Source organism: Cupressus sempervirens, chromosome 2 (assembly GCF_028749045.1).
Source record: "Cupressus sempervirens isolate cs-2001-9-10 chromosome 2, ASM2874904v1, whole genome shotgun sequence".
NCBI lineage: Eukaryota > Viridiplantae > Streptophyta > Pinopsida > Cupressales > Cupressaceae > Cupressus > Cupressus sempervirens.
Genome location: NC_143119.1, coordinates 486,376,074 through 486,520,252, shown reverse-complemented (window position 1 = coordinate 486,520,252; position 144,179 = coordinate 486,376,074). Strand labels below are relative to the sequence as shown.

The 144,179-nt window shown below is 36.1% G+C and overlaps 1 protein-coding gene across 4 annotated transcripts; it reads right to left on the bottom strand.

Annotated features, from left to right (window-relative positions):
- Nucleotides 1-35,142: 35,142 nt before the first annotated feature.
- Nucleotides 35,143-125,077, bottom strand: LOC149573140 (uncharacterized). Of its 4 annotated transcripts, none has more exons than XM_089814323.1 (7): nucleotides 124,688-125,017; nucleotides 98,633-98,706; nucleotides 98,231-98,380; nucleotides 97,806-98,091; nucleotides 52,348-52,581; nucleotides 46,404-46,631; nucleotides 35,143-35,504 (listed from the first exon to the last, which is right to left on the bottom strand). In XM_089814323.1, exons 1-7 carry the CDS (start codon nucleotides 124,832-124,834, stop codon nucleotides 35,496-35,498), a joined length of 1,128 nt encoding a protein of 375 aa, XP_089670449.1. In that variant the 5' UTR covers nucleotides 124,835-125,017; the 3' UTR covers nucleotides 35,143-35,495. The 4 variants fall into 4 exon arrangements, with proteins under 4 accessions (XP_089670449.1, XP_089670448.1, XP_089670447.1 ...); XM_089814322.1 differs by lacking the exon at nucleotides 35,143-35,504 and adding an exon at nucleotides 45,094-45,520; XM_089814321.1 differs by lacking the exon at nucleotides 35,143-35,504 and adding an exon at nucleotides 45,879-46,074 and having other exon boundaries at nucleotides 124,688-125,077.
- Nucleotides 125,078-144,179: the final 19,102 nt, after the last annotated feature.

Here is a 144,179-nt window from a genome sequence, read left to right as displayed (position 1 = left end):
CTAGGTGATGCTCACAGGGGTGAAGCACCGGGACTTCCCGGGAGGTCACCCATCCCAGTACTACTCCAGCCTGAGCGCGCTTAACTACGGAGTTTCCTCCATGGTTAAGCCCAAAGCTTGCAACCCCATTTGCAAAACCTTCACCAAGTGTTGTGCCTTATGAACCATTCATTAGAAAGCCCCTTAAGCTCATCAATTGATAAGTAGGAGATGATTTCCACAGCTAGTCAAATTGTGATGTGAATATCAGGATTTAACTATGTGATTTTTGAGTCAAACTCGATGACCCATGTTTCATGAGTAGTGATTCAACATGAATCCATCTCTCATGAGAATAAATGGAACACTTAGCACTCATTGGATCTAGGTGATGCTCACAGGGGTGAAGCACCGGGACTTCCCGGGAGGTCACCCATCCCAGTACTACTCCAGCCTGAGCGCGCTTAACTACGGAGTTTCCTCCATGGTTAAGCCCAAAGCTTGCAACCCCATTTGCAAAACCTTCACCAAGTGTTGTGCCTTATGAACCATTCATTAGAAAGCCCCTTAAGCTCATCAATTGATGAGCTTAAGGGGCTTTCTAATGAATGGTTCATAAGGCACAACACTTGGTGAAGGTTTTGCAAATGGGGTTGCAAGCTTTGGGCTTAACCATGGAGGAAACTCCGTAGTTAAGCGCGCTCAGGCTGGAGTAGTACTGGGATGGGTGACCTCCCGGGAAGTCCCGGTGCTTCACCCCTGTGAGCATCACCTAGATCCAATGAGTGCTAAGTGTTCCATTTATTCTCATGAGAGATGGATTCATGTTGAATCACTACTCATGAAACATGGGTCATCGAGTTTGACTCAAAAATCACATAGTTAAATCCTGATATTCACATCACAATTTGACTAGCTGTGGAAATCATCTCCTACTTATCAATTGATGAGCTTAAGGGGCTTTCTAATGAATGGTTCATAAGGCACAACACTTGGTGAAGGTTTTGCAAATGGGGTTGCAAGCTTTGGGCTTAACCATGGAGGAAACTCCGTAGTTAAGCGCACTCAGGCTGGAGTAGTACTGGGATGGGTGACCTCCCGGGAAGTCCCGGTGCTTCACCCCTGTGAGCATCACCTAGATCCAATGAGTGCTAAGTGTTCCATTTATTCTCATGAGAGATGGATTCATGTTGAATCACTACTCATGAAACATGGGTCATCGAGTTTGACTCAAAAATCACATAGTTAAATCCTGATATTCACATCACAATTTGACTAGCTGTGGAAATCATCTCCTATTTATAGTTGTTACCAAGCTTATCAATCAGTTTGTAGTGCTAACCAAGTGATTCAATTGTTCTCGAGTGAAGAAGTTAGTATACAGTATCTACCAAGCATTTGAGTCAATTTTTAGTATTTTTTGAGCTACACAGTGTTTACCAAGCTTCATAAACAATGTACAGTGCAAATCGAGCATAGTAGAGGCTACCAAGCTATTTGGTGGAAATGAAGAAGGTCATAGTATTAAACAAGATATGGTATGTTAACCAAGTTATACTATATCTACCGAGCTCACAAGGTTAACAAAGTGTATCTAGTGTTGATCGAGCCATGCATGTGAACCAAGTGATCCAGTTTCTTAGTATTCACCAAGTCACATAGTGTTGACTAAGTTCAAGATAATTGGAAGTGATTAGTATAGACTAAGCTTCAAGTTCAACTAAGCACCAAAGATTTATGAGCATTGACAGTGTTTTCTGAGTATAAGAACATCACTGAGTTTGTCTTCAGAACCTAAGTTATAGCAGTTGGGCTAATTTTGTGAATTATGATGAAATTGGTATTTTAGTTGACTCCAATAAGTTGTGATTCAGATTGGTATATATGTAATGTATTATAAACATCCAAAATATAATATATGAGAAAGAGATATGATGAGAAGAAGTGTGAATTAGAGAAGGCTACAATGAGTATAAGGGACAACATAGATTTATCTATCACAATAAGGTGATCATTACAATAAAGGAATCTCAACCAAAAAATCAAAGTGGCAGATCAGAGATCAGCCACTGGTTCATCCTAACAAGTGCATCAGTCAAATCCTATAACAAGGTAGACTTAACAATCTTTGCTAAATCTCCTAACCAAGTGCATACTTCATTGTATGTTTGTCATGCCCTGATATTAACATACACAACCAAAAAAAAAAAAATTGAAGGGTGAATTAATGATAATATGCATAGATCCATTCTTGTTATGAACATTCTATCAAACTATGGAGTGTCTAGACAACAATTCAAGTTTCCTCAAGGACGATAGGAGATACTGATTCGATCATTGAGTTTGAAGATGATAAATTTAATTAGGGAAATTATTTCCTAACATTAATTGACCATACTAGCTAGGTGATATTATCATATCGGATTCATATCCTATCCTCGAGGTGAGACATTACATATGTATTTATGTAACACAGTTCTTGTATCAATGTTATTATAATGGATTCCATAGTTGCTTTGTGAAGTGTGTTCATGATTTCCCTAAGTAATGACTATTGCTCACTATATTTTGTGTTCCATTTTGATTATAGTTATTATAGTAGGACTATTCCGATAAAAATCTTGCTTTATATCCTTTCCCAGCTTTAACCAACTAAATGTATTATAGCTAGGCATTTTAAATCATTTATCACTTACTTATTATCCATAATTAATATTTCTTATTTTATTTTATCATTACTATCTTGATCATTTTATTTTATCTTATAATTTCTTTATTACTTTATTTCATTATTTTAATTTCTCACACAATGTTATACTCTACTAATTCAATTATAGCTTCAGCTACTGTTTAATTTTCACTAAAAATTTAGTGAAAATCTTTAGTTAATATTTTAATATTTCTAACACTGACTTACATGCGTCATTGCTTACTAGCCCAGAATCTCCACTAGTCTCTTTTATATGATTGACCATATAATCATGATTTAATTGACTTCTTTCTACACATCTGACTAATTGGAACTTCACTTAAATCTAGGAATTATAATTTCATGTTATAATATACCTCATTATGAATTATCAAAAGCTATTAATTAATTTTTTCCTTTCCCGCGTCCTAACTAACATATTGCTTCCAATGTCATAATTCACTTTTACCTATAAATCATATTACACATTACTTTTAGTGTGTTACATTCATTGGTTATAGTTTGTGGAGAGATTAATTTTAATTATAGGATAATATAATATGAGGTGATGGGTAGCACATTCTTTACCCCAAAATCATCCATAATATCACTAGCTATTAATTACATGGTTCAAATTTTACCTCATAACTATATTAAATAACTAATTTCTTCTAACATTTTAATCCCAATAATAATAAAATTCCATATACCAACTAAACCAAATAATAACATAAATTCTATTTCCTATTGTCTAAATATCCTTAGACCCTAACACCATCCCTAACAATATCAAAATTAACTATAAACTTTACATAATATTACAATTCAAACTTTAATAAGACATTCCCTATACTAGGATGACCATGGGACCTACCACTATATAATATCTACTTATCTCTAATCCCTTACCATCTCAATGCTTAACAACTTGCCCCTTTAACAAAAGTAACTACTTTCTCCACATTGCTAATGAACCCCAACAACATTCTCATCTCCCTTCTAACTCCTAACAACTACCGCATAAAATAATATAATCCAAGACAAACACACTAATGCATATCATGCATACCACTAACTATCTTCACACCAATGTCATGTACATTTCCTAAGACCTAAAACTATACTACACCCCAACATTACTAACACCTTAAATCACCTAACTCTCCTTACCACAAAGTAGGTGTCAATATTTATTTAGTCGCTAACCATTCCTATCACACACGATTATAAATATATATAAATCTACCTACAAATAGTCCTAACTACCTTATGAGTAACATTCCCCTCCTTCCCTTTCGTCTTCTATCCATGCCAAAGTGCTAAAAGTACTACTCCCCCCTACATAATTTCCTAACATTAATCCTCTATCCCTCTTCCCAAGTGACTACCACTCCATCCTAGATGTGAGGTGGGTGAGGAATTCAAGGCATGGTACTTGCACTTTTCAACTTGCTAAGTGCCTATGAAAAGTTGAGTCTGTCATTAGTCAGAGCAAGACCAAACTCCACACCTTCCCATGCACTCCAAACATGTTTCAAGGGGGGGTAGGAAACTAAGGTAAGGTGTTCTAACATATGTCAGTGAGGGCCTAGCTCCATATGTGAATTGGTGGTGGGGAGCCACTTTACCTTTAATGGTAAAGGGATCTTAAGCAATATCATCCATTAAGATGGTAGCAATTTTTATTTATTAATATGTATATATATTGTATTTTCTTTGGTTTTGCACTAGGTCATGATTAGCTCACATTTGTTCCCTCCTAGGATCACGTGACTTTAGGGATACTTAGGAGACATTTTAAATTTGAAACCCATGTTATGACCCCCCTATATTTTCTAGGCTTCTAATAGGGTATCAAGGCATATTTCTTATTATTATTTTATTGGCCTGTAATCTTGGGGAAGGAATTATTTTCTTCCCCCATACATTTTCTAGAGGACATAATGTGCACCTACATGCTTGTTCCCTTAGGCATTTTCTTGGTGTTAAATTTTGTACTTGATTATTCCCCATTACTCTATAGTTATGAAATTTTTCTTATTTTAAAGCTAGGTTATTTTTTTATGTAATGCTTTGGAGCAATATCAAGTGTGGGTATTTTGATCAAATAAAGTCTATCAAAATCCTACCAATTTTAATCCTTCTGTTCTATATGAAAGAAAATTTTAACATGGTTCTTCTCCTTCAACTCACTACATAATGTAAAATTATTTTACACATTCAACATACTATTGAAAAAAAATACAATTCCTTCCTAGTATCTCATGGTTTGAATATGAATACAAGATCACCAGTACTTGCTAATCTAAAAAGAAAGTCTTCAAATGCAATATTACTTCTTCTTTTGCATGAAATGAGCTTTCCTTTCCTTTTTACTTAACTATGATGAGAATCCAATATTTCTCTTATAAAGACAACCAAATACAAAATCTACATATTCTCTCTCTACACGTCTACTACAATATGCATTAGGAAGTGAACCTCCTTCCACATTACAAAAATGGAAACTCAACAACACAAATACATTATGGAATGACAAGGAAAATATCTATCTCTTCACAATCATTTGGTTCTCCAACATGACCAAAGGTGAAACCCTAATCTCTCCAAGGAATCCCCTTCAAAAACCTACAAACACACAAATTAGGAACTATGGAACCTCACCACCCATCCTAGGCTTCTATGAAGCCACCCACCGAGCAGGGGAAACAAGATCTAAACAGGATTCACACATACAACATATGATAATGCATGAGCAACTACAGGACACCACATAATACTCCCTTCAAAAGTATACACATTGATTCACCATTGGGAATCATAAAAACATTGGGTGAAGGTGGGCTCTTCAAGAGGAGATTTGTCATGTCAATACAACTCACACACATTGAATTCACCATGACTCTACAAGGCTTGCATCATGCATGTTTTTCTTCACATTCTTCCACTTATCATTCCCAAATTCATATTTCCACTTATCACCCCTAATCATAATATCAAGACATTGGCTTCAATGGAGCCCATACTCCATGAAATCTTCCCCCTTCTCTCCAAGAGAAGAGGCTCTCTACTACATTTTTGAGCCCAACTAATCCCTTCACCCAAGGCTTCTCTTCCCTCACTAGGGTGAATGAAGCCTTCACACCCATGATCGCATTCAAAATTCAAATCAAAAAAAGAAAACCAAGAAAGAAAGCCAAGAAATTTACATGAACACAATACACATTCACATTTTCATAACACAATACCCAAATCTACAATACAAAGATTCACCACACAATGCATGATTCCTTGACACATACTTCATGCTTGTATATTTTTTTTGCAATACTAAAAGGAAAGAAAATGAACATGGTTTGAATCACCAACCTTGGTCCAAGCTAAAGGCAATGATAGTTGTAGTAGAGCTCCCTTAATCTTCCTCCAAAACCCTAACTATATCTAAACTTAGAGAGTGGGTAAACAGCCCACTAATTTGACCAAGACTCTCTAATAAGTCCTTCTCACTAACTATTTTAGCAAAGACACCCAGCCACTTTCTCTTACAAACTTGTCTTCTCGAAGTTTGCTATATTTGACTTAGTGAGACATGGGAGAAAACACATGTGACAACTCCAATTTCGAATTGATGGAAGAATGCATGCGTAAAGGTTCCCCCTAGGCTATCTAGTCAATAGCATGGTCAAAATTAGGTCCCTAACATGTTATACTATCATATGGGTAACTCATTTTTACATAAAAGGCACTTTCGGGCCACCTAATGACCCCTCAAAACCCTAGGCAAGCCCAAATTCGAATTTCCTTTGATGGTGACCCATCCTACCCCTTGCCAAGTGGATTTACTAACTCATTAACAAGGTAATTAGTTTTAGGGTAAATTTCCATCATGATCAAAACCCTAAATAACATATCAATTACACACAAAGTCCACAAGTGTCAAGTGACACATAAAAATACATTCCACATCACCCTGACATGCCCCTAATGCATCTTTATGATTAAACATTTCCACATGCAAGAAAACTCACATTTACAAAGAAAAATACTTTCACAACAAGGCTTTTGAATCTTCCAAAGATTTTCCTTGGTTAAAATATGTTCACAAGGGTTTAGAACTTGTTTTCCCCAAGAATTTCCATGATTCCACTTCCTTTACATTAAACTCAAACATCAATAGTCCAAGGAGATCATATAAAATATATTGCATAGAATTTCAAATTTTACGAAATCCCTATTATCATTAAAATTTTCTTTCCTAATCAATTCAAATAAATCATTCAAGATGTTAGAATATCAAATCTGCATATCATAAACCATCATAATCAATTTAACATCCATCTGAATATCATAAATCATCATGATAAATTTAACATTTGTCTACATATTGTAAATCATCATAATCCAATTAACATTGTGCATTACATTTTAATCTAACACTATCATATCATAAAATTGCATCTATATGTATTTGATCATTTCATACACAATATTAGGTTCTTAATGCATATCATAAATGTAAAACACTATTCAAATATCACATCAAAAGATAAAACAATCCACTCTCCATCTAAGTCTTGAATAACTATCAAGATATCAAGGTCTCAAATATCAAAATGCAAGTAAACATATCTATGCTATGACGGGTTGGGGTGAGGCCTCACAATGTTTGCAAATCCTTTAACAAGGTGGACCTCACAGTCCTTATTGCTCCTAACAAGATAGATCACTAGAAGTGGTCAATTGTAAGCCTTAACAGGTTAACTTTATACTATAGTATTAAATATTGTGGGTATCATCTCCACACCATTTTTACTTTCTAATTGGAAAGTTTATGGGTCACCATATCTTGTCTCAAAGTGTTATGAATGTTTATTTTCTTTCATCCATGCAATTAGATCACAATATTATATGAAAGATTAATTGGTGAAGTAATATAAAGTTTTTTTGGATCCTAATTCACCCCTCCCCTCTCAGTAACCTTCCTACCTTATATTTCCAACAACTAGTATTAAAGCTCTCAGGTTCTCACATCATATGCCTAAAATATTGAGAAAAGATCAAAGGCAATGGAGGTATATAGGATAGATAAGGTTGTTGAAAATGAAAAGTTGGATCTTGAATTGGATATTGGACAATTAAAGAAAGAAAAGAAGCAACTCTCTCAATCATTAAAAAGAAGGAGAAATCTTGCAGTACAAATGAATGACAATCTCTACACTAGAGAAAGAATTGAAGACACGTATCTAGGAAGAAATTCAGATGAAGTTGATGAAGCAATCAAAGACCTATTAGAAAATAATTCCAATCTTCAAGAAGAAGTTAGAAAGATAAAAAGAGAACAAGAAATCCATTCAATGAGATTATGTGAAGTCATATAAGAAAAAGAGAAAGCCAAAGAAGAGATAGAAGAAAAGAACAATGAAATTCAACAACATCTATCCCTTCAAGAAGAAGACTTCATTGATCAACTCACCGATGCAAATGAAGAGCTTATGAATCTAAGATCAAAGAATAAAAGACTATAGAATGATCTCAACATTGAAAAAAAACCTATGAAAGAATTATGAAATCTCAGGAAAGCATGAATCAATTAAATGAACAAAGTTAGTACAAAAACAAACATAAAGCTAGAATAGGATACACAGAACAAGGTGAATCATCTTAACGAGGAGCTTAAAAGAATAAAATGCCTACTTGTAATCATTGTGGTAAGATATTGCATACATAAAATAAATGCTAGAGTAATGGTAAATAAAAATTCAATGGAAAGTGTTACAGTTGTAATAAGCATGGTCATAGAACAAGTGAATGTAAAAAGAAACCTAAGTTTGAGGTTAAATGTCACAATTGCAAGAAACAAGGACATAAATCTTCAGAGTGCAAAACCAAGCAGTGGAACCCAAGAGAAAAAATTGTAAAATAAGTATTTGGATAGGATTACAACACATGGTGTAGATGTCACTACTATGGTGAATTTGGGCACATTGGAGCAAACTATGTGAGACATCATATGAAGAAAAGAGATACTATAAAAAGATGTTTTATTTGTATAAAACTTGGACATCTTGCCAAGAACTATATGAACACAAGTAGAATTGAAGATGTAAAGAATGCCAAAGATGACAATATCAAAAAATAAATGAGGAAACAATGGGTACCAAAATATCTAAAGAATACAAACCAAGATCATGAAGTGAATGACACCGAAGTCAATGAGTTGGGTGGCTCAGTCATTTCAAGTTAGTGCAAACATTGCACCCTTTGAGTTATGGTATGTGTGTGCACCTAATGATAAATATTTTAAAGTCTTTAGAAGAAAATGTTATATATTGAAGGACAATAGAAATGGAAAACTTGATGCTAAAGTGATGAAGACATATTCCTAGGATATTCCACTAAGATAACACTAACAAAGTCATGGAAAGTGTAAATGTGAAAGTTGATGAATATGCAAAAAGGAAAAAATTTGAATGCAAGAAAAAACCTGAAGATTATAACACATTCATATATGTCAATTAAGGTGTTCCTTGTTCCTTAACTGAGCTAGAGAACAAGGCTACCAAGAAACAACAAACTGTGAATGTTGAGCTGCAATAGTATGCCGTCGAGCAACAAATTGTAGGTGTCAAGTGTCAACAAAATGATGTTGAGATACATGAAGAAGTTTTTGAACACTAAGAAGACAATGCCAAGAAACCATAAGAAAAAGAAAAAATACAAAATGAACTTGAAATTAATTTTCAAGATGAATCTAAACAAGAAGAAAGAAGAAAATTACCTACACTAGAAAAGTTACACTAGCAAAGTATGTGAGAAGACACCATGAACCTAAACAAATCATTGGAAATGAAGAATCTTAAGTTATGACAATGAAAATACTAAGAAGTGATACATGTTTACTTTGTGAGTTTGAGCCCAAATTAGTAAAGGGTGATTTGGACAATGAAGATTAGATTCAAGCAATGAATGCAGAAATTGAACAAATAGAGAAGAACAAAACCTAGTCACTGGTACCTAGACTAAAGGACAAGAATGTTATTGAAACCAAGTGGGCATTTAAGAACAAAGTGAATGAGAAAGGAGAAGTCGTGAGGAATAAAGCTAGATTTCTATGCAAAGGATACGCACAAGAAGAAGGTATTGACTATGGGGAAACATTTTCCCTAGTTGCATGATTGGAAGGAGTTAGAACATTAATTGCATATTATTCTTATAAAGGATTGAAAGTATATAAAATGGATGTTGAATCTGTATTTCTGAATGGAATACTAGAAGAAGAGGTTTACATTGAACAGCCATAAGGATTTGTTGATCCCAAGAAAATAAATATGCTATGTAAACTACAAAAAGCACAATATGGATTGAAATAAGCTCCTAGAGCATGGTATGAATGGATGTACAACTATTTAGTAAAGATTAGTTTTGCAAGAAATAATCATAACAATAATCAGTACTTGAAAACTGAAGGTGGTGAAGGGATACTATTGGATGAAATATTTGTTGATGATATCATATTTGGAGGACAAGATGCATTATGCAAATCATTTGCAGATGAGATGCAAAAGGAATTTGAAATGTCTATTTTTGGGGAAATCAAATTCTTTTTTGGTTTACAAGTATATCAAATGAAGCAAGGTATCTACATTAATAAATCAAAATACATCAAGGAGATACTAAAAACTTTTGGGATGGAAGAATCAAGACCAGTCAACACACCTATGGCGACTAGACATAAGCTATCTAAGAATGATGATTCTACTAATGTGAACCATCCATTGTATAAATCAATGATTAGGAAAATAGACTATGTTGTTCACAATAGACCTGATATTGCACTAGAGGTTGGAATTGTTGCAATATTTCCTGCAGATCCTAAAGAGAATCATATGATGATAGTGAAGAGGATACTGAGATATCTAAAAGGAATAAAAGATTATGGCTTATATTACAAAAATAATGAAAATTTTGAATTAAAAGTGTACACAAATGCAAATCGAGAAAGCAAAGTTGATGACAAAAAGAGTACAAGTGGTGGAGCTTTTTTTCTAGGAAACAGATTAGTTTCTTGAATAAGCAAGAAGAAAAACTACATTTCACATATCAATAGAAGAAGCTGAATATGTGGCAGCAGTAGTGAATTTTTCTAAAAATGTGTGTATCAATTAATTGTTGAAAGGGATGAAGGAAGAGATCATTAATCCTGTTGTTATCTATTGTGATAACACAAGTTCTATAGATATATCAAAGATCCTTGTAATGCACATAAAGACCGAGCATATTGCTATCAAGTATCATTACTTGAGAGAGTTAGTTCAAAATAAAGAAGTGAGATTGGAATATGTGAACACCAAGGAGAAAATAGATGATATTTTCACTGAAGGTTTACCCAAGGATGCACATGAGTATATGAGAGGTAAATTAGCTTAAATAGAGCTCTGCATCAAATGAGTTGATTAGAATATCTTATTATTTGATGCATAAAGTCATACTTTAGGAGCTTCCTAAAGAAGTGAAGTGAGAAGAACAAAATGTTGTGTTAGTCATAAGAATAGATGATAGATACTAAGATTTAGAAGCACTGACATGAAGATATCTACATGTTAAATATGTATGAGTAAGATGAAGTGTCTTTGGAATTGTTGTCAAAGAGGGAGATAATATACATTTACCAAATGAAAAGTGAGATATTCATGAAGAGTTAATATCCATATAGAGAGTGATGTTCCAAAGATAGAGAATGTGTTAACCATGAATTGAATAAGTGAATCTTGTTGCTAGATATACAAGAAGAAGTTGATTGATTTCATGATTTGATATAATAGAGGGAATCTAGATTTTTCATATCAAAGTTGCATGGATGAGAATTAGAATGAAACTATAAACGGAGATTTTTGGACACTAAGATGAGAATTAGAATGAAACTAGGGATATTAATGAAGGTCTCATACTAGATACCAAACAAATTACATGTTTTGGATTGCATGATAACTAGAGGTGATTTCATCAATGCCAAAGAGTGAGATTGTTGGAAACTACATCTGGAATAATTGTTATGTTGTCATTGATGTTGAACCTTAATGGTAAAACAATTTCTATCTAAGTAAAGTATCATATCATGATGATTGATGAAGAAGATTTGAGAAGAAGACCTAGAGGAAAGGTTGAGTTATAAGGAATATAATGGGCACTTGATTAGCTAGACCTTCACAAGATAATACAATTATTTAATCATGACATAAAGTGGAGAAGGTGGTTGTACTAAATCCTAGAAGATTTGATCAATAGAAGACCAAATACATAGGCTTGACCAAGAAAAAGAGTAGAAGATTAAGGAACTAGAATTTTACACTGAGTAATGCTAGAGTTGACCAAGTGATAGTATAAGCTGAGAAAATATAGTGTTGATTGAGCATCAATATTGATCAAGTATCAAAAAATATGTTAAATAGAATAGTTAGTTTTGACTGAGTAATTTATTGATGACCGAGTGTTAGAACCTAGTGTTGGCCGAGGAACAGCATTTGATAGATTATGAGGAAAACTTGATTTCCAATCGACACAATTGAATTCTTGGAATATGGAAAGCATGGTGAAGATAAGAATGGATTACCTAGAGCATTTAATACAAGGGAAACCATGTTTGAGTATTTCTAGGCATGAATTCAAGGAGAATTTTGGAGAAGTTTCTGGAAAGGAAAAGAGGAGAAAAAAAACATGGAAAGATTCAATGAATGTGACCAATCCCTAAGATCTATGATGATGTTGAATAGGAAAAATACCAGAATTACCTATTTAATGAGGTAAAAGGGCTAAACTTATAGAGGTTAGCAGAGCTGGTGAAGACCTTAACAAGGTTAGAATAGTTATTGATTCAGTTGATTGGAAAACTTGAGCGTAAGGATAAATAATGAAGTGTTGAAGTGAAGAGTAATTTCTTGAAGGATTTCCAAGTGAATCAGTGATGGGAATATTGATGGAGGCCAATCAATGAGTCAGTTGTTCGACTAAATTGTGATTTGTATTTGAAAAGTGAGTTATATTTATTAGATCAATCTATTGTTACTTTTAACCATTGTATCAATATTGAAATCCTTTAATTAAGGTTGACCTAATAGTCATATGTAAATCCTTTAATTGTGGTGAGATTCTAATGGAATATTCTAAAACCCTCTAATAAGGCCACTCCTAACATGGTGATTAAATCCTTTAGCAAGATCACATTTAATAGTGTGTTTTGTAACCTTTAACAAGGTTGGCTCCTAATAGATCTCACTTCAAAAGAGTGAAAAAATGGACATGTTACTTGTGGTTTTTCTTAGATTGAGTTTTCGCGTTAAATCCTAGTGTCATATTTGTGTGGATGTAACCTAAGATGTCTTACTTTTAATCAAGGTTTTTACTATTAGGACAATGGACTACAAGTTTATGTTACTGATTATTTTTTATAGAGACAAAGGTACTAAATGTTTAGATCTAAAGTATTTGAAGTGATTAAAAGTTGAACTGGTACATCTAGACCTAAGGATAAGTGATTCACCCCCTCTCAGTTACTCTAAATCATTATAACATAGGCTTCATCTCATAAGGTCAATTTTTTTGACCTAGCCTAAATAATATACACTTATGTGGATAAAATCACTCATATGTCCTCGATAATGTTTAATTCTCTGCATTGAATTCTCTAGTTAAGGTTTGACTCTATGCCAGGCCTCAATGAGAACATCCATGTAGAGAAATGAAACAATATATGAATGCAGTTAATTTTAAATCTTCAAATGAGTAGTGTAGACTTATCTTAACAAGAGAGGGTTGCTACAAATTAAATTATTAATAGAAGGAAGTAAAAAAGGGAAAAATAATATTGTATTTGAAACCTTTTATTTCAGGAAATCAAGGATGATTAAGCAGCTACATGATCAACAAAGGGGTATCCAAGAATTTCACAGTGATGTAAAAAATAATTGATACATGAAACATAAAATGAATACAATTCAAATTTTAAATTTTACATATGCTAAATTTATTACAGGAGATGATTACAATAATAAGCCTCATACAATAGATAAATGAGACTATAGAAGATAACAAGGAATTAGAACAAGAAAGTGAAAGAAAAGAAAGAATGTCATATGAAAAACAAAGCATATTAAATAGCCATTGGGAAAAAAATTACATCATATAAAAAATAAAGCATATTCAAAATTTAAAAGCTTCCCATACATCACAATAATAGAGCATTTTCAGAGGGCATGAGCCAAAGGATAACTTATATATATATATATATATATATATATATATATATATATATATATATATATATATATATATATATATATATATATATATATAGGGAACTTTCATTTCACAAAGTCACTACTAGATAAAAGAAAAGAAACAAAATCTTTGTGTAAATAACAAAGATTTGACACAAAAGTTAAACATTAATATTGTTAAAAATAAGATTGCATAGGATTGAAAATGGTTGTTAAACCAACCTAAGTCCATAGGATTTTTTTCTAACTAAAACAATTGCTAGAGAGTAACAATAAGGGCTTTTGATATGATACAACTCACAACATAACTTGTAGATTTTAGATTTCAATTCAGTTCACAAATTTACCTAGCTTTCAGTCTCTGCAACTCTGACAGCTTGTCCTCCTTTCAAGCTTTGTCTCCTTGAGTCTTCATGCTCATTTTTCCAATGTAATCACCTCTATGGTCACCTATGGAAGTAGAGTCTTTGTACTCTGTTCTTTCCTCTTGATGCCTTCTCCTTGACACCACACACTCTCTCCAACCACTCTTGCTTCTTGACTTGTAACTCCTTAAATAGAAGTTTGGAATACTTTTCCCGCTCTAATCTTCTTGCTCTTATTCTAGGTTTGAATGGATTAGGTAAGATACAATGTAGCTTCCCCTTATCTTGTTTCTTCTAGAAACATCATGTGGAATCCACCTGAATTCACCTAAAAATGGTTAACCTAGAATTCTATGCCACCAGCTCAACATTCTTATCTTCCTTCTACTTCACAAAATTCAAGGTAACAAACTTGTCGGCTCAGATCTGGTGAATCTTTGACTTTTCAAATAATGTAGCAGCTCAACGCTATTGACTTTCTGATGCTTGACACATACTGTGTTACTTAACACCTACTGTGTTACATGGCACCTACTATGGATTCACTCAGCATCAGCTAAGTTTTACTGATGCTCGACACCTATTACATTTTTGTCTATCTCAGCACCTCAACTTGCATAGCACCTTTTGTTTCACTCGACACACACTAAATTATGCATTTTCCTAACACTTACTAATAATTTTCTCAGCATGAACTAACTTTCTCAGCACCCACTGATAAATTTAATCAAGCTTTGTGGACAATTTTGTTATAACTTATTCTTCCAAATTTTCTAAGTGTGGCCAACCTCTGTATCTTAAAGTGTATTACCAATACATTATTTTACCATTATCTTAGTTGATCCTTGTACTTCATTACAAAACCATAACTCAACCTTTCCCTTAGGTGCTTTTGTTACATCTTATTGATTAAATCCTCTTCATCAATCAACTAAGTGATAATACTTGGATCTTATAAGCAATTGTCATTCCAAAAAATAGCAAATTTGACATCAATGACAAAATAATGATTGAAGACATTCTTTATCAACAATCTCCCTTCTTCAATAATGATCTTTTCAATTAGATTTCAACAATCTCCCTCTTTGGCATTGATGGCAAACCAAACTGATCAACCAAGTTATCAAAATGTTAACTAGGTTAAAACAATAAGTCAAATGCCAAAAAGAAAACTTTGTATCCAAAATTATTCATTCTGTCAACAACTTTGAATTTTTTATAACTCCCTCTGAATTTTGTAAGTAACTCCCTCTTTCAAAGTATTAGGGATATCTCTTTTGCTGATACACTGTCTTCTCATTTTTGTTCTACTCCCTCTTTGATCTTGTCATCTTGATTGATTATTGTCTATGTTATTTTCTCCCTCTTAGCTGCTATTTCTCCCTTTACACATTTGATCTTGAAGATTTGATTAGTTTCTATTATTTCTCACTCTTTGACAACAATGCCAAAGACATATTATTTTAGCATCTTGTCATGCAAGTGTAGCATTTGTAGGAACTCCAATTTCTCCCTCTGTCACCTTGCCTATGACTTTTTTGAAATTTTAGTATTTTAATTACTTTAGGAAAAACCTAAAGTAAGGATCCTCTGCATCAATTTTATATTATTTCAGCAATCAACTCATTTGGTGCAGGGTAATCTTGTTATTACTTAGATAGCCTTCGATAGGGGTATCACCCCTAACTTGCCTCTAAGATACTCAAATGCATCTTTAGGTAATGGTTTTGTGAAGATGTCAGCAATTTGTTCCTTTGAGTTGACATATTCCATCTTCACTTGTTTGTCTTCCACCAGTTCTCTTACATAGTGATACTTAATTGTAATGTGCTTTGTTTGGGCATGCATCATAGGATTTTTTGATATGTTGATGGCACTTGCGTTATCACAATAGACTATTATAGGTTTTGTTATCTCTTCCTTCATACCTTTCAACAGGTACTTGATCCATACAATATTAGTGTAGTTGATGGCAACTGCAACATACTCAGTTTTAGATGTGGATTGTGAGGTACAACTTTTCTTTTTGCTAGTCCAAGTGACTAATCTTTTACCTAAGAAGAGTGCTCCTCCACTGGTGTTTTTTTTTTCATCTATATTACCTCCCCAATCTGCATCAGTGTAGGCATTCAACTCAAACTTTTCATTCCTCTTGTAGTATAAGCCAAAGTCATATGTTCATTTTAGGTACCTCATTTTTTTACTGCCATAAGATGATTTTCTCTTAGATTTGCAGAAAATCTTACCACTATTCCAAAAGATAATGCAATGTCTGGTCTACTATGTACAACATACTGTAACTTTTCAATCATTGATTTGTACATTATCTGGTTTACTTTAGTTGATTCATCATTCTTGGATAACTTATGTCCTATTACCATTGGTGTACTGACTGGTTCTGAATCCTCTAAGCCAAATGTTTTGAGTATCTCCTTGATATATTTTTATTGAGCCACAAATATGGCATGTTTCAATTGATGTACTTGCAATCCACCAAAGAATTTGATTTCTCCAAACATTGACATTTCAAACTCATGTTTCATCTAATCAGCAAAATTTTTTCATAATACATCTTTTCCTCCAAATATTATATCATCAACAAAGATTTCAAATATCATAATGTCTTTAACTTTTTCTACCTTGATATACAGGTTGTTGTTGTCATCTATTCTCTTAAATCCTATCTTCACAAGATATTTGTGAAGTATCTCATATCAAGCTCTAGGTGCTTGTTTCAGACCATAAAGTGCTTTATGCAGTTTGCAAACCATATCCTTTTTGTTGTCATCAATGAATCCCTCTGGTTGTTCAATGTAGACTTCCTCTTCTAATATACCATTCAAAAAAAAAGACCTTACATCCATTTGGTAGACTTTAAAACTTTTGTAAGTCACATATGCAAGTAGAGTTCTTACTTCTTCCATCCTTGCAATAGGGGCAAATTTTTTCCCATAGTCTAGTCCTTCTTCTTGTGCATAACCTTTACAGACTAGTCTGGCCTTATTTCTTGTGATCTCACCATTCTCATCTAGCGTGTTCCCAAATAACCACTTGGTACCAATCACATTCTTATCAGTTGCTCTTGGAACTAAAGTCCAGGTCTTGTTCTTCTCTATCTGCTCAATCTCTTCTTCCATACCTTTACACCAATCATCATCTTGTAGTGCATCTTTCACTATTTTGGGTTCAATCTTGCTCAACAGACATTTTTCATTTCTTAGTTTGTTCCTTGTCATTGTTTTGGCTTCCTTGTCACCAATAATTTTTTTAACAAGGTGATGTCTTCTCACATACTTGGATAGTCTTGGTTCTATCCTTGTTTCCATGTTTGGTCTTTCAGCTTCAGAGTCATTGTGCATATCTTTTAGGTAGTTCATAATCTCTTTCATGTATACTGATTTTAGAATTAGAATGTGCATTATCTTCATTCTATAGCTCGGCTTCTAAATGCAACTCGACATTCACTGGTTATGACTCGGCAGATACTGAAACTTGTTGTTGATTCCTAACTTGATTGGCAACTTCTTCTTTAGCAAGCATTCCTTCATAGAAGTATACAAAGGATCTGTACTCTTCTAGTTTCTTGATGGATTCATCAACTTGAACTTTTGTATGCTCATCAAAGTTTACATTTTCACTCTCCAAAAAAAATTTAGTGTTAGTATTTAACACTTATATGGTTTACTTCTAGTGGAGTATCCAAGAAATATACCTTCATCACTCTTTGCATCAAACTTGCCATTTCTAGAGTCTTTAAGAATATAGCACTTACAACTAAACACTTTGAAATGTTTTACCTTGGGTGAGTGACCATACCATAATTCAAAATGTGTTGCATTTGTACCTTTCTTGATTTATACTCGATTCAGGGTGTAGATAGATGTACTTATAGCTTCTCCCCAGTAATTTAGAGTAACATTCTTCTCCATCATTAATGTTCTGGCATAGTCCATCACTAATCTCTTCCTCCTCTCTACAATTCCATTAAGTGGGGGAGTTCTAGGTGCTGATGTTTGTCTCTTAATTTCCTTATCATTTCAAAATGTCTCAAATTCTTTTGATGTGAACTCTCCTCCTCTGACTGATCTTAAGCACTTCAAACTCTTCCCTGCTTCTTTCTCAACCTTGGCCAAGTACTACTTAAACATTTGAAATGCATCAAATTTTTTTCTTTAAGAACATGGCAGTCATCATTCTAGAGTAATCATCAACAAACAGCATTATATATCTACCTCCTTTGTAGCTTTGTACTTCTATTGGGCCACATAAATCAATATGGACTAACTCTAGTACTTCTTTGGAAGTGTAGGTTTTGCTTTTGAAACTTGACTTGGTCATCTTTCCTAGCTAACATTGTTTTCATGTTGTATTTTTAAGCTTCTTCAGTTTAGGAAAACCTCTAACTTTCTTCATTTTGCTGATGCTAATCAGATTATCAAAGCTGACGTGACATAGCCTTTTATGTCATAGCCACACATCATCAATTCTTACAATAAGACAAGTAGCATCCTCCATATCTAGGTAAAATAGATTACTCTTTTTTTGGTTTCCTTTTCCTATCAAATTTCCATCAAAGTCATAGATTTTGGCAGTTTTGTTTCCAAATTCTACTTTGCATCCTACATTGCCTAACTGTGACACACTCAGAAGATTGTAGTTCAATCCTTCAACATAACATGAATTATCAAATGAAATTTTCTCTATAAGGTTAATGGAACCTTTTCCTTTGATTAGACATGGAGCATCATTTTCAAATCTTACACTATTTCCATCATACTGAGTTAAGGTAACAAACTTACTTTTGTCTCCTGTCATGTGATGTGAGCATCCACTATCTATGATTCACCTATAATTCTTGTTCACACATGTTACCAATGTTGTTACCTCATCTTCATCTATCTCATCCTTCATGGCTACATAGACTACCACATCATCATTTTGATCAGAATTCTCTTCTTCAACAATGTAGCACTTTTTGCCTTTATCTTTGTAATCTCTGCTATCATGTTATCTTATGTTCTTGTGCTTGTTTCCTTCTCTATGGTTCTACTTATGTGTGCACCTTGCAGCAATATGTCCTACTTCATTGCAATTAAAACAAATGATAGGTGGCTTACCTTTGAATTTACCTTTGCCTCTATGAAATCTTCTGGCCAGCAATGCTTCCAATTGTTCCACATCTTCTTCATCTATGTTGTTGTCACTAGATGCATATTTTATCTTTCATTTCTTCTTCTTTGGTTTCACCTTTTCAGTTTCTTTCAATAACAACTTGGCCTTGAAAGCAGATTCAAGATTCTCAGCTTTTGTAGTTATCAAAGTTGGATAACTCAAATATAGTAAGTCTTTGCACTATACCTTCAAGAGTTAGTTTGTGTCCTGGTATGCATCTCAACTCTTGGATGGATGATACTCCAATAGCATAGATGGGGAGCAAGGTTCTTAAAACTTTGCTAATAACAGTTTCATCATCTAAATGACCAGTAAAACTTCTTATTGCACTTACTACTTCCTTTATTCTAGAAGCATACTGAGCAATGTTCTCACCTTCCTCCATTCTCATGTCATCAAACATTCCTCTGTGGCTTTCTCTTTTTTCTCTTTGGATGTTCTTATCTCCTCCATAAATATTTGACAAGGATTCTCACATCTTGAATGCAGAGGTACATCCCTTGATGTCATCAAATTCAGCATAGCTGAGAGTAGAAGCAATTTCCAACATTGTCTGATTGCGCTCCTTCTTTTTCTTCATATCTTCTGCAGTAGGGACACCAACCGGATCAACATGTTCCACTTCGATTGAGGTTTGTGCATGATCACCTATTGATCCTAAGTACAGCTTCATTAAACTTTTCCATGTAGCGAAGTTATCTCTATTGAGCTTGGGAACTTCTCTCTTAGATGTCTTGATCTTTCTACTTTTAGTACCTTTAAACCAAATCAGTAGATGGCTTTGATACCAATTGTTAAAAATGCTTTAGAATAACTGAGAGGGGGGGTGAATTAGTTATTCAAGGTCCAAATGTCCTAATAAAACTTTTTCATTAAGTATAGTGAGCCCATTTAAACTAACCATGCATCCAAGCTAAACATTCTTCTTTGCAAGTTACTGATAAAACAACATGTAGGAATAAGACATGAAAGATCAACACATAACACAGTGATTTACCTGGAAACACAATTTGAGAAAAATCACCAATAACATGCTACTTCTTTCTCACTCTTTGGAAGTGATGCCCTGTGAAAGGCCTGCCCTATTAAAGGATACAAAACACATTGTTAAATGTGACCCGGTTAAGGGATTTCAACCACTCTGTTAGAAGTGGGCCTGATTAAAGGACTTAAGAACATTCACTTGAAATGTCACCATGTTAAAGGATTTACAAAATGGTTGTTAAACCAACCTAAGTCCATAGGATTTTTTCCTAACTGATACAATTGCTAGAGAGTAACAATAAGGGCTTTTGATTTGATACAACTCACAACATAACTTGCATATTTCAAATTTCAATTCAATTCACAAATTTTCTTGGCTTTCAGTCTCTGCAACTCTGACAACTTGTCCTCCTTTCAAGCTTTGTCTCCTTGAGTCTTCATGCTCGTTTTGCCAATTAAATCACCTCTGTGGTCACCTATCGAAGCAAAGTCTTTGTACTCTATTCTTTCCTCTCAATGCCTTCTCCTTGACACCACACACTCTCTCCAACCACTCTTTTTCTTGACATGTAACTCCTTAAATAGAAGTTTGGAATACTTTTCCCACTCTAATCTTCCTGCTCTTATTCTAGGTTCAAATGGATTAGGTAAGATACAATGTATCTTCCCCTTATCTTGTTTATTCTAGAAACATCATGTGGAATCCATGTAAATTCACCTAAAAATGGTTAACCTAGAATTTTGTGCCACCAATTCAATATTGTTTTCTTTCTAGTTCAAAAAATTCAAGGTAACAAACTTGTCAACTCATATCTAGTGAATCTTTGACTTTTCAAATAATGCAGCAGCTCGGCACTATTGACTTTCTGATGCTTGGCACATATTGTGTTACTTGGCACCTACTGTGTTACTTGGCACCTACTGTGTTACTCAGCACCTACTGTGTTACACAACACCTACTATGGATTCACTCGACATCAACTAAGTTTTAATGATGTTTGGCACCTATTTCATTTTTTCTAGCTCGGCACCTGGACTTGCTCGGCACCTTCTGTTTCACTCGGCACACACTAAATTTTGCATTTGCTCGGTACTTACTGATAATCTTCTTGGCATGAACTAACTTGCTTGGCACCCACTAATGAATTTAGTCAAGCTTTGCAGAGATTTTTGTTATAATTTATTCTTCCAAAGTTTCTAAGTGTGGCCAACCTCTATATCTTCAAGTGTATTACCAATACATCATTTTACCATTGTCTTAATTGATCCTTGTATTTCATTACAAAACCATAACTCAACCTTTCCCTTATGTGCTTTTGTTACATCTTATTGATTAAATCCTCTTCATCAATCAACTAAGTGATAGTACTTGGATCTTATAAGCAATTGTCATTCCAACAAATAGCAGGTTTGACATCAGTGACAAAACAATGTTTGAAAACATTCTTTATTAACAATCTCCCTTCTTCAATAATGATATTTTCAATCAAATTTCAACATTTTCAGCCTAGTTGAAGGTCACAAACCATATAAAATTATGGTTTTCCCTAACACTATTTTTCGTGCCAAAACTTACCAAGTGTTGGAAGGGAATCTCTTTTGGTGATATCCTAGTAAGTCATTTGCACTACCTCATGTGCATCCAATGTATGTAGGATCGTTTGGAAGGCATTGAAAGTTGTGAGTAACATACTTTCTAATAACAATATCATAAATAACAAGAAGATTGTTAAGGATAAATTCATTTGATGGAACCTTCATTACAAAGATAAGCTTTTGGACTTTGTGCAAGTCTATTCTACTAAGAAGTGGAACAATAAAGCTATTGAGTTGTTGTAGATATATCCTACTTACCAACTTACAATTTCCTAATGGTATTGCCCTCTTCTTGAGAATGGGTGAGGATAATATGGACTCTCTTATGAATAAACTTAGCACGTTGTGTTTAGCTTTAGGGGATTAATTTCCTAATCCAAATCTATCATTTTGAGTTGGCACAATGTGATACCTCCTTAGTTTCAGAAATTTGATTTTAGTTGGGGAGGACCAAATAAACAAGTCAGATATCTTGGAATCTGTGAGGCCTCACCCTGACCCATCATAGCATAGTGATACATTATTATTTTGATACTCATGACTCGAGATGTCGAGACACTATCTGATGCTTTGAACATATTATATTATTTCATGTTGTGTGATGTTTACTTTTAGATATTTGAGTTTGTCACTTAATGCTTTGTGAACATGTATGTTGATGAAGTAAGTAAATGCAGGATTAACACTTTGATTATGAAATTGTAATGATTAAGAATATGAGTAGGACGAGAGAAACCCTAATTGATTGAAAGATGTATGTTTTAACTTATGTGATTCCCTAATACGTATATGCATATGTGCATGTGATTTTATGGGGCTACTGATGTGTGCAATGAGTGTGCAAGATATTTTAGCCGAGAAACTCGATGCAGGAATGAAACTGATCCCTTTGTGTCATTTATGGCAACCTTGTTGTTCGTATCTTAATTGTATTGTGAGATGTATGAATGTATCTTTCTATAATTTAGTAAATGTTAACGTTTCATAATAGTACTTTTATAGTGTCACTTGACACTCGTGAATTGTTTCTGCATTCAACATGCTAGTTAGACTTTACTGTGTAACGTATGGACCTAAGTCAAACTAAGTTAGTGCCCTTTTTGCTAATATTTTTTTAATCAAGTTTAGTTACCCTTAATCCAGATTAGTGCTTAATCTACATTTTGGAGTTGTTAGATGGTCCTAAATATTCCTAGCATTTGTTTGGTCCCAAATCAATTCCTAAGGCTTAAAAATTATGAAATCTTAATACCCAAGGGGTATGGGTATGGGTTGGGGGCATTTTCGACCCCCTTAGCCCCTTTTGTTGACTTTCATGGTCACTCAAAAAAGTCTATTTTTTCCTTAGTGTGAAAATTGAAAGTTGTTACCATGGGTTGAATAACCTCAATTCAACTTAGAGGTTAACCTTAGGTTTGGTTGAGTTAGAAACCTCTAGATTTTTAGGCAAGTGGGGGAAGTTATTGCCCTTTTTAGGTGGTTGAGTTTGGATCTTATTTAGAGGCCTTTTTTGTAGTTTTGGTTGTTACCCAATCTATACTTTTAGAGAGATGTCTTGGAAGATTGAAGGCAAGGAAGGAAAAGCTCTTCTCAATTGCTCATTTTATCATAACCTCTTTGTGAAGGTAGGAGTTCTTCATCTCCTTTGTTTATGTTGTTCATGTTGCTCATGTTGTTTCATTGCTTGGTTCATGCTTATGTTATTGTGTTGTTCATTGGTATGCTTGTATGTATGTTGGGTATGCTTGGGTAGGATTGAAACATGTTTTTCTTGAATGCTTTTCCCTTCATGTTTTTGCTTGAATTTTAAAGTTTTCTTGTATGGGTGTTTTGACATTACTCACCCTTAGATAGGGCAGAAGTGGCCAATTTCGAAAAAGGTATTCAGTTGGACTCCAACAGTGTAGAGTCTCTTCTCAGGACGAGAAGAGGGAGAGAGGATAGGATGTTATGGGCCCCTACCTGTCAGCACAAACCACTTATGAGTTTTGGCATGTAAGAATGGAAGAACGGAAGTTCTTGAGTTATAGCCCCGATTGGGCACCTATTTTGGTGTTGTGTCTGACATCTCATGTTGAAAAAATCCACCTTTCCCTAGTTTTGATTCAATGTTGGATCCTGTTGTGAAAACCTAGTATGAATATGAATGTCTGATTTTGTCTCCTTGTTATGTTTGTTTGTCACCTGGTCAGTTTTCGTTCCCTCCATGACCTTAGCAATGTATTACAGAAAATGAAATGGGTCCCTTATTAAGGGCCATGAAGGAAATTTAAATTTGATGGTTGAAATTTCGGGATTGAAATCCTATGTAAATTGTATTTTAAAACTTTGTTGTTATGGCAACGACGCCAAGTTTTCTTCCTAGTTCTTTCCCGACGGAGCCTTTGAATCAGGTTGTCAATAAAATAGTGATTGAGTAATATTGCTTCTCATGAGATTTTCATAATTTTCAATTATATGAATGTATATCAAAAATAAAATGAAATGATGATGTTAAATTAGGCAAAATTCAATTTTCATATATGTTGAGACGAAAATTATGTTATGATCGTAGATCCATTTTGATGATTATTGAAAACAAAAACCAATCTTACATTGTTGTTAAAATGGATCATTCAAATTCTTGGTTTATCTAGGTTGTAACAAGTCCTATTAGATTAATTTTTAAAAAAAATATCCCCCTTGACAAATTCTATTAATAGCAATTTTAACACTTAGAAAAAAAAATTGCCCAAAGAGAGCAAAAATGCTCTGGTTTTTGTATGGGAAACAAATTAAATTCTCCACCCCTTGTGACAAAGAATCTTAAAGGAATCTTTAATTTTTCTTTGAATAACTAAATAAACTTACTTTGAATAACTAAATAAACAAAATAATAAATTAATTAATTTTGAAGCATAAAGCAAATATCTATCTTACCAAATTTACTTTATGCATTAACTCCTTGTTTCCCTTAGCGCCAACTCTTAGGAGGGGCATGTGAAAGTTTTAAAACAAAGTCAAAAGAAAACACTTTTATTGGGTGGCATCACCCCACCTTTTACTCTTTCTAAATGGGCGCATGGCATCATATATTAATTTGGGATGGGACTGTTGGTTGATGGGATTTGAAAACTTGTTTGTTTAAACATTTCCCCTTATTTCCTTAAGCGCCTAGTCAATGATGGGCTCTGCCATGCACAGTGGGGGGGAACAGTGCTGCCAGCAGTACGCCTGTCAGTGCTTGGGCAGCATGAATTCCCTTGGGATGTGCATGGCATGTGGTTGGGGGGGGGCGGAGGTGCGGTGTTTGTTAGGATAGTTAGGTATCTATATGTTAGTGACTTTGTTTATGATGTTAAATTAATTAAGTTATGTTTTAAGTAATTTAAGTTAGGTGTTTAAAAAACTTAGTTTTAAAGTTGTTCGAATTTTAATATGTATCTTTTTAATCTTGAAGTATATTAGTTAGTTTTGTTTATTAATTTAGTTAAGGTTTTAAATTTAATTAAGTTTTATCTTGGTAGTAATTTTAATGTTTTTATTTATTTATTAGTATTATGATTAGATTAGTAAAATGTGGTTAGTGATATTCTTTTTGCAAATCGATAAATGTTACACTCTTAATTCATGTTTAGTAAAATTTTGGTTAAATGTAAATTTAGTTTATTTGCTAAGAAAGTTAATCATTATGTTTGTAAACATAACAAGTTATGTTAGACTATTGAGATAATGTAATTTGTTTTGCGTAGTTAAATTTAAGACAAATTATATTGTTGTTCAAATAATTTCAATAAATCGTTGAAATCTTAATGTAATAACGAACCAAATGTTGATACCAATTTAATAACGAGAATTCAACTTTATCAATGTACTTCTTCTCATGGTTATAAACTTAAGATGAGCATAGTAAATCTATTTTTTGCGAATCAACTCTTAAACCTTAGTGAACCTTATTATTATTATTATTATTATTTTTTAAAAAAAAATTGTTGTGTTTTTGCCCTATATTTTGGGCATGACAGAATCCCATTTTCTATTATCCCATACTTGAAAGATACGTTATTATGAATTAAGTGAATAATTGAAGGCATATTACCAAATGGAATAGATAGTATATTTCCATGGTAAGAAAATTTTGAGTTAACCAAAAGATTATTTCATCTTATAGCAAATATTACTCTTTAATTTGGTTAATCAATGGATATCAAATCAATGATAAGTCCAAAAGTAAATTAGAGGGCCTTCCTAGTTTAATTGAATAAGTTTAAATAAATAACACTCAAATAAGTGGAAAGAGCAGAATAACCAAATTTTCAGAGATAGGAAATCCCCTAAGTTTGTCATTGCAGAGAAAATTGAAGGACTAATGAAGGAGAACTTTGCCACCACAAAGGAAGGAAATATTGAAGAAGGTGGGAATAGTAGACAAAGGAAATTGGATAGGTACAGAAAAAGACAGGAGGCCAGGTGGTTTTTCCCCCCTGAAAATTGGTAGAAGGCCAATTTTGATGGGGCTGCTAAAGGGAACCTAGGCCCTGCTGGCAGTGGAGGCATCATCAGAAATAGCTATGGTGGAGGAGTGGTAGCTTTTTCTTGCCTGCTTGGACATCAGATGAACCATTTTGCTAAAGCCAATGCCGCTAGTCACATTGTTAAATTGGCCCTAGCTTCTGGATAGAGAACCTGTCGTTGGAGGGGGACTCATTAAACATCATAGTCTCAACAGTTACTCTATGCCTTCATGGACCATTGTGAATTTGATAGAGGAATTAAAGTCTGACCTGGGCAAGTTCAAAAAGACCTATATTAGCCACGTGTACAAGGAGGCCAACACAACTGCTGATTGGTTTGCTAACGAAGCGGTTGTCAATATTGCAGAGATGACGTGGCATGTTGGCAACATTTTTCCAATGGCAGTGAATAATTTAATCCTGCAAGATCGCATCCAAGGAAGTACTAGTGAAATCCAAATTTAATAATGTGAAGATTTGCTAGATTGCACATCGGAGTGGGAGTTAATAAAAATCATGCAAAACTCTTTTCAAAACATAATAGTGTGTACATATGACACGCTTTAAGGGTTTTTTTGAATACTACCATTAATACTAGTATTTTCAAAAACATCTTTGAGTTTCACAGTTTGAAGGAGGTCGAGGTCTGTAAGCATTATGTGACCAAGTGGGGTAAGCATTCTACGAGCAAGAGGGGGCATATTGAATCTAAGGAAACCATGGCGGGGAAGAGAAGCAGGAGGGAACCGTCGGGAGAGGCAGACAACTGGAACGAAAAATCGAAGGTTTGGCATAAATTGGAAAAGGGCAGAATCACTAGCTTCCTGGAGAAGCTCCATGGTTTTGATGCGGGCATAACCAAGATTATGGTGGATTCCTGGAAAAATGGGAGTCAAAATTGATGGGGTCACCCACCATGTAAATGCAAAATTGATAGCTCGGGTTGCAGAAATCCCTTTGGAAGGGAGTAATTTTTTCAGAGATAAGAAAATGTCGACAAATGTTGTCAAAGTCTTTGTGAAGGACGAAAAGGAGTTGAATAAGCTCATCAAGGTGGAGACGTATTACGACATGGAATCAATCAAAAATCTATGGAGGTATGTTCTTAGGATTATCATTGAATATATCTCCCTGGACCCCATATTTGATAGGATAAGAATGCATCATTTCGTCTTGCTTAATCACTTTAGGCATGGTATCAAAATTTCTTTTCCTTTTTATCTCTTCACCTCCATGAGCAAGGGCATCAAGGATTTCAAGAAGAAACCAATTGCTAACCTAGCTCTCCACAAGGGATTACTCCTCCTGGTCTATGAGTATCTAAAGTCTCAAACCAAGGGAAAATCCCTTGGTGATACTGGGTGTGCTTCTAAGGAAACGGGGAGCTCAGACTCTGAGGATGTGCAGAGCATAAAATCGAAAGAGGAGGATATTGTTTCCTCTAAATCCAAGGAAGAAAGGAAACCCTCTGCCTACATTCCCTACAAAAAGAGCCCCAGATGTCTTCCCCCCATCCCCCCTAAGCCTGAGCCTCAGGTGGAGGAGGAGAATAATGATGATGACGAGGATACTAACTTGGAGGAAGAGGAAAAGGGGGAGGAGGATGAGAAGGAGGAGAAGAAGGGGAGAGAAAGCGAAAAGGAAGAGGAGGATTCAATAGATGTGTCGAAGAATCCTAAGAAAAGGAAAGCTGATGCGGCTCTTGAAACCAAAGACCAAATTCCTATGATTCCATGCCCTAGCCCCACTTCCTCCCTGTCTGTTTTGAGAAAAGAGAGTGGGGAGGTGATATCAAAAAATAGGAGGAGGTCTTGGAGGAATTTTAATTTGAATAAATCCAAATTTGGGATTGTTAGGGAGCCGTTGAATATTCAAGTGATGGAGGACATTGATGGGAAAACCCACTATGAGGATCTCATTGATCCTGGTCTAGTCATGATATCTGATAATGTGAGGGAAACTAAACTTAATTTGTTGAACAATGCAAAGAACAGCATGACAGACAACTTTCGGTCTATCAAATGGTTATTTCATGAAATTGAAGAACTTAAGGGGAGAAGAAGCCAGGAGGGAAACCAAAATATCGGTCGTGACAAGGGGCACAATGAAGAGGAAAAAAGCCAAGATGGAAGCCAATGGCTCTTCAACTTCTAGGAACACAAGGCAGGCTAGGAGAAAAGAATCACCAAGGTTGAACAAAGAGTCCAAAGGATGGAGTTCTTTCATCAAAACCTAGCAAATCAGGTGATTGCCACTTTGAATGCTCTGAATGAGAACATTAACAGTCTAGGTGAATCACTGATTAGTGTTAGATTTGGCGGGGATAAGATGGAGAAGACCAACTTGGAAACTGGGTAGGCAAAGGATGATCTGAAAGAAACCAGCGACTAGGTGGAGGCTCAAAACTAGGACCAGGAGGATGCGGACAACAGGAAGACCAATGAAGCTGCAGAGACCCTGCAGGTTCTTGATAGAGAGAATTGATAGTTAGTGTTTTTTTGTTGTCTAGTTGTTTCCTTGTGTTGCTGGTTTTTTCTTATTCTAGTTTAGCTAGTTTTTTTTTTTTTCCTAGCCGCAAGCCTATTGTTTTGGGTTGGCTTTTGTTAAGCAATTTCGCTAATGCTGGACTTTTCTAAATATTTCTATATTTGATATGTTGTAAAAACTTTTGGGTTTCAAGATCCTTGTAAAACCTGTTTTACTTAATCAAAAACACTCAAATAAGTGGTGTTGGTGCACTATGGAAAAGAAATCAGGTCATTTGGGTCTAAAAATCTAAGAATCCATGGCATCACCTAAGAAGCCAAGTGGATTTTTATGCCAAAAAAAGGTCATGAACCATAGAAAATTGTGTTTTGTCATAACATCAATAATTTTGTTCGAAAACTTACCAATTCCTAAAAGGGCTTCTCTTTTGATGATATCTCAGTAGACTTATTCCCAATGTCTCTAGCACATCTAATGTATGTAAGAGCATTTAGAAGGTGTGAAAAGTTGTGAGGAACATGTTTACTAACAAGAATATCATAATTAACAAGAAGATTGTTAAGGAGAAATCCATTTGATGGAACTTTCATTCTAGAGAAGTGTTTTATTTAGGGTAAAAGCAAGTTTTGAGGGGACCCAAAACCCCATACAGATATATTTTAAAGGGGATCTAGAACCCCACCAACATGAATCTATGCAACTAGCCCCTACTTGAAAGATATGTTATTATGCATTAAGTGTGATATTGAAGGTATATTACCAAATGGTATAGATAGTATATTTCCATGGTAAGAAAAAATTGAGTTAACCAAAAGATTATTTCATCTTATAGCTCTTTGATTTGTTTAATCAATGGATATAAAATCAATGATTATCAAAAATTAAATTATAAGGTCGTCTTGGTCTAATTGAATAAGTTAAAATAAACAACACTTAGATAAGTGGTGTCAGTGCACTATGGAAAAGAAATCAGGTGGTTTGGGTCTAAAAATCCAAAAATCCATGGCATTGCCTAAGAAGTCAAGTGAATTTTTCGGCCAACAAAAGCTCATGAACCATAGAAATTTATGTTTTTTTATAACATCAATAATTTTGTGCAAAACTTACCAAGTCCTACAAGGGGTTCCCTTTTGATGATATCTCGGTAGGCATATTCCCAATGTCTCTAGGACATCTAATGTATGTAAGAGAATTTAGAAGGTGTGAAGAGTTGTGAGGAACATGTTTACTAACAAAAATATCATAATTAACAAGAAGATTGTTAAGGAAAGACCCATTTTATGGAACTTTCATTACAGAGATAAGTTTTTTATTTAGGGTAAAACAAGATTTTGAGGGGGACCCAAAACCTCGTACAAATATATTTTAAAGGGGATCTAGAACCCCACCAAAATGAATTTTTTCCACCAAGTAAAAAAACAAAGGTCTTGCAATCCACTACAAATCGATGAACAGCCAAGAAAGGTCAAAGACAAACCAAATGTGAAAGGGAAAATAAGTCCCAATCATCCTTGAGGGAGAGAAATCCTCAACCAAATAAAAACAAGGAAAACACTAGTATTTTCCTTTATCTCCCTTCTTATGGGAGAAAAGATTAATATCGAAATGAGTAGAGGATTTCTTACAGTGTTTTCCAATAACAAGGATCCACCCCTCTTCAACCAATGAAATTGCCACCTATGAATCCAAAATAAGAAGATATGCCACAAAAGAAATAGCAGAAAAGATGCGGGTAGAGCCAATAGCAATAGTTCCAACTGAGGGAACAAAATTTGTAGAACTTTCTCTAATAGGGACCTCAAGACGATTAGCCTCCATCATCACACAGGAACACACACCAACATCCAAACTAGCCTCCTCACCACACATACTAATGCAAGTAGTTGCAATATGAATAGGAACATGGTCATGAGCAACAAGAGAAGAAGACTCTACAGTGGACAAAGCCTGAGCAAGCTTCTTAGAAACAGTATAGTGTTCTAAAGAAACCCCCTTCCACCAAGAAGAAGCCTTATTAGTCTTTGGCCTTTGAAAAGCATAATGAGCTGCCATATGCCTAGTGTTGTAGTGTTTTCTACATCTGAAGGGAACCCCTTCATAATCTAGTTGCCTCCATTAGGCAGCTCAACCTTAAATTTCCCAAGTAAACCCTCATAAATGTTCATCTCAACAAGGATTCTTATTTAAGTGGAATGCAATATATTCGATGAATCTTCATCAACCATCAAGAAGTTACCCATAGCTTCACCTAGCGCTTCCGACAAGGAATCAACCCAAAGATGAAGAGGAAGGTTAGGAAGTTGAACCTAGATAAGAAGCTTAGTAAAAGATTTGGTAACAGGGGAGAAATCAAGATGTCATGGTTTCACCATCAAAGGGTGGTGTTTAGTTGATCAGGAAAAAGAAGGGTCACAAAGGATTTTTTGATCCCCAATTTCATCAAACTTAGAAATGAAGAACCCCTTAGCAATGGAGAAATTTGAACAATTCTAGATAAAATAGGTTCCCAATCTCTCAAAATCCAAGCATGTAAATCTGAAAAACTCGACCAGGGACTCTAAAAGCTACAAACCATTGCATTATCAAAAAGAGTGTCAATCTCCTCCTCTATATCTTGCACCACATCCTTCTCCAACTAGAGCAAGAAAGGGGAATGACCAGAGAAGGGAACCTTCCCCCTAGAGGGAATCGATGACCCAACTGCATCCTTAGCAGCATAAGATAGAGACCCAATAGAATCCCTAGCAGTGTTGCCCTCACCAGACCTACTCATACCCACATGCGCAAAAGTGACCACCAAACCCTTCTCAATCTCACCAAACACCGTCATAGCCCTTAACGAAGGCAAAAAAGAGGAATTCTCGACTGCACAAACACCATTCTAGATGGAATTATAAACTCCCACAACAATATTCGGATTACCATGGGAGGATGATGTCGTTCTAATAGCTATACCTTGAATGATCACCAATGGCAGTGATGTCATGATAAGAGCCCTAACGCATGCGGCAAGACCCACAGATTGTTCACAATTGTCTTTTCGATTACAAAGATAAGTTATTGGCCTTGTTGCAAGGCTATTCTACAAAGAAGTGGGAGAATAAAGGTATTAAGTGCTTGGTTAACTCAAATTTTGGACAGGTTTAAATAGGGAGATTGATCTTCCCAACACTCTATCAAGAACATATTTTATTCTTAAGGAGGCATGCTCTTCCCTAAACCATCCTAAGCATTATTATTTTCAATGTTGATTAGTATAATGATAGTTCTTGGTCAGATGGCACTAAAATAAGTAAGATAAATCCTTAAATTATTTATAGTTATTTTTGCAATGAAAATTATATATTTGTTCATTTTTAAAATTGTAAGAAAGTAAACCTCTCTAATAAAGAAAGGAAATGTTTTCTTTGTGGCTAGTGGAACAAATTTCTCAAGCACAAGAAAGCATGCTTCAAAAGGCCTCTCCTTCTAAAGAGGTGTTCTTTAAAAATGTTGAATAATGAGATAGATCTATATGTAAAATATGCAAAATTTCTAATTCTATTACTCGTCTTTTTTATTGTTTTATAGCCAAATAAATCTACAAAGTTTCCTACGATGGTCTTACTGATTGGAATATTAGAAATAATTGAGCTGAAATTTTATGTAGTAAAATCGAAAGTTTGTCTAGAGAACTCAATTTATGATTTTTAGTGTGTAATAAAATGATGTGACAAATATGGATTTGTAGGAATGAGGAGAAATTTAAAGGTAGGGGAAGCACACTTATTGAGTTTACAAATAAAATCATAGATCTAAAGGTTGTGTCATAGGTTTGTGTCACAATGTAGATCTTGAAGACAAGTTTGAAAATCTTTTGAAGGAAGGTCGATTTGAGATTTTATATGGCCAAATAGTGAGAAAGAAAATCAGCCATTTCTTCAAAACCTTTTAGAATTTTTTAATAGATACAATGAAAGAGATTGAAGAGGGTATAACCTCAAGCCCGAAAAAACCCAAAGCAAGGCCAGATTATTCACTAATAAACGAAGTAATGTGGTTCATGAGAAAGTGAAGTCTAATGTGGATATGACAATTAGCAAAAAGTCAAGGGATCCAGATGAAGTGGATTTTTTTTAGTGAAAGTGAGAAAGTTTGATGTCGTTATTTTTCTTTTGTATATTCACGACTATGTTCATGTTGGCTAAAATATAGTAATATCGATAAATTGTAATTATCGGTTATAGTTTTTGAATATCTTGTGGATCGATTAGACCAATACTATTCTTTTTGGGTCGTGATCTTTAAGAGTTTTACATATTATCCTTTATACCAAAAATAATATTATCCTTTTGTTAATTTAAGCATATTGTTTAAGTAAATTATCATAACAAAAATATGAGAGAAACTTGTCCTCAATATAGTGCTCATTTTTAGAACACTAAATTATCTCATAAGAGTTCTCCCATAAGAATTATAGTGCATTGTGTTGACTTGTCACAGTCATTATATTCATGCAATGTTTGAGAATTTAGAACAAAATACAATTAATAATCTTGCTTCTTGTCTTTACTTTATTGTCCCCTTATTCAAGGATTCATGGCTTGTCTTCTTTTGTATGCATTGGGGATGAGTTGCTAGTCCTATTCTGATGTTAGTTCATGTCTCAGTTCTTATGAGACTCTTTTTGTTCATTTTATTTGTTTCTTTGTAATGGGGCCAAAATCTTTTTGAGCTTTTACCTTAATTAAAACATATGTCCCTTGCCAAATATTATAGCGATTTGTTTGACAAAATAAGAGATGTATCAAATTGCATGTATTGTTTTATGCTCTTCCTCATAATTATGGATGATAAAGCAAGATTCAAAACCCATTAACATAAAAATTCCATACAAGATTTCAACTGGAGTGTGTTCTTTGTTGGACTAAATAATCTAAGGCATATGCAACGTTGGAAAAGGGTTTGTGATTAGTTTAATCAAGAGAGAAGTGTGTTAGTTTTATTTGAATGGTAAGACAGAGAACTTATAAAAATTTGGTAGTGTGGAAATAGCAATTTTGTTATACTTAGAATTTTATAATGAAGATAACAGCTCCTTTATTCTTGGTCATGTTCATATATGTGTCATTAATTTAAACCAAAATTAATGATTTCATTAAGAAGGAATAAAACTATAATGTGTGAATAAATAATCTAGTCACATAGAAAGTGATGGTCAAAGAGTTGATAAGCCTAAGCACCCATAAAACTTAAAATAATTGCTAGTCAAGTAAGTTGCAAGACACTCAAACAACCCAAGCTTAAGAAACATCTACAAGTTTTAAAAATTTATATTCATTATCCATAGCACATTGTTGTAACAATTTCTACATTTAAAGTTTGTTCTTTGTATGTTTCTTTTGTAATATGTATTTTAAACTTGAATTGGTGAGGCCACTCGCATGCATTGTTGAATTCTAAGAAACTTATGTGGAAAGAAAAACCTTAAATTTTTAGTTATAGGAAAAAGTGGAAAGCTTTTATGAAACTAATAGATTTTTTTTTACAAAAAAAAAAAATAATTAGAGAAAATGGTTGATGAAATCCTTGGCATTTTGAATTTGGACTTATATGTTTCCTCTATTTTAGAAGTTAGACAGTGTTGGATAAACACTTTGAAAGTTCATTAAAAGTGCAATAAACCATAAAAATATAATTATAAAGGAGTTGTCCCCAATTTTCAATTGACCAAAATTTGAATTTTCATATTAAATTCATTGTTTGGATACAAGCATAAATGTTTTGTAAGAATATCCCCAAGATCAGTTATTGTGTGTTCTCAATTAGAGGCCTTAATTATTAATTGTGTGGTGAATTGATTGTCATAATTATAGTTCTTCCAAGCCATTTAGTTCATCTTGAACACCCAAGTTTGTTTAATCAATACAAATTGATGATATTTAACTAAATATCATGTGTCAGATCTACAAAACCACCCATGTACTATTTTGATTGTGCCCCAAAGTAACTATATGTTTGAAGTGTGAAGAGTGGAAGTTTAGACAAATTGTTGTTTGAACATTTTATCATGCACTCAGTTAATGAGTTGTTCAGCAATATTTCTATAAGAAAGAAGCATCAAATAGAATGAAATCAGAAAATTACTCCATTTTATTAAAAATATCATGATATTATTCACAATTTATTCAATGTGAATGTCAAACAAGTTAAGACTTATCATAAAGTCGGTCAAGGTAATTAAACCCTAAGCCATTCGTATTCATGGAGAATTAGCTATCATAACCAATTATTTGGAGATTGATCGCCTTCCTAGAATTTGGAAAGAAGCTGACATATTCAAGTTCATTTTGAAACATGTAGTTACTATATCTTAGTCATCAGTGAGCTAATAAAGTTATGCAATCACTTTAAAGTGGCAACAGGAAGAAAGGAAAGTTTGGTGGAATTCGTCAATATAGGAACTTTCAAAAGCATCTCAAGTTACCTAAGAAAAAAAAGGCACGCACATGTCAGTGATTTGGCATAGGAAAACGAACTCCAAGTCATCAATGAAGATTAAAATCTTTTATACCGAGGAGGAAAAATGCATTTTTCATTTTGTTTCTTGTCAAAATGATTTGAAATGTCAATAAGAACATGATGATTAGTATTTTTATTTGGTTCCTCCAAAGTTTCTAAGTTGCATAATTTTCCAACAAGGAAAGCTTCATCTATAGTTTTAAAGAAATATGTTCATTGGCCTCTAAAATATTTTAATAGAATGCTTTGATCGTGTCTCCTCAAGAAATATATTGAGATGGTTGCAACAATATGCAAGACATGGATTTGTTCAAAATAATTCAGAAACTTCAAAGAAGATAAATTTTACATATTTAAAAGCCATATTCCATCACCTTTGTTGCCAACCCACACAAGATAGTGGAAGCTTTATATCCATTGAAGCTTCTAATGTAGAATCTTTACCAATGGATACAGTGAGAAAATTTCTCGTTCTTTTCATTAGATTGCCACAATTTTCTCATGTTGACCTAAGGATTAATGAGAAGTAATGTTCATTGGCATCAAGCACATAGTAGTTCAATGGCCCTATTTTCCTCTAAAAGAAATAATGATGTGTGGGTTTGAATGAAACCTTTGTTGACTTGTTAGTATCGAACCATTTTCCTTAATGCATGCAAAATGCAAAATCATACACAATAAATCAAAATTCTTTGACATGATATCTCTCCAATTGTTTATCAAATTCTTTCAAAGACCTATAATGTCGAGGTATGAAATGAAATGACTACAAGTTGTACTATGAAGACTTTGGGACAGTGTTTAAACATTTATCAAAGCTTAGTGGATTGCAAAATATTATTAGAGTTTATAATTGCCAAAGCTTTGGTTGATGTATCACGGGGAAGTATACAAGAGACAAGCCAAGACCTTTTGCCATAATGTCTCATGGAGAAACTATTGCATATATTTTACACAAAATAAGCTTGTCTCTACAATCTTTATCAACCTCCTCTCACCTATGCAAGATAGAAGAATTGTCATCAAACGTGTTTAAAAGGAATATTCATAGGAAACTCTATGTCATATTACATTTTTCTTCATCATTATGCATGCAAAATGTGAAGTCATATACAGTGCCCCAAATATTTTATAGAATATCTCCAAGGATGTCATTTTATGGGCTTCCATATTATGGAAGCTATGGTAATAATGTTATGATTTGCAAGTTGATGAGTGTGTTGGAAAAGCCAACAATGAAAAAATGTAATGGTTAGATCAAGCAAGCTGAAAACTTTCAAAAGTAGCTCAAATTATCGATGGTAATTATGAAAGTGCCATCTAAAGAAGTTGTTTCAAAAATTGATAAGAGATCAAACTTCCGCTATCACATGATGTGCACAAAATGGATTAATTAAAATTTTCTTTAGAAATATAAAATGAAACCAACTACCACTATTGAAAATCTCCTCTTATGTCGAAACTATGGAGTAGGGTATGATCATTTGTCAAAGCATATATATGATTCTATTCAAGAAAATCTAGTTGGCAAATGTAATGCCGAATTCTCCAAGCTTTGCTAGCATTGTCTTAGGCTGATTGAAAAATTTAGAAGTTCAAAAAAGCTTTTTAAGGTAAACCAAAATATAGTTCTATAAATTCTTGGAAGATATTAGCATTGGGAATGCTCCAAATAGACATGTGGACAAGATGTGGGAATCATAGACATGGCACTTCAACTGTTTAACAGTACAACATCAAAGATATGCCATAAAATTCAATGCAATGAGTCTCCAATTTTATAAAAATTGTTCTTCTGAAATAGATTTAATGATTAGAGAATCACAATTCAAAGATTTTCATGGTTGTGTACCAAAGATCCTCCTTTGTCATCACATTTTCCAAGAAGACACCTCCATGTTCATTTTATTCCCTACAGCTTCGAACTCTAATAGTTGTGTTCAACATGTGTCTACAAAGATTGATTGTGCATAATTGTCTCTACAAAGAACAATAGAACTTGACAGAGATGGAAATCAATAAATGATTTGGTTATGGGAATTTTTTTGTTTTCATTCAAAAGCTTTATGGTTAAATTTTTTGGTTCAATTGGAAGGTTACATAATGTGGGAAGGTTATATAATGTGGGACTAGTGACAGCATTCAAAGAGGCCTTTTGCTTTTGTTGACCTTTGGAAGGAGATTTGAGAAGTTATGAAATAGAGATTCCCATCAAATACTATAATCTATAAGTTACATTGTGGGTATCATCAAACAAGGCCGCCAAAGACCAATTTTGTTTGAGGGGATTTGAAAGGAAAAGATGAAGGATATCAATGTGTTGTCACCACATTGGGTGTAATTAAATGAATATATTAGCAAGAAAATATTTATGGAGAATGATACCTAGTAAGTGTAGTTGAAAGATGGCAAGATGGATCGAGTGCAAACAAAGAAAATAAAGAAGGATGAGCACCTCCAAAAAACCCTAATTTGAAAGTAATAAGTTTCTTTTTATATTCTTGTAAAAGTGAGTTGTGTCATTTATTGTAACTAAAAGCTACCCTTTGGGCTCTATCATTGTAAAAGTTAGGGAAATCCTAACCTATTCTCAAGAGAGGTGGTTTTTAGAAGTAGTCAATTAGGTAGTTATGAAAAGTTATCATTTAGGTAATTACTCTAAGTGAGAACTTGGGTAGTTATCTTAAGTGATTACTTGAGGTAGTTTTCCTAAGTAGTTACAAAAGTTAGATGGCTATGCAAAGCATTTAGAAGTTGGTTGTTGAGGTAGTTAGTACATGACCCTATAAATACAAGCTCAATTCAAATGCAAAGAGAAGACTTTTTGGACAAAGGGGATAACATAGAAAAAATTCAAAATAGATTTATAGATTTTTATCATGTAAAAGTGTCTTTCAATTTGTACATCTTCAAAGATATAATGAAGAATTCATTTAGTCATAGATCTCAAATATGTTCATGATTTGATGTTACTAAGTTTCCATGTGTTAATTTGGTAAACTCTGTGTTGTTGGAATCCAATAATCTTTCTAATTTATGTAATTGGTCTGGCAAAATGTATTCATTTCTTAGTATTTTGATGTGTATGTATTAGAATAACTTGCCTTTTTTGTACATCAAGGTTTGATATTCTTATTTTATCATCATTGCATTTGTCTATAAACCCCTTTGTAATCATTATCATTTGTGAATCACAACTAGTATTTCTATGCCCACTATTGAGGTTTCAGTTATCCATATCCTCTAGTTCTATTTTGTTTATTTTTTGTACTTTCAAGTGAAAAGTACATAGAAATACAAATACCCCTATCATACAAAGGAGTTGCCCCTCAAAGGCAAAGGAATGTTGTAGTTTGATAGTGATTGATTTCAATCTCTCCAATTTTTGGTGTGCTTGTCACTGCTCCTTGAGCGAACAAGGTCATTTTCAAAGAAACACTCACAGTGACAAATTTGTTTACCAACAAAAGGTATAAAAAAAATTAAATTAAATTAAATTATCATGCATATACTTGTTATTATAATTTTGATTTTATCCTTCTATTAATTTCTTTCTTAGCTTTGAACTAGATTATGCAACTTATTTACCTAGTAAAAAAATATAATAAGTTATGCATACTGCATTAAATCAAGCAATTTTATCTTTATTTTACTGTAATAAATTTACTCCACACTTTTTGATGTAGAAAAATATTTCATGCGAACAAATTCCCTAAAATAAAATAAAAATATTAGCTTGTTGAGTCCCTTAGCATGCTCACATGGTCAGTTTCAATGCGTAGAACAACATTTCCCCGAAAATACAACATAAAATGGCTCCCAACTTTAGGCATGGAAAGAGATCTTATTACACTCACAGAGTGTTGAGATGTGGATAACTCAACCTCCCATCTTCTGACAAGGGAGATGATACTCACATTAGAGGATGTATATCATATTGCTAGATTGCTTGTCTGGGGGAGGTAATGAGATATGACTTTCACTAGACAAATGTAAAGCTCTAAGAGAATCATATTTATTGTCTTTGCAAGCCCATTCTTGGTAAACAAAGGGATAGAATACCCTTCAAGATGCTACTCTATGTCCATCAAATAGTTCCTCTTTTAAGGAAGGTTTTGATGACAACAATTGCATTAGCTACGACTCCAAATCCATGATGCATTACATTCTCAAAAGCATCCCCTTTCATTAAATATATTTCCCAAAAAGGTAAATGGTTCCCACTATTAGGCATGGACATAGTGACACTTGGAAGCATGTGTTTAATCAAAGTGGCATATGGAAGCCCACTCAAGTGCACCCCTTCCATTAAATAAATTTGATACAGAAACTTTCAAAAGTCTTTGAATTTTGAGAGTTATGCAATGTACTAACCTAAAGAGATTCATATTCAAATAAAAGTCTAATTCAAAACCACTTTTAGGGTAGTGATGCAGGAGCATCTTGGGGTAGTGGGCAATCTTGTAGGAGCATCGGGCTTGGATTTTGTGGGTGTTATGTTTCACGTGGTTGGGATTATCTTTGGGGCATATTGGTGAACCTTATCCTATGTGTGCATAAGGATTGATTGGATCGTGTTGGAGTTATAGCCCTTTTGGTGGTTGCTAGTAATGTGCTCCTATTTCCTAAGCAGACTTTGGAGATTGTTTCCACGAGCTTCGATTCGTGGGAGTTGGTTTGCACACTCTTAGATGTGGACCATTGGATGGTGCTTGGTCCCATGTCTAAGGTCGCATAATGTTATTTTACCTTATGAGTTATTTAGTTTATTTAATGTGAATGTTTATTTAATGTAACTTGTTAGGCCGACATGTGGCTTGATTTAGTATAAGTAGAGGATGTTGTGATGTCTTGAGTCATGATTCACTTTTGATGAACGAAGTTTAGCAAAGCTTGTAGCTGTCTGTGTCTGTGTGTGTGGGGGGGGGGGGGGGGGGGTAGGGGGTAGGTAAACAAGAAGGTTGCTTGGTTGCTTGGTTGCTTGCAAGCACAAGTTTAGATTCTTCTTGGGGTTTCGGGGTTTCTACCAAATTGTGAGTTTGGGCTAGCTAGGGGTTCGATCTTGCAAGATCTTGCAAAATTGTTATTGTAACTACTTTGTATTTGGTTATAACCTAAAAGACCTTACAACCAGGCACATTGGATGTTAATAGATTGATTCTATTATGAGATTGTGTTGCAATTGATCTCTGTGTTGTTGTTAACTTTTTGCAGTGTGGTTATTTGTTGGGGGCTAGGTCATCTCCTTTGCAGAACACTTGCCTTGTACTACATCAAGTGGTATCAAAGTTGGTTGCGAGCTGATCCGTTGATCTGGTTGATCTTAGTAAAGAAAATGTTTAATCTGATTGATGACTGTTAAAACTTGTTACAGAGGAATTGCGAAGATCTTGGAAGATGCCTCCGAGAACATTGGACCCTAGGGCAATTGCAGATCTTTGTGATGTTGTGGAGACTAAAATTCCAAAGAAGGTTAGATCAAATTCCAAATCTAAGATGGAGTTGATGAAGAATGATACAATCGTTGAGATCATGAGAACTATAGTTGATGTACCAAGTAATGTGGGTACAAAAGATGGTTGTGAGGAAGTTGTTGAAGACTTTGAGATTGTTGGATCTAGTGGAGAAGACAAAACCGATCGTATAGAGACATCTGTCGAAGGAAAAATTGGTTAGTTGGATATATCTGAAGCTCGGTTGAAACTTAAGTATAAGATGGATGTTTCTAATTTCTCAGGTACTTTGAATCTTGGAGACCTGATTGATTGGATTGGTGAGTTGGAAGACTACTTTGAGTTAGAGGATATTGGAGATCCGCTCAGAGTGAGGTTGGCACAGACTAAGCCAAAAGGACATGATGCTTTATGGTGCAAAGAATTGCAACGAGATAGAGACGAAGAAGGTGAAATGAAGATCACTAGATGGAGATCAATGGTTAGAAAACTGAATGCTAAGTTCATTCCTATTGATTATGAACTTTATTTGTTTAAGAAGTATTTTAATGCAAAAGGATGTAATTGTAAAGGATTATACCGACGAGTTCTACAAGTTGATTAGTCAATCTGGATATAGAGAACTTTCTAAAGAAAAGGTAGCTAGATATATTAATGGTTTGAGATTCAAAATCCAAGATGAGATTCATATGTTGAATATTGATTCAGTTGAAGACGTTTATCAGCATGCTCTAAGGGAAAAAGATAAGTTGAAGAGAAGAGATCAAGGTAATTCTCGAGAGAAGGAAAAGAAGGATCACTCAGTGAAAGCTAAAACAATTGTTGAGGATGCAACAAAACGTGTTGAGCAAAGGAGAAAAATCGGTAGAGGTGCGGTTAAAGGAACATGTTTTAGATGTGGTGAAGGACATAGATCTTTTGAATGTCCCAGTGTTGATAGGAAGGTTGGTGATAAAAGAATTGTTGTGGTGAATGAGAATGAGGTCTTGGCGAATGAGCCTGGGGTGGAGGATAGCTTGTTGGTTCGGCGAGTATTGTCTATTAAAAAGGTGTTGGAACCTTGTCAAAGGAGGAATTTGTTCAAGGCTAATTGTAAGTCTAGAAGTAAATGTCAGAACGTGATTATGGATGGTAGTAATACTGATAACCTAATTGTTTAGGAGATGGTTCAGATACTTGGTTTGAAGAAAGCGAGACATCCTTGTCCTTGTAGGATCAGTTGGCTGCAAAATGAGCGTGCTTTAGAAGTGAGGGAGCAGTGTCTTGTTAATTTTCAAAATGGATTGTATGTGGATCAAGTGGTGTGATATTGTAGACATGAGTTCTTGTCATATATTACTCAGTAGACCTTGGCAGTATAATTGTAGGGCAGTGCATGGTTGTGTCAAGAATGTGTTTATTGTTGAGAAAGATTGTAGGAAGTTCTCCCTGATTCCTTTGCAAAATGTTGAGCTCAGTAGGAGGAACTTGAGCGTTTGTAAGCGAGTTGAGTTTAAGGATTCTCGAAGACTTAGAGATCGGCATTGGAAACAGACCTAAGGCTCACCAAAGACATGTGAAGATGATTGTTGCAAGAGTGGAACAAAAGCAAGAGTGCACAAGTTGATGACTTGGAGTGCGTGTATGCGAAGAACTAGTTTGGGATTTATGTGTTGAATCCTGTGAGATGTTCTTCCACTTATTCAGTGTGTCTTTTTCACACCTAGGGTGTCTAATGCAAGAGCATCATTGGGTAGTGGGCAATCCTGCAAGAGTGTCGAAATTGGATTTTGTGGGTGTAAAGTTTCGTGCAATTGGGATTATGTTCAAGGCATGTTGGTGGACCTTGCCCTATGTGTGCATAAGGATTGGTTTAACCATGTTGGAGTTAGAACCCTTTTCGTGGTTGTTGGCAACATGTTCCTATTTCTTGGGCGGACTTTAATGGAGATTGTTTCCACAAGCTTCAATTTGTGGGAGTTAGCTTGCACACTCTTAGATGTGGATCACTAGATAGCGTGTGGTCCTATGTCTAAGGTTGCATAATGTCATTTTACATTATAAGTTAATTATGCATTGTAAACTTGGGGGGCTTGTCCTAAGTGTTTATTTAATTTAGTCAAGTCAACTTGTGGCTTGAGAGTTTATTTAATGTGAGTGTTTATTTGATGTAATTTGCTAGGTCAACTTATGGCTTGATTCAGCATAAGGAGAGGGTATTGTAATGTCTTGAGTCATGATTCAGTTTTCGCATGGAGTAGCTGAGATGAGCAAAGTTTAGCAGAGCTAGTAGCTAAGTGTGGGCTTGGGAAACAAGAAGGTTGCTTGGTGGCTTGCGAGCACAAGTTTAGATTCTTCTTGGAATTTTTACTAGATTGTCAATCTGGGCTAGCTAGGGGTTAGATCTTACGAGGTCTTGCACAAATTGTAATTGCTTTTTATTTGGTCGTAACCCGAAAGGCCTTACAGTCAAGCATGTTGGATGTTAATCTATTGATTCTATTATAAGAATGTGTTGCAATATTGATTGGAATATCTATGTTGTTTTTTATTAGATAAACAAATTTTGAAGGGAGCCTGAAACCCTGTACAAGTCTAAAGATTTTCAATAAGTTCAGATACAAAGATACTGCAAGCAAAAGCAGAACTGGTCACCCCCAAACATAGAGTAACCAAGGTGACAAAAAGCCTATCACCAACCAAAAGGAAAGATCCAACAAGGGGGCAGAGCCAGATATATCATGATTTGCCTTTTGATTTAGAGCCACCCTTGCACAATCGAAGGTTCATTTCTAAAGGAGGAGTTGATGGTCTGGAAATCTTCATTTTTACCACAGTCCAACCATCCTCCACTTTAGTTGCCTCAACAATCCAATCCCAGAAGAAATTGAACAATGAAGCCAAGGCAAATCCAAACAATCAACAATCTTCCTAGAAGAGCCCATTTCCAACTGGCCCCCCACAAAACCAGGAGGAAGGACAAGGGCAGGGGCAGGAGGGGGAAAAGGGTCCTGGTCCCCAGACCAAGAGGAAAGTCCAGTACTGGGGCAGGAGAAGAAACAAGAACCTCCTCTAACACCGGCGCCAAAGGATCATCAGCTGAGGATACATCCGTTGATACAACCACTAAATCCAGAGGCGCATCACTGGACTTAACCATCGTATAGTGTTCAAAAGAGGCCCCTAACCACCAAGGAGGTGGTCGCCTAGATTTAGTCTTCACAACAGCACAACGGGCAACAATGTGACCAATCTTATGACATTTTCTACAGTGAAAAGGGATACCTTCATAATCCAATGTTTGGGTCCAAGAGCCCCTTGAAGAATCCAAACAAACCATCTCAGGAAGGCCCTTAGAAATATCCATCTCTGCAAGAAATCTAGCATATGTTGAGTGAAGGATATTTGAAGTGTTTGGGTCCACATATAAAAAAACACCAATGGCAGCCCCAATAGCTTCATAAACTAAATCTAGCTAGAGATGCATCAGGAGATTCGGTATCCGGACCCAAATAGGAACCCTATTAAAGGATTCAGTTAGCGGATCAAAATCTATATGCCACGGTTTGGCCATAAGAGGAAATCTGTCCTCCCATGAAAAACTATTATTGCACAAAATAGTCTTCCTGTCTTTAACAGAATTAAACTTTAATATGAAAAAGCCTTTAGCCACCGGAAAGATGTGGACCTTGCTATCTAAAATAGGCTCCCAATGCTTAGACATCCAAGCATGAAGATTAGAAAGAGAGGGCCAAAAACCCCGAAATCTAAAGATAGCAGCAAAAGAAGAGAGCTCATCTGCTGTACCTAAAATATTATCAACATAAACCTAAAATATCTATGTTGTTATATTTCGCCTATGTGGTTATTTGTTGAGGGCTTGGTCATCTCCTTCAAGGATACAGCTGCCTAGCATTGCATAATGTAAAGAAGTTAAGAGGTATATATTTCTTTTGTTAAACAATATCTTCAAAGAATCAATCGTAAACCCTTTAGATATTTCTTACCTATCTAGGGACCTAAGTTGACACACTTTTGTAGTTGTTCTCTAATACAATTACAAACGTAAAGAGGAAGCATGTGATATTTCAACTTTCATAGCAAGTGTTACCTTACAAAAGATGAGCAAAAGAAGTCCTTAGATTGAAATTGTAAAACAGAATGTCTAGATAATTGTATCACATGGCAGAAGTCCGTAAAAATAGCAATACTAAAATTAGCATACTAAAGGACTAAAAATATCTTAATCTAAATAAAGAACCTAAGATGGTCATTATAATTATTATTTTTAATACCCTCCCTTAATGACCATCATAGTAAAACATTGTAGAAGACTTCACGTCTTGTAGTCATAATTGATTAGCACACTCTGTTCTTGCCAAGACCCTTCCTAGATCTACAGAATGTCAATGACCAAAAGTAGCAAAAAAAAAACAAGAAGGTTGTCCCCTTCTTCAGAACTGTCAGCAATAAGAAATAAGAGCCTGCCACTGAGACAAGTCTGTCAGGAACCCTCCAAGAAACTGTGAAACCTCTAACCAGAAATCATCTACAAAACAACCAACCTGATGTTGGATAATTGATTTGCATTCCTCTAAATTGCTAACGACATAAGCAACAATTGGGGGAGCTTGAAACAACACTATCCTCTTTGAAGCAATTCCACAAAAGCATCCCTCTAAATTGCTCCAGATTAAAAACTTAAATGGAAAGATTTAAAAACGAAACATTAAACTCTGATTATTTTCAGTATTTTGGCAGTGCATCGCTATTCTTTAAGTTTGCCCTGTTTGCTTGGATGTGTAAGCAAGGAATAATTATCAGTGTGTTGGCCAATAGTATAGTCACTATCAAGTGTCCTGTTTGTGAATTTTTATGGTGTTGATATTCTATATTTTGAAAAATCATGATCATGAATACATTTTATTAAACTTAAAAAGTTTACTTCCACAACCTTCGAGTTATAATATGTCATATGACAATTTGAATATGTTTCTGGATTCTCTAAATTTAGGATCAAATAACTTCATCACAAAAATGTTGTCATGTCTCCTTTCACTATACAGAATTGTCCTACCAAAGGTGTCACCCAAAGAATGTGAACTGCAAAATAGAAAATTTAGAAACCAGAGATATCTGTTTTCAGTCAAAATTTGACCAGGAAAGAGAAAAAATTGTTGTAAATGATACACATATTTTCCTTCAGCACCAGAAGCCATTATTTAAAATGTTTACATACCCCCCAGCAGCATCCCTTATGATACAAAAAAATGTAATTTCAGACTTTCCTTTTATAGTTCTTTATTTCCCTTCCATTTCCATTTCTGAAGAACTTCTGGGGTTAATGAAGTATAAATTTGACAATGATACCTGCTTGGAAAAAGAACAGAACTTTTACATATCCATGTCAGATAGTGTCCAATGATTCATACCTTGATCACATTTCTTTCCTCTTCAGTTCTGTTGGAGGCCCCACCTTCAGAAGAAGGTACACTAGATGAGTAGCCATCATTAATTATAATACTTTCAAGCATTTGCTCAGGGCTGTGTACTACAATCATCTCCTCAGCTGTGGTGACTAATGTCTGCGCTTGATTCTTGTTTGTCCTCTCATCACCTCCACTGCTATATAGGATATAATCGTGGTATGTTGGTGCAAACTGAAACATTAATAAGGAAAAATGTTATACTCGATTTGAATGCAAATGGTTAGTTTAGAGAGGAAGATGTTCAAATTAGTTTAAACAGATAAAAGATGTTCAACTTAGTTTAAACAGAGAAATATTAACAAAAATCCCTGTCAGTCTGGCGACCAAGAAAATTTGTAACAAGGATATTCAAGAGATTGGGCAGCATAGTAATAATGATTCTGGAAACCCTAGACAATGGAGTTGTTCCCTGTATAGCCTCCAACAGGCAATGGCATGCAGGCAGGGGGGATAGGAGTCCCCAATAACATTAAGGAGGATAGATATTAAGGGAAGAACCAAGAAACCGAAAAAGGGAAGACAGTAAGATAAACTTGAAGAATGATAGCAAAAATGGGTCTATAATAACAGACTCAAATTTCATCTTTAAACCAGTATGAGGATAGAGACTTTGAAGAGATGGAGGGAGAGGAGAGCCCTGAGAGAATATCGGTCTGATGAATTTTAAGATTGTGATAGAGTGGAGGGAACTATGAGTAAGGATGCTGCAGTTCTGGGGTATCTCACCCTGGACAAGAAGTTGCTAAAGGAGAAGATGGCCTTCTTGGCTCGCTTGATTGTTTTCTTGTCACTGATAACATAAATCTGGAGTTGGGACAATTAGATGAGGAAATTCAGTGGGAAAAGGAAGAAGAGCCACTGATTGAGCCTGCCCATGAGATCGAGGGGGGAAATGAACAGAAGCCTCAAAAGGAAAAGAAGCTAGGAATCAATCAGAAGAGTTCCCCAGACTGTGTAGAGAAGCAGCAAAAAAGGAAGACTCTCCAAGAGAAGTGAAAAGAAAGTGATGCAGAGGGCCAGCTCAAAATTACCAGACTAATGTGATCATTGGTGAAGGGAGGCCCTCTACCCAAGGAGCTGTGAAGCTACTTTCACGAAATGTTAGGGGCTTAAGCACCCCTAACAAGCAATGATTGGCAAAGGGCCAATTGGAAAACTCAGTTCTAGATGTAGTAATACTTAAGGAAAAAAAGATGGGTAGTGGGAATGGGATTGTTTGAAGAGGAAATTTAAAAGATGGCAAGGCCGGGTATTTGTTTCCTGATGGGGCCTCAGGGAATCTGGTTATCTTTTGGAATCCACATTTGATAGTCTACATAAAAATTGCAACAGGAATAAATTTGTTGTGTTGTAGAATCAAAAGTTTGTCCTGAAAGCTTCCACCTCAGATCAATTTTGCAGATTCTGGTTGAGAGGAACTCATGGATATCCCCTTTGTAAATGGAGTTTACAGGTGGAAAAACAGACATCTTGGTTTCAGCAACATCATAGAAAAACTCAATAAATTCGAACTGAGGGAGACATAGGAAACATGGGAGACATACGAGAAATTTCTTGAGCAAAAGAGGTGGTTGGTGAAATATGACTCTTTTGGCAAGAGAAGAAACCTTCTGGAGGCAAAAATCTAGAGAGGTTTGGATCACAAAAGGGGATAGGAATACAAAGTTCTTCCATAATAGCACCAAATTCTGCAGATTTGAACAAAATCTCAAAAAATTAAAAAGAGTGGGTAGATAACAGAAGACATGGATGAGATAAGGCAAAATGTGGAGAATTACTTCCAAGAGCTGCTACAAAATTGGGAGGAGGGGGTGCGCAGTGGTATGTGGGGGCAAAACAGAATGTTGAGATGCATCCCTTCTCTAATCATGGAGGACTGGAGAGGGATTCAAATTTGGTAACATAAAACAGAATGTTGAGATACATTAATTCTCTGATCACAAAGGACCGAAACAATATGCTAATGGAGAATTCCAACTTGAATGAAATCAGGACAGCTTTGTAATAACTTAACCCGTACAAGGCACCCAGGCCGATGGCTTTCCTACTTTTTCCCAAAAATGTTATCATTTGCAAAGATATCTTTGAGGAATTGGAAGATTCGAGGGCTTCAGGTAAGGGTTTGAAGGAACTTAGAAGCACTTTTTAGTGTTAATTCCTAGATAGGACAATGCTTCATCTTTAGATGATTTCAGACCTATTTCTCTATGCAATACAATGTATAAGATCCTTGTGAAGGCAGTTGCGACTAGGATAAAAAACATCTGCCAGACATTATTTCAGAGGAACAGACCAGGTTTGTGCTGGAGGTATCCATCTTCGATGGAATCATAATTGCTCAAGATGCCATACACCCAATTCAAAACACAAGGCAGCCAGCAATGATGCTAAAATGTGACACTAGAAAGACCTCTGACAAGGTAAGGTCAATCTGAGGCTTTCTTTCAAGGTTAAGGAAGCCATTTATTTTTCAAAAAAATGGCTCAATTGGATCTTTGAGTGCATAGCTAGTCCCAGGTTTTCAATTTTGATCAAGGAGAATAAGACAAGGTGATCCCTTATTAACTTTCTGATTTACCATTATGGCAGAGGTGCTTGGTAGAACTACCAACAAAGCAAAAGAGAGGGATGGCCTTGATGGATGAAGATAACGAGTGGCCCTACACCAGTAACACATCAGCAATTTTCTGATGACACTTTGTCGATGGAAGCCACAAAGAGATAGCAAGCAAGATTGACGAAGAACATACACAAACACTATTGAGCTGCGTCAGAACAAGAAGTTGGGATAAATAAATATGAAGTTTGTGTCTTTTCTACAAAACCAAGGAAAGAACAGGAGAACATTCAGGTGCTGAGATTTAGGAAAGACGGTCTGCCATGTGTTTACCTTGGGACCTGCTTGGATAAAGGCCTCGGGACACATAGAAATTGAGATAGTCTCTGCAAAAGTATCTCTAGAAAAGCCACATCATGGAAAGGTCATTGGTTGTCTTGCACAGGGCAAATTACAATGGTGAAAGGCTGTTCATGCAGCTGTTCCTATATTTTTATGTCTTGCTTATCTCTCTCAGCTGGTGCCAGCCATAAACTCAGTCAGACTCTGACAAAAAATAAACTGAGTCACCCTCATAAAATTCTTTTGGCATGACAGTGATGGTAATAATAAGTTTATGATGATTGGTCAGGATAAAATCTGCAAATAGAAGTTGAAATAAACAAGCAAAAACTCCAAAATGTGGCTTCATGGGCAAAGCTAATATGGAGAATGCATAAAGAATCAGATAGCAAGTGGGCAAGAATTCCTCAGCACAGATATTTAGGTGAGGACGAGGATCCAAAACATTCTCAATTGATAGAGGACTCCAAAAAGATCAAGGGTTTGGAACTTTATGCAGGAATGCAAGCCACTCATCTTAGGGCATCTCACTTGGGCCATCCACTACAGGCAGTCAACCCTGTTTTGGGAAGATTCAATGTGTGGATAGCCCATCATTGATAATGCTTTTAGATCTGTATCCATTAAAGCCTATCTCGAGCAACATTGGAGTCCTCTAATGTACAACTACTTCATAGTAGAAGGGAAAGATGGGATGAGATTGTGGCATTGGAAAGACTTCTCAAACCTTAAGCTTCCTGCCAGGGAGGTGGAGAGCTTGAAAGAAATTCTCAAGGAGAGGAAGGTTGTTTTGAGAGAAGGGATGGACACCATCATGTGGAATCAATCTGATTCAAGCAATTACAGTGTTAAGGAGGGCTATCCTGTCCTTGAAAGGAATCAATAGCTTGATAAGGTGAAAATTCCAATTGAACTATGCTGGCATAAATTATGTTTACCAAAAGCTGGAACTCGGTAAGATGGGTAATGCAGGAACATCCAAATGTGAGTTGTATAGAAGAGATAGAGAGACAGATAATCATTTATTTTTGGAGTGCTCCTTTGCCCAAGAATGTTAGGCCTGGTTATGTGCTAGGCTTAGATGGCGAGGACCCCTACTTAGAGATATATTTGCCCTCTTTGAGCCTTGGCCCACCATTTACAGGAATGCTGCATTTTGATGTTATTGGTTGATTTGCCCATCCATCCTAGTTTGGGAGCTGTTGAAAGAAACAAACAAACACATTTTTCAGGATAAAGAAAACAAGATCCATTCCTTTCTGAATAAAGTTGAAGCAGTAATGGTGGAGGTTGTTGACAATAGGATAAGGAAATTCCCTGATTCAAAGGCTAGATTTAGTGAATGAGATGCTTTGATGAAAAAGAACTGATTTAATATCAAGAATTTTCTGGTGATTCGATGGGGTGGTCAAGAGACTCAGAAGTGAAGGGAAGAAGCCAGGTGGTTGGCTCCACAATCGGGAAGGGTAAAATTTAATTTAGGCAGGGCCTCAAAGGGAAACCCCGAACAGTCCGGTGCTGTTTACATCATTAGGAGCAGCGCTGGTATTGTCTGAACACAATTGCTCAACCCCTCCTGGTTGGGAAAAACAACATTGCAGAATTCAAAGCCTTGATTCTGGGACTGCAGAAGTGTTTGGAGCTAAAATTGGAACAAGTAGAGATTGAGGAAGACTTGGCCATAATCATAGAATGCCCTGAGGAAGGCTTCACCCAATCTGGGTCCTCCATTCTTATTTGGAGGAGCTATCGAGATAATGGGAAACTCGGTTTCATTCACAACCAATTATATGCATTGGGAAGCTAATACAGAGGCTAATCGATTAGCTAATATGGCAACAGAGGGAGTCAAGATATTTTAAATCTGTAACGCTGTGGCTGTGGATTCAAACCTTCTTTTGGCAGGGCAATGGTAATCAGAGAGTCTGGGATCGAAGTTTTACTTTTTAGTATCTTGGTGATAAAGATAATGTGGCCTTCAAAAATTAAAAAGGGCACATGACTATTAAGGACTTGCCTCATATATTCACATGATTGATCTTTTCAGATTTAGTTTCTTTGCTGGATAGACCAGTACAATGTATTGAATGAGGAGCAGAGATTTCCATGGTTTTTTTAGCAATCGTTTTGATTCCGGCATTCACATAATGGACTCTCCCAATTGTTTGCTCAGTAGCAAAAACCAAATGGCTTTTATTGGTATGCCTCAAATGCAAAACTTACTCAATCTTCAAGACTCCCTAGAAACTCAGGTAGTGAGTTCAGTTCTGTGTTCTGCTTAAAGATATAGGGTAAATACTGATGTAGCCTCTAGTTTCATTGCAATTACTAGAAATCAATATTCCAAGGGCACAAATACTTATAACGGCAAAACTTTTGGTAAAGGCAGAGTACCTGGATGGTGTGTCAGACATATGGTATGCACATGTTCAAGTTGAGGCAGGTGTGTTCCTTTTTTAGGATGTAGTATTACATGGCACCCAGTCCGCATGAGAACTGGCTCAGGAAGTTCATTGATTTTCTCCAGGTGTATGCATGTGAGCTGAGGGACGGGTGTACTATATTTTGGTCTGTGCAGGCATGAAGCTTTATGATATCTCTTTACAATATGCCTTGTTCACAGTCTGGTACTCATTACATCTATGGAAAGCCCGCTTTTTTATCCTCTTCCTCCTCTGGGTTTTGCTTGTAGACTTTACCTCTTGAGGTGAGAAGTAGAGTTTTTGCATTTGACGGATTGATATGGTTTCTCTCCTATTCTCCTATGGTATGATAGCAATCTCTGGCAGGACACTTTCCCTCTTCTGTTTCCATGTTTTCATCTAGATGAAGGATCAATTAGAATTTTGGAGTTCTCGTTTTCCCCTAGATGTTTAGTTGCCATTTTAGGGCTTTGGAGTTGGGTGATTGAACTTCAGAGTGAAGAGCTATGTGATTATCTTTACTTGGCATTCAAAAAAAAGCAAGAAGCTCAAAACTATTTCTGACCTGGTGCACAGTATCGCGGAGAACGTCATTGCAGCTTAACGCATGGAATAGGCTGCCAGAAAGACTTTTAAATGCACCTGCATTGGCCTCTGCATATTGTTTGTAAGGGAAAGCATATAAATGTCCAACTGCTGCTATTGCCATCTCTACACACAGTATGAAGTTCTGAACATCAGCAGCCTCTTCTGCACTTCTAATAATTCCTGACTTAGCAGCTAGGAAAACTAGCACTCCCTGTATGACAACAAAATTAAAGATAATTAAATTGTATCACACATTATCATAACTAAAGGTGATTGTTAATTTCATACAAAGACAAGTTATGCTAAATTGCTAATCCTATCCTGTGTACTATTGCTAAATAAAATTTAAAACTCTAGGAACATGATAGAACAAAAGCTAATGATTTCTTGGGGCTTAAATAGAAAAAATGAACAAAGTGGAATTCAAAAAAAATTCTTGAAAAAGAGGATAAGAAGTATGCATCACATCTAGATTTATACCAATCCAGCCTTACAGAAACTCTTGCACTAGGTGTAGAAGAAACAAACAGGAAAAAAATGCTTCATCAACTAATTTAAAAAGATATTCCTAATGAATTACACGGGTTCCAAATTAAGTACCTAGAATTGCTAGATAATATCTTCATATACTTTTACCTGTTATTCCCACTTTACGATTAGTTATTGAAAGAGATACAGCACCCAGTGACTCGAGGTCCTACATGATGATGTTTATAATCTCATTAAAATTGTAGTTAACAGGGAACCTAAGTAAGAGTAGAGATAGCCTGACAAGATGCCATAAGTTCTCCATATTTGATTCTAGGCCTTGGCATACACACACGTAAATTACATATATAAATTTAAGCTCTTGATAAATGTTGGGTGTGATCATTGTGAGACTTCATAGGTGCTCTGACTCATACCAAGTCAAAATTACTAATTTTTGGATAAAACTTCAAAATCCATACATATTAGTAGGCGGTAGAATATACAAAAATGGCACCCTCGGTTTGACCAGAAAAAATACTGTAAACAGCAGAAAAAATCAGAATTTTATAAAGAAAGCTTTCTATTGTGCAAACATGTGCAATCAGGACACTGTATGGATGATATCATAATACAACGGAACTCTTTATCCTGAGAGAAAAAGGTAAAAAGCATACAATGAATAAACTAGAAATAAAAAGCCAAACAAGCTATCACAAATGCTTCCAGATCAAAGAAAACATTTATATCTTCATTCACCGGTTTTTGCGCATTGGACGGTAAAAATATTTTTTTTAAATGCTCTTTTAAAACCAGACCACAAAAGTGCCTACAAAGAGAAAATCCCCTTTGGGTGATTTGGCCTTATCTTGGCTCTATGTATACCATGCAATGCAAAAATTGATTATATGTCCCATTGAATCGTTATGGACTCATCCCTATGTCACGATCAAACTCATAGTGTAATGGAATATTTTCATGATCAACTTATTGTGGTCATTAAAACTCGCCAAGTACAAAGCAGATTCACCAAGACCCAAGGCAAACCAGATCAAATAAGTCATGCAGCCTCACCAAAAAATAGAAACTTCCCGTCAGACTTGACAGTTTATGCAAGTCCCAAGAGTTGGACACTGCCAAATACTAAAAATAAAATATAAAACAAAGAGAACAAAAGAGGAGCTAGGTTTGGATTTAACTAGAGCAGATTTGTATTGTTTGCAACTAACCAATCATTGATTAGAGTGCAATCAAAAACAGTCATTGTTCAGCATATATTTGTTTTCAGTGTCATTTAAATAGGGACTAATTATTGCTCTATTGCCTTGATACCCATGTTCTTTCAAGGGGTTGGAGCTTTGGTTAAAAGCAATAAAATTCTGACATGGCGTGCATCATGAAGGTCCCCATCCCTATGGCCTCAAAGGCCTTAATTTGGACCTCACTCTTCAAACCTGCCCTATATCATGAACCAAGGGCACTGCTTCCAAACCTCCACTTCGATTTTAAAAAGTTCATGTTTCCTATTTTAGCTTGAAATATCAAAACAGCATTTTTCCCTATTTTTATGAATGTTGTGGCATTTTTTACTTCCATTTCCCAATGAATCCCAGCAATTAAATTACAATCATAACAATGATTCGTTGAATAAAATCCTATCCCAAGTAAAGCTACTATGTCTGCAGCAATATGAAGAACTTATCTATGAAACAGACACAACCCACCATAATGTGGTCAATGCCGGGCCAAGTGAAACGGTCCTCTCTGCCATAGCTTATTACTCAATGTGGTGATTTTGGTTTTTCATGCAATGAATATTGTAAACCATAAGTTTTGTACACCAAAACACTTGAGAATATTTATAAAATTTAAAATCATTGTTTCCTTCAGCTCATCTCCACTTCTGTACTTATTTGGTCAATGTATACTTGTGTATGCAACCAAAGCAGGTTATAATTGGTTAAACTTTTATGTATTTAAAGTTGATTTTGAAAAAAGTGTGCAGAAAAACCTTTAATTCCTTAAAAAGTCTACATTTACAAGACCAAAATCAGTCTGCCAATTATGAATCTGATAACTATGCAAAAAGGCATCAAGTAGCATTAATAACTGAAATCAGACAGGAGTTTAAGCTCACTGGCTTGTGGCTCTAATTGCAGCTCAAATACAATGACTCCTCCAACCAACAATTGCTACAAAGAAAAGAATAAATAGATCTCAAATTCTATCAAAGAAAATTTTTAAACAAAACTAGACTACGCCCAGAAAGACTCAATTAGAATGTAATGGAAATGAAAGTTAGATAAAAGAAATAACAAAAGAGGAAAGTGCATGCAAAGGAAACTACACAAGTAATCCACTGACATTGAACTTCCCAAAGATGGGTAAATAGAGTGTTGGAAATATGGCATCATTAGAATAGTTTTAACTTTTTTATGTTCATCATAAAATAATAGTGAGTTGCAATAAAAACTCAAGTAGCTATTCTAGGTTTGAAAGTAATTAGTTTGGATTGTAATATGAGTTGTTAAAAGTTAAAACCATTTTATTTGGAGAGTTATGCTGGATTATTGCCATTGATGTGAAAGATATTCAGGAAGATATTGTTAGGAGTTGGCATTGATGTCATAAAAGTTATACATGATTGTTCACAAATACAATCTATGCAAAGGGAAAATAAAAGTATATATAAGAGCGTAACAAAAATCAGAAAATCAGAGAGTATATATTGTCTCCATTGAATTCACTGCATCTACAAAAATCAGAAAACCACAGCGAAAAAATAGTGTGAAGAATAACAGAGCAGCGATTAAATTATAATGGCAATCTCGTAATTCTGGGAATCATTGTGTTTAATTAAAAAGCTTTATGTGATATGACCACACTTAGCAATGTATGGAACATGGAGAGAAATGATCAAAACTGAGTGCCTAAATTAATCACCCAGCATGAAGATTCTATAGCAGAGAGACATGATACTAGAACTTCTTAAACAACAGTGAAAGCCATGAACGGAAAAGCTAGTGTCTAACCTCATGCCGTGAAGATTTAGCACAACAGGTCAAACATATGATCTCTACTGAATACACACAAAAAATAGCACCTCCTGTAAAGACAGTTTATGATATCAAGCTTCTCCCGTGAAAACCAGCGTTCACCATATGGTGTTCGTTCAATTAGAATGAATCAGGTTGAAATAGCATCTTGTTACGACAGAAAATAATAAGATGAATACAGTGCCCAACATCAAAAATTGAACTGCAGAGACAATTAGCGATGGTGACTGTGTATGGTGGTTCATCTTCAAAATCACAATATATATTAGAACAATGAGTTGCATTTGTTCTCAAGAAAGAATGATAAAATATCATCATCTTTAAAGACACGATACTGTGGACAGAAGTTATTAATCCAGGCAGCCGTCATGATATGAGGGCTTTCCACATTCTCTACAAACTCAAATAAAATCAGATATAATTTCCATATGGAAAAACGATTAATGTTTGAGATGAAGAAGCTGGATAAACATCTGTATGTACAACAGCAATCATGTATAAAGTTTGAACAATACCAGGTGCTCTGACTTGCAACGTCAGTAATTAATTAACATACTCAGATATTAATGAAGCACAATAAAGAGGAAATAAAATGATTCGGGAATCTTTGAAATAGAGGCAATTGAAAAGTAAACCTTGCTGGAGAAAAGAACAAATTGAGATTGATAGAAAAGACAGTGATTTACATAGATGGTATACTGTGATAAACGACAATACATGAAGACAGTAGTTTCAGAAAGTCAAGCAATGAATAAAAAGAAGGTAAAAGACGGTGTAAATTGTTTTTAATTAGGCCAAATAAACTTATGGTAAAAAGACTAATAATCACAGGATATAATTTAAAAAGTGTATTCAAATTAAGAGTACAAACCGATGATAGTTTAATTATAAAAAGGTGCAATTACTATTATAAAAGGGGTGTTATTTAATTAAACAAAACGTGCAGCCCTTCAAGTTGAAAAGTCACGATTTCTTATATTTACAAGTATAAAAAGAGGATGGTCTTTGAAATAATACATTAAAGAAAAAGTGGGAGAAAAGGAGAAGTCAGTGGAGAATGAGAATAAAATATATGCAAATAGAGTCAAAGGGCAGAATATATAATATATATACAGATTTATTAAATCTGTTATATATAACAAAAGCATGAGATAGTTCAGAAAATATAAAAAGGTTTATACAGATTTATAATGGGAGATATTTATGGCAGTATGGATAAAGAATAGTATATGCAGATGTAAAGGGATTTGTGCAAGGATCAATATAAAGAAGAGAATAAAGGAGTGATTTAATTGTCCATCTTTAGTTAAGCAAGCAACATTGTCCAGGTGGAACAGAAGTTGTGTGCAGTGGGTCGGTGCTCACAAAGATAGCACTGGGGTTTGGTGCTTCCAGTATGTCGAAGCCTACGAAGTGTGGGAGTTGGAGCTTCCAGTGAATCGGTGATCATAAACATAGGGGTTGGAGCCTCTAGTAGGTTGGAGCCTACAAACTAACATTGTAAAAGAACAATTTAAAAAGAAAGCATTTATATGCCATAGTTTTCTCCCACATTGATTTTCCACATAAAATATTGTGTTATCGTGTTATAAACATAATTGTTAATTTCAGCATTTAAACTTTTTTGGATAAAAAGTTTTAAATTGGCAAAAGTTTTTATTATACTGATTCACACTTCCCCTCCCAGTATAATCGTGTGCTCTTCAAGTTGTTCCCCATAAAATAAGATCCAAAAAACCCTATATGTATTGAACAGAATGTGTGTGTGTGTGTGTGTGTGTGTGTGTGTGTGTGTGTGTGTGTGTGTGTGTGAGAGAGAGAGAGAGAGAGAGAGAGAGTGTAAGTGTTTTTGAAAACTTCTGTTTGGTTCTTTAAACTTTTTAAGGTTCTGCCATGGTATCAGAACAAGGATAGCCTTGACTCTCTCATGAGGGGGGCTAGAACATGTACTTATTGTAATTCTTCCAGATTTAGGAATAGAGTAGCATAGATGTGTAATTTTATCTTTTATCAGACCATTTTAAAAATCTAGATTGAGACAGCTTGTATATAGAGTCCAAGGAAACTTGCCTGACAAACGAATGCTAGCAAACAGTATATGACAAAATTTCATATCCTTGTTGAAAATTACTGCCAATTGAGGAGGATATAATAGTGAATTACGTTGGGAATTCTGCCCACCATCACCTCCTCTGTTGATAAACTTCAATGAGCTCCTGCTGATGGTCGTCAGAAGTATGCGGACATGAGGAGATTTCTTATTGATCCCCCAAACTATAGAAGAAGGGCAGAAAACTGCTACATCTGAACATGGACAATCCATTGTCTCAGGATAGAAAAAACATGTGGTGATATATCTTCAGAAATGCTGAATGTGAAAAGATTATCAACAAAGATTTGCCAAGGCTATATCTAGAACATAAGAGCTGTTTTCAAACCCCTGCACACCAAGCTATGTTAAGAGGAATCTTGCTGGAATTGCTGAACTGAAAAAGAGAAATCCCTTCTGCAGTGGGCTTTGGCAACTGATACCGGTACAGCCAACAAGTATTGAAAAACAAAGAGAGTCCTTGCATCCAAAACTTGGAGGACTTGTTTATTGATGCAATTAATTTGCATCATGAGAGCATATCACAGGAACTTGCCAAAAGAGGATGGTAATCTCGCTCTCAATTTGATTGAACTTGGCACATTGTTAAAGGCGTGATTCTAGCAATTAAGAGAAGTCTCTATCTCTTAAATTGTGAGTCCAACTTCACTTGCTGTGCCGTCCATCAATGAGCTGAATTCATCAAGTTGAAGGTGAAAAGGGTATCCACTCAAGAGCTTGCAGATGGAGGGGATGTCATGGCCACCAAAGAAGCAATATACCTCACTATATATGCTTGACATGTGCATTTGTTAGTGTGCAGACATCGGTTACAAGCATCTAAAGCAATGCAGGACAGAGTTTTCAGTAATCCAAACGTGAGCATACACTTCAGCACTAGAGTTGTTGATGTGGTAAGAAACAATAAGGGCCAAATGTCTGATGTTTTATTGAAAGATATGAACACTGGTGAGCAGAATCTATTGGAAGTCAAAGGTCTCTTTTATGGCATTGCACATGTGCCAAATAGCCAGCTCCTTGAAGGTCAGGGCATCAGCCTTATTGCTGTCAAAATCAGATCATGAGGGAGGCATTGAGTTTTTTTTCTAAGCATACCCTTCCTGGATGCTGAGGAGTTTTAGGGTGCTATTTGAATAGGTGCTGCCTGGTCACTACATCTTTAGGAGCCAACGTGGAGTAGCAGACAAGCTGCAGATAACAGGGATGTCAAGTTATTTTGTGTCTTAGCCAAATTTAAGTCAAGTCATATCTGTTCTTTTTGGATAGGTGTTATACCTTAATGTAATTGTTGGGTCATTAAAAGATTGTCGAAATATCAAAAAAAAAAATATTTGATTTAATCAGAGTGCATGATCAGTGGTACCCAACACTCCTTGTAAGAAGTTCACATTAGGCTGGGGAAGACGATATATTCTTTCCTCACAATTGATGAAATGAGCCTCAAAATATTAAAATGCTCTGTAGCAATATTATTGGAAGATGGAGGCACAGGAGGCAGGAAGAAATTCACCGACCTCACATCAGTCACTAGTCTACTTATGCAAAAACAACTAAAGCCGAGATAGGTTCCCAAGTGGCAGAAGCAACCATATCATATCATTTGTGATCAGAGTGCAATGATCTATAATGATGGCTGCATACACAATAAGGACTACTCAAGCTTTGTGTATTGTGGTTGTATGTGTATATTCCTAATCACATTTCTTAATTGTTTGTGAATGGATGTGTTTGTGCCCATTCACTAGATGGTGTAAGTGATTGGAAGTGCTTCTCCCCAGTCACATAAGTTGGGTGATTATGGATGTGTATGTCCCCAATCAAAATTGTTGTGAACAAAAGTGCATGTCCTTGTTCATGACTTTGTTTTTGGATAAATGGGTTTGTCCCTATCCAAATTTGATGTCATGTCTTGGGTAGATGTGTTAGTCCCTATTCTTGGTTCCATGGGTGGATGTGTTTGTCCCTTTCCTTAAATAAAAGTACAATAAGTGTGGTGAGGTTAGTTCTACCATTACTTGCCATGAGTAGATGTGCATGAACTACATAATGTGGGTTGGTCCATTATCCCCATTTGAAGGATGATGCAATATGAGGGGATGTTAGGAAATATTGCATCATTAGAATAGTTTAATATATTTATGATAAAATAATAGTGAATAGTGAAAACTCAAATAGTTATTCTAAGCTTGGAAATAATTATAGTTTGGATTGTAATAAGAGTTGTTAAAACAACTCTTATTTGGAGAGTTGTTAAAACAACTCTTATTTGGAGAGTTGTTCCCTATAAAATAGGCTCCAGAAAATCCTATAATTGGAAGTAATTATAGTTTTGATTGTAGTAAGAGTTGTCAAACAACTCATATTTGGAGAGTTGTTCCCTATAAAATAGGATCCAGATAATCCTATGAATATGTTCAACAAAATGTGTGTGTGCGCGTGCGCGAGAGAGAGAGAGAGAGGGAGAGAGGGAGAGAGTGAGAGAGAGATATTATCTTGTGTATAATGATTTTTGAAAATTTATGTTTGGCTCTTTCTAAATTTCTATCAAGAAGATGAGCCCTAGAGATTATTGTCTATTAGTGAGATTGACTTTTTGGCTTGCTGTTATTTTCAAGAACTGTTCAGCAACCTCAAAGTGAACATTGAGGGCAGTGAAGCAGGAGGTAAGATGTCTATGTAAGCTATGTATCAAAAAAGAATCTAAACAATTGATCAGCACTACTTTGATTGGAGAGTGCAAGGGCTTGTTGCATAGCACAAAGGATACTTCTCACTCTGAAATGCAGATCCTGAACAAGAATTGGCATAAAATGATAAGATGGGGTGAGAAGAAAACAAGAAGAGACACTCTAAGCCAACCTTATCGGAAAGCAGGCTAAGAAGTAAAATTGAATAGAGTATCTCATGCTCCAAGTAACAAGTGCTGCTTTTGATCTAAGCTAGGTACTTGAAATGAAACCTTAGCTAAGTTATTGAAAGAATGTAATAATAATGGAAAAGAGCAGCAACATTTAAAACCTATGTTTCTAGATCCATGGGCCGAGCTGCCAATTCTGGGTCTAGTTCGTACCAGATTCAGGTTTCAACTCAGCACAGCAGGGAACCAATAAATCTTTTAGAATTTATTAAATTAGCAAATTAAGTTAGAAAAAATTCCCTGCAAAAGTTTTACTTTTGAGAACCTTCTAAACTCACTGAAACATGAGGAATTAGACATTTTATAACTCAAACAATAAGGTTAGTGTAGTGACCTTTACAAACCATCACCCCATTGCAAATGGGGACCCCCTCTTTTCGCTCATAGTTGTTAGGTTTGTTAGGTTTTGGCAGGTGTCTTAGCAGTTCTGAGTTTTAAAAGATTGAGGGGTGAGTGAGAAATCAAGCTGTTAAATAGTGATTTCAAAATGGGAATATTAAAATAAAAGTCCTTTCTGGTCAAGTTCTAGTGGATTGAGCCATAAACCCTAAGTGTATTTAATTTTGGCTAGTCAAATTGTCCCAAATACTTTGTAAAGGCATGCAAATGGGCTCTAAAATCCATACAGAAATTGATTTCCATACTTAAATGGTCAAAATCCTAATGAAAATCATTTTTCTTTATAATAATACACAAAATCCAGACTTACTATGAATTTCCCCAGTTATATTAATCAAAATCCGGACTTACTATGAATTTCCCCACTTAAATTGATCAAAATCTGGACTTACTATGAATTTCCCCTCTTAAATTGATCAAAATCCGGACTACTATGAATTTCCCCACATAAATTAATCAAAATCCGGACAGGGCATGAAACTCCCCACTTTAGATGGTTTTTGCTAGAATAATTCTAAGTGTTGAGAGTTTCGAGACATGGGTCAATTTTCCCCACCTAGAATCTAGAGATATAAGGTTTTAATGAAGAGTCCAAATGGAAGGCAACTTCTCCCTTTTGATTTACACTTAATCAAATTTTGGGATGCAAAGTGTGGATTGTCCCTATGAATGTATGGATTTATCTAGAGAAAAGTCAATACCTATAATCTAGAGATATAAGGTGTTAATGAAGAATCCAAATGGAAGGCAATTTCCCCCTTTTGGTTACACTTAGTCAGATTTTGGGATGTAAAGTACAGATTGTCCCTATGAATGTTTGGATTTATCTCAAGACAAGTCAATTTTCCCCTTTGGGATTAACTAAGAATGATAAAAAAAAATTCTAATCAAGGGAACTAGTTGTCCCTAAATGAGTCAAAATTTCCCACTAAAGAAAAGAAAGGGCAAAATTCTTCTAAGTGTGGAATGTAAGGATTTATCTCTAGATGAATCGATTACCCTACTTGGAATGAGGAGAAATGAAGTGTGGCTATCACCCTTGAGTGTATGGATAACTTATTTTGAATAGTGAAAAGGACTTGGTCAACTTTTTGAAAATCCAGATATGCGTCTATTTTCCCCTTCAGTGTTTTTTAATGAATTAATTACTTGAATAAAGGAAAATTAATTTAATAATGTTTAATAAGCTTCTAGAAGGTGAGATGTTTTGTCTCACATTGTTTGTGGGAGGTAAAAGTCAAGCCAAAACTCCTTTAAAAAGACTTGCAGCTGCAATATAATCGCAAAATTTATGAAGGATCAAGTAATTTGACCGAAGTGATCAAGGCAAGAGGCAAAAGGGCTAAGAAGGAAATCACCCAAGTGATGGAAATTAATCCAAGTGGAAGAAAGAGGCATCATCTACTGTCATAAAGTCTGATATGAATGAAAGAAAAAATCGGGAGCATAGAGGATTGAATTTTTTTCAGAAAATCTCTGGTTACTTACATGTCTTCAAGCATTGGTGGGATTAATTGCAGACCTTGATTAAGGGAAAATCCCAAATTCTAAAGGGCATAAGAGGCTGGAAATATCACTTTTTAGAATAAGGTCACGATTCCCAACAGCAGGGACAATTTTTTTAGGAAAATATATAAAATCATTAAGCCCCAAAACCTTCCAGTACTTATTTGCAGATCAATCCTAAGGTAAAAGCACACATTTGGAACCAATCCAAGGCATCAAAGGGCCAAAGTAAGTTGTAAGCATCACTCTGTAAACCCTCCCAAAAAATTAATTTTCTTTATTAAATTCTAAGTTTGCATTGTGGTGACAAGCTTAATTGGAATTTTTTGCAGATTTTTTTTGAATCATTTTAGGCTAATAATAAGTCATTGGAGGGTCTGAATCTCTTGCGTCCTCAGACAAAAGTCTGAAAATACCAAAAGTAAGGGCAATGTTTGGGAAATTTCTCATTAATTTTCAACTTCACCAATCATTAAATGTGTTATTACAGTCATTAGAGAGTTCTTTTGTGCCTAAATCACTGAATTTGCAGCATAAAGTTCATCTAAAAAGGGGCAGCTGCGGGAATGTCTTCAGACAGTTTAAGTTGGCCTTAATGATGAAGTATGATTGTGGTGCACGATTGAGTCATATTTTTTATTTGTAGTTCACATATAAATTCTTGAATGTAATATGATAAGCTTAATGAGTTATTTGAACCAATCTCAAGTCATTTTTCAGACTTAATATGTTTGTTCTCAGAATATCAGGCTTAATGGAAGGCTGATTTTGCCATTTGTGCCTAAGTGTTGATCAAATTGTATTATCTTAGGATTATCCTTGAATGTAATATGATAAGCTTAATGAGTTATTTGAACCAATCTCAAGTCATTTTTTAGACTTAATATGTTTGTTCTCAGAATATCAGGCTTAATGGAAGTCTGATTTTGCCATTTGTGGCTAAGTGTTGATTAAATTGTATTGTCTTAGGATTCTAATGCAAGTATTTATCTTAGTCCCAACTCTCAAGAGATGGAATTAAGGTACAGTATCGAATTCATAGACTGATCCAGGATTTTAAGGTCTGAAATGTGTTATTAATTTAAGTCTTTTTTTCATGCCTTACTAATTTTGAGCTTCAAGCAGGGGAAAATGGTGGAAGCTAAAGGAATTGCAACAAGGACGGTATTGATGAAGAGGCTATTCCAAAGGATTCTATCATGCGTCTTCAATGGCTTCTAAATGGGGAAAAGTTGTAGCCACAAACATGCAGCACATAAATATGAAGAGCTTAAAGAGAAGAATGTATGGATCCAAGGATTGTCTTCCTCCAAAAATAGCAGTGAGCACAGTAAAGAGTGAACTTTATCATGTGGCTGGGTTTCCTCAGCTATTCAGTATAATGAGCTCTTCGTAGAATGTGCAAAGAATTATGACCTGGATACCAAGACAATCAAGGCCAAAGGCAAGAATGCATTCTTAAACAAGGAGGCAGTAAGAGAATCTTTTGGAATCCAATACTATCCTAGGATGCAGATCAGAACTAAGGAGGCTAAAGCATTGTATGACAAGAGACCTGACATTTATATGGATATAATCAACAAGAACCGGATCAATGAACCAAGGAAGCATCATTCCAAAATTACATAAGAAGCTTGTAAGTGAGGATTTTAAGGATGAGTAGAGTGATCCGATCTTTACGCTGAACATAGTCATGGGAACACCTCAGGGAGCTTGCTTCGATGCTTGGATGTATTACTTCACTGAGGAGATAACGGCAAGGAATGTGATGATGAGCAATGATGATTAGCGACAATGTAGATGCTCAACAGAGTACTTAAGGAAAGGTAAGCAATTCTATATGAGTTCCTATGTACTTGCCGGAAAGGAATATTGAGTATCTAGGTCTCATAAATAAGGGCATGAGTGAAAATGGCAAAGATCAATTCAAGGTATGTGATTGTTATCCTGAGTTAAAACTGTCATTGGCAAAATGCTCGGTGCTCCCCTCGGGATTTGTGACAAGGGACTAACCACCTCTTGTGGATTCTATAAGTCTAGTGGTTGATTAGGCATTGACAAGTCGATCTTTTGGTGCAATCTAACAAGTGGTATCAAAGCTTTGTCATAGGTTCAAATCTCCTTGTGTGACACTGAGGGGGCAATTGTTGGCAAAATGGTCAGCTCTTCCCTCGAGATTCGTGCCTCTTGTGAATTCTATAAGTCTAGCAGTTTTATCAAGCACTGATAGGTCAAGCTTTTGGTGCAATGGCAACTGCTACTTCTAACAGTTACACAAGAAGGTAAGTTGTTGGAGAATCAATGACATCTTCACCATGCATGAATATAATGTCATTGATCTACACATGATGTGACTTATTGATATGTGGTTTCAATTTATCTACCAATTTATCATTAATCACATACAAAGGGAATACACTTTATACAAATCAAGTTTTTTTGTTTTTTCTGCAAGTTATACAACAATTGCTACTTCTAACAATTACATGAGAAGGTAAGTTGTTGGAGAATCAATGACATCTTCACCATGCATGAACATCCTACAAGGAGCAGTATGCGGTCTAAGATGTCTATTGATTTCATGAGGAAACGTGATGATTTTCCTATTCTTGATCAAGTTAAGGACGATGAAAATCAAATCCATCCTCAATATGAGTATAAAAAGAACAAGTCAATTGAGCCACACAATTGGTCACTATACGAACTTTCAGATTTAGGGGTCTAGATGAGAGCAGTGATAAATAGATCAAGGGTGTGGATTGATAAGAAAATTAAACGGTTAATGAAACATGATGTAGCTTTCACTCATGCAAGATTAAAAGAAAACTTCAAGGGGGATGAAAAACCATCAGTATTTCAAGGGCACACATTCAAGATTAAAGGAAAACTTCAAAGGAAGGGGATGTTGTGGCAAAGACATCACAAGAAGTTAGTGGCAAAACTATTAGTAAGGAATGTGGATGCAAAAAACATAAATCTATCACACCTAATCCTATTCCCAGTTGTTCATCGACTAGGGAATAGAGGCATAGAGTATGGATCATGACTCAGTACAAATCAGAGATAAAGAGATTTTACCTCAAGATAGTCGAGAGGCAACTCCATCCACACAATTGGTGCAGCAAGATACAAAGATACTACCATCACCCCCTGCAATACAATCGATAGTTGACTTGGGAAATGATAAGAGACAATCTCATCACAACACTCAAGAGATGTACGATGAAATCATTTTAGCATTAAAGAGATTTAATGAAGATGAATAGATGGAAGATGGTACGGATTTATCCACAATTCCTGAATGGTTAAAGGAGAGCATGAAGAAAAGGAGAAGAGGAGAGGAGGTTCCTCCCATGGATGATATTGATGTATTCTTGACTAGGATTGGAAGGGCGAAAGAACCTGAACCAGCAAAGAAAATTCATAAAATTTCCAAAGATGAGTAAGGATCTCGCACTGGAAATTTGGCTGTCCCAGTTGGTGATTAGACTGAAGATGAGATTACTCGTAATAACTATCATGTCTCCTCATTTGATATTGGGCCTACAAATAAGGAATGGGAATTTTGGGAGTAAAGAGACATTGTGGATGCTAAGAAAGAATAGATAAATTGATAAAGGAAAGAGATAAGTTAGAATTAGAGAACTTGATGATGAAGGAATTCACAAACAAATATATGAATCTATCAAGACATGAGAGCACAACACTTATTCAACGCATTGAATACAAAATGATTCCATGTCTTATTGAATTGAGGAGATTCTCTATATCAATCCTGACTCAAGGAGTAATTGATAGAGTAAGTACATATGACTTTGGTCATTAGTATCTTTGACTAGTCATGAGGAGGACTACATGTGAGCATGGACACACACAAAATGTGAGAATATTAATGGTCCTATCTTGGAGATACGTTCAAGGGTCCTTGTTGTGATCAAGGAATTGCTTGGTCTTCACATTGATGCTTCCAATGAGTTAGATTTGGATGATTTGAAAGAGAAGATGGAATCAAATCAAAGACAAGAATCTCTTGAGAAGAGTCAATTGAATAGATTCCTATCACTTATTATTTTCATAAATGATTTGCAAAGGCACACTACAGATTGGGATTGCACATTGGATACTTGTATCGAGAAGTTAGAAGTCGTAGAGTTACAACATAGCAACCTTTCGGGTATTTGACATGAAGGAACACAGTGCAATTTTACTTAAGTTCATTGACTTTGCTAAAACAGAGAAGGAAAAGGGATTGCACATTCTAAATGATGAGTTGTATGATGACTAGGCGGCTTCCTTGATTCATATTGGTCCTCAAGCCTTTGATCCTCAAGCCTTTGAAATTTCTCATTGGCTTATTTTGTGGGGCTTCATTTCTATGGCCTATTTATTGTTGCCCTAATTAGAGTTTGTAATGGGTTAATTTGCGTATTGATTTCATATGAATTGGTCATTCATAAAAATTAGGGCTTCTTTATAAACCACACCTCTCTAATTTGTAAAAGGAGGTTGGTGGAAAATTATTGTTAATATAATGTCGAATTCACTCTACTTTTTGTTGTGTCTTGCATGGTGAATCGATGTGATCAAGTTTGAATAATTGCATGGTGATCAACATCCCTCACCGAAATCTCGTACTAGCCAGATGAGGTAGAATAGATTTTATTTGAAGTTGATAAGATAGAATAGAATTTTCTTTGAGTAATTTAGTTGGATGAAAAGATGTGTGGATGTTTTCTTGTTTAACTCGACATAAACTAGGCCACTAGCCTCTTGTTGATTGTAATTGTGTCATGCATGGTTAACTAGTGATTGAAAGTACTTATATTCATTTGGCATTGAATCTTTAGTTCACATCTATTAATGGGATAAAAGGGGGGATATTGATTTGAAAACTATTTGAGTATACCTTAGAACTTGAACAAGGTAGGTGGAGTTGCTAACAAGATTGCATTTAAAGTCCAGGTTGATCCATACTTCCTTACATTAATAGTTAGAAGTAGACGTAGAAGAAGTTAAGTTCAAGTTGAAAGTTTATAATTGGAAAATTGAAATGTCCCTTTTCTGATTTTTTATGATATTTCAAGCCTCTAATCAGATCTTTAAGATCAAACAACCAATCTTTCAAAGATCCACCAATTCCTCAATAAACCCCAAATCGGGTATGCCGGAAATAGTGCCAAAAACTTCACAGCTTCACATATTATTAATAAATCTGAAAGTGGACATTTTTATAGAAATTTCAGCAGCATAACAGCCTACAAAATGACATTTTCAGATCTGTATAACATTTACACAACAGCTCCCAAACGGAGGATAAAAACAATGCTCATCAGGCTCTCGAAAACAACATAGAATACCCTGAAAACACCACAAAAACACTAATAATCTATCACAGAAGTATAATCACGACCAAATACATATATTCAGCTCTATTTTAACATCTAAAAGTCTGAAATACAGCAGCAACCCAAACTGATATGAAATACTCAACCGGAAACACCAAACTCTTACAAAAAAACACATCCGAAAAACCACAAATCTGCACTATTCAACACAAAGGAAAACTCTGCATGAGCATGCACATGGAATGGCTTCAAACTCCCGTCCTTAGCCTTCCTGGAAACTTGCAAACTCCCGTTCTTAGGTCTCCTTCTCCACAGGTTTGGCAACCTCTGAAGAATAACAAAGAAATGAGCAAAAATCAAGTTCTGCAATAAGCCCAAAATGCCTCCAAACCCCTTAAAAGAGGGCATAACCCTAACTCACGTCCAAGAGGGGTTAATAAAACATATTTTAATAATAATTTTCATTTATTAGTCCATTAGCTTCCAAAGATTATCTCCTTTTTCCGAAACTTCACCTTTTTGGGCCGGTCTGCCTTAGCAAAGATTATTATTTTTAATTATTTGAAAAGGGGACATGACAAGTCCTCCCCTTCCAAATATTGCTTGTCCTCAAGCAATGGCTGAACAATAAACCAATCAATCCACCTGGATCCCAAATGTAATCATGAACTATACTATTGTCAATTAACACAGGCTCCTGCAATATCCTCTGCAATATAACCAAGAGGAATCCATAATCAAACTGACAATTACTGCTCAACCAAACTCCAAAGTCACAACTTCCACAGTCAGAAACCCACGAGACACAAACTCTTAGAACATCAAAACCCAAGTAAATTGGACAAATCAAACTACCAACACAGTAAATACCATCAACGCATTCCACTAGCCTATACGGAATGTACAATCCAACTCTGAAACAATGGTGAATGCTCCCGAATGAAACTGTACCAAGTATGGAGAATCCACACACTGTACAACTCCTGCAGTCAACACAACTCTGTAGATCACCGAACACTATCTCATAACCATAACTCCCATGCACCCCTGATGGTGAAAAGCCATCACAAGATAAACAGCAAGAATTGGAACCCAAACCAAATTTGCCTGCCATCAACTCCTCAACACAAGGATCAAATGCTAACTGATGTACATACCTTGCAATATAATGTTGATTAAAAAAACCAACCTCAGTCAACAACTCACCATGAACAAGTGATACAACCCACTGTGACTGATCACCAGCTAAGTTAGGAGATGTCATAGCCAAAGGAGTAGAATCAATAACAACACCCGCTGAAGCATCACTCTGAAACTCCTGGTCTAAGTCACGTATTATCAAGCTGTCAACTACAGAACCTATCGCCATGTCGTGCCCATCACAACTCTCATCCCGAGGCGTCAAACTATCCCATAACTGATGATAAGCACTAGGAACCAAAGTACATCTCTATATCATCATCTCATCAACATGGTCATCAAAAGTAAATTGTTGAGCATACCTCACAATGTAATGCTAATAGAATGCGCCAATCTCAGTCAGTGGCTCAGACTGCAATCTAGATGTAACTAACTGCAATCGATCACTAACCAAGTTGGAACTGACTACTACCTCTAAAGACATTGCCAAGGGAGTAGTATTACTAGCAGGAACCATGCCAACTATCGGCTCACCAACATCACAAATGGTCTTTGATATAGCATCTCTAGTCTTCGTGCCATTAGTGCTAGAGGTTACCACCATGTCAGGCATACCACAACAATCTGCTGTAGCACCCAACTCAACTGAACCTGACTCTAGTGGGATGAACCCGATATGCCAATGTTAGTATCAAGGATGGATGCATCCCCATCTCCACTATCTTTGACAACCTCGACCATGGACATCCTCAAATCATCAGACACCACAGCTTGTGACTGTATAGAATCTAGTAAAGACTGTAGTTGCTCTAACTCCATGGTCACCTTAGCCAAATGAAACTGTGACTCCTTGAAAGCCAACTGTGTGCTCTCAAGAATCTCATAAGTCACCTCAAGCTGCTCAGTAAGCTCACTCACCTCATCTTCCTTGGCCAACAATGCATCATATACTGTATTGCCCCACTCCATAAGATAATCTCTGTCAGCTACCAACTGCATATAATCCTGTCTCAGAATCTGGATAGCCTCCCATAAAGAGTGGAACTCTGTCAAGGAAAGATAACTACCTCCCTGCTCATCACTAGTAGGAGAAGCCCATCCATAAACTACTAACAATTGACGAGCTGCATCAAAATGTTGGCAAGCGATAGCAATGTCTCGCTCACTAACTCTCAACTGATTAGACACATGATGGCACTGGCTTGACTGTCTCCTACAAACCTCCTCTGATGCACTGTCTAAAGGAGTATCCTCAAAGTTACTAGTCTCTAGAGTATTACCATCCATATCCTGTGAATCAACTCTAAAGCTCATATCAACAAACGGAGTATCAAAAATTGTAGCACTGCTGTCCAACTCCTTTGTACCCAAAGAAACTAAGTCTTCAAAACTGCCCACTGCATCCTCCTGGATGTCATCAATGCCAATATGATCTTGGGACTCATCTTACACACTGCCAAATATGAAAGATCATCAACACATTCCAGCAAGTATGGTCGACTGAATATATGAACAAAGCCCAACATCGGTGTATAAAAACTAATACCAACATTAGACAAGCTGCTAGCACAAGAAAAGACAACACCGTGCAATCTGCTAATCAAATCCATGATAGCACCCAAACAAACACTGCTACCAAAAAGTGTTAAAGATCTCCAGTCAACTGAATCCCAAATGCCAATATAACAATCTCGAGTCCATATTTGTAAACTAGAATCAACTGATAACTCAAGCAAAATCCTCACTTGAGTAATATGACCAATACCAACTAACTCCACATACCTGTCATGATGAGATAATGAAGTCACAATACTGTCTTTGTTCACTTTCAACTGGCTGGACAAATCGTGTGAAGTACTACCAGCCTCAACCTCATGTGATGAAGCATCTAACTGTGCCTGGTACTCTTTCTCAGCAAAGTCATGAATGCTCAATGTCTGCTCATCTCTACCAGGTATCTCACCATCATGCACAACAACATCCTCATAATCATCATTTGAACCCACTACGCTGTAGTCACTACCTGTTGTAACTATACCATCCTGAATACCTGTGATATCACCTTTTAACGACCTATATACAATTGTCTCAGTTTGAGTATCAAGTTGACCATTACTATCAATCTGTGTAATATCCTTTCTCACTACCTCCTGTGGCGGAGTAGAATCTGAGACCTCTGCTTGGCTATAAGCTAGTTTCTCAAACTCCTCATGCAAGTTCTTGGTAATTTTGTCATCTGCCCTGTGAGAAAATTTGCCAAATAGAAATCCAGTCAACTTATCCACCTTAGCTGGGTCGGACAACATGTCATTCATTATACAGTGGTGCTCAACCAACTGTTCAGACATGTCATGGCTTATTTTCCTAAGTTTATCTCGAATGTCTAAACAACCATCCTTTCTACTGTTCTGACTCTGGATATCAATTGTCCAAGATTGTGTCCTCTGAGACTCTGTACCATACCTATCCATTCTAGATAAAGTAGAGTGTAACCCCAATAGATTATAACTTCTTCAAACACCAAGAACTAACATGCAATTGATTAGAAGTAGCATGCAACCATAGATTTTGACATGCAGCTGATTAGAAGCAACATGCAACTACCAAATTCACCAAGAAATAACATGCAAATGATTAGAAGTAGCATGCAACCATAGATTTTGGCATGCAGCTGATTAGAAGCAACATGCAACCACCAAATTCACCAAGAACTAACATGCAAATGATTAGAAGTAGCATGCAACCATAAATTTTGACATGCAGCTGATTAGAAGCAACATGCAACCATAAATTATGACATGCAAGATTTGGGTAGTTGTCAAAACTGACATGCAAACTTCTACAAACCCTCAGGCTGGCAAGATCATAGCTCTGATACTACTGAAATGTCCCTTTTCTGTTTTTTTATGATATTTCAAGCCTCTAATCAGATCTTTAAGATCAAACAACCAATCTTTCAAAGATCCACCAATTCCTCAATAAACCCCAAATCGGGTATGCCGAAAATAGTGCCAAAAACTTCATAGCTTCACATATTATTAGTAAATCTAAAAGTGGACATTTTTATAGAAATTTCAGCAGCATAACAACTTACAAAATGACATTTTCAAATCTGTATAACATTTACACAACAGCTCCCAAACGGAGGATAAAAACAATGCTCATCGAGCTCTCGAAAACAACATAGAATAGCCCGGAAACACCACAAAAACACTAATAATCTATCACAGAAGTATAATCATGACCAAATACATATATTCAGCTCTATTTTAACATCTAAAAGTCTGAAATACAGCAGCAACCCAAACTGATATGAAATACTCAACCAGAAACACCAAACTCTTACAAAAACCACACCCAAAAAACCACAAATCTGCATTGTTCAGCACAAAGGCAAACTCTGCATGAGCATGCACATGGAATGGCTTCAAACTCCCGTCCTTAGCCTTCCTGAAAACCTGCAAACTCCCGTTCTTGGGTCTCCTTCTCCACAAGTTTGGCAGCCTCTGAAGAATAACAAAAAAATGAGCAAAAATCAAGTTCTGCAATAAGCCCAAAATGCCTCCAAACCCCTTAAAAGAGGGCATAACCCTAACTAACGTCCAAGAGGGGTTAATAAAACATATTTTAATAATAATTTTCATTTATTAGTCCATTAGCTTCCAAAGATTATCCCCTTTTTCCGAAACTTCACTTTTTTGGGCCTGCCTGCCTTAGCAAAGATTATTATTTTTAATTATTTGAAAAGGGGGCATGACAAAAATCAAAATACATTTTCATTACACATCGCAAAACAAAATCTTTAGAGTCAAGGTGACAAGTCTAAAGGAGCATCATAAGTCCCTTTAACGATCCAGCAAATCACATCATTTCAACTGAGCATCCACAATTGAAGGAACCTTAAAGTCACTTCATGATCTTACTTTGCAAGCTTAGTATAGAAGCAACCTTATTCAAGAGAGGATTGAGTATTTAGTGTTTCACTTTGAAATATTGAACATTTGATTCAGCATATAGTGGAATAGAACGCACATCAGCAATTAAGAAATCATCAGACACTAACAAGGTTGTGAAAACCTTGGAAGCTCCTGATTGAGGTTTTGAACCAGTTATAGCCATTAATCCTGAATCCTAGAGCTACCTCATTCTTTTTCCTTTGAAAAAACCATTGACACAATTTTCATTGACCTTTTTGCATTTAAAGAAATTAAAATCCCTAAAAATGGCAAAAAAAGTATTAACCTAGAAACCTTAGAAAATAAATCACAAAATTAATGAATTGCTCAGAAATACGAGCAATACCAGCATTTTATGTTTGTAGCTAGGTTTTGATATGACCCAAGCTGTGATATTGCTATCAAGATTCAAATGTGTAGTTTTTGAGTCAAACTCATTGACCCATGGTTCTTGAGCAATGGTTCACATTCAGCTATCTCTCATGAGAATGAATGGAACATTTAGCACTCATTGGATCTAGGTGACGCTCATAGAGGTGAAGCACTAGGACTTCCCAAGAGGCCACCCACCCCAATACTACTCTAGCTTGAGCGCGCTTGACTACTAAGTTTCCTCCATGGTTAATCCCACTCTGCTTACCCCATTTGCAAACCTTCACCAAGTGTTATGCCTTATGAACCATTCATTAGAAAGCCCCTTGAGCTCGTCAATTGATAAGTAAAAGATATTTTCCACATCAAGTCAAATTGTGATATTGATATCAAGATTCAACTATGTAGTTTTCGAGTCAAACTCATTGACAAATGTTTCATGAGTTGGTTCACAGGAACCTATCTCTCATGAGAATGAATGGTACACTTAGCACTCATTAGATCTAGGTGATGCTCACAAAGCTGAAGCACAAAGACTTTTGGAAAGTCACCCATCCTAGTACTACTCCAGCTCAAGCACGCTTAACTATAGGATTTCCTCCATTGTTAAACCCACTCTGCTTACAACCCCATTTGCAAAACCTTCACCAAGTAATGTACCTTATGAACCATTCATTAGAAAGTCCCTTAAGCTCGTCAATTGGTAAGTAGGAGATATTTTCCACAGCAAGTCAAATTGTGATATTGCTATCATGATTCAACTGTGTAGTTTTCGAGTCAAACTCATTGACCCATGTTTCATGAGAATCAATGGAACACTTAGCACTCACTAGATCTAGGTGATGCTCATAGAGGTGAAGCATTGGGACTTCCCAAGAGGTCACCCATCCACGTACTACTCCAGCTTGAGCACGCTTAACTACGAAGTTTCCTCCATGGTTAAACACACTTTGCTTACAACCCCATTTTCAAAACCTTCACCAAATGTTGTGCCTTATGAACCATTCATTAGAAAGACCCTTAAGCTCGTCAATTGATAAGTAGGAGATATTTTCCACAGCAAGTCAAATTGTGATAATGCTATTGACCCAAGCTCTCTACATGCATGGCCTCATGGATTCTGATGAGACCAAATATATAATAATATTATACACTGATAATAAATTATAACTATTCTACACTATTAAAGATGGCCCTTTAATAGGAAAAAGAGAACCCCTATAGCTTATAATTTATATTAAAAAGTACTTACAAAATTTAAATTATTATTGACTATTAATGTCTAAATAGTATTAGAAGAAGAAGAGGGAAAAAATCACGATTATATGCAAATAATAGGGGCTCAGCATGTTCAATGATTTATTCCACAAAAAATTGAGATTTTTCAATCGATGACTTTCAACACTTTCTACATGATTTTTTGGACAATTCATCAGCAAAAAGTGGAAGTCAATCAGCAAAAAAATTGCAGGAAACTAGTAGAAACCCTAAAAGTGACGCTGACAGGAAAAACCAGCAAAAACATGATGTGATTCTCTACGAAATCGATGTGCGACGTTGAAGGCGTGAGCAAAATAGTTGGGTCAAAAGTGTTGCAGAGTTGAGTAGTAGCATGGAAGATGGGCAATTATAAACAAAATTTTCCTCTCTTTCTACATTGCTTATATTGTATCGCCTAATCAATAATATTTCATTTTTTACATTGATATAGTTTCTATGAATTTCAAATATTTACATTGTTGCTATATGAAACAAAAGAAGACCAAACCATAACAAAGCTGTCATACAAAAGAACCCCACAATAATCATTATAATTATTTTAGGCTTGTCAATTATAACATATATGTTCTTACGATGATTCTAATTGCTAGATATTTAAAACTCTACTCAAAGATTAATTAAATAATTCATGCATGCCATTCTCTAAGTTCAACACCAATAAACTTGTTTTGGCATACACATATAACTTGAGAGAGTTCTAGAAAATGAATTCTACTTATATGAATATGAAGATTTTCTTTTATCGACAACATTTTGCAAAGAAAGATTCATTCTGATTTTGAAAAAGAAGAAAGCCCGCATTGTCTTTTGATGCTCCTTAATAGCATATAGCTTGATTGAAATTAATACAAATAAATTAATGTTAAAACTCTGATTCCTCCAAGTTAAAAATATATCAGGAGGAGGTTGTGCAAGTTCTTTGATCATTTACACAAGTCCTTCATCATTCCTACATCAAATTCTTACAAGGTTATGAGTACCTTGTAGGTTCCCGATAGACATTTTAGAGCCTCTACAAACACTGATAGCAAAAGACACAAATTTCACAAGGTTAGAGGAACCATGTCGGGTGCCAACAAGGTTGCGACAACCTTGTCATGGCCTGACACTGGTTCTGAAACCACTCAAGAAAGACAACAGAACACTTTTTTAATTTTTCAAACTTGAAATTTTTGGGGAAGTGAAAACAGAAGGTAACACAGGAAGACAGGGAATAATTGAACTCAAAGGCCCACATAAATTATCTCAAATCAGTTATAAACCTAAGCCAACAAAAGCATGAACAAGAAGGGACTCTAGAAAAATTAACATAACTGATTTGAATTCCAATAGTAGCTCTAGTTAGGGATAGTTGGCTCTGGCAGGCACCCTGAGAGTCCAAAATCTCTAGGTCGACCAAAATTTGCAGAAGACAAGGGACTGGGACTGATGAACACCAGACAACACACATTTATAAATGGTGAACTCACAGCCAATCAGGATGAGAACACAAACAACAAAGCATGGTTGTGAAACAAAATTTGAACACAATGCAAATCAACCCACCATTGGAAGGATGGAAGGATGGAAGCACTTGCCTCTGTTGAACACCATTTTGGTCAAGGAATTGATTTCCCTCATCCCAAAATTATCTCCTCCAAATAGATACAGAAAATGTAGCCTCCTTGTTTGATGCATAAACCTGTGATTGCCTTTGAGATCTTAGTTACTGATGCGGCCTCCTCGAGCCTGGAGGCAGAGGCGGATGCAAACGAATGCAGGATGCGTTTGGAAGAGCTGTGGATGCGGGCAGGATGAGTTTATTTAGTGCTGACTGCTGTTATATATACACACACATTCAATTATTGCTATCCAGAACTTAACTACAGACCAAATCACTGCCCAAAACTCTGTGACAGACCCAGTCGCTGCCCAGAACTCAGCTTGTACAACACCCTTAATGGAGTATTTCAGACTTATATGGAACTGCTGTAGCAGTCCCTAATAGAGACAGCTTCCTTGGCAATACGACCCTCCATCAGGTATGTATATAGCAGAGGAAGCCCTTGAATGTGTAAAGTCCTACTCCAACCTTGGATGGCTCTCACAGAACTCCCAACATTGCCCAAATTTGTATGGCCAGCTGATAGACAATTTGTAACAGCAGTTAGCACTCAATAAACTCCCACCAAATAGACAATTATATATACAATGTCTAGCAATATATATATATAGACGCATCCGCATCCCTCCCCAAAAAAAAATCATGCTTCCCACATCTGTTTCCGAATCTGTATCCGAATTTGCAACTTAGTTTGAGAGAGTAAATGCCAACCTCACTATCAATCTTGTCATTGTATGGCAAAAAAAGAACATAAACCACCACACTATCTTGCTTTACATCATTTATGTTTAGAGCGACTACGAGCGAAATTTTAAAACTTAAATCAGAATCAAAAGAAACTCTAGCATTTTTGTACCCATTGATCTCCTTGAATGAATTAAGGCAAAAAGAAATCACTTCCGAATCAGATTGCCACGAAAAGCATGTCTCATCATCCTATTGACCTGCAAAAGGAAACTCGTCATCTAACAACTAAAACTGTAAAATATTTGAAGCTTGGGTATCTAAGAGATTTGAGCAACCGACAGGTCATCAACTTGGGCAATTTGTTGCTACGAGCTGAAAAGGAAATCGGATCTTTATAGAGAAAGATCAATGCACTTATTTATCTCAGTCTTGGATAATTGTATATCTATATACAATTACAGTTGAACTGTAATGTTCAATGTTCAGATCAAAATATTCAAACAATGGTGATGATTTATATCAGGTGACTGCAATAATCACTATGCCTTGTTATTGATATTGATATCTCAGTCATCAATAGCATCTGTATATATGTATGTATGTATGTATGTATGTCTCTGTGTGTGTGTGTGTGTGTGTGTGTCTGTATGTATGTATGTATGTAATGTATAGTTTATATATATAGATAGATAGACGCATCCATACGCATCCGCATCCCTCCCCAAAAAAAAATCATGCTTCCCACATCCATTTCTGAATCTGCATCCGAACTGGTAACTTAGTTTGAGAGAGTAAATGCCAACCTCGCTATCAATCTTGTCATTGTATTGCAAAAACAGAACATAAACCACCACACTATCTTTCTTTACATCATTTATTTTTAGAGAGACTATGAGCGAAATTTTAAAACTTAAATCAGAATCAAAAGAACTGTAGCACTTTTGTACCCATTGATGTCCTCGAATGAATTAAAGCAAAAAGAAATCACTTCCAAATCAGATTGCCACAAAAAGTATGTCTCGTCATCTTATTGACCTGCAAAAGGAAACTCATCATCTAACAACTTAACCTGAAAAATATTTGAAGTTTGGGCATCTTAGAGATTTGAGCAACTGACAGGTCATCAACTTGGGCAAACATCATTGCAAGTTATATGTTGAATCCAAGTGAAGCACACCAACTCCAGCACAATCTTATCCGCATCACAAGAAGCTGCATCTTCATTGTGAAAACAAAAGCATCGTATTCAATTCCATTCACCTCAGGGACAATAGGCAGCCAGCATACCTTGTTAACAACGTTGATGCAATATTCATCAGCACAGCCATTTGTTTCATGAGACAGCTCAGGCAAAAAACTACACTATGAATTTTATCACTATTTCATCTCTATCTTGACAACCCATTATGATAGATGTACTGCTTGAATTTGACCTGCTGCACATATCTCCTTGCACCCTCTGCTCTATGGTAACACTCATATGACCTCATTAAAGTGCACTGTGCATGAGGAAGACAATGTGTTGCACACCAAATCAATAAGTTCTCATATGAATCCATATGATCACCCACTTTACATTCTTCAAATGCATACTCGTCACATTGAACATCATCAGTAGTACAAACACTTATCTTTGCATTCTTATCTTCATGTACAGCTATACCTATACAATCCTCGCACAAATAATCAGTAGCAACTTTAAAAAGTAGAAAAGAGAACAAAAGACCGTAAAAGGTCAAATAAGGAGACATCTAGTTCATCGTTTGTATTACCAATATGTATATCTGCTGCATAATTGGCTACTAAAGCCTATTCATCTGATCACTCTAGCATAAATGTCTCAATGCCCATACTATTGTTTGAAAAAGCAAGGTCATATCTCTCATTCTCAAGCTAGATGTCATCATTGATTTCTTCATTATTATTATCCATGGATGATCAGTCCAGCTGAAGGAAGTTGCAAACATTATCCCTATCTTCTGTATTTTGTTCTCAGGTAGTGCGCTGGAAACCTTCATCTACCATATCAAAACTTTTAAGTGTTGGAACCTGATGCAAGGTCCACGCAAATGTTGTTGCAACAGCATGTTCACCACCAACATGTCTTTGAGGATTAAGATTTTGCAATTATATCCCTTCTCAAACCATCAATGAAATCAAGCCACCTATAGCTGGCTGCATGTCTACCAAATTTATTCCTTCCTTGAACAAACCAGAACCTAGAGAAACATCATAGGTTTCAAGAAACATGTCAATACAGGCAGGTATGCTAGATTGAAATACATTTGCTATGTTCAAAAGAGCAATAGCAACCCTATTACCGAATCCCATACTAGACTCTCCCTCTTGCCACTTGATATTTCTATTTTTTTGACAACAGTAGAAAGGTCTAAATGCAAAGAAAACTCTTCTTCAAATGTGACCACAAGTTGATTCCACTAAGCAAAAGAATGCTCATGAGAACTTTAATACCAAAATTTCACCTTTCCACGTACTGCCCTAACAAAAAATCTCAACCACATGTCTTCATCTTCAAACGGATATTTTTCCATGGAAAAGACTAATACATGTGCATATCCTTCCAAATCACCATACTCATTACATCTAGGCATCAATCTATATATTGAAGCTATTATTCTTTTCCTTTCATAATTGACCCAAGAAAAGTCATATTCTTTTCAAGCTCATTGAGTATGCCTATTCTATTTGTGCTTTCAAGTATGAATACATCTGGGTTTGAGTATGAATTTTTACTTGTGTGTTGGCTATATGAACACGGAAGTTCATCCTCATAGAACTCTTAGACATTTTCTATTACAATAATAAATAGCTTCTATTATTATTTAATGGTTATCTATTTGTAATCTATTGTAAATATTAGAATGTTTCTAATATTTAGTTATACTGTTGTTAATTGTTAGTTTTCTATTAGCTAGAATAGGATGTTTCTATTCTTTATCATTCATTCTTTTGCATACATTGACCTCTTGGTCTTTGTTAATATCAAGCAAGTATTTTACCAATTACTTCGTAATATGGTATCAGAGCCAGTACTTTTTTTTGCGAAAATATTTATAATTTCATGCTAGAAATTATCTGCCTAGCATTTTCAAAATTATTTTCATCTGCTTCCATTTGTTTCAGCTAGGGTTTCATCGTATTTTTTGGCCATTCCATTGTCTACAAACATTGTGCCATTAATCCTCTGCACATTGCTACATTTTTTCTGCAAATTGCAACCTTTTTTTCTGCAAGTCGTGTCTGAAAACCACGTCATTTTTTCTAATAAAAATCGGCCCTCAAAGGGTTGTGTTTTTCCTACTACTATCTGCACATTTTTGGCACTGAAAAAATCAAAAATACCTGTTTTTTTTCTGTTGGAGCCACACCTATTTTAAACCCATAGCTTTGGACGCGATTTTCAATGTTTTTTGTGGTTTTTATCCTCTATGGGTCACATCTAGGGTTTCTCAAACCCTTAATGCCAGATTCGCGCCCAGAAACACCATTTTTTGCACATTTCTGTCATTTTTGGGGGATTTTTTTCAGCCAAGGCCATTTTTGGTCAAAACCCTAATTTTTTGTACCATATCAAAAAACATTATACAGATTCTTGGTGGGTTTTTTGAGATCTCAGTTGGATTGTCTATTTTTTCTCAGTGCCTCAATTTTCAAGCTAGTGGATCCAAAAACCGACAACATATTCTTTTTGTGGGTATTCGACCTCTCTTCTGGGTACCTCTTCATTTTTTTGGGTCTTCTATTTTTTTGCCACGAAGTATGCTTCTTCACAGATTTTCACACTTTTTCACTGAAAAACATGATATGGCATCTCTGACTAATATTCTGCTTGAGGGCTATTCAAAATTCAATGGTCGGAATTATGGCATATGGAAGTAACGAATACTAGAAATCTTTGAATATTGGAATACTAATCACATTGTTATGGGTGATACAAAGCATCCAAATGCAACTCTATAACTGGTACTGCTCAGGATACAAGGGATCTATATAATCGGGAAGCAGTGATGCTTCTCAAATTATCTATAGCTAATGATCAGCTCCATTAGATTCCATCCGGCCAAACTATTGTCGAGATATGGGAGCATCTCAAGAAACTTCATGAGACTTCAGACAGAAGCAGAGCCTTCTTTCTCAAGAACACTCTATTTTCTATTATCATGGATAAGCGAAAATTGCTCTAGGAACACCTGAATAGGATTTAGGAAATCCGCAATCAGTTGCTTGCCATTGGACACGAGATGGAGGAAGAGGACATTGTGCTCATAACCCTCAAAAGTTTGCCCAAGTCCTACGAGCACTTTATCGAGACTCTCAACATCACTTCTATTGGTGTTGATATGAAGTTCACAAATCTTTGCACATTTCTACTTTAGCAAGATTGGTGAAAAACAACAGTTCAGTAGCAGTTCCAGCTCCACCTCCACAGAACAAGCCTTTACTACTAAATCCTTTCAAAGGGATAAGGCAAGTCTCAGCAGTCTCCTCTGATGCAGCTTCAAAAGGCTCCAAGAAAAAGATCATTCAATACAACTATTGCCACAAGTATGGTCACATAAAGGTTGAATGTTGAAAAATGCTTAGCTGCACAATCTAAGCAATCGGGTTCACAACCCAAAGTGAACAGTGCAAAGCACAGTGAGCAGACAAAATGCCTTTTACATTTTCATGGTTAAAAGGCCTGCAAATCATGTGAAGTCAACTGCCCGGTACATTGATTCAGGTGTCTCTCATCATTTCACCCACCGCAGAGACTGGTTCACTAACTACCAGCCTTACTCAGATTCTGTTAATTTTGGTGGTGGAGAAGAGTACACCGTTGTCAGCAAAGGCAACATTTAGATTCAGGCTTCTGGGAGGAATCTCATTTTCCTCGACGTGTACACATTCAAGGATGGAACTAAATCTACTCCTAGTCAGTCAGTTTCTGCAACTCTCCACAATTGGATGTCACCTCTAGTTCACATTAGTGTACCATCACTGATCGGGCGACTCAATCTATTGTTGCAGTGGATCTTGAGGATCATGGTCTTTTCCAACTTATTGATTCTAGTGATTCTCAGGACTTAGCTATGGTTTCTCGATAGTATTCTATCAACACACTTTGGCATCAGTAGTATGGGCACTTAAATGTGCATTATCTCTCTCAGCGCCCGAGAAGAGCTTGTCCTTGATTTGCGAGAGATTCAAAATCAGCAGCTTTAAGTTTGTAATGCATGTCAGGCTAGGAAGCAACATCGCACACCTTTCACCAATGGCAATTCATGATGAACTTCTCAAGTACTTCAGCTTGTTCATATCGATTGTGGCCCAATGGTCACTCCTCTTCTCGGGTCCAAGTATTTTTTTCTTGTTTGTTGATGATTTCATTAGAAAAATGTGAGTATATTTTTTTCAAAAGAAATCAACTGCATTTATCGTATTTCAGAACTTTAAACCTTTAGTTGAAAAAGAGTCTGGGAAATCTATTATTACTCTAAGGTCAAATAATGGGGGGGAATTTTGTTCTAATGAATTGTCTAGCTTCTTGGATACTCATGGTATCAAATGCCAGTTAACCACACCCCACATACCACAACAAAACAATGTAGTTGAACGTCAGAACAGAACAATCACCGAAATGGCTCAATCCATGCTTGAACACAGGCATGTTTCGAAGTTGTTGACACTATAGTTTATCTTTTGAACCGATCACCCACAGCAGCAGTCAAAGGTAAAACTCTGGAAAAGGCCTGGTCTGATCACAAGCCTAGAATAAGTCACCTGATAGTTTTTGGCTCCCTTGCTTTTGTTTGGATCCCTGATGCGTCACGCACCAAGTTGGATGCCAAGAGTCAGAAACTCATTCTTGCCGATACAGTAGTCTTCACAAAGCCTACCGCTTGATCAACACTGAGACATCTCATCTCTTGTACAGTCGTGATGTAGTCTTTAATGAACAACGAGGACTATTCATGCTTGTTTCTCATGTTCTTGATCCAGCAAACCATCCTATGAATGCTCATTTTTGGAGTTAGGCTTCCATTAGGTCCACCTAATGGGAGGGCTCCAACAGCTCTTGAAGCTCCAATTATACCAGTGATCCCTAAACAAACACATCCAGCTTCTTCTACAAGATCACCTAGATTTGTAGATGCTTCACCTAAGTTTGATCCAAATTCTTCTAATGAGGAACTTGATCATAGAGCATCTCTTGATACTAGTGTTGGTCATTCTCCTCTCCGGCCTAAGTGATGGGCTAAGACACTTTCTAATCTTCGAGATGATGAGCTCATTGATGGGAGAAATGCTCGAAAAAAGAGCAAACCTACAGAGTTTGTTAACTTTGCTCTCATGGCCTACACTCACAGTGTGTTTGAACCTCAAACATATTCTGAGGCTAAAGGAATTTTTGAGTGGGAACAAGGCATGACATATGAACACTAGAACCTATTGAACACTTCGGTCCTTTCTGATCTTCCACCAAGAAAGGAACCCATTGGCTGCAATAGGTTTACAAAATCAAATACAAATATGATGGTACTTTGGATAAGTATAAAGCTCATTTAGTTACAAAGGGTTTTTCTCAACGTCAAGGCATCAATTATAAGAAACCTTTGCTCCTATTGCAAAGATGAGCACAATCAAACTAGTCCTAGCCATGGCAACACAGTTTGGCTGGAAGGTCCATTAGATGGGCATCAAGAGTGCTTTCTTGAATGGTGACCTACAAGAAGAGGTCTACATGACGCAGCCTCCTTGTTTCAAGAATGTTGGCAAAGAACACCAGGATCTTAGACTGGTGAAAGCTCTCTATGGTCTGAAGCAGGCCCATAGGGCATGGTACATGAAAATTGATAAGTACCTCAGTGATCAAGGCTTCGAGAGGAGTTCTTCAGACTCAAATTTGTACATCAAGACTACTGACAATGACATCATCCTTTTGGTCATTTATGTGGATGATTTGATCATCAGTAGCAGTTCAGCATTTTTTATTCAGGGAATCAAACAAAGTTTATGCCAATCTTTTGATATGACTAACCTTGGGCTCATACATTATTGCCTAGGTGTTGAGGTTTGGCAGCAATCTTCTGGTATATTCATTTCTCAGTCCAACTATGTCAAGGCTCTGTTAGACAAATTTCCTATGCAAGATTGCAAGCCTACATCTACACCCATGGAGAAAGGTCTCAAGTTATCAGCAAGGTCTAATTCTCCTCCCGTTGATGATACTACATATAGGCAACTAAAAGACAACCTCACCTACCTCTCTGCTACTAGGCATGATATCAGCTTTGCAGTCAGCTACATCTCACGCTTTATGACAGCTCTTATGGACTTCTTTACTCTCAAAGTTCTAATCCTACACTCAGTAAGTTCACAGATTCAGATTGGGCAAGCTCTGTTGACGATAAAAAGTCAACTTCTGGATATGTGTTCAGTTTGGGATGTGGTGCCATCACATGGACCAGTAAGAAGCAGTAGGCAATTTCTCTCTCCTTTGCAAAGGCTGAATACAAAGGGATAGCTAAGGCAAGTTGTGAAATTTTTTGGCTTCGTCAAATGCTTGGGGATATGCAGATGTCACTAGCAAGACCGACCACTTTGTTTGTTGATAACGAAGGCATTATCAAGTTAGCACGTAATCCAATTTTCCATGAACAAACCAAGCATGTGGATGGTCATTGTCTACATACGACAACTACTTGAAGATGCAACAATAGACTTGCAATATGTTCCTACAGCAGGCCAAAATGCATACATTCTCACCAAGCCTCTTGGCCCAGACAAATTTGCCAAATTCAGAGGACAACTTGGTGTAGTGGATAGATTAACCATTAAGGGAGAGCATCACAATAATAGATAGCTTCTATTATTATCTATTGTTATTTAACCATTATCTATTTGTAATCTATTATAAATTTTAGAATGTTTATAATATTTAGTTAGCCTGTTGTTAACTGTTAGTTTTCTATTAGCACCGGGGGCCTCCAAAGCACAATGTTGATTCTGTGTAACTGCCACCAATAGAATCTTCAATGTCTCTTCAACCTAGCAACTACTTTCATGCAATAGCGTCCAATGGAACTCTAAAATTTTGGTAAAAGTTGAGTCCCAAAAACCAGGCCAAATGGACAATCTTCAGATCTTACCCACTACTTATATTCAAACAATATATTAAAAGTTGTAATCAGGAGAATATAGAAAGCATTGAGTGTTCAAACAAGCAAATTAATCAAGATTGATTCATAGAAATCTAAATAGAAACTACATCAAATATGTGAAGTCTACATATGTGAATGAAGAGCTACGCAAGGTATATATAGATTTCAAGATGAAGTAAATATGATGGGTCTTCATTGAATGATGCTACATAGTAGAGAGTAAGAGACATTGGAGCCATGGAATGCCCTACTTCATAGAAACATATGCAGCCATAGGAATTTGTTTACCACATAACAGAGATATGGTTTGTCCATATCGATATATAGTAACAAGTTTCACATGGCTTGTGCTACTGATGTAAAAATTGATATCGAACTACATGGCATTTAACATCCTTAGGAACAATCATATAAGTAAAATGAGATTCAATGCAGTATATGGAAAGGATTGATGATTATTGGCATCGCATCCTATTCTGAAAATTTGTGAGCTTTAAATGTGGTCGCTATAATAAATCTGTGTTCCCCATTCTGCAGTTAAAGGGTGACACTGAAATTTTCTCTTTATATCAAACATACAGATTTACGGCTACTTGATGTTGTACTTAAGCAGACCCGATCCATCCAGTACTGGATAAAAAGTCATATAAGGAATAGCGACAACAGTGAGGATGTTGTATGTGCTTGATATTATACAGAACGGAGCCATCAGACAAGTGTTTTTATTCAGCATTGAAGACATATGAATGAAGTAAAAATAAGACCTGCGTTGACCCTCTACACTCCATTTTTCAGAGACAAAGATACGGACACTTGAAATACCCAATTCAATCTCATCCACGGCATAGAAATCAAGGAAGAAAGCAAAAAATGATACCCATACACAGAGAACCTGCTAAAAGTTTCACAGACGGTAATACTAAGGAGACGATATGATAGAAGCCGTTTGGAATGGTGCGACTAAGGTTCATACGATGGAAAGGGCAGTGGGAACTCTACGTCATGATTGTTTGGAATACCATTTCCGATTGCAGGTTGCATCAAGAATGGGCCTTGTTTATATTACAAAAACTTTTCAGAAGTGCCTATCGTCAAGGTTATACACGCAAAGATTCCAGTTGAATGACACATATCCACCACATCCATTCTCAATCAGTCAGCATATATCAAAGTTTCAAACTATTAAATGGCTAGAGATTATCATCGATTCATATAATACTGAGGAAATAATATTGAAGTTGCACCAATAAAGTTTAACAAGAGCTCTAGTGGAGCTAGAGTTCCTGCCTCTTGTTAAGGAAAGACATACTTAGATAATGCATTTTAGAACATATTTTAAGAATATTTCAAAGAATAGTAGTTACCAATATTGAAACAAGAATTATGTGAACTATCAGTCTTGAAATAAGCAAAATATATATAACTTAGTTGAATTAGACATGAAATGGTTCAAGAATAGTAAAATTGAAATAAATGTAGAACAAATATAAAAGTATTATAATGCGGATATCTTCAAACCCTAGGTTGTATACTTGTTTGGTGCACTCTTCATGTGACTACAAACTTAAAATCAGTTAGACATAAGACCACTTATCTTAGTCAACATTTTAAAAGTGACAGTACTCAAATTAAATGTATTAGATACAAAATGAAATGTAAAGAAACAAATCTTAACAAATTGAACAAACAAAAATATTCTTAGATACATTAATCTCATTTTGAATAGGCTATATTAAAACATTGATAGTTGTATTATATCTTTTCTTTTTTAAAGAATGAATAAAAGAGAATGAATGAATGAAATTACTTTAATGACCATCCTGGGATGAAAAAAAGGGTAAACAAAATCATAGGGCTGATGAGTCACGAAGAATCAAAGTTCTCTTGCCATGTGGTGTACACATGGTAGAGATCTTTACATGTTGGAAACAAAAACATTGAGAAAAGGAAAATACAATATTGTAATTTATCAAATCAATTTACAATGCATAAATATAATATTTATTAGCATAATTCAATTAATCAAATAAAATTAATTTTAAACTATTAACCATGTAATTTATGAAATCTACTTACAATCATATATATTCAATTTTTGTTTAAGAAAATATTTTATGTTGAACATAGTTATGAAAAGGAACAAATATCATATTTTGAAATTTCATGTTTATAACAAATAAATAATACTTTCTGAATTAATAATTAATTCATTCTTGAAAAAAACCACTCTATATCAAAACATAATATTTCTGTATTAAAACAACATAAATCATATTAAAAAATCAATAATACAATAGAATTAATATTTAATTGAAAATTATTCATAATAATGAATTATTTTACTTGCGGAACCAGTCACCTTCTCTATAGCAGGAGCTTTTACATTGATAAACCAATCCTCTCTTGAGTTGCCTATGTGGGGACATTCTAAGTTATCTTTGCCTTAAAAAAATAGTGTAGATATTGGGAGCCCAAGAAAGTATCTTGTGGAAGCTGCCAAGAGAATTGAAACAGTTGCTTATCATGTCTCGGAAGACTTTGCCAAAGTGAAGCACAAAGATTATTTATATTAGTAATGTTAGTAAAGAAAACATGAAATGATTTGTTTGGTGGCAATGAATATGACAAGGGAATAGTACTTGACATAAAGGTTGCAGTCCTTAGATTGTACTTAGATGGTAAAATGAAGTAGAATTCTACAAATTTCCCATAGACCCGTTTCTGACCTCAAGACTTAGATGGGTAATTGTGGTAGCCTACATGGTTATGCAACCCTAATTTAGTATTATGTCAAGTGATTCCACCTAGACCATAATGCGAACAAAGGGCGAGGAGACTGTGAAGGAGCAAACTGGCCGCTGTTCGGGGCGGTGAATGTGAACGAGGACCATTTTGTTGCCTACCAAGTAGGGTTCCACAGAGGGCCACTCATTTTCTTTTTGTTGGCGTACCCGGACATGATGATGGCGTATAAAGGATAGTTGTCACTGGTGCGGTAGTCGAGTCAAAATATGAAGAAGCAAAGCGTGATTTGACCCTATTTCAAAAGAGAAACCGCTTCCAATTGAGCAGATAGGGCATGTAAAAAAAAATTGTTTTGTGTCACAAATTGTGTTGCTCAAATGGAAGAATGGTAAGTGTTGTTAGGGCGTAATTTATGGTGTTTTTGCACAAATTTTCCTTCAAGTGTGGATAAGCATGGGGTGATTGCAAGATCTCTTCTCTGAACACAACAAACCGGGATTAGGATTTCTTCTTGGAAAGTGCACTATTTCATGTTCTCATGGAGCTCCATAGCAGCAGAAGGGGACATGTTTCCCCTGCAAGCATTCCCATAAAGGCAATGAACCTGGGGATTATATCACAAAGCTCAAAATCTCAACAGCAAAATGAATACTGATCAAAGAAAGTTGAGCTTCAGAATGAAACTGATCTTGAATGCATTGTCTACAACACAAAGGAGCTCAATGAATAGGTTTCCATGTTGAGAGCAGAACAATTACAAGTAGCTGACATTATTACTCATCTGCGTATGCAAGCATATCCACAAGTAATGGAACAATCCAATTTATTATGCACTTGCTTATCCAATGTCACGAGGAAAATAAGTGCAGATCCAGATGCCATTGTTGTCGTTGATGCCAATGAAAGTGTGGCACAATCTTTCCATTTTGTTAAGCTTTTTCAAAAAAAATCATTACTGAGAGTTGCAGAAAATTTGTGGTGAAGTGAATTCCTGAGTATTGCAAAAGCTTTGAGACATTGCTTGCACTGGAGAATACTAGAACAGAGAGGAAGATTTGAGAGTTTGATTTTTTTATAGCAAAAAATTTAATGCCTTTGACTACGACGATAAAAAAAAAAATCAATCACATCGGTCTGAAATAGTAACAAAGGATTGCAATGATGGGTTAGCTTCTGTCAAAATATTTATAACAAGCTTATCTGTCTACGGCTCTTTTTTCCATTTTTCATAATTTAAAAAAAAAAATTACCCCTAGCAAAATGCCCATCCGCCAATAGAAAAATGAGAATTAGGTCACAAAAATTGATTTTTTAAATAATACATGTCTAAACCTTAGAAAATGATAATTTGAACTAATGAAAATTAATAATTAAGTGCCCTGCCGAAAATATTAGTTCCTTGCCTTATGCAAGGCAGGGACTAATAATCGTTGGTGCCCATAAAGATGCAATTATATTATAAGAAAAGGAGCCCGATGAATTGCAAGATTGAAGAAATATTTATACAGTAAAAGATAATAAACAAATAAAAATAATAACGAGAAGACGTGATTAATGATGTTAAAGGAAGATTATTATTGAAAGGGTTTTAATTATTTCCAAATAATGTGACCCCTAACTTTGAAAAGTCACGTCTTCAAACAAATAGGATATAAATGTGAAGTAGTTTATTTGAAGGAAAGACATTCAAAAAATATTCTTCAAACAAGAGGCATTTATAAAAGATATATTTTGTAAGGAGGAATAAGGGATTTTATAATAATAAAATAAAATGTCTTCTGTTTATTTCTAAAAAGCATTGAGATTTAAACTACAGATGATTCTTCTTTTGTAATTATTTTTTGAATTCTATATACAATTTAAATATCAGATAAGTGGACATGGTCATTTAGCATCTTGAATATGATCATCATAGATATAGTGAAACATATAAAAAAAATTGTATCTATGCCCAGTTTGTCTCCCTACCAGAAGAGTTAAAGTTCAATCTAAACTAATTTAAGATTGCATATATATTTGATCTGTCACATCTTGATTATTTAATTGTTCGCAATATAAGTGCATAGAAAATTATAAAGTTGTACGTGAAAATCTCCAATGAAGTTGACTCTATTGTCCGAACGAGCAGAGCCACTAGTCTTTTTGTTGAAGTAAGAAAACCTATATCTTCCTTCATACAAACCTCAAATCCATTATTATAAACCTTATACAAAACATTCAACTACTTCAAATACTCAGCATTTTCATTTTTTATCAAGTTTGAGGACTTTGTGAGCTGGAGAACTCACAAAGCTTAAGTTTGCTATAGAAAAGTCTTGAAACAAGCAGTCATCGTTTGAGGCAAAGGTCTACCTCCCTGGGTGTAGCAGAGCCTAAAGTGCAGGGGAATCGAGGTGATTCTCATTCGTTGGCCAGAACTGATTTGTGGAATCCTATCAGAGAAGTGGCAAGCTCTTGGATTTCCAATCTGTGGTTTTGGGAACCAACATTGTCATTATGGTGTAAATTAGTGGGAAGCCACACTTACTCAAACACTATTCGATTGGCTCAAACTGGTAAACAAGTTGCAGAGCTGTTTCAAAATATGAAATGGGTTCACAGTTCCCTAGAAACAGTGTCATTCTGCTGAGTCCCACTATGTTGCTCCACATTCTAGAATTAAATCTCATTCACAAGGCCAAACTGATCATGCAAGTGAAATCAGCTCATCCACAATCATGGAAAGTTAAAGGCCAACTCTACGTAAGTGTGGGTTTCATTTCCTTCTCCTTGAGCTCACCACTTAGGTCAATGGTCCTGGGGGTATACCTTCACACAAAATCACTCAAAATGGACAATTATGAATATTAGCTACCTATAGCTGATAAAAGTGTGCAAACATAAGCCACAAGAAATAAATACATTCAAGTTTTTTACAACTCTTTATCATAAATCCATGATAATATTAATAGGTTATGAATGCACAAAACAACTACTTTATTGCTGAACTACTGCTTTATGTTTTCTATTAGAGATGTTTGATTGGTGGATATTCACAAACCAGTGCCTATCTATTGGGCAACAGAATCACAACACATTGAGAAAAAACTATACTAGACTAAAGAATACAGCTATGTATCATACAACAAATATCAAGAAATTCTGTAACAAAACTTTGACACAACTGCATTTATTCTTTTATTAAATGAGAGGGATTGTTACAATTGCAACATTTCCAAAACATTGTTACATTCATCTGACCCAATCTTATGTTGTTTTCCTAGGATTGCTGCAAATGTATTTACATTGTCATATTGGTATATATTTTTCAAATGACTAGCAATCTTTTATTTATATTGAGAATAAGCCATGGAGACATGTCTATTCGTTAATAACATAATTAATAGTATAATTAATTTTTTCATAGTTATGTGTGTGTGTGTGTGTGTATCATTGTTATATTAATTTCTCTCATATAATAATAAACTTATATCTCAAATATAATGAGCACGTATATATCTCATATATAATTATATATAGGTTTATCCGATTGAAGCTATCAAACATCAACACTCCGTCTTAGCTAGGGGGGATAAACACTAGAGATATTACACAGTTAGTAATATTAGGAATGACAAATTTTAAGAATATCTTGGATCAGAAGATATCCACCATTTTGATATCACATTTGATATCATGAGTATTGGCCTCTCGAATATTAACATATAATATTCGCCAAATATTCTCAGTAATGGTCTGCAAAATATCAACAGATGATATTCACCATTTTGAAATCACATTTGTATTGGTCTGCAAAGTATCAACATACGATATTCACCAAATACTTTGAGTAATGGACTGCAGAATATCAACATATGATATTCACCATGTGCTCAATAAGGTTTGATGTCATATCTGATACCATGAGTATTTGCCTCCACAATATCACCATGTGATATTCACCAAATACTCATTGAGTAATGGCCTCTAGAAGCTCAATATTCAAGAAATTCACCAAGTGTTGTGAGCAATAGCCACCTGAACATCAAGTCCCATGATATTCGCCAAGTACTCTGTGTAATGGCCTCCAGAACATCAATTTGCCTAAAATTCACCATGTACTCAAAATGTTTGTAAGGTACGTGCATACACATTCTCATGATGCATACCACATAAACATCCACCATGCAAAGTATAATCTATCATGATTTGCATAGGCATCATAAGATATCCATTATAATAGAAAAATAAGTTATCGTAAGATCGTTGCCTTCCAATAACTTCTACAAATACAAGTGATAATCATTTAGAAGTCGTTACCTCCTCAGGGCCATTAAGGTCATACACTCGCACACAAGGACTTTTGAACTCCCTCTAAAACTCAATCATCTAAGCTCCTCAACCAAAGTTGCCTTTAATGAAATGTCATACTCCCTCATAATTTGATATGATCAAGATCTTCAAAGATCAACTGAAACACATCCTCTATCCGTTGCTTCAGACAAATGTGTCAGACTCCCTTTGAACATCAATCTTCTGAACTCCTTTACCTTTGAAAAGTGATAGACTCCCTCTGAATCTAATATCAATTTTCCTTTTCTCTGCAATAACATTCTTGGAGGACAAAATCAAGGCACATAGCTCTTACTGTATGTAGTGAAAATAATAATAAATGAGAGAGAGAGAGAGAGAGAGAGAGAGAGAGAGAGAGAGAGAGAGAGAGAGAACTACTATAATACTCAAGGATAACAAATACTTATTTGCAATTCTGGTCCATTTCACCTTTGTTTATGACCGTACCCGTTGATAGTCTTTCCTTTATTTTAACTCATATTTCTTCCCCTTCTATAAGTTGGTTGCAAATTGAATATATCCTGGCTGATATTTAGGCATTGCGTGGATTCAACCTCATGCAGCTTTAATGCAAATTATGCTTCAATATCACATCATTGATTTTAAATGAGATCAATATCAGCACTTTGATAATTTCAAATTTTTTTCCCCAAATGACTTTCATTTGGAGAAATACATGCAGATTTGATTGCTGACTAAATCATTAAGTTGAAACAACAATGGCCAAATGTAAGCAGACTTGATCTTATCATCAAACCTATTGTAAAGGTGAATTCAAATGCATTTCTGTTTGAACTTTTAGGATTCGAATGCAGTTCTGATTAACTTTTGGTCAGATCAATGGCAGACTACATGTGTAAAGCATGCTGTAATGCAGGATTGGTAGTGGGCACTCATCTCTGAATCAATATGATTAACAATTACCGTAGAGATCTGCAAATTTATAATGTGTACCTCAAAATTTCATTAAAGAGAAACACCTAAAATAACTCTGCATCGTTGTAGAAAAGTAGGCACAAGCTAGCAATGAAGGCTCTAGTCTTGTCGTCAATACACACATTGAATTCCCCCAACTATCACGTGATCGGCTCTGCTCTGCTCCTGCAGATGCTACACTTTTAATGCGAACACCACCACCATGACATTTTCTTATTGTTACATATTCTGCAATTTTATTTATTGCTCCCCCATTTGTATTTCTATTTTCCGTGCTCTGTGATTTCATCAGTATTGTTGCTGGTATGGTATGTTTGCTGCCTTTATACAACCTCTCTTCACCCTGATTGTCGAATGAGAAATCCATCAATGCATTTTGCTTATTCCTTTGATACATTTACAAGTTGGCTCTGATAACATGTTGCTTTCCTAGGATCGCTGCAAATGTATTTGCACTACCATATTGGTATATGTTTTTCAAATGACAGCGATCTTTTATTTATATTGAGAATAAGCCATGAAGAGACATGTCCCTTCATTGGACATGTCTATTCGTTAATCAAATAATTAATATAATAACAAATTTAATCATAGTTTTATATATATATATATATATATCTCAAATAACAATAAACTTATATCTCAGATATAATGAGCACATATATATAACTTATATCTCATATATAATTATATATAGGTTTATATATAGGTTTATTCGATTGAAGCTATCAAACATCAACATCTTACACTCATACCAACAAATCAAAATATGACATAAGAAAATGCTTGGCTACATCCAACAAATCTTCCTAAATATATAAGTAATGCCCTGGAAACAATATGCCACAAAATCCACCTGCAATATTGATCTTCTTTGATTTTGGACCATTGTACCCATTGAACCAAACTGACATCAATGACTTTTGGGCATCTAGAGACCACACCTGAACCAACCTTTTCAAAATAAACAAAAAATGTGCTTTAACAACTATAGAGCATCAAATCCTAACTCAATGCACTGTAGCACCTAGGAGATCAACAACAAAGAATGAATCCCACTCAAAATGGGTGTCCAAGATCAAACAGCAGCAGCAGCATTGGATTTTGGCAGGTGCGCAAATTACCGCCATTGAGATGAGAAGGTGATTAATGCACTGTGCCTATTTACTTTGCACCAAAAAGTAATTCGAACATGCCCCTACAAAGGCCATTAAAATCCTTATCAGTAATCCTTGTTCTTATAAGCACCTCTCAACACTGAGGCAAAAATCCAAAACTCTAATAAATGTTTTGGGCCGTCCTCATGCGTTCTACTTTCTTATTGACATGAATCCTCCTCTAGAAGACTTGTTTTTGAAACCTTGTCAAGCTGCGACGAGTTTGTGAGAACATTGGTCTCAGAGATTTCAAAACCAAATCAACTCTTGACAAACCAAAACACTTTGTATCTATTTTCATCTCTTTCTAATTTTTCTGGCAAGAAAACCTTCTGCCCCTTGCTTTACTTTTATTTTCAATAAGTTCTTAAAAGTATGTTGAGCTCCAACAAGGTTGTGATAACCTTGTCGAGAGCTGACACAAGTTTCTGAACTTCCTCTACACATCAATGAACATTTAAAAATGTTATGTTTCACTCTTTAAAAAGTTTGATAAACCCTATCAAGCTCCAACAAGGTGGCGAGCCTTGTCAGGAGCCAAATGAGCATTCACAACCTACTCTAAACTCCAACGAGCATCAAAACTTAGAGAATTTAGAAAGATAGAAAAAAAAATGTCACCTTATGATAAGGTTGTGAATACCACTTTAAGAGCCCACCTAGACTAGTTTTTGAAACTTTGTCAAGCTGCCACAAGGTTGTGAGAACATTGGCTCTTAGAGGTTTCAAAAACAATTCAATTCATCGACACACCAACACACTTTGTATTTATTTTCATCTCTTTCTGATCTTTCTGGCAAGAACACCTTCTCCCCCAAGCTTTAATTTTATTTTCAATAAGTTCTTAAAGTATTTCAAGCTCCCACAAGGCTGTGAGAACCTTGTCAAGAGCCAACACAAGTTTTTGAACTTCCTCTACACATCAACGAGCCTTTATAAAAGTTGTCATCTTTTCACTCTTCGAAAGATTTGATAAACCCTATCAAGCTCCGGCAAGGTGGTGAGACACTAAAAACCTTGTCGGGAGGCAAATGAGGTTTCACAACCTACTCCAAACTCCAACGAGCTTCAAAGTTCGAGAATTTAGTAAGTTAGAAAAAAAAATGTCACCTTACAATAAGGTTGTGAAAACCTCTTTGAGAGCCCATAGAGGTTCTAGAACCTTCTAAACTTATTGACACGCAAAGACCTGAGCATTTTAGAATTGAAACGATAAGGTAAGGATACCAAAGTTGAATACTAAAAAGGTTATGAAAACCTTGTTGATTCTAGGTAGAGTTTTTGAAACTTCAAGATATACTAAAGAAGGCTTAACCAAAAGAAATTGAAGTGGTTAAAAGACCTATATCTGACTCCAAGAAGGTTGCGGATGCCTTGTCGACTCCCACTAGAGATTTTCGAACCTCTACAAAATGCTAACCACAAAAGATAAATAAATTTGGAGAAGGATACAAGAACCACATTGGGTGTCGACAACTCAACATGGGTTCTAAAAGCAATCAAGAAAACCAACAAAACACAGCTAATTAATTTTTTCTGACTTGAAATTTTAACTGGAGTGAAAATGGAAGGAACACAAGCGAAAAGGGGAAACTTAAACACAAAGGCCCACACAAATTATCTCAGATTGATTATGAACCTGGGCCAACAAAAGAAAGAAAAAGAATGTACTAAAGCAAAAAATAACTAGAAGGTATTAATTTGCTGTCTCATCTACTATTTACAATAAGAAATACACTTCTTTGCTTGTCTCCTACTTTCTAATCACACATCAAGGCATCAAAAGTTCAATTTCCATCCTGGCATTAAACTTTTGAAGTGGATCCATTAAAGTGACTACACAACACATATTTCCATCTAAAAGCAATCAAGTTGGAATGCAGAAAGGAAAACAAAAGGATCATCATCAGATTGATGCTATGAATTGTCAGGGTATAGCAAGCACATTATCACTATTTTACGGATCCATCAATACTGGGAGGATTGTATTTCTATTGTATCCTACTTCCTAATTATAATGAGCAGTTCTCATCAAAATTCATTCTCTTATCCTTATACTGTTTTTATTGTGATGTATGGCTGTGTTATGTTTTACATTTAGTGGCAAATTTAAATGGGGCACTACTAATTTGAATTCTCAAATTTTGTAATTAGTCTGCATAAACTCTGCACATTAACATGTTAAGCCCATCATTTAGTGTGGGGCTCCGAAGTATGCATGCAACTTATATAAAAGCTAGTATAATAACATGGTAACATACCATGAGCCTAAATGTTATGACCCATCAAATGGTTTGAAGATGAAGTTATTTGTTCGGATGTCATTGCTAATGACACTGTTTGGTAGCAGATCAAGTCAAAATTTTCAATGTAACCAAGAAAATCACTTTTGGATTTTATAAGCTAACCCTCGTTTTTAGACAATAAATCCACCAATACCCCTTGTTAGGTGTACCCACCATTTCGGTCAATGTGTCCACATTCAATACATTCAGGCTGCTGGGCAGAGTTTGGCAGGTAAACGATAATAGGTTGTATCTCAGTTAAGTCTACAAAGTGGCTTGTTTACTCTAACCTGACGTAAGGTCATGTCTTTCAGGACCTTTTCTCTTTTGTAATCTGAATAATTGAATATAATGTGATATCTATCATTCATACTGCCCTTCACATTGGTCAGAGTAGCAACCAAACCCTTCAATTAACTCAGAAGCCTTATTTCCTATTTTTGGCATGTTCTATCAATAGGATGCTTTATTCTTATTCAGGATTTTCTATTTAATATCGATGTGTTGGTTCCAAATATTGATAGTTTTAAGTCACTTTTAACATTTGGAGTTTTGGCTTTTAACTTCTATTTTTCTTGATAGATATTAGTCAGATACCTTACATATTTTAGACTCTACTTGAAATTTTCAGATGAAAGTATTCAGTTTATAGGCTCTGATCTTAATCATTTTTTTTTCTTTTAAAGTTAAAAAACCTCATCAGTCACTTTAATAGCTCTGATTGGATAAGGTTCAATGCATTAAGCGTTTCAAAATATTTCCCAAGTTGTGTTGGGGATGTTATGATGATTAATCGCATGCCATAAATGACTAGATCTTTTCATCTTATTTTGAATTTTAAGCATAAATATTGAATGCGTAAATTTAGCAGAAAACAAAAAAATTGCTATTTAACTAATGAATAAAAAAGACTCAATAAACAATTTACACAAGATACTATATCTAAGAAATAAAAGGGTTCCCAGAAGTTGTTACCTGCCAATACGTAAGAAAAACAACTGACTTGATGATTACAAACTTTGGAACCGGCTTAAAGGGTTGGAGAAGATCTTTGCATGCCGCATAAAATAAAAACAATGCATACAATGCCAAAGAATATGATACTGTGTAGATAATTGTCACATATAAGTAGCCTTGGTTTGTAGCAAAATTCCCATCCTTGTACAATCCTTTTGCATACAACACAAAGGTAATCACTAGAAGGATTGGTTTCAGAATGACAAATTGCAAACCACCTTGCTTGCACCGTCGAATGAAACGCCTGTAAGAAAGAAAACTTGTCTAATAAGTTTCTTATATAAAAGGAAAATATGATCAAACGAAATGGACTTAACTGGAAAAAGACAATGTACAGGCAATTTTTAGCACAACCAAGCAAAACAATGAGAGGTTATACAAACCCATCAAGAGGCATGGGAGGAAAACAGCATGTCATGAGACACACGGATGGCTTCAGTGAGCGTCCACAGAGGCTTGTGACCACAACCCCTGGGCCTCCTAACCATGCAAGACATAGTGAAAGAAAATTATATATAACCCATGCCTCGTACCTGCATATGGTTACATAAATGTAAAACATGATTATAAGGTCCTGCTCATATTCATCACACTTAAAATACATCCCCACATTTCCTAAAATATCTTGTTTGGCTAGTATTAGCAAGGCACCAGCCAAAGCCAGCCATACAAATACATAGCATCGAAGGTAAGCCAATGTTGCAAGATAGGAATGCTAGAAAAAGTGATATAGAACCTGAAATCGATAAAAAAAGCAGAGTTTTCTTTTGAATTTTAATACTCACATTTCTCGAATAGAGTTGAAATATATGGATCTGTTGTTCATCACAAGAGACATAAAGGACATCATGGCAAACACCTACCAAAGCAAAGCAAAAATTAGATGTTGCAATGGCAGTAAAAGTCCTTAGAAGTGATATATATAATATAACAAAATTAAAACTAGTCCAACTCTATGAGTATTTACCTCGAGCAACACAAAAGCATTTTAAAGTCCAATAAAAATTTCAAAGGAGAGATTTCCTGACTCAATCAACATAGAAGACATATAAAGAAATTCTGCTTAATGATATCTAATGTTTAAAGTTAAATCCTACTCTCCAAATAACTTAACAAACTTGCAAGAAGTATACTCGTAGAAACAGCATTAATGCAATTACAAAGTGGATCAAATTATGATTTTGTTAAAGCTATAAGCATGATAGAGGTCGCTTGAATTAAGTCAAACATTCCAATGCTTACATAAGTACTACTCAAAGCAGAAAAAATTGGTAAAACAAAAGATAACTCTATTCCACAATGTTTTGGGAATAGAGATGTAGTTGACAGTGAAACATACAAATGGCAGACCAAGTTTGGGATGGTAGTTATATCTATGTCTATGTCTATGTCTATGTCCATATCTATATAGATAAGATAAAGATAAAGAAAAGAAAAATTAATGTCCAACAAGTAACCACAAAAGGGTCAAAGGGACTGAGGGAACAACAAAGAAAACCCAACAGGAGCACCAAACGGTCACCAGAAACCAAAAAGAAAAAAGAAAGGGAAGGAACAAACTGAGACTGAGACCCCAACAAGCCAAAGGGGGTGGAAGGGGCAAGATGGTAACCCCAGCATGCCTAACAAAGCTAAGAAGCCGAGGAGACAAAGAAAAACCCCTAAAAAAAGGGATAGTCTGCAGATTCGGTAGTGGCATTGGGGTGATGTCGACAGTGTTCTTGCCTCTAGAGGCATCTCCTACAAGAAGAGGGGATAGATCACGATCTTTGTAAATAGGATCTCTTGGATCTCACAGAGTTGGGTTGGGAAGGCAGGTCCAAGTGCCTTTTGATGCCAAGAACCACCTCTAAGATAAAAGAGGTAATGAGCTAATCCAATAAAGAGCATAGGGGGTGCTGAAAAGAGTGACCCACAAACAAGTAGCCTCTTGAAGATAAAGGGCCACACAATGTTGATCCATGTATTTGAAGAAGGATAAGATGGAGCAAAACTCTTTTAAGAGACAATAAAACCTGCCTCTACTGTCATAATATATAGGGCAACTGAAGATGAAGTGATCCACCAACTCTACCTCGCTATGAGTGCATAGTTGACATAACCTGTCAGCTCTATCCAACAAGTGGCCAGTCTCAACATGGAGATGATAGGAACCAACTTTAAAAGACCCAAGAGGAATCCTTAGGGAGTGTTGCCAGTTACTTGAAGTGTATAAAGCCAAACAATGATACCATCCTGAACCTCTAAAAAGTGCTCAGCATAGAATGCCATCTTTGGACAAAGCCCCAAATGAGGGTCAACAAAAATGGTGTTAGTGTATTGTCTATAGATATCATCTCTGATGCATTTGTTCATATCCTATCTAGGGGGAAAGGTGGGGAGAGGCACCCAAAGCATGCTAGAACAGAGGAAGGTGGTCAATTGAGATCCCAATAGTACTTGGAAGGGAGGCAGCTACAACAAACCACCAACAAGACCAATTCGAAGGAGTAGCAGAGAGAACAAGGGACTCCAACGAACATTAGGCAAGGCGGGGATATCTCTGGCGACCCTCCTCGAAATCAAGGAAGCCATGAAGATGATGGAGGAACCAAACAAGGTCAAAAACAGCTTCAAGCATGAAGGGGTCTGCCCCAAACTCAGCAAGAACAATACTATGAGGTGTGGACACGAAGACAATGGAGGAACCAAACAAGGTCAAAAATGGCCTCAAGCATGAAGGGGTTGGACCCAAACTTAGCAAGAACAATAATATGAGGTGTGGACCATTTGCATCTGATAAACCATCAAAGGAGAAGGATCATGACCCGCTCAATAGAGGTCCAATTACACTCTAGGAGAAAATATCAAAACCACATACCCATAGAGAACCATGGGACACACGAGTGTCAATAGGTGTCATCTTGGATGAAATGTCTTGGAAGCGATGACAGAAGCACATCTCTCCAAAAGCGAAAGGAACCAATCCCTTTGTAGATATGTGACTGGATAGGAGGCCTCAGACTAAAGCAGGGGCAAGAAAAGCAGGGGCAAGAAAACATGACCCCTAAGTAGGTTTAAGCTAAGACAATCTCAATCTTGAAACCATTGAAAGTGAAGTGAAGATTGGAAGTAAGTATAAAGATGGAAAGTTTTAAAATTTATACATAGAAGGAGATACAATATGTAGTCAAAATTTTGTACATTCATATAATGTATCAAATTCAATATTAAAATTATATCAAAGATTCTTAAAGTAATAGACATGGTTGAATTGATGAATAATAGGATTATAGTAGTGTGGCAGTAATAGAGAATTTAAACTAAAATTTTGTCATATTGTAAAATGTATCATGATTCATTGTCCATGTCATTGATAGTGATTACAATAGTAGTATAGCAAAAACAAATAATCAGTAAGAAAGAAACTTTTAATTTCATCATTCAAACTTCAAACTCAAATTTTTCAATAAACATGGCACCATAAAAATATTTAGTATAACTACAACTAAATACAACTATAGTTAATCTAAACTATAAATATCAATAGAGCTCTATGAATCTAGCTCACTATATGGCTCTAGCTATGTCTTGTCCAATGCAACCCCAACCAATCTTGGTTGCTCCTCCTCAATCTACCTCATATTTTTATGATCAACATCCCAATAGGCAACCAGAATCTATCAATATTGAAGTCTCAAGGCACTGAATTATAACTAGATTCTCTACTCTTCTAAACATATGTTTATTTATTTTTATTGAGTGGACAAGGCTATAGAAGGACCAATTCCTCTTTGTAGTAAACAAACTAGCGTTAGCAGTAGTAAAATGGAAGCTCCCTGAACTTTAATATCCTTCTCATGCCATATTCACCATATACTTTTCATGCAAGTGTGATCCTACCATATCCTCTTGTTTATAAATGTGCAACCTTAAAGCTTGATAAATTTATTCCACTATCCCAAACACAACCTCCATCTTCAGCACTACATATTTTCCAAATGGCCTTCATAAAGCCCTTTTTTATGTCATCATCATCATCATCATCAAAAGCAGCCATGTTCAATCTAGCTACATACAACTTGAAATTAGGAACATAGGCAGCAATTTCTACCTCTTCTATGACAAGAGGCCTAATATGCTTTCCATACAATTGTAATCACGATCCTTATATCAAATTGCTTGCCTCATTTGATCAAGCATGTTGTCCAAAGTCTCATAGATGCCCCCAAAGTTAGAAGAGCTTATATTGGCATGCCTGATCGTCCCCATAGCAAGTGATATAAGAAAAGCAAATCTATCAACAAGGAACATTTATAAGAAAAAAATATTAACAATATTAATTTTTAAATAGAAATTAAAAATTAAAAGAAAATATAAATTGAAAGGAAATTTATATTCACAATAAACTAATTCCACATAGCATCATGACAGAAAATATGCAAACACGTATTCAGAATTCACAATGCAAAATGACTAGACAAACATACCATCAAGATGACACAAAATGTACCTTGAGAACACTCAAAAGGGAAAAACCCAACCACCAAAAGCACTATGTATATCTCATGAACAAATACTGCAATACAATTCTAGAATCTACATGAATACCTTTAAAGATTGAACCCCCTACTTGCACTTCATGTGGTCAAGCAAATAAGAATCATGTATGGCACATCCTAATCTATGCTTGCTCTCCTCACACACACAACCTACAAGAAATGCTCAGTCAAGCTAAGCCAAGCAAAAATTTATGAGAGCCAACCTAGTCAATCTCAACAACTACTCATGTACTTATTTATAGAAATAAAGCTATCACAAGTGGTATTACATGAACCACAAGTCCAATACCATAAGCTTACAAAACCATCATCCCCCTCATTTTACTTTTTATGATGCACATACCCCTAGGGGCACCATAAAGAATATAATTTTTTACATTATAACAATATGCAAGGTGAACAACACATCTATCCCAACACAAACAAAATTAAGTAAAGAACGTCTAACTTGATAGTGGGCCACAAGAATCATCAAGCTCCTTTTGTCTTGCCTTTTTTGCTTCTTCAATCTTTGATTCAATCCACGTCTTCCACTCTCCGCAAACCCACCATGGATGGTAAAACCTCCAACACCTCCAAGAAAAATGAAATAGCTAACATATCTACTCTTTACTGGTTTGAAGAATTTTTTCTTTAAAAACACTACACTAATGTGAGAAATATTGGTGATTACATACAAAACATTTGGACATCTCTATTTCAGCCATCACTATCTTCACCAAATCTGTTTTTCCAATCTCTTTCAAATCATGCACATAGCATGTAGTCCAATAAATGTATTGGTAAATGATTTTAACCATCAAACTAGTTAACTTGCACATGCATACTGAAGCTATCGCAACTTGCACAACACTAGAAGGCCCAATTATTTATATGGCCTCCCAATGAATAACCAATGCCAAATATTAGTCCAGCTGCCCATGATAGTAAAAAAAATTGTTTTAATCCATCCTTGCAAATACGTTTGTGTTTAAAAATTGCTCGTTGAAAGGAAATATACAGGACATTCACTTGTAGTAGAGTTGGTGTTGGCTTTTTGGGTTGGTGTCGCCAATGTATTGAATAAAGGGAGATGAACAACACTTTCTAGAATGATTCCAAGCAACTTGTCTGGGACACTACATTTAGTAAGTGCCAAGCTAGACTCCAATTGGTCATTTGCAAGTTTTGGCTGACTTGCTATTTTTGATGGCTAATTTTAACAGTTAATATTTATAGAACTTATTTTGGTTGTTTATCATAGCTTCTTCTCCTCTCCATTTTAGTGCATTTTCAATTTTACGGTTTGGGCACTTCTTGCTATTTTATTTTTAGTAAGTGCTAGTTTTGGCCTTGGTGAGCTCTAATGTTTTCAAAGAGATATTTGATTTTTATCACTTAAAACAATTATAAGGTTGTGATATTGCTATCAGGATTTAACTGTGTGAGTTTGACTCAAAATCACACAGTTAAATCCTGATAGCACTATCACAATTTGACTTGCTGTGGAAATTATATCCTACTTATCAATTATAAGGTTATTCCATCACTTAAGTAAGGGTAATGGGTTCATAAAAGACCCCCGTGAGCATCGCATAGTAAATTGGTGACTTTAAGTTGTTTAAAAAGATAAGAATGGACTTCATCAAGTGGACACCAAGGTATGGAGCTATTTTAATATTTTAAAAGATTGTTTTGTTGGCTCCAAAGTGGATGCCAATATTGACAGTAAAGTTTAATGTTCTACTTTGAGAGCTCTAGGAAAATGTTGTTTTGGAGACAAATGAATTCAAACTGAAAGAAGGTTGTCCTCACTCTTTATATTCTCATTTGGTAATTAATGATTTGACAATTTTATAAAATGTTGTTCGAATGAGCTCATGGAGTTCCTTTGTTGGTTGAGGATGAAAACCCTCTTCTTGTTCGTTAGTTTTGACCACTCTATCTGATTGGTGTACTTGTTTTGAGACTTACAATGATATTGGCTTTATGGTTGTTTTTGGATTTGGTAAAGATGAAGATATTTTTATTTTTCTGATGTCGGCTTCTTGGTTTAGGTGTAATGTGATACTTTTTGAAGTGTTATTGAAGTTTGGTAATGGTCAGATGCTTTTTCTGAGTGCTGATGTGCTTTTATTAAGTAGCTACAAATCGAACTTTGGCTCATATTACAGTGATCAAACCTGCTATCATTATGGGTATTATTTCCAAGTATTCCTTTGTGTAGGGCGATGCATTTTGAGTAGTCATTGATCATCTTTGGTAAGGAATTGAATTAATTATGCCAATCGGCCCTAGAAGTGGGTGCCGCCTTCGTGTTAGCACATGGGTTTGGTAAGGAAAGGTTAAGGCTTATTTATGAGGATTGGACAGTGGTCGTCAACTGAGTTTAATACAATTGTTCACAAAAAAAAAAAAGTTGGACCAAACTTAGAGGAGCTAGTAACATATTCTATCATTCCAAAAGATCGCCTATGTCCATATAATGCCTTGCTTAGTGCTGGCAACAGTTCTAAACAGACTTTTATGATTTTGGAAGATAATTTCAGATTCTGTTTTAATATCAGAAGCCTGATTCCAGTTTTCTTATCATACTTCTTTTGATATTGGTATTGAGTTATCATACGTTTAATATGAAGAAAGAATCTCTCTTGTAATGCTATGATACTATATATGCTAGTTTACTGATTGAGTGGTGATGGTGACAAACACACACTTCATCTAGTTAGATGTAATTTTCCTCTTCTTATTTATGCTAATGTACTCACTGAATGGCGATGGTGACCAACCGCCAATTTATCTAGTTTACTATTGAGAGCAATTGCATAGGTGGCTTTATCATTGTGCATGTCATTGAGCTAACAATCAGCAAGGTACTCTTCATTAGATTATATTTTGCACCATAGATTTCAAAATAAAATCAAGGTTAGTTATTACAGTGGTATCAGAGTACAAGGACTTTTTACCAGCCTATTGGATAGTGGTTGCTTGTTATCATTTTTCAGATGGTTGGTTTCAGCATCATGTCTACAGTTAGAGAAATCTATGCTTGAGTTAATGCAAGAACTCTCTAATCCAATGAAGGAACCTGACATTAAGGAGTACACAACAGTGATAAAATACAAACATAAGAGGCTGCAATTAAGGTGCTAAAAGCAATAGCAAATAATGAAGATGGTGTTCTGATACATGACTTTGTGACTGACCTTCATGAGGACTCTTTGGACATGCGCGCAACTAATAAGGTTGAGGTAATGCAAAAAGAAAAGGACATAATAGCAGGCACCGTATCCAGTTTCAAATTTATTTGGAGATGCTACTAAGACTAATGACTTGCATGATGTTTCTTGTGATGAGAATACTAATATCCTTGTGGAGGAAGAGAGTGGTTAAAACAAACTTTCGGAAAAAGGACTCAGTGACTTCAAATAAGCTTTGTATGATGGATTCTTTTCACACTCTGGCTAAGGGCATTCAAATGACTTTCAGTTTGGTTTTCAAACCAAACCTGTGGAGATTTTCAAACCAACTTATTCAGCAAGTCAACCATTCATGAAGAAAATAGTAAATACTTTTTCTCTAAACAAAGTAATCTGCCTATTGTCGCATGGGATTCAAGTGTGTTGATACTTAAGTATGATAAAGATCCTACACAAGATGAATTGCCTTTCGATTGTGATGATGTTCATTTTTAGCATAATGCATATATGGAGGATACAATTTGATAATTGTGCTGAAGTTCTTGAAACAAATCCTGATTTAACTTTGCATGGCTGAATCTAACAAAAAGTTTAGGAACTTAGATGATTTGGATCCACAGGAAATTGCTGAAAATAATAATGAGGGTGCACAAGAGACTTAGGACAAAGCTTTAGCCACATCAATGACAACAATTCAAAATTACCAAAAAATGTGCTTTAACAAATATAGAGCATCAAATCCTAACTCAATGCACTGTACTACCTAGAAGATAAACAACAATGCATGAATCCCACTCAAAATGGGTGTCCAAGATCGAACAACAACAAAGCATGAATCACGCTCAAAATGGGTGCCCAAGATCAAACAACAACAAAGCATGAATCCCACTCAAAATTGGTTCTTAGTTTGATCAGCAGGATAGATCATAATGGCAAGATTATTTAGCAATACACAAGTATGAAAAGACCTGGGGCAAACACAACAGAAAATCAGTCGTCAATTGCAGTGTTTAAATAACACACTTTCCAAGAAATTTGGACTCCCTAAGGTTCCATCTTCATCTACAGGTGCAAGTAAGAGACCTCATGCCTTGACAACAAATGATGCAATTATGAGCAGCCACCATAAGTATTATACTATTCCTCAGAAGATACATGACCATCTTTCCTTTGCACAATTTATGATTGTTCCAGAAAAGGGTGATGATGATTTGGAATCTACAAATTCAAATTAGCTGCTCATAAAAAAAAAGGAAATACAAAGGATGTATACAAAAATTTTCATGAAGAGTTGGATAAAAATACAGATTCAGCTCACAAGAACAAAATGACAGCATTCGAGAGTGACTCACATGAGGCTCCATCATCTTTGAGAGCAGATTCACGAAAGGATACTAAAGGAGAGAGAAGCATGACTTCCCTTGATGCAGAACATGAGATTAGTATGGATCATAAACAAATGAATCCCTTAGGTGATCACGATGCATTTTCTAGTATGCTAGTTGATTCCCATTATAACATAGCAGCAGCCTTAACTTGGCATTCAGATCACTCCAACAAAGAGTTTGAGACATGAAGATATTGACAACCCTCCTAGAAAGGAAGAAAAACACATTGCTTCAGGGAAAATGTATTCTAAGCTCTTGGTAGGTGATGTAGGGATTATTATCGATAGACCCCATGAGGAGATAGGCTCCTTTAATGAATCTATATGTGACCATAATGCTGCTCAATTATTTCTTCATGAAGAAGTGTAATGTCCCCTTTTTGGGACATTAGAAAATTTAAGGAAATATTCATATAATATTAAAATTGACTTTGAAAGTGTGGATAAAAGGAGAAGAGACTCATTTATTTGGTATCTTTGTTTTATGATTCAGATTTCAGTTTCTCTCTTGCAAGGGTTATTCAGAAAGCTTGTAATATTCAGACCCTTAATTTGGCTGAAGAGATGAAATTTATACTTAAGGAATTTCAACAAATAGTCGATATACAAACTACACACTGAACATGCTAGTGCTACTGAAGTATTCTTTCTATATTAGTGACAGAGTTTTAACAAGGTTATTTAATACATCAGATGTCTACCTCCAAACTTACAATGACATAAGTAATTTAGACTCAATGCTTTCATATTGCATTGATCCAATATTCAGAATGAAACAATGGTTTAATCCTTTCTACTCACAATATAATTTGTCACCAAGTCAAGATAATGTAGTACACTGACCCGAGTTCCTTCATGGCCGAATGTCGTAGTTGGTGTTTGGTTTGCACGGGCTGTGATCACCAGAGATCAAATCCGTCACCTGAAGTTGGATTGTTACTATCCACGTTGCAACACTACTCCCATTCCGCATTGTCCTGGTCTAGTTGTTACTCGCAACAATTCCCGTGATTGGATATGGGAATACCACTGTGTGATGAGCTTGCAGCACGGGTATGGAGACTCTAGTGTGAGTCTTTGGCCTGGTATGTCCACTGCCTGTTAGTCTCGATTCATGACCCATCAAATATTAGTGTTTAACCTTGCTACTGGTCACACGATGTGGATATCAATTTCCTCTTGCTGCCAATATCGACCCTCAGCAAAAGACTTTTGTATCACTTTACTTCACCTGCAACTCCCACCATCATCCTCCAAGGTCGAGCTACTTCCTAACCACGTACAATAGACAACAGCCGGTTGAACTGAAGCTTCTCTGCTATTATTCTACACTGATATTGTGCAGTCTAACTGATAATTTATCTTCAACCGTACCTGTCTGTCTATCTTGCGTAGCTCTCCCTCTCTAATTACTCCTACGTTTCCCACCTTGCTTATAGAGAGAAATCCGACGACTGGGAAATCCTACTTCCAAGCAACACATCACTCTACCAATTACACTACTGACCTAAAAGTAATCTCCAGGAGTAGCTGGGAGTTTGTCCAACTTCCTTTACTGTTTCAAGGGGTTTTGTCCTCAAAACTAGCAATCACATTTAAGCAACCTTTTAGGATTTGAATAATAACATATATTCATGGTAAAAATCCCAAAGCAATTGCTTTCTGTTATAACCTTGAAGTGAGGGGAGATGCGTACAACTTAGTTATGTGGGATAAAAGCTTGTTTTGTCTTTTAGTCACTTAAGTCATAAAGTGACTTTAAATAATAAAGTACTTTATAAATTAACTTAATAAAGCAATGTGACTTTAACCTTAGAATTTCCCACTTAAATATCTCCTCTATTGAAACCAAAAGACTTTTGTGACTGGCCGGCATCCAAAAACAAATGTCGTTAGCCTATCCGGATGGAAAGATAGACCAACTAGGCGTCATTAGGTTTAGCACGTAGAAGGGGACATTACAGTCCTCCCTTCCCGGGATTGCTTGCCCTCAAGCAATCTCAATGTCGAATGCTACAGGATTGACTCACTTTCCCAAGTGGCATCTTCATATGGTAAATCCTTCCAGCAAATCAGATATTCCTTGATGGACCTGTTGCACAACTTCCTTTCTCTGACCTCTATTACCTCTGTTGGAGCTAATACTAGCTTCCCTTCCTCATCAAGTGGGGGCAATCCAATGGAGGGTACTACATGCTGGCCAATCACTTTCTTGAGGCAAGAAACGTGGAAAATGTTATGAATTATGCTATCATCTGGCAAGTCCAGCTCATAAGCGACCTCCCCAACTCTCCAAGTAATGCAATAGGGACCAAAAAAATTAGGCTAGAGTTTTTATGACCCACTCTTCTTCAAGGAACTACGTATGTACAGTTGAAGTCGAATTCAAACCATGTCACCCAACTCAAAACTCCACCCTGTATGACGACGATCAACATACATCTCCTACTGATTCTAAGCCTGTAGAATGTTCTCCCAAAGGGATATGAGAATGTCATGTTGATCTTGTATCCAATCCCTAGCTAGTGGTGCCTTGTTGTCCAACAAAGCTAGATCTACAAAAATAGAGGTTCGCTGCCATAGAGAGCTCGAAATGGAGTCATTTGTATGGACATGTGGTAGGAGGAGTTGTAGCAATACTCCCCTAGGTATAACCACTTAACCCAAGCCCTCTGTTGCCCTGCTACATAGCTCCAGAGATAACCTTCCACCCATTTGTTTATTATCTCTGTCTGCCCATCCGTCTGGGGGTGGTAACTCGTGCTAGGTATCAACTTCGTACCTATCAATCTAAATAGTTCCTGCCAAAAAGTGTTGAGGAACTTGTTATCTTTGTCACTCACAATGGTGCAAGGAAGACCATGTAGACGAAAAAACTCTTGAAAGAATAACTCAACTACTTGAGAGGCCGACCAATCTACTGCTATGTCAAAAAAATAAGCGAATTTCATCACTCTGTCCACCACCACAAAAATGGAATCTCTGCCCTGCACCCTCGGCAATCCTATAATAAAGTCCATGGAGATACTCTACCATTTCTGCACTGGAATAGGAAGAGGCTATAATAACCTGGCTAGAAACTCATGCTCTAACTTGTTCTACTGACAAGTTCGGCATTCTCTGATATGCTAGAGGACATCATCCTTGAGGCCCTTCCATGAAAACATTTCCCTGACCTGTCTATAGGTTTTGAAAAAACTTGGGTGTCCTGTTGATGGTTCATCATGAAGAGTTTCCATAATCTTACCCTTGATTTTAGATCCTGATACGAGATAGATCCTATTCTTATAAAAAATCACATTATGGATTACCTTGCACCTATTGTCCTGAAGCTATCCGTCCATAATTTAACATGCTTGAGTATTCTTAGAATTCTCAACCAACAATTGGGACTTCCAATCTGTCAATATCTCAGAAATAGTACAACATTCTACCACTAAAGGTCTCTTGGAAAGCGCATCAGCCACTACATTGTTGTGATATTGCTATTTGGATTTAACTGTGTGATTTTTGAGTCAAAACTCATTGACCCATGTTCATGAGTAGTGATTCAATATGAATCCATCTCTCATGAGAATAAATGGAACACTTAGCACTAATTGGATCTAGGTGATGCTCATAGGGGTGAAGCACCGAGACTTCCCGAGAGGTCACCCATCCTAGTACTACTCCAGCCTAAGTGCGCTTAACTATGGAGTTTCCTCCATGGTTAAACCCAAAGCTTGCAACTCCATTTGCAAAACCTTCACCAAGTGTCGTGCCTTATGAACCATTCATTAGAAAGCACCTTAAGCTCATCAATTGATAAGTAGGAGATAATTTCCACAGCAAGTCAAATTGTGATATTGCTATCAAGATTTAACTGTGTGATTTTTGAGTCAAACTCATTTGACCCATGTTTTATGAGTAGTGATTCGACATGAATCCATCTCTCATGAGAATAAATGGAACACTTAGCACTCATTGGATTTAGGTGATGCTCACAGGGGTGAAGCACAGGGACTTCTTGGGAGGTCACCCATCCCAGTACTACTCCAACCTAAGCGCGCTTAACTATAGAGTTTCCTCCATGGTTAAACCCAAAGCTTGCAACCCCATTTGCAAAACCTTCACCAAGTGTGCCGCCTCACAATTTGACTTGCTATGGAAATTATCTCCTACTTATCAATTGATGAGCTTTTGGGGCTTTCTAATGAATGGTTCACAAGGCACAACACTTGAAGCTTTTGCAAATGGGGTTTCAAGCTTTGAGTTTAACCATGGAGGAAACTCCGTGGTTAAGTGCGCTCAGGCTGGAGTAGTACTAGGATGGGTGACCTCGCAAGAAGTCCCGATGCTTCACCCCTATGAGCATCACCTAGATCCAATGAGTACTAAGTGTTCCATTTATTCTCATGAGAGATGGATTCATGTTGAATCCCTACTAATGAAACATGGGTCAATGAGTTTGACTCAAAAATCACACAGTTAAATCCTGATAGCAATATCACAATTCGACTTGCTGTGGAAATTATCTCATACTTATCAATTGATGAGCTCAAGGGGCTTTCTAATGAATGGTTCATAAGGCACGACACTTGGTGAAGGTTTTGCAAATGGGGTTGCAAGCTTTGGGTTTAACCATGGAGGAAACTCCAAGCGCGCTCAGGCTGGAGTAGTACTGGGATGGGTGACCTCCCGGGAAGTCCCAGTGCTTCACCCCCGTGAGCATCACCTAGATCCAATGAGTGCTAAGTGTTCCATTTATTCTCATGAGAGATGGATTCATGTTGAATTACTACTCATGAAACATGGGTCGATGAGTTTGACTTGAAAATCACACAGTTAAATGCTAATAGCAATATCAAAATTTGACCTGCTACGGAAATTATCTCCTACTTATCAATTGATGAGCTTAAGGGGCTTTCTAATGAATGGTTCATAAGGCACGACACTTGGTGAAGGTTTTGCAAATGGGGTTGCAAGCTTTGGGTTTAACCATGGAGGAAACTCCGTAGTTAAGCGCGCTCAAGCTGGAGTAGTACTGGGATGAGTGACCTCCCAGGAAGTCCCGGTGCTTCACCCCTGTGAGCATCACCTAGATCCAACGAGTGCTAAGTGTTCCATTTATTCTCATGAGAGATGGATTCATATTGAATCACTACTCATGAAACATGGGTCAATGAGTTTGACTCAAAAATCACACAGTTAAATCCTGATAGCAATATCACAATTTGACTTCTTGTGGAAATTATCTCCTACTTATCACTACATTGTTCTTACCCTTGACATACTCGATATCAAAATCATAGGCCTGAATTTTGCTGACCCACTTCTATTGCCTTTCATTTACATCCTTCTGTCTAAGAAGTAGTGCAAACAGTTGTGATCCATCCTAACAGTGAGTCTGCCACCCACCAAGTACTGTCTAAACTTGGCTGAAGCATGCATAATGGTCAACATTTCCTTGTAGTAGGTGGAGTATAGTCTCTCACCATCCTTGAGCTTCTTGTTCTCATAAGCAATCGGATGCCTATCCTACATTAGAACTGCACCAATCCCACTCCTTGAAGCATTGCACTCTGGTACAAACGACCGAAAGAAATTGAGCAGTGCCAAGGTCGGGCATGCAGTCATCACTTGCTTGAGCTTATCAAGGGTCACCTCTGCATCAACTATCCACCTGAAAGACCCTTTCCATGTGAGATCAGTGAGGGGAGTTGTTCTCTATGAAAAACCTCTAGCAAACCTCCTATAATAAGAGCAAAGACCTAGGAAACCCCTCAAATCTGATACGTTCCTCAATGGTGGCCAATCTAGGATTGCCTAAATCTTTTCCTGGTGTACCTTCACCCCATCTACACCAATCATGTGACCAAGGTATAGGATGTCGATTAATCCAAACTCACATTTTGACTGAGTACCTCATCTAAATGTTGCAGGTGCTCCTCCCAATTTCTACTGAAAACCAAGATATCATCAAAAAACACTAACACGCTCTTTCACATTTGTTTTCTAAAAATATGGTTCATGGATGACTGAAATATAGCCGGCACATTAGTGAGTCCAAATGGCATAACCAAGAACTCATAATGTCCATAATGACATCGAAAAGTTGTTTTATGCACATCCTCCTCGCGAACCCACATATGATGGTATCCTAATCTACGGTCAATCTTCGAGAAGTAAACTACCCCATGTAGCTCATCCAATAACTCGTCAATGTGAGGGATAGGGTACCTGTTCTTGATCGTCCTCTTGTTGAGGGCACGGTAATCAATACACATGTGAATAGTGTCATTCTTCTTCACCAATACAACTGACGAAGCAAAGGGATTGGAGCTAGGTCTTCTGTGTCCCATGTCTAAAAGTTCCTTAATCGTCTTTTCTATCTCCTCTTTATAGTGCCTGGGATGACGATAAGGTGTAGTGATGATAGGTTTTGCGCCCTCCTCTAGCTCAATGATATGCTCAAATCCTCTGTCTAGGGGAATTCCCGGAGGTATGTCCTCAAAAATCCTCTTGTGCTTATCAAGCACTGGCTGAATATCGATATAAAACTGTTGTCTTGAGTCTAAGGTAGCCTTAGAGGAAATGAAGCAATGTGCTGCCCACTCCATGCCATCATGCCTCATAATAGCCTCCATCCTGTGAGCTGAAATCAACCTGGGTTCACCCTCTAGCATAGCCTTGAGGATCACCTGCCGGCCATCCCATAAGAACTCCAACTGTATCTTATCGTGATTAACTGTGTATTTCCCAATAGTCTGTAACCACTATCTTCCCAACATGGCATCTAGTCCATCCAAATCGACCACATAAAAATCTGCCTCAAGAAGGAAATAATCAAAATGAATTGGAAGTCTTGACACCTTCCATGTGCATCTCAATCTCTCACCTCTTGCCACTCTAACCTCAAACTCGGGTATGTCCTCAATCTAGAACTTCCTCTTTGTAACCCAGCGTGTGCTTATGAAGTTATGTGATGCCCCTGTATCTAACAAACACACAATACGTTGTCCCCTAACTATTCCCTTCGAACGAAAAGGATGCCCCGTGGGATTGCTGGAAAGAGAAGCTATGATAGGAGGCTATCCCTGAATCGATTCCTTCTTTCTCTCTCCAGGTGGTCATTCCTCACCTTCTTCCTCATCGCTAGCATCAACATTACTACCCTCCTGTTGTTCATCCTCCTCCTTTGAAAGTCCCTTGACATAATATATTTTGCCTTTGCCAATGCATCTATGATCCGGTGTCCATGGCTCTCTGCAAGTAAAACATAGCTTCTTCCTCCTGAGCTCATTTCGTGCCTCAAAGTCCATCCCGGGAGGTTTAGCCTTATGCTGGCTCTTGTTCTTTTGGAACAAAATGGACCCCTTATAAGGTTTCTTAGGAGGTTGTAATATCGAAGAGGGTGAATCTAGAATATGTGCGATCTTAATAGCATCATCCAAGGTGTATTGCTTAAGTACCTTAACCAAACCTCTATATCTATCCTGTAGACCCTCAGTAAACAATATTACCTTACGTTGTTCTAACATATCTGAAACCATCACGAAAATCCGCTGAAACTCGTCAATGACATCATCTAGAGATCTACCCTATCCCAACTGCGCCAAATCCCTGTAATAGACCTTTATATCCTTCCTATTAAATCGAGTGATCAATGTAGAGCTGAAAGTCTCATAAGACGTAATGAGACCATGATCCTGGGTGACCAACCCATGATGCCACCAATCATATGCCGCTCCCTCTAAATGCATTGTAGCAAATGGCTTCTGTCTCTGACATGGGCTTAAGTGTTAGGTAAGTGTCTAGCTTGTGAATCCAAGCTCTCGCGAATGTCTTATTGCTACTATCAAAAGTAGGGAGGGATAGTTTGTTCATGGCATGCTTCAAGTCCCTATTCTGTGCTCTAGGTCTCATGTCTTATTGTGGTCTCTCTATGTCCCTTTTTTATTTAAGTATTGAACAAAGGACAAGTTCTGCTTAACCGGATCAAGGAATAAATCCCACTCATTGTAACTGCCAAATGTTATACGGTAGTAAGTTTGGTGTTGCGGGTGGTGCTACCTCTTCCTTTGCATTAAAAACGGGCATCAAAGGCCTGTCAGTGTTCTGTGTGGGGGACTAGTAGCTCGGGGTGATCCTTCCACACTACCACCTCCACTGTGATGACTTAGGGCTACCCTGCGAGGCGGAGGCAATTGTTGTATAGCACCTGTAAGCTGCTGAAGTGTAGTAGTTGTGTTGTTTTGTCCATCTCTAAAAGCTCTCAATGTTTCCCTCACTCCCCGTTCTTGTTCATTCTCATTACGAGCCATGTGAGTGTCCTGTACATGTTCACCCTGTTCAACCTGTTCACCTACTCCAAAAATTAACTCTTCATCAACTGAATAACTACCATCAATGTCAATCTAATCTTAAGACTCTACTTGTTCAGGTTGGAGGTGACTGAATTTATAAGGTTTCCTCCTCATACCTGGCTATCATTTTTCCCGTTTAATCCAGCGTGTTACGTAATAATTTTTTTCCCACAAGTTGGTAGGATTTATGGCTCTGATACCACTGTAATATTCAGACCCTTAATCTGGCTGAAGAGATGTTTTTACTCAAGGAATTTCAACAAATGGTTGGTACACGAACTACACACTAAACGTGCTAGTGCTACTGAAGTATTCTTTCTATATTAGTGACAAAATTTTGACAAGGTTATTTAATACATCAAATGTCTACCTCTAGATTTATAGTGACATAAGTAATTTAGACTCAACGTTTTCATATGGCATTGATCCAATATGCAGAATGAAACAATGGTTTAATCCTTTCTACTCACAACATAATTTCTCACCAACTCAAGATAATGTAATATACTAACCCAAGTTCCTTCATGGCCGAATGTCATAGTTGGTGTTCGGTTCGCATGGGTTGTGATCCCCTCAGATCCAATCCGTCAACTGAAGCTAGATTGTTACTATCCACATTGCAACACTACTCCCAATCCACACTGTTCTGGTCTAGTTGTTACCCGCAACAGTTCCCATGATTGGATATGGGAATACTACTGTGTGATGAGCTTGTGGCATGGGTATGGAGACTATCGTGAGTTCCAGGCCTAGTATGTCCACCGTCCGTTAGCCTCGATTCATAACCTGTCAAATATTAGTGTTTAACCTTGCTACTGGTCACGCGATGTGGATATCAATTTCCTCTTGCTGTCAATATCGACCCTCAGCAAAACACCTCTGTATCACTCGACTTCACCCACAACTCCCACCATCATCCTCCAAGGTCGAGCTACTTCCTAACCACGTACAATAGACAATAGCTGGCCGAATTGAAGCTTCTTTGCTATTATTCTATACTAATATTGTGCAGTCTAACTAATAATTTATCTTTAACCGTACCTGCCTATCTGTCTTGGGTGGCTCTCCCTCTCTAATTACTCCTATGTTTCCCACCTTGCTTATAGAGAGAAATTCGACGATTGGGAAGTCTTGTTTCCAAGCAACATATCACTCTACCAATAACACTACTGACCTAAAAGTAATCTCCAAGAGTAGCTGGGAGTTCGTCCAACTTCCCTTACTGTTTCAAGAGGTTTCATCCTCAAAACTAGCAGTCAAATTTAAGCAACCTTTTAGGATTTGAATAATAACATATATTCGTGGTAATAATCCCAAAGCAATTGCTTTCTTTTATAACCTTGAAGTGGGGGGAGATGCGTACAACTTAGCAATATGGGATAAAAGTTTGTTTTGTCTTTTAGTCACTTAAGTCATTTTGTCATAAAGTGACTTTAAATAATAAAGTACTTTATAAATCAACTTAATAAAGCAATGTGACTTTAACCTTAGAATTTCCCACTTAAATATCTCCTCTACTGAACCAAAAGACTTTTGTGACTGGTTGGCATCCTAAAACATGTCGTTAGCCTATCCGGATGGAAAGATAGACCAACTAGGCGTCATTAGGTTTAGCGCGTAGAAGGGGACATTACAAACCTTCAGCTTTCAGCAAGTGTGAGGACGTAGCCCCTCGTGCCTGCAGACAGTGGATGCAAATCCATTGTTCGTGGAGACATCACATTAGGTGTCTCGCGTGGGCTTACAAGTTCTTCTCTTAGTGTTCCAATCTAACTGTAAAACTGTGTTTAAGATTGGATTTTGAATGCTGGTTATTGTATTGTTGTTGTATAATCCAATAACATGTTTTAAGGAATTTTATGAGAGTTTATTGGTTTTATACTATTGATTTGTAACACATTTTCATAAGCTTGAATCCTTAATATTATTTTGAGAAAGAAACTAGATAAATATCTATTGGGTATATTTCCGATGGCTCATATTATTGGTTTTTATAATGTGACTTCATATGTGTATGTTCTGAATGTTATCTTGAGAAAGAAATCAGGTCAACATCCATTTGGGATATTTCAAGAAGGTACTCTAAATTGTTGTCAAATTGCCAGTATTACTCTTATAATAACACAAAGATATGAGACAACTCTTCCACAAGAAGAAAAATCAGAACAAGGCATTAAGGACACTCAAGTGTATGAGGTGCAGATTGAGGAGGATATGGAATCTTAGCATTTGCACAACCTATAAGTGCAGATTGCTTGAGGGAAAGCATCTTTAGGAAGGAGGGATTGTAATGTCCCATCTTCTACCAAGTAACTAATGATGTTATTCATGATGTGTCGTTAGCCCTATTTGCCTCAATCTTGTGGGCCAACCAAGACTTTGTAGGGATCAAAGTGAGATTTGGCGTAGTCAATTCCAAATTCAGACCCATCAAAGTTCTTTTAGCAAGGTTTCCAAATAAATACCTTTCCAATGTGCTATCATCTTTCTGGTGAGCTATCTATCACAAACGATTTTCTGAGTTCAATTGGCTATTTATTTTAGTGCCAGAAGATTAAATAGTTTATTAATAAAGTGACTATAAAAATCGAGTACAAAATGATATGTCACTTTACTATTAAAAGGACAAATTAAAGCATTAGAAAGGAAGATGGAGAGACGGACTAGGGGAAAAGGAATAGTCACTAGGGTTTGTTGTAAAAGATTTTTCAGAGGCTCATTCTCTTTATGCTTTATTTTCTTCTTTTGAAGAATTTGGAAGCTTCATCTTTCAACCGCTTTGAGGATGAAAACCCTCAAAGTTGGAGAGAGAGTATGAAAACCCATTTTTGTTGGTTGGAGACAAGTATCCAATCTTGTTGTAATTTTCTATAACTATGATTAAAATTTTGGTTATTGTTCAACTAGAGCAAAAATGCAATATTATTTCTAAAACTTCGTTTCAACTAGGTATATGTATTCTACTGGATAAATTGAAAAACAATTGCATGCAAATCTATTGATTGAATATTTGTGTGACATTTTGAGAAATGTGGGGGAAAACACTTCAGCAGTGTTACCTCTAATAACCTCTCCTGACTTCCTAAGGTCAAATTGAACTCCAACAAATTGGACTCCTAGAAGGCCAAAATAACTCAACTCGCACACAGACTTGGAAGCTTAAAAATATTACAAACTAAAAGAACCTAAGACCACAACTCCTACTGCTAAAGAATAAAGAAGGGGTCCCCATTTGCAATGAGGATTGATGAGGAAACCTAAACACAAGCATAAATCAAAGGGAGGTCGAAAATCCAACCCCCTTTGGAAATTTGTTCTAGGGGAAGATTGAATCTTAACCCCTCGTTATTTTCCAAAGGGACATTGCTCCAAGTGTTGAAACTTGTCATTGCCAATCCAAGATCTGACTTTGAATTCGTTAGATTCTTCTTCTAAATGCACAATGGATATCTTACTTTTGTTACTAGTCTAGTTGTCATTACACAAAAAGATCAACTTGTCAATGTCTAAAAAAACAACTAGACTTATATTATTCACAAGAGGCGGTTAAACCATGTTGTGAATCTCATGAAGAAAGGTGGTGCACTGACAATAGCCCCAACAACATCGCTTCTCGTAGGCCTGCATCACTCACGAAGGAGATTCGAACCTATGACCAAGCTCTGATACCACTTGTTACAAGTGTAGTTGTCGATGCACCAAAAGATAGACTTGTCAATGCCTGATACAACCACTAGACTTAATAGAATCCAAAAGAGGCGGTTAAACCATGTTGAGAATCTTGCGATGAACGTTGGTGCACTACCAACAATTTCATCCTAAATTGTTGGCATAAGGCAAATCAAATCATGATTTCCATTTCATCCTTTCGATTCATCAACTCCTTGCAATGAGTATGGTTGTTCATCATTGCATTGCACAAATTTAAGACCTTGAATTCTTACACAAACTAAATTCTCGCCTTGGTTTTCATGATTTCACATGATAGCTAGGTGGGATTCTTTGGGTCCTTGAAAACTCTCCCTAAGGGAGGTCGGACTCTAACCTCCTTTAGGAATTTATCCCAAGGAAGGTTGGATGGTGACCTATCCTTGTATTTCTAATGAGACCAAAAATACTTATTTACATTTTGAGAAATTTAGGGGAAAAAAACCTGTGTGGGTATTACACACCTTCAGCAGTGCAATGTTGCAAGCTCTACAAACTTTCTAACATCAAAATTGAAGCTGGAACAAGGATTTTCAAAATGTTCTGACTTATTTAATCACAGATCACTTGGTTTCAACTACACATCCTTGACTAGCTTAGCCCAACTCTTGCTCACATACCAAAACAGACTTGACTCTTAGAAGGCCAAAATTGCTCAAACTCATTCTTAGACTTGGAGACTTGAAAATGTTACCAACTAAAAGAACCTAAGGCCACTACTCCTACGACTAAAGAAATAAGGTGTCTCCACTTGCAATGGGGCGATGATGTGAAAATGTCACAAGAAGCAGAAATCAAAGGGAGGTCAGAAATCCGGCCCGCTTTGGAATTTTGTTCCAAGGGAAGGTCGGATTCGAACCCATTCTTGTGATTTTCTAAGAGATCAATCACATAAAAGATTACTCAAGTGTTGAAACTTGTCGTTACCAATTCTAGATCTGATTTTGAATTCGTTGGATTTTTCTTCTAAACACAATCGGATCTCTTATTTTTGTTACAAGTGTAGTTGTTGTTGGTCAATGCTTGATACAACCACTAGACTTATAGAATCCATAGGAGGCAATTAAACCATATCGCAAATCCTACAAGGGACATTGGTGCACTTCCAACATCCCCGCCAGCATCATTTGCCACGGGCCCGCATCACTCACAAAGGAGATGAAGCTATGACCAAGCTCTAATACCACTAGTTACAAGTGTGGTTGTCCTTGCACCAAAAGATTGAATTGGCAATGCCCGATACAACCACTAGACTTATAGAATCCACAAGAAGCGGTTAAACAATGTCGTGAATACCGCGAGGGACATTGGTGCGCTACCAACAATTTCATTTTGAATTGTTTGCATAAAGCAAATCAAATCTTAAAATGTTTTTCATTTGATACTCTCAATTCATCAAACCCTTACAAAAATTTTGAGTGTTCTTCATTGGATTGCACAAATTGTATGCCTTGGATTCTTAAACAAACTGAATTCCTGTCTTGACTTTCATGATTTCACATGATAGCTAGGCGGGATACTTTGGGTCCTTAAAGACTTTTCCTAAGGTAGGAATTTATCCGAAGGGAAGGTTGGACTCTGACCTATCCTTGGAATTTTCTAATGAGACCAAAACACTCGTTAAGTAGCTGAAAACTTTGCCATTTAAACTCAAACTTCTCCCTTGTTTGTTCAGATATCCAACTTTCCAATTCACATCAGATTTCATTCTTGTTTCAATGATTGCTGAAGGCATGGAGATGAAATTGAACATGCTTGGAAACCTCATTTCTAAGCCCATATTTGAACTTGTCTCAAGATTTCTCATCAATAATCCTGGTCAGAATTCAAGGGGGTCTTGGAACTTTGTTCCTAGACAATGTTGGATTCTGATCTGCTCTTGGAAATCTGCACTATGGTCTTCAAAAGGTCTTTTCAAGTCTTCAGCAACTTAAAAATACAAAATCTAAATTTGTCTTGCTATGAAGGTTGTCCTTAGTTTTTATCAACACTCAAATTGCCTCCAATCCTTCACATCTAAATCCCTTTCCTTTGTGATCAAGATTTTTCCTATGCAATTTTATCATGTAAAAGCAGAACATCACTTGACCTTTCCTAAAACCATATTCAAATCAGAAATATGACAATGTTTGAGATTGTGCATGTGCAAGTGAATTGCATTCAAGATGCAAATTGGGATTTCACCCTTCATTAGACATTCTTATGACTTTCAATTTAAATTTTCATATTCACTGAGTGCTCAAACAATTGAAATTATCAACTCAATCCTAGATCTGAATTTGCAACCAAGGAATGACTTGTACCCTCCAAGATTTCAGGGCCCACCTTATGTGGTCCACAGGCTGGGCCTTGTTAAGTCTAGAACTAACTGATAAAATTAAATGTTAAATAGTTAAGAAAAATCATAAATGCAAGTCATGTATTGAAACATCACTCTACATTACAAAAGCAAGAGATAATGTCAAGTTCATTGGTAATCCGCTTCTGAAGGATTTATCATAAACAATTTAATCACTTATGTTTCTGAAGTGTTACCTTCACATTCATTTTCTGATTTGAATGATGCAAGCACAGAAATCTTTTCTGTTCCATTCTCTCAACTTCTGGTATTTTCTCTGTCTGATTTTCTTTCAAACATGCATTAGTCTTCCAAGATACTAGAATTATTGACTATCAGTATAGCATCTTTGCTTTGGGAATACTCTATATTATTGCAAATGTGCATGCATCAAATATGTCTCTGCAGGAATTATTCAATAACTATTATTATTACGTAAACAAAAGCTGCTAATAGACATTGAAGCAACTAATATTAATTGAAAGCAGTGTTGTTTTAATTCAGCGATCAGCACAGAACCCCTACAAAGTAAGATATCAAGAATGAACTGGAAGAACCAGAATATAATACATGAAGATTTTCCAATCTGGGAGATGAGTAAACCCCATATAAATCTATCACCCAGCTTTAACCCTATGAGGGTCAACAAATCAGTCTCCGGTTCATCAAGCAATTAACCATAAAAGGGTACAAGTTGCAACATATCCTTGATGGATAGCTTATGGAGCTTGATAAGCAGAATACCAGATATATAATTATTTTATACTAAAATTTTGAGAAACCCCAATAGATTGTTTGGTTCTGCAAGAAGTTGGATCACAATTAAATGAGTTCACTCAAAACCAAGAAACAAGTTAGAATTGGTGAATCAAGAACCTCTAATATTCATGTGTTCAAATTTATGGTGATTGAAATAAAAAAATTTAAAGCCACATCATTACCTTATGTTCCAAATTCTGAAAGTGATTATAATGCTGATAATAATGATTTGATAAGCATCAAGAAACGGGTGATTATGGAGACATTGATGTACAACCACTTACTTCTATTGCTCACCTATTAACTTTGATGTTCACTGAACTAAAAGTTGCATCAGTCAAGTCCTATACAAGTCTATATAAGTTCACTGAACTAAAAGTTGCATCAGTCAAGTCCTATACAAGTCTATAAACTAACTCATTTTTTGGCATTCTACAGGAGTTATCATGTGGGAGTTGATGTATTTTTAAAATAGCTTGGACTTGTCTCAGTGTAAACTCTTTCCTCTTTTTCTTCCTCTCACACTTTGCTTTCATTGTTTTGTTTTTGTATTTTTTCCATGCATGGATACCAGGGCAAAAAGATGCAATAATTCATCCCCCATGATCCTCAACTAATCAAGATCATGATCCCAAAGAGGAATATGTGACTCCAATTCTCTTTTCCCCAAAAAGTCCAGTGATAGGCAATCCATTATTCATGTGCAAACTTGGAACCTTCCTTGGAATATTGGAGTAACTATCATTTAGGAGGAAGAATACTATTGAATTCTGTAGAAAGAAGCTGAAATTTTGTAGCACGCACTTAGGCCTTTTTTCACTACCTGACATTACTGGAAAAAAAATCTGTGAGTCAAGAAACTTAAAGATCAGCAACCAAGTCTCCTAAAATTTGGAGTAGCTCTCAAACATGAATATCCAAAGCACCATTTCACTGCAAATAAAGCATGATTTACTTCCCGACACCTTCCAAGATAATGACAATTTAGGAAAGTTTACATTGAAATGTACCTGGAACATCACTTGCTACCCAACAAAGACCCCATTATTAAAATGCCTTACCTGTATTAAAGTAAGTTATCAGGCAAAATATGTTCCATGTGTCCAATATTCTTTCATTTGTGACAATTTGGAGGATCCCATGCTCCCAAACTGTGCAGGATTTCAATTACAGGATCTTTGCTTCTGGTGTGTGGCTTCTGCTAGAACATGTGTCCTTGTTTCCTATAGTCTTCCCTTTGTGACAAATTGCAGGATCCCCGTGCTCGCCTTCTTTGCGGGATTTCATTTACAGAATCTTTGCTGCTGGTGTGTGCCTTCTGCTAGAACATGTTCACCTCATAACTTGAAAATTGCAGTTTTAACTGTAACTGTGGGACGAGCCAAGTCTATGAGAAATGCAAGCCTGAATACTGAATCGTCCAATAATAATCTATTCTAAGCCCCAAATTTTGGTTCAAATAGTATCAAATTCCTACATCCCGATAATACCATGGATACAAATTTTCGACAGTATTTTGCAACAGACAAAAAGTGAAATGTAAGATAAAAAAACATTTGACTCAATCATTGAAATTTGAAACAAAACATTTAAAATGGTCCAAGGAGTTATGGCGCCATGGTCGTGAGGCATTTGTAAGATTGGGACCAACGTTCAAATCCAGCTTCCCCAGTAAAGAAAATTATAATTCCAGTGTCTGTGACATTCAGTAATGATGGAATAATTATGGGTTTTAAGGAACACGACTCAGATTCAAATCCTCCCGACTGAGGTAATTCGTATTTCCGGCAAAAGAAAGGCAAGCTTGTGCTGCAGCGATCAAGAAGCATATTGGAGCATGATGCAGGTTCAATACCCCCACTCCAATAAGGCAATCTATAACTGCAGCAACTAACTGCAAGCTTGTGTTGTAATGATCACGAGGTTCAAAGCCTTCCACAGCAGAGAGCTGATCCATATCTCCAAAACCACGCAGCGAGGTTGCAATTTAAAAATTACAATAAAAAAAGTTGTTTTGATGTAACAATATCGATATATACTGGAGCATTGCCTAGGTTTAAATTCTTCAATCATAGTAAAATGATCTATATCTTCAACAACTGCGTACCAAGGCTGCAGAGTAACAATTTGAAAATATATTTTAAAATAGACCCAGAATCAAATTCTCCCATCACAGTAAAACAACTCATGCTTTCAGCAACCATAAACTGATGATATGGTGTACCAATCACGAAATCTATTGGAAGCAGGCCCAAATCCAAATCCTCTCACCACAGTAAAGAGACCAATATCTCTAGTAATATGCAATTACAATGCAAATTGATATGCAGAACCTATTCTAAGAAATCTCAACAATGTACTCCAAGCTTAGATCCCAGTCTTAACAATTTGACATATTAGACCTAAACCAGTGCTTACAAACCTATGTTGTAACAGTGAAGTAACCAGATAGCGCTCAAGTCACCCCTAAGCTACCCATAAGAACACTCAACATTTGGAAACAAAGATAATTTGAATTCTGCAATTAACAAAAAGGGCTTAAAGAAAACTTAAAGAAGAATCGCGAAAGTTATAAACACATACAGGCACCATGAAGATGATACGAACTATGTAGCGCTGATACGAGGGTTCCGTGTAATTTCGAAGGTGGTTGTAAACATGCCATAATGACAGCCCAGATGCCGCCACTGTGCATGGAAATGCTATTGCTACCAAGAGCAACACACCCATTTAACGAACGTCTTCTTTGTTTTATGTTAGATCGATTCACCTTCACAGATCATTATAAAACTTCGTATTCATTCGTTGTTAATAGAATTCGGGGTGGTTTTTGCCCAGAAACGCAGCATTTGGAGAGATCCGTCACGGGTGTCCTGTTTTGTTTTTTAAATTTTAGCCAACACCGTGGAATTTCTTGTAAACAAAACAAAAAGAATTTGTTGTCTGATGGAAAGTCGCTTTCTTGGGTACCCCAGTTACAGTTTTTACAATTATATTATATCTATTTAAGAAAAGCTATTTAAGATCCACCTACCTAAAGAGGTCAACTAAATTTCATTTTAATTTTTTGTTCTCAGAAACTTATAACAAAAGTAAATAGTAAGGCAGAGGCCGCCACGGTTTCTTCCATTTTGAAATTCACCCGGCGGTAATTTTTTGTGTCGATGGTATGGTAAATCAATGTGACAAAATTTCAATTGAATTTCAATGGGTAGGATGTGGTACATGAAAAGGGTTTTTCAATTTTATTTTTTTAATGAAGCTGAAATATTAATGAGTTTATTAAAAATTAAGTTAATGAGGATTAACATTATGAGGATGAGATTGTGTATTAGGTAAAATCAGCATAATGGATATTTCAAAATTCTTAACTTTCTATCAAATAGGCTTTGACCTAAAGGTCCTAAAGGTTCTCATCGAGTATCTAGACATTCTTTAAGAATGATAAAATCTTTCGTCCAAAAAAAAACTTAAAGGGACCATGGTTTTAGAACTAGACTTAGATAGGGGTGACCCTTTGGTGGAATGGTAGGGCCTCTTGCCTATAGTGCCTATAACCACGGTGCAAACCTCACAAGGTTACTCTCTATTGCATGCATAGTTGAGATTGCAAATTTAGGGGTGACTTCTTGGTGAAACGATGGTTCTTCTTGCCTATAGAGCCTACAACCAAGAATATAACCTCAAGAAGTTACTTTCTACGACATCAATAATTGAAATTGTTTACCCTCAAATTTTAATGTCAAAGAAGCGTTGCATAAATGTGTTGTTCTTCTACTTACTCTTCTATGCATTCATGGATATGGTGCTTGTGGTGATGGCTTCAAGGGTAAAGCATTATGGACAATGGCCCTTCAAATGTAGGTTATGACAGCTCCTTTGGCCTAGACAAAGGGCCAAAGAGAGGGAAGAGATTTATGGATGCCTTACGATCAAATGTATTTTTGTAAATTCAACATAAATCAATTTGAGTTGCATCAGCCTTCTTGTCTCAAGATCATGTGCCAAGGTTTTTCATCACTAGAAAAAGAATCATAACCCTTATTTACAATTGATGAACCTAGTAAATGGTCTTTCAAGAATTATTTGGGCTATGATCCTTCACTCATTCTACCTAATCTAAATAGCAAGTCACTTAGACCATTCTTGCCTTTAGATATTGGGAAAAGGGATAGCTTGGAGAAATACAAGTTTGAGGATTTTGTTGTAGCTAGGGGATGTTAACATTACATGGATGTAGTGTTGTCATTGATATCAACAAGTTATGTGTACTAATGTCAACCTAATCCAGTAGAGTACCTAATACAAAGAAGTGTAAGAGTTGTATTCAATATTACTTATGATGGAGAATTGTGCTATGGAATTTTGAGATGTGTAGGAAAGAGTATTTGATGAATGATATGTAGGAAATAATTTATGAATTCTAATATGTAGGTGTTGTATGCTATAGAATTAGTGTGCAAAGAATATAAAGCAAAAGGTAAACATTCACATAGTAATTTCAATAACAACAAATATGATAGGACCAAAAGAAAGCCAAAAACAAAAGAATGCAAACCTTGTGAAACCTCATAGCGAACATGGTTGTTCGATAATGTATGTGTGTTCAATGATTGTTTAAGATTCAACAATACGGATTTGATGATGGATGGATGTATGAAAATCTAGGCATTGCAATGGTGCTTTGATAGTTTTTAGCTCTCAAAATAGCAAAATAGCTTTGCTCAAATGGTGGATGAATTATGAAGGATGGATGATTCAATTTATTGGCCATGGGTAGAGGAAATGGATGGCCAAGATGTAAAGTAGAAAGATCATGAGGGAGGATTAGGATGCAAGGACAAATGAGCACATGGAGTGTGCTTTCTTAAATCCATAGCCTCGTGACAAGTGTCAGAAGGAGAATGAGTGTGAGGAGATGGGCTTTATGGATTTGATAGTTAACTAGAGGAGGTGTGAAATAGACTTTAGTGTTCAGAGGTGGGAGAGGGAGATGTAGCAGGAGAGTGGACTTGGGCTTGAGTCAGGATGACTTAAATTGTGCCTTGATTTGTGCAAGTGATCTAGGAGAGGTAATTAGACATAGCTAAAGAAGGTGGTTTGGCTAAAACAAGAGAGTGGTGTGGTTTACTTGAGGGGGGTGATGTGGTTGGTGAATGGATTTGTTAGAAAAATGGTAGGTAGGGGAATTAATAAAATAAAAGAATTATTTAATTTAAAAAGTGAATTATTGGTGCATGAGTTGGATTAGGCTAACTTATGGGTTGAGGGTTAGTTTGGGTTTGAGGGATTTAATTAATTAAAGGGGAATTTAGAATTAGATTAAATAGGTTGTGATATTTATTTAATATAATAGAGGAATGGGGATTTAATTAATAAATTAGATTGTTGGTTATCATTTTGATTATCAATTGAGCTATAATTAAATTAATTAATTGATTAGGGGATAACATGAGTTAATTAAATATTTAATATTTAATTAACAATGTCTTGGAAGATAATCAAATGTGATTATTTATTTATGTGATTAGATTTAGATGTCTACATTTTGTCTCTACTTGACATAGTGTTGAGACAACACTATTTAGAAAAAGTTTTTAAAGATAGATAACGCAAAGAAGATCTTTTGTTAAAGCAACAATGTTGTCACAGTCTCAAAAAGAAGAGAGAAAGACGAGATTGTGTAATGCCCCCTCAAGAAGGCTTCAAGGAGAGAAAATGAGGCCCAACAACATTTAACATAGTACTAAAAATTGGGCAAGAAAGAGGACGCAGAAAGGCTGAGAAATGGTTAATTTTGTGACCAAGATGCAAAAATAGCAGGGATAGGGTGAAAAAGGTGCAGTCAAGAGGGGAAATGACAAAAAGGAGCTCAGAAGGGGTCTATGTACGGGTCTTGAAGGGCTGAGAAGGGTCATCTATTTTCATTTGCGCTTGAGACATAGCTTTTAGAGCTCTGGTTTGCATTAGAGAGATGGTTGCATAGGGACGTCTAGAGCACCAAATAGATGTAGTTCGATGCGTGCAGGTGCAGGGGATAGCTAAAAAAGTAGTAGGCCTAAAACTCACTTTGTTTATGTTGTATTTTTTATCCTTTTTAGTGTTCATGGTGTTTCAATTTCACATTCCTGCAAACTTTGCTTTGGCGAGATCCCAGTCCTGTAACAAAGCCAAAGGAGATGGGTTAAAAAAAGGGTTGTTGGACGAGTTTGTGAAATTGTATTCTTACATGTATTTGTTGTGAGGGTGTGTTCTTGACAAGATATTTTTGTGGGATTATGTTCCCATAAGGAAAGGGGGTTAGGGCTTACTAGTCAATGAAGGATTAGATTGGGATTTCACCAAGTTGGGGAAATTGGTAGAATGTGTTCCCACAAGAATGTGTTCTAGCGGGAATGCTTAAAGTATAGGTGGTTGCGAGATTGGGAAAATGGGGTTGCAAGAACATGGATAGATTCATGATTAGTGAGGGTAAGGTTTGTTATGGTATGCAAATTTGTGGGGTTGGGTAGTTAGGTGTTTTTGATAGCTTAGCCAAGGACTGACATTATTGTTTTTAGATGCAATGCTCAATAGACACACTTGTATTGTGGGAGAGACATGCAAAAGTGTTGTGTGTTGTAGAGCACTTTGGACTGGCAGAGTGGGCCCAGGTGGATTTTATTGGGATGGGGTATCTTACGCAAACTCTCCATAGGCAAACTTATATGGCCATGATTATAACATTGTATTAGAGATGGCAGTCAAAGACTGCCATGAGGGTTATGCTAGAGGATGTATATCGAATCTTCTGATTTCTAGATCAAGGGACCGAGCTACTAGCCATGAGAGACATGATTGGAGAGCAAGCAATTCATATGCTAGTAGGTCTTGGTGTTCCTTTCCATTCAAGATCTAATAAGACCAGTTTGCTTTAGACCAAAACCTTGATGCGACATCGGTGAAGCAATGTATTCTTATGTGTGTAGACTACTGTTGAGGTACATTGCCCCAGACACTGGTGGGATGAGCGTGACACTGGGCTTGATCCCCACCATAGTGTGAATTATTGATGCGAGTGTTCCAACAATATGGGGTTCTCTTATGTTGGCAAATTTATGCAAAGACCTGCACAAGATTGTGTATCACAGAAAAGGAACATTGGCTTTTATACACTCTTACAAGAGTGAACCTGGGAGCATATAGCAGTGATCAGGTCAGTCAACCATTAGGATAGGCGGGCAAATGAGTCAATTTTGTATAGTTGGGCAGAGCCAATGACCTACCACCACATAGACAACTTGGACTATTGGAGAATTATTTTTAATGATATCAAAGTAGTTGTATGAAGGCCTTATATGGGGATAGGTTTGTGGTCCAAGGAGCATTTTAGCTTCCTTCTAACATTACACAAGTGTTATTTTTTGTCATTAGGATTACATAGTAGAGCAATATCGCCCATATAGGGTGTTGTGGTAGTTTGGCTGGCCAAAGGATGTTCTTGTTGATCATGTGTGGTACCAACATGCAACATGTGAGCCCAATATAGTGTTTAGATTGAGTTGAGGAGAGATGGATTGCTAGGGGAGTGACGACATCTACAACCACAAGCATGGAACTGGTTTGGAGGGTTAGCTTATCCAAGGGCTACATAGGATTACTTGGCACAATGTGAGAGGCCCCAACTAGTCAGGAGATCATGGGCATCACAGGTGGTAGCGAGGGGCAGTAAGGATGCACAGGTCACAAGGTGAGACTAGTATGTGGCCCAAGTAGGCAAAGGATCTAACACAAAAAACAACTAAGATAGAGGGTGATAGGGAGAAGAGGGGAGAGGAGAGCAAAGAGGAGGAGGATGTTGAGCCACAATAGATGGATGTAGACAACGGATACAATCCACAAGCATCACCTACTACACAAGTACCTATGAAGGGGGTCAAGTGGAGGAGGTTCGTCTAGTGAAGGGGAGTACAATGGGTTGGTAGAGTGATATGCATCATTACAACAAACACATGATGTCACTAGGTAGCTTTTGTAAGACATGCAATGAGAGAGGAACTAGTCATAGAGAGAGAGCAAGACCAACTTTATACATAGTGGAATGTTTTCTAGGGTCATTTTGATTGCTTATAGCTAGAGAGGGATAGATTACATATGGATAGGGATATTTTACAAGGTAGATTGGAGCGAATGCAGGTGGGGGATGCACTATGGGTAGATAGAGACCAGATTTTGATAGAGGTGGTGGCCTTATGGGCACAAGCAACCATGGGTAGAGGGAGATCTCAGGCAAATATTGATGAGATTCAAGGCCTACAGAAAGAGTTGTAGGATTTGAGGAAGAGGGCGGGCTTTTGTAGAGGTATATATCATGCAGTTTTGCCTGCAGATATCAACACTTGACATGGTCTAGAATAATTGGGACTATGACATGGATGGAGGTTGCAAGTAGTAGCAATTTTAGGATGATCTTAGAGGATGGGGCATAGCCAGCAACAGAGGCATGTAGTTATTAATTTTGATAAGGTGCAGAGCTCAAGGATTGGTGGTGGAGTACTGGAGGGAGCATAAGGTGGAGAGGAGAGGACAAGAATAGGGATTCAAGTTATGCCACCACCACTATCGGATCTCACACATGTCATCCCAAGGCCAAATCGATATGCAGGGGGAGCATCACCTGCATATGGGTAGTGATATGTTGCATTTTGAGGTGTACATGTACGATATGTATTTATGATGGATTTTATACTTTTGAGGGCACTGACCCTGATGTACTATATGATCACATTTGTGGACATTTGATGGATGCTATATTATTTTAAGGGTGCGATGTATATTCTTTGATGCTTTGTGTGATAATATGTATACATGATGAAGATTCATTGGGTGGGATGCATGGATGTTATGGATGATTTGCCTATTGTTTTTATGACATGCATATATGTTCTATATGATGCCTATATGATGTTACTAATGTGTGTGATTTTGCAAGATGTGATGTGTTATGTATGCTTTATGATGGTACTAATGTGTTTATGCAAGATGTGATGTATTTTATGTGCTTTATGATGATACTAACATGTTATTGTAGGATGTGATGTAGTATTATCCTATTTGATATATGCTAGTCAATATGATGTGCATTGATGGTCTATGTTGCAATCCATAATGCAAATGTGATGGAATGATGAGTTGTGCATATTTTAAATTTATATATGTACAAAATACGTATGGTGTATGTATATTTTTATATGATTATGATATTGTATGCTTGTATGCTTATATGTGATCTTTTTTATTATGAAAATGATATGACATGATCTATATGTAAAAAGTAATGGATCTAATGTAAAATGAAATGAGATGAATTTGAAATGATATGTATGGTAGGTGATGAAATGAGTGCAAAGTGTGTGTTTACTTAAATGTAATGAAATGATTAATCAATGCATCTAAAAGATAACATAGTGACTAAAGATGTAATGATATGATAGTAAAACAAATGTAATGGTAATGACATAACGAATGTACATTAATGCTGACAGAATTAATGAAAATGTAATGACCTAAGAACAAAATAATAATGACATGATGTAATAAAAATGAGATAACCAAATGGTTAAATGGAAAATGAAAATGTAATGATATAACGAATGCATCTAAATGATAATGAAATTAAATGAAAAAGAAAAAGAAATAATAGTGAAATGATGAGATAAAATAATTAAATGAGATAATCCATGCACCTAAGGATAATGAAATGAATGGATAATGCTTATGATATTGTAAAATAAATGAAATGAAATGAGATAACTAGTGCACCTAAATAATAATGAAATGAATTAAAAATAAAATAAAATTATAATGTCATGATGATGTAAAATAAATGCAATGAAATGAGATAATCAATGTATCTAAATGATAATGAAATGAAATGAAAATGGGATAAGTGTAACGTAATGATTATGAGTTTTAACAAAATGACAATGAATGAAATAATGCAATGAAGTGTGACTAAAAATAAATGAAAATGTAATTAAAATGAAATTTAAGAATGAATGATATGGGATGTAGTGTAATGTAGGATGAAGAAATTCAACATATCATTGACTGAATGTGCCTCTAGGGAGCAAAAGAAATCACTTGAACAATTATAAACATGAGTTAGGGAATTTAGGGAGTAATGGCAGATAATGGATAAATTTGGCTTTTAAATTTTACCCATAGGGTAGTGTGTGTTGGATAAATGAAAATTGGAAACTTTAGATTTTCCAAGGTTTTGTACAATTTAGGAGGACCAAAATTGTAGGATCGATAGTGATAGGATTTTGGGCCAATGAATTTCTTTTAGGATCTTTTGGGATTTAGGTACAATGAAATCTTGTTTTGTTTCCTTCTAAATGGGGGATGGGATGGAATTCTTTGAAGCTTGAGTTTGAGATTCTTCACAAGGAAAACCACCATGTAGTTAAGCACTTAAGTTTATATAGAAATATCGAGGACCATCCAAGGTTACCAAGAACATCAAGGCCTTGTCATCGTCATTGTATTCAATTGAATCAAAACAAACATGAAAGGATAGCCCCAACATCGCACATGAATCCCAAGAGGAGTCAGAGTAGAAATGATATTGGGTAATCCACTAGCAAGTGATATTTTCCAAGTGCATCATATAACCACAAGCGATCACATGTTTGGATATACAAGGGTTACATTCGACTAACTCATAGGCATAAAAGAGAAACAAATGAAAGACTGACGAAGACCTTACTCGTAGATTGTATCATTCACAACACACCATGCTATGAAAGATTGTAGTGACCTTGAGTGGAGAACAACCAAATTGATCATAAAAGATAATCAAGAACCAAAATCCAATATCAAAAGAAAGAGTAAAATCCATTAAAAATAAACTTTTTCCATAGAGATTGATATGACTGGATATTGATTGACCAAAGTCGGACATGGGGAAGGATACATCCTTTAAAGAATTTTTGGTATTACCTCGATCTATTATTGATTGGAAAATGAAAACCTTTAGAACATCATGTAGGAGCATCTAGGGTTGCCTTGTTATCCTGCTCATTTTATTCAGTTTCTAGTTGATGTCGAGTTGCTAGTTACCAATTGATGTCGAGCGCCAGTTTCTAGTTGATGCCAAGTGATGCCGAGTTGCCAGTTTCTAGTTAATGCTAAGCGCCAGTTTCTAGTTGATGTCGAGTGCCAATTTTCAGTTGATGCCGAGTGTTAGTTTCCTAGTGGGTGTCGAGTTATCCAGTGGGTGTCGAGTTGTCTATTTTTGGTTCTTAGTGGGAGATGACTTGCGTATTTAATTTCAATTGTGAATTTAATGATAGGATCTTGTGTTGGCCTTTATGTTATGTAATGTTCTAAAATGTTCTGTAAGCTGTTTTGGCGAATATAAATAAAGGTCTTATTGAGTCTTTTGGGGAAGGAAGTTTTTGGGAAAGAAGTATATGTGAATTTTGAAGAGCTAGGGCTCTGGCTTGAGAACTAGAGGATCGCTTGGTGGACTTGTAGGTACAAGTGTGGATTCTTCTTGGTGTTCTTATCCTGTTGTGTATTTGGACTAGCGGAGATTGGTTGTAAGTTGGATCTTGTTGGATCTTGCAGAACTGATTTTGTAATTTTCTATTTGTATCTAGCCCTAACCCAAAAGGCCTTGCAGTCGGGCATATTGCATGTAATCAGTTATCTTTTATGAATAAATTATTGTAGTTTGGTATCAGATCTTGCATTATTGCTCCTTGTTGTTGTGTTTCTGTTGTGTGGTTTTATAGCTGGGGGCTAGGACATCTCCTTTGGGGATTCTCCTAGCTTGCACTGCATCAGGTGGTATCAGAGCCAAGGTTGTTCCTGAGTGTGTAGACAAATCATTGAAGGGTTTACTAAATTTGGAAGATGCCTCCAAAAAGATCAGATCTTAAGGAGATTGATGATGCTGTGGAAGAAAGGATCTTAGAGAAGGTTAAAGAAGATTTTACATCTGAAATAGAGGAGGTTAGAGCAAAGTTTAGATCTCAGATAGCATTGATGAAGAGCGACATGATTGTTGAAATTGTGAGTGCTTTAGGTGGTGTACCTAGGCATGTGGGTACTGAAGATGGTTATGAGGAAGTTGCTAAAGACTTTGAAATTGCTAGATCTGGTAGTGAGGATAGAACTGATCATGTGGAGAGACCTATTGGAACTAGGGCTGGTCAGTTTGCTAGACCTGGATCTCAATTGAAGTTGAAGCATAAGATGGAGGTTTCTAATTTCTCAAGTACTTTGAATCCTGAAGACTTGATTGATTGTATTGGTGAATTGGAAGACTACTTTGAGCTTGAGGACATTGAGGATCCGCTCAGAGTAAGGTTGGCACAAACTAAGTTGAAAGGACATGCTGCTCTTTGGTGGAAGGAACTGCAAAGAGATAGAGAAGAGGAAGGTGAAATGAAGATCACTAGATGGAGATTGATGGTGACTAAATTGAAGGCTAAGTTCATTCTTGCTAATTATGAACTTGAGTTGTTTAAAAGGTTGCAAAATTTGAAGCAAACGGATATGACTGTGAAAGATTATACAGAGGAGTTCTACAAGTTGACTATTCAGTCTGGGCATAGAGAATTGTCAAAAGAGAAGGTAGCTCGATATATTAATGGTTTGAGATTCAACATTCAGGATGAGGTTGGTATGTTGAATATTTATTCAGTTGAGGATGCTTATCAATATGCTTTGAGAGTAGAAGAGAAGCTAAAGAGGAAGAATCAAGGTAGCTCCCGAGGGAAGGAGAAGCAAGATAGTTCAGCACAAGCTAAACCAAAAGTAGAAGGTGAACCAAAACTTGTTGAATAGACAAGAAGGATAGGTGGAGGTGGGTTCAGAGGCAATTGTTTCAAGTGTGGTCAAGAAGGGCATAGATCTTTTGAATGTCCAATTGGTAGGACAGCTACTATTGTGAATGAGGTTGAAGTCCAAAATAGTCATCCTGAGCAAGGAGAAACTTTGTTGGCTCGGAGAGTACTGGTTGGTGAAAGGGCATTGGATTCTTGTCAGAGGACTAGTTTGTTCAGGACTTGTTGTAAGTCTGGTGGTAAAATATGCAAGGTGATTGTGGATGGTGGTAGTACTAATAACCTTATTGCTGAAGAGATGGTTCAGAAACTTGGTTTGAAGAGAATGAGACATCCTTATCCTTATAAGATAGGCTAGTTGCAAGGTGAGCATGCTTTGGAAGCGAGGGAGCAATGCCTTGTTGATTTCTAGATTAGGCAGTATAAGGATCAAGTGTTGTGTGATATTGTGGACATGAATAGTTGTCATGTGTTTCTTGGTAGACCTTGGCAGTATGATTGTTGGGCTATGCATGATTGTGTCAAGAATGTGTTTACTGTCGAGAAAGGTGGCAAGAAGTTTTCCCTGATTCCTTTGCAGAATGAAAAGCTCGGTAGGAGGAACCTGAGTATTGGCAGGCTAGAGGAATTGGTATATTCTGAGAAGGTTGGAGATCAGTGTGGAGAGCAAACCTGTAGCACACCTCAGATGGATGTGAAGAATCATAAGAAGAACAAGGGGAAGAGTGTACAAGTTGAAGATTTGGAGGATATGTATGTGAAGAACTAGTTTGGGATTTATGTGTTGAATCCTAGAAGATTTTCTTCTAGCTATTAGAACATCTTTTTGAACCTGGGGTGTTTGATGCAGGAGCATCCAGGGTTGCCTTGTTATCCTGCTCATTTTGTTCAGTTTCCAGTTGATGTCAAGTGCTAGTTTCCAGTTGATGTCAAGCGCCAGTTTCTAGTTGATGTCGAGTTGCTAGTTACCAGTTGATGCCGAGCACCAATTTCCAGTTGATGTCGAGTTGCCAATTTCTAATTGATGTCAAGCGCCAATTTCTAGTTGATGCCGAGTGATGCTAAGTGCTAGTTTTCAGTTGATGCCGAGTGCCAGTTTCCTAGTGGGTGCCAAGTTATCCAGTGGCTGTCGAGTTGTCTATTTTTGGTTCTTAGTGGGAGTCGACTTGCGTATTTAATTTTGATCGTGAATTTAATGATAGGATCTTGTGTCAGCCTTTCTATTATGTAATGTTCTAGAATGTTTTGTAAGCTATTTTGGCAAGTATAAGTAAAGGTCTTGTTGAGTCTTTTGGGGAAGGAAGTTTTTGGGAAAGAAGTATATGTGAATTTTGAAGAGCTAAGGCTGTGGCTTGAGAATTAGAGGATCGCTTGGTGAACCTACAGGTACAAGTGTGGATTCTTCTTGGTGTTCTTATCCAGTTGTGTATCTGGACTAGTGGAGATTGGTTGTAAGTTGGATCTTGTTGGATCTTGCAAAACTAATTTTGTAATTTGCTATTTGTATTTGGCCCTAACCCGGAAGGCCTTACAGCTAGGCATATTGCATGTAATCAGTTATCTTTTATGAATAAATTATTGTAGTTTGGTATCAAATCTTACATTATTGCTCCTTGTTGTTGTGTTTCCGCTGTGTTGTTTTATAGCTAGGGGCAAGGATATCTCCTTTAGGGATTCTCTTGCCTTGCACTGTGTCAGAACAACACTTTGATGACAAGGGACTTCACATGAGGACTTTCTGAAGTAGAGAGGTGGTAGAACTGAAGAACGTGATCTAACAAAAATATGTACAACATGATTGAACTCAAGATTTATATGGGGGTGGTATGTGCAATGGAAATGACCAAGATATTTACAGAGGTGACATTGTATAGGGAATGCAAGATAAAAAGGATTATGAGTCTGATTGGTATAGTACAACTAAAGAGGGGAGAATAGTGTGATAGTTAACCATGTGATATAATACATAGGATATAGTATATTTGAAATTGCTTATAGTACATGTGAAGATTAGGATGGTATCATGCATGGTGAAAAAGTTCCATGGTATAGTACATTGTTTGGATGTTTTTTGTTCAAGTGTGGTGATTGATACAAGTGTATTTTCCATATGATGTTGGAACACCTTGGGGATAGGGATAAAAAAATGAGTGAGTGTTGTTGGATATGGGGATGGGATTTGATAGATAATGGGTAGGTCTGCGTACATCTGACACTGAATTGCCAAGTTTCCACTATTGGACACTTGCTTTTTTGTTCTTTTCTCTTTTTCAATTTTTCTCTTTGCCTTTTATTGATATATTGATTTTTGTGTATCAACAGGTGCCTAAATTGCCAGGTTTTTACCATGATGATGGTTTTTTCAAGACTTTTTATGATGTTTTTGTGCCTTTTTCAGGACTAGCAAGGTACATTGAGTGGCTGAAGCATAGAAATTTTTTATGTGAGTGAGATTTGTGGGATCATTCAAAAATTTTCGCTCTAAAGTGGATGATTGATATGCTCTTGAGCCAAAGGATACTATGACAACATAGGGACCTAGCTAGGTGGGCTCAAATTTAACCTTCTTTTCTTGATCTTGTTAAACCTTTATGTTTTCTTTTAGTACAACATCGCCTACTTGAAATTGGTGGGGATGAACCTTCTTTTAGGAAATTATCTTGAGTTGGTTCTAATACAAGACAAGGTGATTATAGGACTGTTGCCTTTTTTCATCAAGTAGATCAATTTGGGTGAGGCTAGCAACTCTATAATCGCCATCAGATATTTCACCCTGCATAGAAATACACAAGGAAGAGAGTTTAACCTCTATTGGTAGAGAAACTTTAGCACCATAGACTAGGGAATATGGGGTTGCACCAGTGGATGTGAGGAATGATTTTAGATATGCCCAAAGAGTAGGATTGATTCACAAACTCCAATTATGGTCAAAATCATTGTCAAAATTTTTGAGGATTTTGAGGAGGGTTTTATTAGTTGCCTCAACCTAACTATTACCTTATTAGAAGTATAGGTTTGAGTAATGGTGGTGGATGTTAAGATAGGAGCACAATTCTTCCATATTAAGATTCTCAAAATTGCTTCCATTATACATGAAGATGGTGGTAAGGACACCAAAGCAACAAACAATGTGGTAAAGGATGAATTTAGAAGCTTGAATTCCTATGACATTGATAAGTTGAACTTATTCAATCCACTTGATGAAATAAATGGTAGTTGTGATGATTCACTTGTGTTCATTAGAGGATAGGGGTGTGATTACCCCCATTAGGTCATATCCCCATTATGCAAATGGCCATGGTGATGCAATGGGTTCTGGATTTTGTGTTGGAGCATGTATCAAATTGGCACGATGTTGATATGGTAAACACCATTTGACAAACTCACAGGCATCATGTTCCATTGTGGTCCAATAATACCCAACTCTTAAGATCTTCCTAGCTATGGTCATACCACTTGTGTGAGCACAATAAAGTCCAGCATGTACCTCCTTTAGAGTCATTTCAACCTTGTTTGAGTCTAAACATTGGGAAAGAGTATCGTGATAACCTTGATGATATAAGTTGTTGGCTACAATAGTATAGTGGGAAGATGTGCAAATAAGATTTAAGTGTTAGTGTCGTATGAGGTTAGGGGATATGATATCATCTTTTAGGTATGTGCAAATCTCATATTACCATGGGGATTGGGGACTAGCTAGAATGTACACTATTATTGATTCAACATTTTCATATGTAGTATCATGTAATTTCATGACTTATAATTGATATTGTGAAGCTTCCTGGGGAATTTCCAGGAGTGAGGCAATAGTAGTCATTGAACTAGTGACCTTTCTTTGAAGTCATAATACCTATATTAATTAGATCTTTGCTAAATTGTTTTTTCATCTTGTCCATCATCTCTTTATATAGTAGTATCTTGTCGTCTTTTTTAAGTACTCATTGAGGACCTATTTAATGATTAGTTATGAATAACCAAAGACTTGTAGCTCTGTTATGTTTCATTCTATTGTTCTTCTAAGTCCTATGATGAGAGCCTTGTATTATGATATATTATTGGTGCATGGGAATTTTAACTTGAAGGATTTGGGGATGCAGTCACCTTAAGAGATAACCAATTGAATCCTTGCTCTAGATCTATTTGATGTGTAGGTTCTATCAAAGTAAAGTTTCCCTGGAGTTTGTTCTTCGATCATAGAAAGATATTCATCGAGAAATTGCATGACTAATGGATTAGTGTTCTCTATGGGTGCATCAACCAACTGATTTGTTATGGCTTTCCCTTTTACTCCTTTTATGTTGATGTATTGGATACTAAACTTGTTGAGAAGCATGACACATTTTGCTAGATGTCTTGTGAGAGTTGTTTGGGAGACAATATACTTTAATGGGTCATTTTTAAAGATGAGCATTACCATGTAGCTAAGCATGTAATGATGAAGTTTCTAAGTAGTGAAGACCACTTCTAAGCATGCATTTTCCATTGGTGTATAGTTGATCTCATAACCAACAAGGGTACAATTGATGTAGTATATTGCTCTCTCTTTCTCGTCATCTTGTAGTTGAGCTAAGAGTACCCCCAGTGCAATTAGAGTAGTTGTTATGTATAAGATGAATGGTCTTCCTGTAACTAGTGGTACTAGGTTTGGTGAATTTTTGATGTAGGAGCATCTTGCATTGGAAAATAAAGAGAGAGAATTTTTTTGGAGGAAATAGAAAGTGACGAAAATTAGAGGAAAAATAATTTAAAAGGGGGAAAAAGGAGAAAAAGAGGGATTTTTGTTTTTGAGATGCATAGGTGGCATAAATAGAAAAATAAATTAAAATGGTTGTCATTCCATGTATCGAGGTGTGTAGGTGGAATTCTAGAAGTTTGTGTCCATTTCCTTAAATCAACAATTAAATATTTGTTGGGCCACATGGTGTTGTTTAGTTGTATTTGGGTGGGAATTAAATATTTGTTTTAAGGTAGTTGCATTTACCTTTTATCCTAGATTGGTTGTTTTTGTAACATCTTGGGTGGTAAGTGCCTATTTAAGCAAGGCATATGTAATCAAGCTTCAAGGTGTGATCTCCTTAGTAGAAGCTTGGAGAGAAAGAGGAAGCTAAAGGGCAAGATTTCTTGAGTCTTTGGACAAAGCATCGAATGTGAGGTAGTTTACAATAGGATTGCAGTGGAGTTGTGAGTGTGTGGATAGAGTGTCAAATGTGAGGCAGTTTACACTTGGATCTTGGATAAAGTTGGATAAGAGCTAGTGGTTGCAGTTTAGAAACAAGGAGGTTGCTTGGTGGCTTATGAGCACACGTTGAGATCTTGGAGGTTTCTACCAAAGTGTGGATCTAGACTAGCTAGTGTTTGGGTTGGATCTTGAGGGATCTTGCAGAACTGTTATTATAATTGCTATTGTATTTGGTTGTAACCGAGAAGGCCTTACAGCTCGACACATTGGATGTAAATAGTTATTTTATGAACAAAGAGTTGCATTTGGTATCAGATTGTGTATCTTGTGTTGTGTTTCTGCTGTGTGGTTGTTTTTTGGGGGCTAGGACATCTCCTTTGGGGATTCTCTTACCTTGCACTACATCAATTTTCTAGTTACTTGAGTTTTTGAAGTTGTTTTCATATATAATACCCCATTTAAAGCTTTTATCTTTCTTCAATAGATGAGTGAATGACTGACACTTACTTGCAAGTTGTGAGATGAATCTTCTAACTGATTGAAACTTGCCATGGAGACTACAAAGTTATCTTAATGTTTCTGAAGGAGGCATGTCCATGATAGCTTTGACCTTTTTGGGTTTAATCTCTATACCTCTTCATGATATGACTAATCCTAGCAGCTTACTTGATGTGATGCCAAAGACACAATTCTTTGGATTGAGCATGAGATAATATTTTTCAAGGTGATCAAAGATCTCCTCTAAGTCATGAAGATGATCCAAAATATCTAGTAATTTGACCATGATGTCATCTACTTTATCCTCAACCTTTTTTTAGGACTAGCTGATGGAAGATAATAGTCATTGCTTTATGACATTTTGCCCCTGCATTTTCCAGTTCAAAGGGCACTATGTTGTACCAAAAGGTTCTCCATGGTGCTGTGTATGTTGTCTTTTATAGATCTTCTTCTGCAATATAGATCTAACTATATCCTAAAAATCTATCCATGAGAGATAACATCTCATATCTGACCGTGAGGTTCACAATCATATTTGTATTTGACAATGGAAAATCATCCTTAGGACAATATTTGTTTTAAGATCCTTAAAATCAATGTAGATCATGATATCACCAAATGGATTGGTGACTAGTACCATATTAGAAATCCACTTTGAATAATCTATAGGTCTGATGACTTTTGTATGGAGAATTTTCTCTAGTTCTTCTTTGACTAGTAATTCTACTTTAGGATGCATCTTTCACAACTTCTATTGGACTGGATTTGGATTTGGATCTACTACTATATGATGCACTACCAATGTTGGATGTAATCTTGGAATGTCTTGATATGACCATGAAAATTGACCAATGTTCTCTTGAAGCACCTCAACAAGGTCATTCTCTTATGCCTCTGGAAAGGATGTGGAGATGTAAATGTTTATGGGAATCCTTGTTGTAGCAATGTTGATCATCTTTGTCTCTTCAATCAGTATGGATGATACATCTAGTCTTTGCTCATGGAAGGGAAGGATGAAATCTCCATCTTTAGGTGCCTTAAGGAGGTTTTCACCTTTAGATATGTCCTTTGTTTCATTTTAATTTTTTTATTAGGTCTAATGGTACTGTAGAGGAATTCTCACCAAAAGACCTTTGTGTCTTCTTTTTCAAATTTTTTATTTTATTTTCTCTTTTGTAACTAGAGATTTATTCCTCCCTGAAGTATCCTTTTAGGTATAATTTATATACATAAGTGGATGGTGGCTTTACTTTCTTGTATGGTACTTCAACTCCCATGTATCTTAGGAGTGTGTCCCCTCTAGAAAACTTGTCAATGTCAAGTAAAATTGGTTGGTCCTAATTAATGAAGTTAGGGTGGACAAGGGAAAGATAAACGAGGTCAATGGATTGTTTGTGGAGCATAGAGTCTCCTAGGAAGATGTCATCATCATGAATATTGCTAGAGACTCCCTTTTCAACCTCTTCAAGGATGCCTTTGACCTCTACGAGTTCACTCTAGATTTTTTTGAAGATGTGACCAACCTCATTTTCATTTATTTTATTATATGCCTCTACACATTATATGATTCATGTTTCTTCTTGTCATAAGCCACCTCCTTGGTAATCCTATCATTTTGTAGCAAGTTGATGTGACTTGGGATATATATCTTTGAAATAGTTGAGAAACCCTTCATCTTTGGAAATTGGATCTTTTTGTAAGTAGGCATTGATGTCTAGCACCATCTCCTTTCTATAAAATATTCCTTTGGAGGAAAAGGTACAAGGTCCAATATGCATAAGTTGAGGTGTGGTGTCCTTATTTAGGCTTTGATGTGATGGGCTCCCTCATGTATGTGGATTAAGGGGTAAGACACCAACTGTAAACACGTATGTTAGGTACCATTCACCACAACCCTAGTGGTTGATCTTAACAATAGATAGTGTGGAAGTAAGAATGGTATGTGGGTCATGACAATTATTAGAAGAGCTAACTACATAAGTGTCAATCTCGATACTAGGGCAATGATTATTTTATGATTCTTCTAATGCATGACAATATATGAAAGGTTTAGGATCATCATTATAGCTATCTTAGTGCCTTGATGCATAAATTCAATATATTGGTGATAAGTTGATGGGGTGACCTTCATTAAATGAGTCCAAGGTGGATCAAGGGGATGTTGTATGAAAGGTTAAGATCAACCACAAGGCATAGTCTCTTGAATAACTTGACCAAATTTGATAGGTAACAAGATGGTACCTTCAAATGTTCTTTCTAAGTTATCATATGCCTTGATTGTGATACTTCATTCATGATGTTTGCCTCAATGTACCCTACTTGTTTGATCAATTTCAAAGTACATAAATTCAAGGACATTACATTATCTATCATGACTTGTTTGATGGTGAATGGCAACCATGATGGCTATGAAGAGTGGAAGGATGCAGTTTGGTCTAACTTTATGAATGTCAAAGGTTTTTAATGATAGGGCACAAGATGCAAAAGATGTCACAAGAGGTTAATGAAATCAGTTGCATTCATATCCATGGAAATATGGGATGTATGGAGAGTTTTGTTGAGTATTTTTCGGTGAAGTGGGCTAGTGTATAGAAGATCTAAGATTTAGGATGATGTATTCCCAAGATGTTCCAGAATGTTGTACCATGTTCCTATGGGAGTAGTTGTAGGTAGACCAGTGATAGATGTCTGACCTTACTAGGTGGCAATAGAACATTGATTTTCTATGCCCTTGATATGCATGACATTTATAAAGGGTTCATATTGGGATATATAAATGATTACGTTGTCATAGTTGATGTAGGTTGCAATGTAATCCTTTTTGTCATGAAATCGTCTTGCTTTTTATTACCATTTTTGTTATTGTTTTTGTTTTTGTTCATGGTTTTATTCTTGATGTTGGATGTTTGTGCAATTATTTTACTTGAATTTTCTTTTGTGTGGTGGGAATGCATTTGGGTAGATTTGTAATCTTGCATTTAGAGAAGTAGTACATCTCCCTCCACTATTATTTATTTTCAATATATGAGTTTTTGTATGTAAGCTTTGAGCTTCATACATTTGACTATGGCATGTCCCTTGACCTGATGATAGGCATATAATTCATTTTCTTTGTACCATGTGGGTTTAGGAATACTTTTGTCTAGTTATTGTGTCTGTGGGAAGACTACAAGATTGATTTTTTATAATTTTGTCAAAGATGTCATCCAACACCTCACCAAGGGGAGTATAAAATCTCTCTAGGTCATTCTAGACACATTATTTCTACCCAAAAGCAATAGATATAACATTGGTTTGATTTAATGGCACTAGTTGAGCATTCATTTGTGCATATTGTTGATATGCTTATTGTTTGTGTGTTGTTTTTTGTTGATGTTGTTGTTGCAAATTTAGTTGTTGTTGATAGTTTATTTGTTGGTAATAGGGATTTTGTGGGTTGTATGTTGTGCCCACCACGTGGATGTGTTTCATGTCAATAGCACCATTAGTCACTACATTTTTATTTTTGTTCCAGTATCATGATATATCGTTGGAGTGACTATGGGATTGGGTATTCTCTTTG

Excerpts from the sequence above, each read along its gene's own strand:
- LOC149573140 (XM_089814321.1), bottom strand. The coding sequence starts at position 124,834 with ATGGGTGTGTTGCTCTTGGTAGCAATAGCATTTCCATGCACAGTGGCG. Across the intron at positions 98,381-98,632 it reads TTCAACTCTATTCGAGAAAT|GTACGAGGCATGGGTTATAT; the intron begins GTGAGTATTAAA and ends AACCATATGCAG. Across the intron at positions 46,632-52,347 it reads TCCGCGATACTGTGCACCAG|TTTGCACCAACATACCACGA; the intron begins GTCAGAAATAGT and ends TTAATGTTTCAG.